Source organism: Squalius cephalus, assembly GCF_949319135.1.
Source record: "Squalius cephalus genome assembly, chromosome: 4".
In the NCBI taxonomy this organism is placed as follows: domain Eukaryota; kingdom Metazoa; phylum Chordata; class Actinopteri; order Cypriniformes; family Leuciscidae; genus Squalius; species Squalius cephalus.
Genome location: NC_137125.1, coordinates 35,761,206 through 35,905,384, shown reverse-complemented (window position 1 = coordinate 35,905,384; position 144,179 = coordinate 35,761,206). Strand labels below are relative to the sequence as shown.

The following is a 144,179-nucleotide window of genomic DNA, read 5'->3' as shown; positions in this document are numbered from 1 at the left end:
CCCTAGCAACCATTTAGAGCACCATAGCAACACAATACTGTATATGATATTTGTGAATCATTTCAGGCAAAAAGGCTTTGGCAATAGATGCCTGTTGACATAGCGCTGTCTGTCAATTATGTAACATATGAGAATAAAGTGACTAGGCTAATTTCTAAACATCCTATTGTGACATAGGCCACTTAAAAACGGAATAAAACTTCTCTTTAATAACATAGTGCAAACTCAAAACTGAAATCAGTGTTAGCTAAATTAAACAAATAGCAGGCAGGCCCAAGTCAAACAATGATGAGGCATGCCCATCTCCTCACTTCTCAAGATTATCCCCTGTGAGTATGTAGGTCTAGGTGGTCTGGATCTGGCACAACTTAACCCAGGCCCTTTGGCACAAATCACCCCAGACCCACAAGTTTGAAAAACTAGCATGATCCAGCAGTTAAGAGCTAACATCATGCTAACTGTATAGACTCATTGTGTAGCCTACTAAAGCACTAAAACATGTGTGAAATGTTTTCAAACTTGTCTATAATTTTTCAGACACTACAATCAAAAAACCTTAATCATAGAAATTTTACTTTGAAAGGGAAAAAACAGTTTTTTGCACTAAAATATCCTTAACTCTCATGCCATGTGTCTCCCTTCTTTGGAGGACGAGTAAAAGTGATTGCTTTTCAAAATGATGTGGTCATATGACCAATTTCTTCTACGGTTTTCCAGAAACAAGGGTGGAACTACTTCCCCCCCCTGGCACAAATCACCCCACTCTCCCCCTACACGAATGAACTTCTTTATGACAAAAGCATATATATATATATATATATATATATATATATATATATGACATTAAAACATGTAAATAAACATTTGATATTAAAATTAATGAATTTAATAACTAACCTTAACCGTAAATGAGAGAGAGAGAGACAATAGTTAGTGGTTGCTTAAAGGTCCTCTTTGTTGTCTGAGGATGCACCACAATCGTCACGGCAACTCCACTCTCTCAACTGTCAACCAGAATTCGGAAGATGCAGCTGAGCTGCCCAATGTAAACTCACTACAATAATAAAACTGATATACAAGTAAACTGAAATAGACATAGGTAATGAAATAAATAAATAAATATATACAAACAATCCAATATCCCTGTGACCCAACTAAATTCAGGGTGGTCACATATTGTTATAGGCCTATCCTTTTTTGATAATTCCAGGTTGCTATGGTCACGCAGGTTGTTTACACATTTAACTCCTGGCCATGAGAAAAATATATCGCTCCCTTAAACATAGGATCTCGAGACCACAACTTTACATCGTGTATCTTGTTTCCTCGACAAAATGATCACGTTCCCACGAGTTATTATGACGTTTCCACAAATTAATATCTTGTGGCCACAACACATTATCACGGTCCCACGTCTTAATATGTCATGGCCACCACGACAAAACTAAGTGAACAGAGCATGTCCCCTCCCGTTCACCATACATATCTGTTTTGTACACTTGTACTTCACCTCAGCAGACATAAGGAATGTGCCACAGCCTGAGAAAGCTGGAGTTAAAAAGTCAATGTGAAACTGAAATAGCTTTTTTCACTTTCATCTCTGCAATATTTTTTTTTTTTTTTTTTACAAAATGCTCTGTTGACATTTGTCAGTGCAAGCAGCTTTCCTGTTTGAACAACTCTTCTGAATCATCTGTTTTGATTCATGACTTATTGTCTGTATGCTGTTTCACGAGTGTATAAAGCATCTTTACTGTGTGTTCATCCTCAGGCGTTCCAGTTCGGTCTCAATTTTGACAGTGAAGAGGAAGCCAAGCGCTTCAGTTCTGCAGCTAATAGACTTCTGGTTAGAAAAGGGAGTAAAACAAATGGTAAATACAACAGCACAGCAGGCTGTATCTTTACTTTACTTCACTTGTGTCCCTCTGCTAGAAAAAAACATTATCATCTGGTTTTCTTCTGACATGATTCATTCTATCACTCTTTCTGTAACACTATATGCTGCGCTCCGATTTTTTTTTTCTAACTAAGGTTACTCAACCAGTTGTGTGTTTCCTCATGCCTGTTTCTTCCGCATTCTGCTCTTTGATGCATTTGGGACCCACAGGGGTCTGTTCATGTTGGTCTGCTTAGTCCTCTTTTTAACCACTTCCCCTCTGTGTGTCGACTGATTTAGCGACTTCTGCCAGGACAAGGAGAAGATTGTGCATTTGAGTCTTTTCCGACAAACTAATGTTAAATATCTCTCCGATCATTCTTACACCACTAAATCTTATCATTTTAAGTCATGCACTGGTGAATTTATTAAGAACCATTATCTTAATTTATTCTTGCAGAAAAAAGAAGTGACCCTCCCAGTAGGCCTAAGTTGTTTACTAATGAATTACATTAATGTTAATTCTAGACTAAACTTTACATAGGACTGACAAAGTTTACCAGTTAAAATGTCTTTATGTCTGCGGATTCTATGAAGATATGCTAGTAGTTTATGAACATATGTTGAATAATCAGATTGAATTGTGCAAAGAATTATCTGGGTCATATTTCACCCCAAAATAAAAAAAAAAATTAAATAAAAAATAGGAAATTATATTTTACTAAAAGAAAATAACAATTGTTTTTAGGAGCATGACAGTTTTGTATTATGGCATTATTATATTATTATTATATTATATATTATACCCAACATTACAATTACTTTTAAATTAATAAAATGCTGCCATGCTGTATAGGCATACTTGAACTTTACAAATATTATGTATTAGATATTATTTATTAAACAATAACAAAATTGTATGTCTTAATTTAATGTAACAGCCTTCAAATGCTGCTAGAGTAAAGCGAGAGCAGCCTGAATCAGACATACCTGCATCGTGGATGTCTGCGTGCGTTTAGAGATGATGTTCTGCTCCACCTTTTTTGTCAGCACCGACTGATAAGACACTAGATGGGGCTTTGGATTTGGGAGGCTGCCTGGCTCCCCCCTGCAATGCCTCTTACTCCCACAGGACGAGCTGTTCGGTCTGTTCTCCGACCCGCGGCTAACCTGCGACACAGTGAGCGCATTTGTGGCGATGGGAAAAATCCTGAACGTGGGTTTAGGGGCGGAGACATTAGCGGGCACTGTGTAGCAATGATGACAGACAGTAAACAGTACAAAACACAGGGCTTAAATACACTGAACAGATCAGGGACACAAGACACAGCAGGGCCAAATTAACTAACAAGTAATTAACAAGCTAACAGGTGAAAGGGATCAAACCAATGAAACACATGGACAAACTGGGTGTGACAGGCAAACATAACATGAACACAAACATTAAACATGACAGAACCTCCCACAAGGCGCGGCCTTGCGCCATATTACATCAAGAGGGTAAGAGGGTGAGAGGGTGAGAGGGTGGGCGCCCTGGAGGCTGACGAGGGCATGGCTTACTCTGAACAGGAAGCCTCCAGGGCAGAGCCGACAGTTCAGGGGCCTAGGGTAGTGCTGGAAGTTCAGTGCTGAGTGTCTCGGGGACGGCCTCTGTGGATGGGTAGCCCCCCCAAAAATGTTTTTCTTGTGCCAAGCTGTGGACTCTGGAGCGAGCTCGGGGACTAAAGTCCTCTCTGGACACTGGACGGGGGACGGAGTCCTCTCTGGACTCTCCTGGATGGCAGACAGAGTCCTCTCTGGACTCTCCTGGATGGCAGACAGCGTCCTCTCTGGACTCTCCTGGACGGGGGACAGAGTCCTCTCTGGACTCTCCTGGACGAGAGACGGAGTCCTCTCTGGACTCTCCTTGATGGGGACAGGGACTGGAGTCACCTCTGGACTCTCCTGGATGAGGACAGGGACTGGAGTCACCTCTGGACTCTCCTGGATGGGGACAGGGACTGGAGTCAACTCTGGACGGGGACTGGACATTCAGGCATGGTAGCGGCCATCTTGGCAGAGGGCTCTGGTGAGACGGCGGCCATCTTGGCAGAGGGCTCTAGCGTGACAGCGGCCATCTCTGGAGGTGATGCGGAGACCTCTCTTGATCAGAAGCCTTTTTCCTGGTAATGGAGCCAGCATGAAAGAAGAAATCCTCCCCTGTCTGGGCTCAACAGAAGCATCAGTATCCTCATTTATACCAACTGGCACTGGCATTTTTATGTTCCCCTGCATCCTCTGTTCCTTGTGAAAGGATCTTTTCCATGGCTGGAGAGATTTTGTCCGAGAAGAGGAATCGTCTAAACCCCAACTCACTTGAAATAATTCTGTTTCTCAATAAAAATCTATTGTAATCCTTCCTTCCAGACTATTCTGTTGCAGTTTACTTTATTACACTCCCTCCAACATAAGCATTGCACTCAATACACAGGGAGCACTGGTTCAGAATGAATGAATTTGTCTGCTATTTCTTTGCACAGTAGCTAGGTGTCACTAGTGAGCAATGCTGAATGAAGCTTCGAGTAATGAACCTTTGGCAGAAGCAATGGGCTGCGAGGTCTCAGTGGTTCAGGAAGCCTCATTTTGCCATCACTAGTTGTAAGGTCTGACGTTCTGTCACACGCAGGTTGAAGCAGGGAATGATGCAGGATCTACTTGCAGCAGCTCAACTTTATTTTCAATGATCATAAAAGAAACCAAACACTCGTGACATCAAACAGAACAACCAAACGTATAGCAACGACGACAGACACTGAACAGGACAAAACACAGGGCTTAAATACACTGAACAGATCAGGGAAACGAGACACAGCTGGGGCAAATGAACTAACGAGTAATTAACAAGATAACGTGAAAGGGATCAAATCAATGAAACACATGGGCAAACTGTCACAGGCAGACATAACATGAACACAAACATTAAAGGGGGGGTGAAATGCTCATTTTCACTCAATCTCATGTTAATCTTGAGTACCTATAGAGTAATATTGCATCCTTCATATCTCCAAAAAGTCTTTTGTTTTATTATATTAATCAAAGAAAGATAGGGTGTACCGAGTCTTTCCGGAAAAAACCGAGCGGCTGGGGGCGGGCCGTGTGGGCGAAGCTTAGCTGTGCTAACGCACCGAGCTAGTGACAACACACAGAGACATTATTTGTTCAACAGTTACTCACCGTCCGGTTCCAACGCACGACCGCGAACCTTATCATTGCGACTGCTCGATCCTTAAGCATTAGACGATCTGGGCTTTGTTTATAAAACAATCATCGTCGAAATGCAGGGAACAAACAGCTACACAACTCCGTTTATGCTCAGGAAAACAAACTCCATCCACGGGTTCCTTAACGCTGGGTTCTTTGGGAATCTGTGCAGGGTTGTCTTGCCCTGGCAACCAAATACACACTTCTTTGGTGACATTGACTTCCCAAAAGCCGGGCAGGGCGCTTTGATGGCGAACTGCTTTCACTCTCTTGCTCTAGTCTACGAGTGCGCGCGCGGCCGCGATCTTACCGGAGAAGTGCCCTTAGGACCCATATAAGGAAATTCCGCCCTATCTTACGTAAGACAGAGCCATACTCGAAAAAAACTTTCCGAAACTTGTGACAAACCGGAAGGAGTATTTTTGGAACAAAAATACTCCTTCAAACGTACAACTTAGTTTTTGAAACTTTGTCCATGTTTAGCATGGGAATCCAACTCTTTACCAGTGTAAAAAACTCAGTATGCATGAAATAGCATTTCACCCCCCCTTTAAACGTGACAAACAGGCTATAAAAAACAAACAAACATTAATTAAAAAAAAAAAATGTTTGATCACACCAGTCAATGAATATTTAAAAATTGTTTTGATTGTGACTGTTTCAGGACAATCAGAACTTTCAGGAAAGCTGCTGAAATCGGCTGAAATCGGCACCCCGAACCATTCTTGGTAGGTTTGCTTTTAAGTTCAGACCAACTTGGAATTGGTCTTGTTTTTTAGTTTTTTTTTTTTTTAGTTTCCATCCAACGTCGGATGTTTTTGGTCATTTTCACAAAAATGTTATGGTCCCCAGAATATTTTGTTGTATAGCCTATGAATATCTGAACATGCAATATATCAAAAGAAAGAACAGACTTTTTCAACAGAAAAAAAAAAAAAAAAAAATGCTTGAAACAAAAACACTTGAATGTGGGTAAGTTTCTTAAAATCAATATTTTGAGTAAAAAGTTGAGAAAATCATGTTTTTGTCAAAGACTACGTCAGGATCAGTTTCAGTACAATGATCAAAACATAGATGGAGTAGATCGAGTCCATCAACATCCCCAAAGCTTCGCAGTCCAGTAACTGTGGATCGACATTTCATTCATTAATGTTAGGCAGTTTTGATTTATATACTGTTTAATGCTGATGATCGCGTTAGTTTTTATATGTGTCTGCTATATGCTATCGATTGTTTCTGCTTCTTCTTTGCCTGTGTTTTGATCTGGAGATTCAGTACTCATTCAGGAGATGCGTAATAGATGCGTAATACCCCCTACCTTATAACAGTGATAACATGTAAAGCTGGAAAATCTAGTCAATGGCAGGGAAACATTTTCTCATAAAAGACAAAAGATGTGTTTTGGTCGATCGGATGAAAAGTAGTCGAGGGAGACACATTTCCATTTACACCTGGTGTTTTAATCTGTCTCTTTTTATCCACTTGCTCAACATCCTATAAAACAGAGCACTGACTGGAATTCTATTAGAAATACCCTTACTGTAAGCTCTCCAAGAGAACCCTACCACTATAGTGAACAGCCACATGGTGCAAGATTCCAGCATAATGATTTCCAGTCCAGTCAGTGGCAAGCAAACCCTTCAACTATGATGGACCTAGCAAAATATCTACTACAGCTTGAGATGGTAAGCTCAGGCTTATTAAAATTTGATAATCATCCGGAGAATTACTGGGCTTGGAAGGCATCCTTTCTTAGTGCCACTGAAGATTTGAATCTCACAGCTACAGAGGAGCTTGATTTGCTTTGTAAATGGCTTTGGCCATCATCCTCTGAACAAACTAGGTTAATCTTAGCAGTTCACAATCACAAAGCCAAAGCTGGCCTTAGAATGGTATAGCAAATAGACAACCTTAAAGTGAGGGAACTGGGCAATACTCTGTTGGAACTTGAAGCAGCATGAGCTGATGGATACTTACCGGGAGTCAACATGTCATGTGGAGTCAATCCAATTGTGCAGAAACTTCCGTTATACCTACAAGAGAAATGGATCACAGTAGGAGCACAGTATAAAGAACAAAATGGTGTGCCTTACACTCCATTTTCAGTCTTTGTGAGGTTTGTCTGTGATCAGGCTAAAGTCTGTAATGATCCAGGTTTCGCCAATATAGCAGTTGGAAGTTGAAGCACTGTTAAGACAGAGAGAGGTCCTCCATACAAGCCATATTTAAAACCTACAGTAGCCGCCAGGAAAAGTCTCTACAGATCTTGGAAAGACTTATTTAAAGGCTTCAGAGGAAAAGATAAATTACCCTAATAAGCAATTTCCTCTGCATAACAAACCCCATCTATTGAGGAAATGCCGAAGCTTCAGAGGCAAAATGTTAGATGAGAGGAAAACTTACCTCAAAGACATGAACATCTGATTCAGATGCTGTGCATCATCCAGCCATTTTGCCAAAAACTGTGATAGACTTGTACAGTGTAAAGAATGTAAAAGCAATCAGCATCCCACTGCCTTACATCCAGGTCCAGCACCTTGAAAAGTTAGCAAAATGTGCCTCGACTGAAGACCAGGGCATAGAGCAGCCAACAATTGATTCCTTGTCAGTGACATCCAAATGCACTGAAATTTGTGGGAATGGATCAACAACCAAGACAGTATGTCTTGGCTCCACGGCCAAGACATACTGCGAGTGTATAAGGTTCTAGAACAGAGCAGCGGACCTCACAACACGCCATTCGGGCAATGTCTAGATCTTCTGAGTTCTGAGTCGTTCATCCAAACTTTCGTACTTTTGTACAAGTAGCAAATATGTGAAAGAGAAGTTTGACAACACAGTGTTGCATTACAATCCTCAAAGCAATGTTGCTACAGCTGTTTCTGATGCAGTGTAACTTGGCAGTAGTGTATTCCAAAGTACTTCCCATGATGACAAAGTAGGAATGTCAATTGAGGACAGAGTGTTCCATGAATAACAGGTGCCAAGTTGTGAAACACCTTGAATCTCTTCTACACACTCTGAAAAGCCAAACCTGCAGGTCAGATATGTTGTGCTTTTAAAACATGCATCACTCAAGATAAATGAATGACCTACAGGGGTTGTGGTAAATGCCATCCCTAGTCAAGACCTCAGAGTATGTAAAGTAGAGGTAAAAGTTATCAAACAAGGCACTCCCAAAGTATATTTAAGATCAGTTTCGGAGGTGGTGTTGTTGTACAAAGGGACAGTGGTATAAAACATTATACCAGATGGGGAGTGCGCCGACCTCAATCGAAGTCTGTCATCTGAGTCTTTCTTGAGTTTCTGCTCTGACAGCTGCAAGACCACACCAAACGCTGTGAGTGAATGTTAGAAATCAGGAATGGGGTGAGAACATTGTGCTTGGTACACTTTTTGTCTTCAAACTAAACCTACAAAGTTTCCCATCTGGCTAGCGCACATTCCATAATGTTTACGCATCAAGTCAGTAGGTGGTCTTTTGTGGCTGTTCGACTGCATTTGACCACATGAGCATTTACACTATGAATGTATTCTGGTCAAATGCGTTTTCAACAACCTCTGGAAATGCTTGAAAGTGGACGAGCTCAAAACGTTTTACACCTGTATTTAGCGTTGTCCACTTATGATCCGATCAACCAAAAGCCATCTTAATACCAGGTATAAACAGGGCCTATGTTGTGATAAGTGTAATCAGATGGACACTTTTTTTAATCCCATGTAATATGCCCCAGACATGATAATCTGGCAGATTTATTCCAGGAATCATGTTAAAGAGGGATGAGACCTCCTTAACCATGACCATGAATATGTTTGATGATGTCCTTTAAACTCTTTTTTAATGCATTTTCAGTTTCTGAGCTGTGTTTGGTGAATGTTTCTGCTTGTGTGTCTTAAAAGGCCTTTTTTTTTCAGGCACATTGGGCATGAAGGATGGGATCCCAACACAGGCTTTGATGTAAGTATTTCCGCCACTGCATGTTTGCATGTTAGCATTTATTGTGAAATGCATAAAGCCGTGATGTTCGATGTTGCATGCATGTCATCTTAAGATGCAGTTGTTTACACGATTTCATCACAGTCAGGAGGTCATGACGGGATGTGATTCAAGTCATCTCTTACACACAGTGAATGCAGGGGGTATATCTTCATAATCTAAAGCAATCCTTCACCCAAAAATCAAGGATAATATTTCACTCATTGAGCTGGCAGTGTGTATTAGATCTGTGTGGGCTAGTTTTTAATTTTAACTCCCATGAATGAGAGATTACATAAAGGGCATTTATTCTGGGTTATGGTGGGATTGTGCTGGTAAACTATCTGCAGGAGTGCTAGGAGATATTGGAGTTTTCCCTCTTTTGCACCTCGCTTTTAAATTGCTAATTTGAGTAAAATGCACATGGTGAAGCTCAACTTCCATTGGAATGAACTGAAAATTCTGAACTCGGGGGCGGCAATTACTTAAAAGGTGGGTTCATTATTATTCTTAATGAAAAACACAACAACTAGAAAAACACAACTAATCCGTTGCAGGTTCACTCTTAGCACTGGGTTTAGATTCAAAATATTACCCATGGGCACTTTTACATTTTGCTTCGAAAAACAAAATCTTCTGCCATTGTCAGTCAGCTAGTGACTCTCGTTACATGTTAAATGAAATCTGGCTCCTGCTGCTGATCTGCGACTCTCGTTCGGCTCGCGCTGCATTGAGCAGACATGTGCGGTTTTTAATTGTACTGTCTGTTCTCTAACTGAACTAAATTATTTTTATCTAAACGACGGTGGAGTGGTGGGCAAGTGATGTAACTGCTGTTGCGGCTGAACAGTGTTAAGACTATTGTATCAAGCCTATTCCAAACCCATAAGACTTTCGGGTTTAGAATATAGGAACAGAATCTTTGGAACACAAATGAAGATTTATTTGATGAAATCTGAGAGATGTCTATCCATCCAAGCCTAAATTAAATCGATCATGTCTCTTCAGAAAATTTTGAACTAAACGCTTGATTCATATGGATTCGTTTTATGATCTCTTTATGAACTTTTTGAAGCTTCAAAGTTTCAGTTGTGTAGCTGCCAATGGAGGGACAGAAAGCTCTCAGATTTCATCGAAAATATCTTTATTTGTGTTGCGAAGATGAACTAAAGTCTTGCGGTTTTGGAACGATATGAGGGTGAGTAATTAATGATAGATTTTAATTTTTTGGGTGAACTAACCCTTTAAATAACAAATTAGCAAAAAGAGCCACATTTGTTTTAAAATAAGATGGCCCAAGCAAATGTTTTCGAGCAAAACATTGCACAAGAAGTGAAATTTAGTGAAAGAAAAAATAGATATACTGTTCAAAATGAAGACTACTGGAATACACTACCATTTAAACGTTTGGGGTTGGTGGGATTTAATAAAAATGTTATTGAGTCTATTCTCACCAAGGCTGCATTTATTTGATCTAAAATACAGTAAATATTGTGAAATATCAATACAATTTAAAATACCTGTTTTCTTTGTGAATATATTTTAAACATTAATTTATTCCTGTGATCAAAGCTGAATTTTCAGCATCATTAGTCCAGTCTTCAGTGTCACATGATCCTTCAGAAATCATTCTAATATGATTTGCTTCATTTCTAATATTATTATTAAATAGAAATATGTTGTAATATTATACATATTTAATGGCTCTTTTGAATAAAAGTATTAATTCATTTAAAGAAAAACTGTCCCCAAACCTTTGAATAATAATGTATGTTCAAAGTTAATGTGATGACCTACAAAAGCATGACTTACAAATGAGGAGGACTGCAACACAAGAAGCAGAAGTTAATTCAGATTTTATTTAGATTTTATTTGTTTTTTAATTCTTTCCAGTCATTTGTTGATGGTTCACTTCTTGTCTTTTCTCAGTTGAATAACCTGGACCCAGAGCTAAAGCAGTTTTTTGACATGTGTGGCATTTCTGAGGACCAGCTCAAAGACAAAGAGATATCTAAAATCATTTATGACTTCATTGAGAAGAGAGGAGGAGTAGAGGCTGTAAAAAATGAACTTCGACAAGGTGAGTCCATGAGTTTGTGTGCAGCTACCAGGTTGTAATAACTTATCTAAGCAAGAAAGATGATATGTTGTACAACAATAGAGTAATATTTAAATAATTTGTCCTTCAGGACCCCCGAGGTGGTGTAGTAGGTAACTTTCCCCTTTTGCATGAGTCTGCAGTGATAAAAACAAAACCTTGCAAAAAAGGCTTGCAACCAAAGTATTATTACTACAAGATTTCTGTGGGCTGATGATGTGGGTATATTTAGGAAATACTTGTAGTGCCTCTAGTCAGAACCTTAAGTTTCACCAAAACAAGACTTACAAATTCCCAGATGCAAACCTAACCCTGATGGTTCAAAAACCAGGCTGAAATACAAAAAATCTTGGGTCAGGTTGTAAATGTCCAGGTTATATTAACCACACAATAAAATAAATTAAAATACAAGAAAAAAACAAGAAAGAAAAAAAACATAAGAAACATAGGTTTCATTAGTCTTCATTCACATATTGTTTCATTAGTCATTAAAATTATATATATATATATATATATATATATATATATATATATATATATATATATATATATATATATATATATATATATATATTAGGGCTGTCAAAAGATTAATCGCGATTAATCGCATCCAAAATAAAAGTTTGTGTTTACATAATATATGTGTGTGTACTGTGTATAATTATTTTGTATATATAAATGCACACACATGCATGTATATATTTAAGAAATATTTGCATACATATACTGTATATATTTATATATAATTTATATAATATAAATATCATTTTTTTCATATATAAATTACACATTTTTCTTAAATATATACAAGCATGTGTGTGTATTTAGATATACAAATTTAATTATACACAGTACACACACATATATTATATAAACACAAACTTTTATTTTGGATGCGATTAATCGCGATTAATCTTTTGACAGCCCTAATATATATATATATATATATATATATATATATATATATATAAAACACAGGAGGGATATGGCCCCCCCCTCCCCTTGGGGCAACGGTGACGACGGTGACGATGGTGGCGACGTGACGACGGTGACGACGGTGACAGTATCTCGTCCTCTCACCCAACCTTTCAAAAGGATATAAGCCCGGCCTCTCATGCTCTACACCCGGTCCGCTTTCCTTACAGCAGGGAGCTTCGGCCACTCTCATGATATGCAGTTCCCCGCCTCCGAGCGGTGATCCATCATGTATAAAGTGCAGAACATTCCAGCCACTCACTCGCCGTGCAATATAAGTAGTCCCCCGTCTCAAAGCGGCGGTCTGTCCTATAGAGGGTTTGCACCTACGTCACGGTTTGGTCAGGTACCCGGATGTGCGGTCATATTGGAGATACTCAGATGTAAACAACAGCATGGATTACACTGTTTATGTACTACTGAACACATTGTCACACTAATTTATGATGTCTAAACCCTGGAAAAAACACGTGGAAGCTGCTAAATCATATAGAGAAGGACTTAGAAAGCAGGAAAGAGCGCGAAATTTAAAAACTAAAGTTAATATGTGGTAAAGATCTGAACGAGATAGCTTCTTAGTCGTGGACTGACGACCCGACAATTCTTACTTCCATTTCTTATCCCGACATAGGCTATGCTCAAATTGTCAGTCCAAGGACAATATGGAAAGAAGCTTGTACATTTATATATAAATAACATTTACATTTTATTTATACATTAAACATTTATGAAACGCATATTCATATTTTTTAAATGATTATTCATTAACTAATCAATTGTAAATGACTGTAACGGGGTTCAGATGTTACGGGAAGAAGGAGGCGGGAACCGGCGGACATTCAAACATATTTAATAAATAAATACACAAATACAAAAATGAAAGTAAAAGCCAGCAGCCCCTCACGGACGACTGCTGGCAACACAAACCAAAAACAAAACATGAACTAAAAATCAGGCCTGTCCTCTCTCGCTCTTCACTGTCGTCGCTCCTCCTTTATGCCTCCGCTCCTCCGTGAGAGATGCGAGACCGGTGCGTCTCACAGGTGTGGCTCATCATAATCACGACACCGGCCTCGCGCCGTCCTCCCACGGCCCTCGACCTCGTCCTGCTCGCCACATACCCCCATCGCCCCTCGCAGGCCGGGGGGTACTCCCGAGGCTGCGCCTACTCCCTCCCCCCCTCCCCGGGGGGACCGATCACGGCGGCTGCGGTACCTGGGGGTATGGACAGACGAGGCGAGAGGAAAGGAGACGGAAGCATGAGGAGCGACAGAGACGAGAGAGGGGAGAGAGGAAAAAAAAACAAAACTTGATCCGGTTCCCACAACGCGCTGCCATCCGGCCCGCCACCCGCTGGGCGATCTTCTCCGCGGTGCCTGGCGGTGACGCTGGATATACCTCGGTGGACGGCACGACACTCCTCCGCCGCCTGGTGGACGGCGACGGCTCCTCCGGGTTCGGGCAGTCGGCAGGAGTCCCCCGTTCCCTGCTCCTCCCCGTCATGGCGGATGGCAGCAGGCTCCGGCCCACGGCGAACGGCGACGACTCCTCCGCTCCCTACCGGACGGCAGCCGCCCCTCCAGCACCCAGGCGGCCAGCAGCGAGCTCGACCGTCCCCCCGGCAACTCACTCCAGCGCACCGCCTCGAGCGTCCATGGCGACGGAAACTGCCCGCCATGCTCGATGGCACCGCGGATTCCCAACAGCGGCAAGGGCTCTTTGACAGCGCGTTCCTCCTCCTTCCCGGGTTTCTGCACCAATGTAACGGGGTTCAGATGTTACGGGAAGAAGGAGGCGGGAACCGGCGGACATTCAAACATATTTAATAAATAAATACACAAATACAAAAATGAAAGTAAAAGCCAGCAGCCCCTCACGGACGACTGCTGGCAACACAAACCAAAAACAAAGCATGAACTAAAAATCAGGCCTGTCCTCTCTCGCTCTTCACTGTCGTCGCTCCTCCTTTATGCCTCCGCTCCTCCGTGAGAGATGCGAGACCGGTGCGTCTCACAGGTGTGGCTCATCATAATCACGACACCGGCCTCGCGCCGTCCTCCCACGGCCCTCGACCTCGTCCTGCTCGCCACAATGACTTATAACTGAATCTACAAAACATACATACAATAATGAACAAATCACTTATTAATCATTTATGAACGCATAGTCATGTTTCGTAAATAGTTAATCATTTACTAATCACTTGTAAATGACTTGTAACAGAATTTACAAATCATTCATAAAATGTTGCTAAAATGTTTCATAAAAACACTTGCTAATCATTTATGAATGTTTTGTAAACAATTAGTTCATCATTAACTAACCACTTATATATGACTTACACCTGAACGTTATTATAAAGTGTTACCAAAACGGGTTTGATTGCATCAGTGAATGCATAATTTAAAAATGTATTCCATTTTGACTGTTCCAGGACCATCAGGACCATCAGGACTTTCAGAACCAACACTTCTAATGGGAACAGTGGACAAGAAAAACCCAGAGATCAACAATAAGCATTATAAAAATAAGAAGAAAATATCCAAAGCTGATATCGGCACCCCTTACAATTTTCAGTGAGTTCACTTTTATGTTCAAACCCACATGGAATTGGTACTAAGATGCGTTTGGTCGATCGGATCACAAGTAGACGAGGGAGATGCATTCCTGTTTACACCTGCCATTTTAATCCGTCTCTTTTGTTCACTTTCAACCATTTCTGTTCTGTCCTGATTTCTTTGAGGGGAGGGTACATGTTTGTTTTTCTTTAGATCTTACGATCTAATGGTCAATAAGCTCACACAATTGACATACAATCGTGAAAGGAGACGATGGAAAAACACACGGAGAGCAGCAGCTTTCGTTTCTGCTCTGATAGCCACAACAGCCATGCAGAACGCTGTGAGTGTGTGTTATAAATCAGGAATGGCGAGAGAACATTGTGCTTGGTACGTTTTCGTCTTCAAACCAAACTTCAGTCGACAAAGTTTAAATCCTGTCTGGCTTGCGCGCTTCCCATAATGTTTACACAAGTCGGTAGGCGGAGAGTAGGTGGTCTTTTATGGCTGTTCAAACACATTTGACCACATAAGCGTTTACAAGACGAACGCAATCTAATTTCAAGGTCTCAAGACGAACGGTCTAATGCGTTTTCAACAACCTCTGGAATTTCTTGAAAGTGGACAGGTTCAAAACATTTAAGACCCCATTTACACCTGTATTTAGCATTGTACGCTTATTATCCGATCAACCAAAACCCATCTTAATACCAGGTGCTATATTGTAATACTATGTTCTGATAGGAAGTGCAATCAGATGGACACTTGTTTTTAATATATCCCAGATGTAATAATCTGGTGGCTGTATTCCAGGAATCATGTTAAAGATGAGTGATATATATATAATTTTTTTTTTTTTTTTTTTTTTCAGGCACATTGGCCATGTAGGATTTGATCCCAACACAGGCTTTGATGTAAGTATTTCCACCACTGCATGTTTGCATGTTAGCATTTATTGTGAAACTCATAAAGCCGTGATGTTCGATGCTGCATGCATGTCATCTTAAAGGGTTAGTTTACCCAAAAATGAAAATTCTGTCAGTAATTACTCACCCTCATGTTGTTCCAACCCCGTAAGACCTTTGTTCATCTTCAGAACACAAATTACGATATTTTTGACTAAATCTGAGAGCTGGATCACTCCTCCATAGGCTTCTAAGGGTTTAAAACTTGCTGGCCCAGAAAATGTATTAAAGAGATCGTTAATATAGTCCAAGTGACTACAGTGGCTCTTTCTTAAGTTTGTCAAGCGACAAGAATACTTTTTGTGCGCAAAAACCCCCCAAAAATAATGACTTTATTCCACTATTCATTTCCTTCTCTCTGGGCCTCGAGTTAGTTCACGTAGTGTTTTAGCGCAGCGCTTCTGTGTTGTACGTCACACGCATCACACACATGACCAGCGTCGGCCAATAGTGAGCCTACGTGGTGACGTGAAACACAGACGTGCTGCGCTAAAACACTACGAAATGAATAGTGGAATAAAGTCGTTATTTTTGGTTTTTTTTGCACACAAAAAGTATTCTCGTCGCTTGATAAACTTAAGATTGAGCCACTGTAGTCACTTGGACTATATTAACGATCTCTTTAATACATTTTCTGGGCCAGCAAGTTTCAAACCCTTAGAAGCCTATGGAGAAGTGATCCAGCTCTCAGATTTCATTAAAAATATCTTAATTTGTGTTCCGAAGATGAACGAAGGTCTTACGGGGTTGGAACAACATGAGGGTGAGTATTTACTGACCGAATTTTAATTTTTGGGTGAACTATCCCTTTAAGATTCAGTTGTTTACATGATTTCATCACAGTCAGGAGGTCATGACGGGATGTGATTCAAGTCATCTCTTACACAAAGTGATTGCAGGGGGTATATCTTCATAATATAAAGCAATCCTTCACCCAAAAATCAAGGATCATATTTCACTCATTGAGCTGGCAGTGTGTATTAGATCTGTGTGCGCAAGTTTTTAATTTTAACTCCCCTGAATGAGAGATTACATAAAGGGTATTTATTCTGGGTTATGGTGGGATTGTGCTGGTAACTGTCTGCAGGAGTGCTGGGAAGTTTTTCATTATCAGAGGAAATAATTATTAACTTTAAGCAGCACATTGGTTGAAGAATTTGCTGAAATATTGTGGCCACCCAAAATACATCTTTTCTATGTGAATATATTAAAAACGTAATTAATAATAATAAAAATAAATATAATAATAAAAATATATTATTCCTGTGATCAAAGCTGAATTTTCAGCAGTCTTCAGTGTGACACGATCCTTCAGAAATCATTCTAATATGCTGATTTGCTGCTCAAGAAAATTATGTAATATTATTATTAAATAGAAATCTGTTGTAACATTATGTGTCTTTAACGTCTCTTTTGAATAAGATTATTAATAATAAAAAAATTGTCCCCAAACTTTTGAAGTATAATGTATGTCCAAAGTTAATGTGATGAACCATAAAAGTCAAGTCAAGTCAAGTCAACTTTATTTATATAGCGCTTTTCACAATGCAGATTGTATCAAAGCAGCTTCACAGTATTAAATAAAATAGTACATCAGTGTTTGTTTCTAGTGTAAAACGTCCACGTTTGGTAATGCTGATCAATAGTATTGTTGATTGATTGATTAAATTAAGTATCCCCAACTGAGCAAGCCAAAGGCAACAGTGGCAAGGAACCGAAAAACTCCATCAGGTGACCTAATGGAGAAAAAAAAAACCTTGGGAGAACCCAGGCTCAGTCAGGGGCCAGTTCTCCTCTGGCGTTTATGAACTAGAGACCGGATTTAACTGTAAGATTAAAAATATTATATAAATGCCTGGCTGAAGAGATGAGTCTTTAATCTAGTTTTAAACTGGGAGAGCGAGTCTGAGCAACAAACAGTATCAGGAAGGCTATTCCAGAGTTTTGGAGCTAAATGTGAAAATGATCTCCCTCCTTTGGTTGATCTGGATATCCTAGGTATGACCAAAAGCCTCGAAATTTAGTGATCTTAAAGAGCGCGATGGATTATAGGGCGATATAAGATCCGTTAAATAAACTGGAGCTAAGCCGTTTAGGGCTTTATAAGTCAGTAGCAATACCTTGTATTTAATACGGAACTTTATAGGTAACCAGTGTAGTGATGATAAAATTGGTGTTATATGGTCAAATTTTCTTGATCTAGTAAGAACTCTAGCGGCGGCATTTTGGACTAACTGTAGCTTGTTTATTGAGGATGCAGGACAACCAGCTAATAAAGCATTACAGTAATCTAGTCTCGAGGTCATGAACGCATGAACTAACTTTTCTGCATCAAAATCAGATAGCATATTACGTAGCTTAGCAATGTTTCTAAGGTGGAAAAAGGCTGTTTTTGTAACATATGAAATATGATTTTCAAAAGACAGGTTGCAGTCTAGTATAACACCCAGGTCTTTTACTGTAGAGGATAAAGTAACAGGACATCCTACTATGTTAAAGTTGTATTGTGAGAGGTTTTGTGGGCGTTTTTTTGAACCGATAAGTATTACCTCTGTCTTGTCTGGATTTAATAAAAGAAAATTGCTCGTCATCCAATCTTTTATATCTTTAACACACTCTGTCAATTTGGATAATTTAGTGTTTTCATCCGGCCGTGATGAAATATATATTTGAGTGTCATCAGCATAACAATGGAAACTAATTCCATGTTTCCTTATAATATTTCCAAGTGGCAGCATATATATTGAGAATAATAGAGGGCCTAACACAGATCCTTGCGGCACTCCATAGTTTACTGGAGTTATGATCGATTTTTCTCCATTTAAATAGACAAAATGGTATCGGTCAGATAGGTATGATCTGAACCAGCTTAATGCTTGTCCTTGAACACCAGTATAATTTTGTAGTCGATCTAAGAGTATTGTGTGATCTATAGTATCGAACGCAGCACTAAGATCAAGTAAAACTAGTATTGAGATACAGCCTTGGTCAGAAGCTAAGAGTAAATCATTTGTGATTTTAACGAGCACAGTTTCAGTGCTATGGTGCGGCCTGAATCCAGACTGAAACTTTTCATAGATGTCATTTTCTTGTAAGAAAGAGCCTAGTTGGGCAGACACAACTTTTTCTAGTATTTTAGACATAAAAGGAAGATTTGAAATGGGTCTATAATTTGCTAGGTTATTTGGGTCTAATTGTGGTTTCTTAATGAGTGGTTTTATAACTGCCAGTTTAAATGTTCTTGGAACATGACCTAAAGATAAAGATGAGTTAATAATATTGAGGAGAGGCTCTTCCACTATAGGTAACACTTCTTTCAGTAGTTTAGTTGGTATGGGATCTAATAAACATGTTGTTGTTTTAGAGGAAGTGATAAGTTTATTTAACTCTATTTGTTCTATAGTTGTAAAGCACTGTAATTGTTCTTGCGGGGTGATAATCGAGGCTGAGTTATAAGGCGCGATTGAGGATTGAACGTTTACAATTGTGATTCTGATGTTTTCTATTTTCTCAGTGAAAAAATTCATGAAATCATTACTACTAAACTGTAACGGAATATTTTGTTCAGGTGACGCTTGTTTATTTGTTAGTCTAGCCACGGTGTTAAATAAAAACCTTGGATTGTTTTGGTTATTTTCTATTAGTTTGCGGAGGTGCTCAGCCCTGGCTACTTTTAGGGCCTTTTTATAACGTGACGTACTGTCTTTCCAAGCGATTCTAAAAACCTCTAAATTAGTTTGTTTCCATTTCCGCTCTAAATTACGGGTTTCTCTCTTTAGAACACGCGTAGTATTGTTGTACCATGGTGCTTTAATTTTCTCTCTGACCTTTTTTAGTCTAATAGGTGCAACAATATCCAATGTTCCAGAGAGAATGGTGCTCATAGTGCTGGTTAGTTCCTCTAGTTCATCTTTTTGTTTGGGTTCACTGAGCATCTGAGACAGATCCGATAAGCAATTTGAAAAATTATCTATGGTGGATGGAAGGATTGTTCTGCCTAATCGATAACGCGGCGCAGCATGATATATTACAGGGGTACGTAATATGCAAGTTACCATGTAATGGTCAGTTACATCATCACTTTGTGGAATGATATTTATATCGGTTGGATCGGTTCCATGTGATATAATTAAATCGAGTGTATGATTAAAACGATGAGTTGGTCCGGTAACGTTTTGCTTAACCCCAAAGGAGTTTAATAAATCTATAAACGCAGCCCCTAACGCATCATTTTGATTATCTACGTGTATGTTAAAATCTCCAACAATTAATGCTTTATCGACATTGACCAATAGGTCTGAGAGAAAATCTGCAAATTCTTTTAGGAAATCAGCGTAAGGCCCTGGCGGTCTATATACGGTAGCCAAGGCTAAAGATAATAGGGATGTTTTTCTAGCATCTAAGAGCGTAACATTTAGTACAAGTACTTCAAATGAAATAAACTTATAACCCGTTTTCTGAGTAACACTAAGAAAATCTCTATAGATTGTTGCAACACCGCCGCCACGACCAATCAGACGGGGCTCATGCTTATAGGAGTATCCTGATGGAGTAGACTCATTTAGACCGAAATAATCATTTGGTTTAAGCCAGGTTTCAGTAAGGCAAAGTACATCGATGCTATTATCTGTGACTATTTCATTTACAATAACTGCCTTAGGTGTGAGTGATCTAATGTTTAAAAGACCTAGCTTTAGAAATTGTTTTTGTTTACTAATAGCAACATTTTCTGTTTTAATAACAATTAGATTTTTCCTAGATCCTGCAGTAGATTTATTATTTGATCGCACTAAACAAGGAATATACACAATTTCTATGCAATGTTCTACACTAGTATTTATATCAGTTAATTTGGTGCAGCAGAGACTATGATTTGGACTTTTGGTTACTAGTCAAAAGGTATTTAACATTTTGGAGATGTTATCCGACAGAAGATCCGCTCCGAATCTGCTTGGGTGTAAGCCATCAGCACGGAAAAGCCTAGGACGCTCCCAAAACAGATTCCAATTATTTACAAAGAGCAGTTTCTGCTCATTGCACCATGACGTTAACCATTCATTTAGCGCGAATAATCTACTAAACTTGTCATGTCCTAGACGGTACGTGGGAAGCGGTCCTGACACAATGATCGTTATATCAGGCGATGTGCTGCGTACCGTATCGATCAGATTCCTGAAGTCTTTCTTCAGAACTTCCGTCTGGTGCAGCCTGATGTCGTTAACTCCCGCGTGCAAAACCACAGTTCCGACGCGCTCGTTATCGTTCAGAATCTCGGGAACATGAGCAGCGATTTCAGAAACACGAGCACCAGGAAAGCAGTGACTGTGCACCTTACTTTTACCTAATGTAGCGTGGACGTGCCAAACGATGGAATCGCCGATGATCACAGCATCGCGTTCTGTTTCGCGAAGAGGGGAGAAGCGGTTTTGTGTGGATAACTCGAAAACCGAGAGGGTCGGAGAGGGTCTTGGTCTAGACCTGACTCGCGTCTTCCGCTGCGGAAATATCCAGGCTTCGTGGTGGCGTGTTGGAGCCGGAGTGAACGAGACCATGGCTGATCGCGACCTCGGCGCTCGGGACCGATGCTGAGTAACGCACGGAGTAGACGAGGTCGGAGGTCGGAAACCGCACTCTTCCACACATAGCAGCGTCACTTAGACGCATATTACATCATACAGAAAGGGCGGGGTACGGCCTGAACTGATGGGGAAGTGTGGGTCTTACACAGTTTGCCCAAACACATCTTGTGCTATTATTTTACACTGTCGATCATTGAGCTGCGCTCAGCAGACACAGCATTCTGAGCTGATAGCATCAGGACAGATAATACTGGTTAACTAGACCGACAGCAGCCTGGCCTGCAGGGCGGGAACCTCTAGGTTGTAAAACCTTATAAATGTAGACGGGGAGGCCCAGCCCGCCGCCGTACAAATATCTTGCAAGGCAATACCAATCGACCAGGCCCACGAAGAGGCCATGCCTCTCGTGGAGTGCGCTCTGACACCCAACGGGCACTGCATGCCCTTATAAGCGTATGCTAGCGCAATAGCATCAACTATCCATCTGGATAGGCTCTGTTTCGACGCGGCTAGTCCTTTAGAGCACCCACTGAACGAAACAAAGAGCTGCTCTGTCTGCCTGAAAGCAGACGAGTGAGACACATAAGCTCGCAACGCCCTGACTGGGCAAAGGAGGCTCGCGTCTCTTTCCTCATCAGGGACCGGTAGGGCTGACAGGGAAATTACCTGCGCCCTAAACGGTGTGTTGAGGGATTTTGGAACATAACCGTGTATAGGTTTGAGTATAACCCTTGAGTCATTCGGCCCAAATTCCATGCACGTCGCGCTCACTGAGAGCGCGTGTAAGTCCCCTATGCGCTTCACTGAAGCGAGAGCCAGCAGAAACACGGTCTTGAAAGACAGATGTTTCAGATCAATCGTCTGCAAAGGCTCGAATGGGCCACCTTTCATGGCTTCCAGTACCGTAGAAAGGTCCCATACAGGGACTGAGGGAGGTCTGGGAGGATTCAGTCTCTTAGCCCCTCTAAGGAAGCGGATGACTAAATCGTTCCTTCCTATCAACTGACCAAGCATTGTTCTTGAGAACGCTGCTATAGCCGCCACATAAACTTTGAGCGTGGAAGGGGTTCTACCCTTATCCAACAGCTCTTGTAGGAAGGAAAGCACCTTCGTCACTCCACAGTCTGTGGGTGACACGCCACGGGCTGTGCACCAGCCCGAAAACACTGACCATTTCGAGGAGTAGAGACGTCTCGTAGACGGAGCTCTAGCCTGCGTGATCGTGTTTATCACTCCCTTAGGGAGCTCAACATGTACCCGTTGATGGCCCAGACATGAAGCGACCACAATTCCAGGTGAGGATGCCAGATCGAGCCGTAAGCCTGAGAGAGGAGGTCTCTCCTCACTGGCAGTGGCCACGGGACAGTGCTCGCTAGCTGCATCACAGCTGGGAACCAAGGTTGGTTCTTCCAGAGTGGCGCCACGAGCAGTACTGAGCATCCTTCTTCCCTGATCCGCTCTATCACCTGAGGCAGGAGAGAGACGGGGGGAAAAGCATAGAGCGGGCGGCGGGGCCATACATGAGCCAGCGCATCCCTGCTCTTGGAGAAAAACTCCGGGCAGTGAGCGTTTTCTTGAGACGCGAACAGGTCTACCTCCGCTCTGCCAAATTTCCTCCACAGCAGTTGGACTGTCTGTGGGTGTAGAGACCATTTGCCTGCCGGAACATTGTTCCTGGACAGTCTGTCTGGTCCTATGTTTAGGAGTCCTGGCACGTGCGCTGCTCTCAGCGAGCGCAGGTTGCACTGAGCCCACACCAGGAGGCGTTCCGCTAGCCTGTGCAGGTTCTTGGACCTGAGGCCGCCCTGGCGATTTATGTAGGGCACCACAGACATGTTGTCCGAGCGGACCAGGACGTGGCGTCCTTTTATTTGGGGACAAAAACGCGTCAGCGCGTTGTCTACTGCCAGCATTTCGAGGCAGTTTATGTGCAGGAGCTTCTCCCGTTCTGATCACTGGCCGAAGAACGGTCTGCCCTCGAGCAGCGCTCCCCATCCCGAGGTGGATGCGTCCGTAGACACCACCTTCACCCTCGAGGAAGTCCTCAGGCTTACACCTGATCGGTACCAGTCGTCCGCTTTCCAAGGTTTCAGAGCTGCAACACACTTCTGATTGACCTTGAGACGAAGCTAACCGGATGTCCACGTTGACATTTGAGGCAGGGGGTGCGCTGATAACAGCTGGCAGATTGCCCGCGCTCGACTCCTCTGCGGCGGTCAACCGAGAGGGGGAGGGCTGGGCGAGTCCCGTAGGAACTGTCATGTCTGTGTGTGGATGTGGGCGCGGGATAGCGGGCACATTTATCACACTGAAAGAATTTTTTGCTTGAGTGAAGCAAATGCCTGTTGGTTTCCTTTTTACAGAAACCGTGAGACATGCATAGCATAGTGTGTGTGGGCACTGGGTAGTGGGCACATTTACCACGTTTGATGCGCAATCGATCTGAGTCGATTTTATGTGCGCGAGCCCTGTGTGACAGGCTGTGTTTGTGTGTAGTGATGGGCACTGGGCAGTGGGCATTCTTTCTACACATAAAACACCATCGGCCGTGGCCCGGGACACCAGAAAATACACTCTCTTGGGGATTTATCTGGGTAGCCGTAAAAACAGCTTTTGTGTGCAGGCAAGCGGGCGACAGAACCGGCTTGTTGGCTGCAGAAAAACACTGGACCAGTCACATTTGCTGGAACTGGACGAGCGAATAGCTTTGGTGGAAGTCCGGCCGCAGTGGGACTCGAACACCGTCGTTTTCCTAGGCGTGCTAGGATGACTTCGGGGCCTCGGGCTTTACCACAGTCCTAGGCCGCGGGCCGCGCATAGTGGGGCGGTGGACGGATGAGCGGGAGCGCGGTCTCGCGCCTCGGGCCTGGCGGCGCTGCGAAGTGGCGGCAGTGGGCGGTGGCTGGGGCTGTGAGCTCTGTGCAGACGGTTTCGCACGGCCTGCTGCAGAGCTGGAGCGCTTCGGGAGGAAGTGCTTCATAGCCTGTGACGCTTTCTGTACCTCGGCGAATCTCTCCGCAAAGTCCTTCACGGAGGATCTGAAGAGGCCGGCGGGAGAAAGCGGGGCGTCGAGGAACGCGGTGCGCTCGGACTCGGCCATCTCCGAGAGCGTCAGCCAGAGGTGCCTCTCCGTCACAGTGAGAGAGGCCATAGTCCACCCAATGGCCTGTGCCGCGGACTTAGAGGCACGAAGAGCGAGGTCCGTGGCGCTCCTCAAGGAGGAGGAGATCGGCCTGGAAGATCTGAAGTGTGGCCATGGTGTGCAGCGCTGACGCAGCTTGCCCGGCGGTGGATAAAGTGCGGCGGAGCAGGCTTGACATCGTGCGGCAAGCTTTAGAGGGTAGGGCCAGCTTAGCGCGCCATCCAGCGGAGGGCGGGCATAAGTGGGCCGCTATCGCCTCTTCGACCGGCGGCAGCGAATGGTATCCCCTGTTCTTGGCATCGTCGACTGCAGAGAATGCCAGAGAAACAGATGGACGCACTCTAGCTGAATAGGGGGCGTTCCAGGACTTAGCGACTTCTTCGTGTAGCTCAGGAAGAAAGGGCACTGGTTTGGACGCAGGCGAAGCGCGCTCCCCAGGCAGGAAAAAGCCATCCAGCCGGTTGTGAGTGGGCTGCTCGGGTGAAGACCACTCGAGGCCGAGGCTCACCGCAGCCTGTGCGAGCACTCGCATGAGCTCCGTCTCGATGGACGCTCTCTTGCCTGACGAAGTGCAGGCAGGGAGCGCGAGATCCTCAGAGCTCGCCCAATCCTCACTGCCTGACGCCAGGATAGAACAGGAATCCTCTTCTCCCAGCAGGGCTTCCTCGTCAGCAATGTCGACGGAAGCGGCGGCAGACAGCGGCCGCTGTCCGTCAGGAAGAGAGGCTGACGAAGCCGGTGAAGCAGGCGGGCGAACCGGCAAGCTTTGGCGGCTGGGGGAAGGTTCCAGGACCCGCTGGGCACAACGCTTTTTAGGGGGAGCAGTCTCGGCGAAGAAGGCCAGGCGAGTCCTCAGAGTCGCCATGGGCAGTAGCTCGCAGTGAGGGCAGCTGCCGTCAGCGAGCGCGAGAGCTGCATGTTCCTCACCCAGGCAGGAAACGCAGATCACATGGCGGTCCCCGTCGCTGAGTGTGGCTCTGCACGAGCCACAGGAAGGCATCTTTAAAAAGATGCTGCTCTTTTAGGATGTGTGTCGCGGCAACAACACACACACACACACAATACAGAGATCGAAAAGGATATAGGCGCCGGAAAGCGCAGCAGGAAGGCAAGGAAGGCGGCGCGGCCAGCGACTTCAGTGACTCGTCCCGCTGAAGGTGCTCTCTCTCAACGGCGCGGCTTCTCTCCAGCTCCAGCGATGCGTGTGCTTTGCTTGAAGGATGAAAAATCAGATAATAGCTGCCTGCGAGCGGTATTTATAGGCCTAGACCACGCCCGTTTCGGCGGGATGTGACGCAGCGGGCGCGAAGCACCCTCATTGGGTCTGGCGTCATGCCAGGCCTCGCTCGATAGGCTGCTGCAGTTGCCGCAGAACAGCCAATAGGCGCGCGAGCTGCCTCGCCTATGTCTGTATGCTGCCACAACGCGTTGTGCATTATTGAAAAATTAAGGATAATTTTTGGCTTCAATATCTCGCGGAAAAAGGATTTTCCCCTAGCGTAAGATATATTACGCAGTACGAGAGACCTTTCGTAAGAGAACTCATGAGCCATGTGTTCACACAAAACATGACAACAAGAAAGCACACAGCTAGTGTAAAACAGACAAAACATGACATGAAAACACGCGGCCGATATAAATACCTTTATAAAACCGCACGCTCACACGACAAGACAGAGTGCCCAAGAAGGAGCGTAAGCTCATCCTGTGCGCTCACAACAGAAAACAAACACGCAGAGCATGGATGTCTGAATCCTGACACAGAACCGAAAACCAAACTAGATCGGGAGTGTCAGAGCTCTGTCACAAAACCAAGAATTGAACTAGACAGAAATGACAGAACCCTGACATGATGGTTCACTTCTTGTCTTTTCTCAGTTGAATGACCTGGACCCAGACTTCATTGAGAAGAAAGGAGAGGTAGAGGCTGTAAAAAAGGAACTTCGACAAGGTGAGTCCAATAGTTTGGGTGCAGCTACCAGGCTGTGATATTAGAACTAATCTAAGCAAGAAATATTGTATGTTGTTGTACTACAATAGAGTAATATTTAAATAATTTGTCCTTCAGGACCCCCGAGGTGGTAGGTAACTTTCCCCTTTTGCATGAGTCTGCAGTGATAAAAAACAAAACCATTTTTTGCAGTGACCCAATCAGAAGGCTTGCATCCAAACTATTGTTACTACAAGATTTCTGTGGACTGATGATGTGTGAATATCTAGGAAATACTTTTAGTGCCTCTAGTAAGAAGTTGGAGTTGGAGTCAAGACCTTAAGTCACACCAAAACTAGACCTCCAAATTCCCAAATTCCCTGATTCAAGAACCCTGGAGTGACATTTATTTATATGTTGGGTTTGACTTTAAAGTGAACTTTAAAGTGCATTAGCAAGTCATTGGACAAGGATATTGGATGCTATTTGTTTAACACATTGTTTGGGTGGGCAATATGAGCAAAATATTACATCAATGTATTGTAATAAACCACTGTTCAAAATTTTTATAGTAATTAAGGTTTGTATGCATACACTACTTTTTAAATGAGTCAGAAGTCGAGATGACAACACGTGATGTCATATTTGGAGCTGTTCACGTCCTGACTGTGTCACGGCGCAGGCAAACAGACGAAGACGAAGAATAGAGTTCCAACACAAATTTTAATGATAATAAGTAGGCAAACTGGCAGAGCAACACACACTAAATGTAAGAGTGACTGGAAACTGAAAGACTATAAAGGAAAAACTTAAGTAATGACTCAAACAAGATAATTAATGGCGTGCATCTTAACAGAATGAACTAATAACAGTAACCATAGAAACAAAGGAGTGGAGGGAAAATCAAACAAATAAACAAATAAGATGAATGAAACAAACAAAAAGTCCATGATAACTAAGACAAACTGAACATAACTGTGACAGACTGGGAGTTTTCAATCACTAAGAAACCTTACATTTAAAGTCATGCAGTGGTGAATTTAATAATCATTATCTTAATTTTGTCTTGCAGAAAAAAGACGAGACCCACCTAATGGTAAGTTGTTTACTAATGAATTACATGAATGTTAATTCTGTATAGACTAAACTTTACATTGGACTGACAAAGTTTACCAGTTAAAATGTGTTTATGTCTGCTTTATTTTCTATTTATTTTACTGAAAGAAAATAACTAGTGTCTTTTAGGACCATAACAATTTTTTATTGAGGCATTATTATTATGACAGTTAGCCCCCAAATTATAATTAATCATAATCGATTATAAATATAAAATAAATAAAATGCTGACAAGGAGCTATAATCTATCATCTCTGAACACCTGGCGCTGGTATATGCAGCTATATACTATTGGGGGCTCTGGCAGCTATCTATACAGTTGGACAATCAAATCTATTCACCGGTATCACTAACTACAGACTGGTTTAGCCAACGTTACGTATTCAGATGGGAGAATATAAGTAGAGAAAATAATTCAGTACACTTGTCACTGAGTTTATGACATTAAATTAGTTATCTTACCCAGTATATGGGAAGCGGGGAAACGTAGTGGGCGTGGCCAACCTGCCACGTCAATCGATAGTGACCAATAGAAATTGCTTTTCATCCTGGTGGGTACAGACCGTCCACTGAGAAACAGCTTTACTCGCAAGCAAAACTTTTCAACTCGCAAGCCAAAGATTTAGACCCGCAAAAAAGAGAGCAAAATATGTGGGTTTGTGATGAAAAGTGTTTGAAGAGCACAAAGAAAAAGAAAGACTTTCAAAGATTTACATGCACTGCAAATTTACATGCACCGTTATCTTATTTATTTCTGAGCCGTAAGAAGACTTGTTTTTCTATTTTTTTTTTTTTTTTATTACTAAATAATTATTTTTTCTCTCAGAAGATTTGGTGTTGATAGAGGCAGCATCTTCAAGTAAAAACCTTAAACCTTCCAATGATGCAACATCATCCAGTGTTAAACATCACCCTCAGGAGGTACACAAGCAAAAGCTAAATTGAACATTTTCAATTATCAATTACTTTTACAAAATTGGCCCTTCATATATGTTTTGTCTTCAATTTTTAGGTACTTGAGGCCCAGTGCCCAGTATGCACAGTAACATTTCCAGTGTCAGAATTAGAATTGCATGCCAGCTTTTGTGGAGAAAGGTAATGGTAATAGTGACTTTCATTAAAGCTTAAAAACATCTAAAATTATTGTTCTCTGAAGCCATATGATCATTGTGTGATGAACAGGCCTACATTAAACTGTATACAGTGACCAAATTAAATGTGGCAGTGCCAAAAACACAATCTTCATAAAAAAAATAAACATAAAAGTTGTTTCTCTAGGTCTTGAATGGCATGAGGTTGAGTGTTCCCATTCAGTTGGTTCACTCGGTACAACACATGACTATGGGATATTGCGCTCTTGCACCATCTGCTGAAGAAACCTTTATTCGTGCCTCATTAACCATGTTCTTCAGCTCTTCATCGTGCTCCTAGAACACCATTATGCCACATTTTTCCACAAGAAGAAAATCATGCCACAAGAAGAAAAGTCAATGGTAGTGATTCTTGTCGAAACTAAGGCAGAAAAGAGAAAGCTTTTAGCAAGTTTAGCTTTGCTAACAAATGACTAATAAGCTTTTCTCAAACTAAATGTTCCAACACGCCACCTTCACAAGAAAACCCACGGTGGGGACTCTTGTTGAAGGAAAAGGCATAAAAGAAAAGTTTTTAGTTTGAGTTTAGCACAACTAACAAATGGATAATAAACTTTATCATGAAAAATATCTGAACATATGTTCTCACCCCTGTCCTATGGCATGTGGGTGTTTATGGTATACTCACGAGCACTGTCAAGTGTGCTTGGAATAGTCCTGCGGTTTCTTTTGTGCTCCCCTCTGTTTCAGTGGAGTAATTGCAACTTTTGTGTCTGAGAGGGCTTCCCCAGTACTGAGAGAGAAAATCTGTGTCTCTGTGTCTTAGATTTGCGACAAACAGCAAACTGCTCCTGGCTGCAGACAGCAGGGAACAAGCAGTGCCACAAACATTTGCACTTGTTTTCCATTTTCAAGCTCTGGAATTCCTGATAAATCTCAAAAGGGGCTGCTATATCTTGGTCTGGAGATAGATTCCGGGCAGAACCGACAGTGGATTTTTGCAGCTGTCTGCCTAAGTTAGGCTGTGGAGACGCTGGGCACTCAGTAGTGCATGCCACGCGACATTTAAGCATGTGTCAATAACGCCGTTGTGCGTTCAGGCCCAGATCCCCTGGGAAACCTGAATCTGTTGACAAAAATTATCTCCCTGGGCAGGGTTATGTCATGTGTAGTAGTGACAACAAATGTGTCAGAGAAACTCTGTAAGAAGAGAGTGGTCGACTGCACTTTAAAAGAGTCACATAATTAGTTTGAAGTAGTTTTCCTGGTGCTGAAACACTTGGCCCAGCAGGGCAAACATGTGTTAGTGAAAATGAAAAATACGACAGTGGTGTGGTAAATAAGCAGGCAAGGGGTACTCCCTCTCTTTCTCCGCTGCAATTGGCATGGGCGCTCTTAATACGGAGATCTGTGGACCTGGAGTGGCGTGTGCAGTCTTGAGAAGTGGTGCAGATCTGGGATCGGTTTTGGCAGGGCCAATGTGGTTCTTTTTGCGTCTGCAGAAAACACGCGTCTCCCTCTGTTTTCTTGATTATGGACAGGAATGCCCCACTGGGGGTGAATGCTCTGTTGCATGTATAGCCTAGGACTCTGCTGGACGCAGAATGGTCTTTCACTGATTTTGGTGGCGTCTTGCTGGCCAGCGAAGACATGGTGCGTGAGCATCATGACGTTGCTGTTAAGGACACTGTCTTTCCCTATGCAGGGACCTGCTGTATATGCCTAAAGCAGTGGCGATTTCTTTAAGACTGCAAGGGAAGCTCGGCTTCCCCTATAATGTCAAAAAATTAATGGTCAAATATGTACTATTGTATTAACATTTTATTGACTAAAATGCGTTAGAAAACGTTCGTCTCAAAGACGAGTTCGTTCAGAATCAGTTACATATAGCAGGTCGGCTGACTCGATTCTCATACATTCCCGTAGCGTCACAGTGCATTTCCTCGTTGAAGCCCAGCTTCCATTGACTTCAATGGGGCTGCTTCGAACAGTTTTTTTCAGCGCTTCGAAACTAGACGGTCATTGGATAAATGCTGCGATTATGTCCCGCCCATGGAAGCTCAGCTTCTCTGGGGGTGAATGAAGAGTGGGCTGGCCTGGACTCCGGGCTTCCGCATGATGATTGGAGGGTCTGTCGAAAGGCTGTGTCAGCTTTTGATTGACAGCGATTTCATACAATAAAAAGTCGCTGATGTTGAAGCTGTTCGAGCTCAGTCCCATCGCGGATTTTTCAAAGACAAACTGCTGCAACCTATTTCTTGGTATTTGCTTGTCGAAATTGCTAGCCAATTTTTATACTACATTTCACACAATTATACATTTATACCTTTATTATATTATTACTTATTATATTTTTTTAGATTATTATTATTAGTAATAATTCAAAAATAATTATTAAAATAATTTAAAAAATATATTATTATTAGTAGCATTATTATTATACTTTATTATATTATTACATTCATTTTTCACAGAGCATTTTCTTGAAAAGGAACGTAGAATTTACGTATAAATAAATGAATAATTTTTATGATGTAGGCCGAAAATTAGCTTTGAAAGACCAGCAGCCGCCACTGGGCTAAAGTCATGTCGGGAGTGCACTCTCATTCGAGCTGCATGCCCTGTAAAATCTCTGACTCAGAGGAAGACAGGATACTTACTTTGTGCCCTGTGTGAGTTGTATGCAGGTACAATCGGGCAGATGCAGGTTATGTGCTCGTCTGACCAGCTTTTTGCCATGTTTTTCAACTCGGCCAATAGGAAGCGGAGCTATCTAAACCACATCTTTCGCATTGGATTGTAGAGAGCTATATCTATAGCATGTAAGGAGTTGGTTCCGCTTGGAGGGGTGTGTGTGCACTCTACGAAGGCATGGAATTGTCATGGGCACGGTTTAAGATTTTCATGCGGATGCCAGTTGGGTGTCACTCTGCACGTTTGTCCCGTTCACCAGCTAGATGACACTGCAGCGACGTTTGCTCAGTCCGTGCTCACCGCAGGGGTTTTTATAACCAGGGGCCGTCACTCCCTTGATAAAGGGGTGTGTTGCGGTGCTGGTCCCTTACCAGTTGAGCAACTTTACCGGGCGTGAATATATGTCCCATAGTCGTGTTGTACCGAATTAACCAACTGAATAAGGTATGCATATAACTACTGTTTGTAGTTAACACTGTTCGTACACACTGATGATGGCTTAGGCCGAAACGCATCTGTGTGGACATGGTTACAATAAATCTATGAAATTATACTTTGAGAGTGCGGTTTTTCATCTTTATTTTTGATAAACTCTTTATTACTCGCATCCATAAACGACTTGGGAGTTTGAGCGCGCCTGTTCTCAATACTATAACCAGGGCCGTTTGAAGGAATTTGGGGGCCCCAAGCAAAATGGACATGGAGGCCCCCCCCCCCCAAAAAAAAACCACATTATAATATGTAACCATATTCCGTCCGTTCAAAAAAAAAATTGCACTAACTGTTTGTTACAAGCAGCATTTGCCGTCAGGCAGGTAGCTAACATAAACATATTTTTTTCTAGCCTACCTGCTGCAAAATTACACCATTTGTACAAGACAAGTGGAGCTATTTTATCCAGTGTAATTTATCACTTATACCACTATCTTTAGGGGTGTAACAAAATTCACGGTTCGGTTCAATACGATACTCATTTGTTATGGTTTGGTATGTTTTCGATACAGCAAAAAGAAAGAAATGCCAATTTCCTTGATTTATTTATTTTTCTTCTTTTTTTTAATTAAAACTAGCATAATAAAATATGATTTCTTTTTACTTTGAGCAATTCTGGAGCTATAATTGACTCTTCTTAGGAGCATATAAAACAAAACAGCTCCTTGGAAAAAATTCAATGTAATTGTATTTATGTATTGTAGTAGTTATAAACAAATGTTTATTTTAGTTAAGATTAACATTTGCATTGTATTCATAATGTCAAAATAAAACCGACGTAATGTTACTTGAAGGCATTATAGCCTACTATTCCTGCCAAACTATATGAATGTTTCTCACTAGATCTCGCAGCGATGTTATTACTTCTGTGGCGAATTCAAATGCTTTCTTTACTGGATCTCTTATTAGTGCTGTGTAGTGTGTCGCATGATCACGATCGGCTCGCGCTGCATTGGTCCAAACTGATAAACAACGGTCCGTCAACCACACAATAATAACGAGTAGCTCAGTTTCGTTCCGCTTACATTACGTTTGCCATTTGATGTTGGGCAATGTTGTGGTCGCGCCGGCGTCTCTACATTATGAGCGCGCTTGCCACGCGCAACGCGCCTACATTTGAAATAACTAAATTTTGGTCGGCAGGAAAAATGATCCAACGAACCGTTCGGTTTGAAAATGCGTACCGAACACCGAACCGAAAGCCTCGTACCGAACGGTTCAATACGAATACGTGTATCGTTACACCCCTACTTACCACTATCTTGTTTTTTCTTATCCTCCTCTTCCTTTCTCTTCATTATTTTCTGGCTTCCTGAAGCATAATTCCGCTTCATGATGACTGCCGAGGAGGTTTTGTATTTTGCCGGCAGCAGAGATCACGTGATTGGCTGGCTGCTGTCAGCGACTACTGAGAGGGGCCCCCTTGAGGGGGATCCCGATAACAGTGTCATTGCACTTTACTGCATTGACTATCAAAGGGGCGCTCACACAGTTTGTCGTTGCATTTTATTCTTAACCAGTCGTTGTCTTGGGGCCCCAGGCCAGCTCGGGGCCCCAAGCAATTGCTTGGTTTGCCTGCCTTGTCGCGACGGGCCTGAATATAACTACTGTTTTCTCAGAAGAAGGGAAACAAGGTATAACACCTCTGAGCCCCGCGCAAATTGGAGGCTCGGTGAAGAGCTGGACAGAACAAGGGGAATGACGTGGTAGCCCCGTCCATGTCATCATACGTCATTAGCCTTTCAGGCATGAATAAAGGTGTCTTCAGCAGATGGCGCTAGAGCACGATATCCCATAGTCATTTGTTGTACCTCGTTTCCCTCCTTCTGAGAACAGTAGTTATATGCATAACGATCATTTTTGGGTTTAACATTTATTTTATATTTGTTTATACTATTGCTGAAGTGTTTCAGTAAACAACTGTATATACATGAATTAATATCTTTTTGCTTTGTTTTTTTTAACATTAGTCTAGATGGAGTTCCAGAAAAACTACCGTGCTCTGATTTGGATAATATCTCATGGTAACCTGACTATGTTCATTGCTTTGGTTCAAAACAGTACATTGCAAAGGTCATAAAAATATCTGTTTTTTTTTTGTTTTGTTTTTTGTTTTTTACAGTGAGGAGGATGTGATTCGCCATGCAGCAGCACAAATAAACACCACAAATACATTTGAAATCTGTGTGTCACGAGACAACATGGTTGAGAGAGGTCTGAAGCTGTGGAAACGTCAAAAAACAGGAAACCCTGTCAATCCCTTGAAAATCACCTTCCTGGGAGAGCCAGGAGTTGACACAGGGGCACTGAGGAAAGAATTTCTGTCCAGTGTGTAGTTTGATTTAATCATGCATTTAGTAGACATGTAGAAATGTTTAAACCATTCCTACAATATCATTATTCTAAAAAATACACTGTCTGCATCTGAAATGATCACAGATGTTTTTTCAGTGTTTTTTTTTCTTTTTTTTCTCAATGCCCCTCTCTAGCCTAATGATATATATATATATATTTATTTATTTTTTCTGGATTTAGCTATGGTTGCTGGCATTGAAAAACGTCTCTTTGAAGGTGATGCTAAGAAAGGAAAAATGCCTAAGTACTCCCTCAATGATCTGGATAATGAGCTGTTCAAGTAGGCCTATGTGTCTTGCCTTTGGATTTTTGAGTTTGCTTCATATTCACACAATTCATTCTCAATCATTTACTCACCATCGTGGTATTCCAAACTTTTCTTTCTTCTGTAGAAGCAAAACACAAAATAACGTTTCAGCTGGTTTTGTCCATATAATACAATTCAGTTGGGTTTTAAACCTCATTGATTTTTATTAAATGCACAAAAACAGATGAGACATTATTCAGATTATCTTTTTTTTTTCTGTACAAGAAAGAAAATTTTGTAATTGCCCAAGACTAAATCAATTACAGATTTATTTCCTTTATTTGAAGTAGCATACAGTGTTTACACACAGACGTTTATACAAATACACCACTTTATACTAGTGCCAAGAACTGTTGTCCATATATAAAACAATATATATATATCTCTAGAGTTGCAGGTCAAATATTTGCTGTGAGCATTGCCCAAGGAGGACCGGCACCACGGATTATGCAAGAGTGGTGTTACGAATACCTTGTAACTGGTAACATTAAAGGGAATGATGCACATGACACAGAGATATCACCACTAATCAAAATGGTAGGTTTTGTTGACAGAATTTCATTACATATAAGGTCTCTATTAATGATTGCCCATTAGTAAATTAGTGAGCTGGAATAACTGTTATCATGTTATAAAGCCACTGACAAATTTGTTTTGCTCTAAAATTCAATTCAATTCAATTCAATTCACAGTTATTTAGTGCTTTTCACAATACATATTGTTTCAAAGCATCTTTACAGAAAATGCATGAGCCTACATTACAATTTAGAGTGATCTGTTATCAGAGGTGTCCAAGTTATGTATTTCAGAAATGTACAGTACATATACAAATCACACAGTAAGCTAATAATGTATTAATTTAAACAATGTATTCATTTAAGGCAGAAACAATGAGCTCATTGAATTAATGAATACATGTTTGTTAACAAATGATTAGGATATATAGAACATTTTTTTGTTTTGTACGTTTTGCTTGACCTCAAAGGAGTTTAGTAAATCTGTAAAAGTGTTTTTCTTAAATTCGAGTGTAACATTTAGTATAAGCACTTCAAAAGAGTTAAATCTGTGTCCTGTTTTCTGAGTAACATTAAGGGCCCTATTTTAACGATCTGAAATGCAAGTATCAAGCGCGAAACGCAAGTAACATTGTGGGCGGGTCTTGGGCGCTGTTGCTATTATACCGGCGGGATAAATGTCTATTGCGCCCGACGTAAATCTAAAATGGGTTGGTCTGAAGTAGCTTCATTATTCATAGGTGTGGTTTGGGTGTAACGTGAAATAAACCAATCAGAGTGACATCTCAACATTCCTTTTACGAGCAGGCGCGCTTGTTCCATGGCGGATTGCTATTATAACGGCGGATTTGCCAGGCGCACGCCAGGAGCGGTTCACAGCCGAGGAGACCGACGTTCTCGTCAGGGCCGTAAAAGACAGAGAAGTGACATTGTATGAGGATGGGAGAAACCCACCCAAATTAGCTTCGGTTAAACGGGCGTATACAAATTTGGGTAAATGTGTAAGCTAGATTTAAGCCTATTTTTTTCACATCTTCATGGACACAACAATGATTTCCCTCGTGTGTTAATATTTTTCCTTGTAATAATGTATGGTTTTCTAAAAATGAGAACTGCTGCGTCTGTGTGTAGATGAGATAAGCAAAGTGCATGCGTGTTGTGCACACACTACATTGATTATGGCCAAGCATGCGCCCTTAAAATAGCATATGAATAACATGCGCAACGTGCCACTGACTTTAGACTAGGTTTTTCCTGGTCAGTGGCGGAATTGTTTTCTAAACCTGCAAAATATCACCAGGGAACATTTGCGCCAGAACACGCCTCCTCTTTGCGCTGAACCACCCCGGGAGCGCAAGTTAATTTCCTAATTTACGACGTGCGTCTGTGGAGGGAAAAGTCCGCTGTGCGCGGGTGCAAAATAGGAATGATACATGCGTCGGTGTACAAAGTAAATTGCGCTGGGTGCAAGATAGGGCCCTAATGCTGCGTTCACACCAAACGCGAAAATGCGTCTGGCGCGAGTGATTTCAATGTTAAGTCAATGGTAAGACGCGTTTACGCGCGTCTGGAGGTCTTGCGGCGCGAATGAGGCGTTTAGCGCGGCGCGGTAGACGCGAATTCGCCTCATTCGCGCGTCTAGTTCGCGCGAATGACGCGAATTGAGCGTCTGGCGCGTCAAGCGCGAATTGTGCTTTTTGTGCATCACGCGTTTGACGCGAATTCGCGTCTGCCGCCCGAGTTGAAAAATCTGAACTTCTGCGTCAATTCGCGCCGCGTTAACCAATCAGGAGCCTGCCTGCTTGCTGCTGTCACGTGGTGAACTGACAGTTTAATGTTATTTTATGTTTGGCCTCAATAAATTATATTGTAATATGACTAAAATGCACAACAAAGCAAATCTTTCACATAAAAACTCGATTTCAATATGAGAGATAGCCTACTCATTTGTATTGAATGCTATTTATTCCATATCTATTCTAGATTAGCCTATATGAAACTTTATTAATCTAATGTAAAGACACCAAACACAATTAAGTGTACAAAAACTTTTCAAAAAAATCACAGGACAGGTTTCACTTCTGGAGGCTGGCTCCATTTATTATCAAAACAAAAATAAATGACAGATTAGGTGCGGGAGAGGGTAAACCTCGCGCCGGGCTGTACAGCGCGGGCTCGTCATGCAGAGACCACTCGAGGCCGAGGCTTTATACGGCCTACGCTGTCCTCGTCAGCGTCCTCACCGTTAGGTCCACCAAACCTACCTCCTGGAGCAAATTGTGAAACTCCTGAAACCCTCCGGAGGTTTTGGTGGACCCGAGTATAGCGACGATGTCCCCTACGCAGCTGTTTCTGCTCTCCAGAGCATATACGAGCGGTGATTCTCTCGATTAATGCTAATGCTAATGCTCGATAAACATCTGAAAAAGATGGCCGCCAACAGCTTTCGAAACTTTCGCCCCCGGGATTCGCCTTTGACGCGCGTGACGCGCATAAATTTCGCTTCAAACTTTTGATTTTACGCGCGTCAATTTCGCTCTTGACGCGCGAATGCACACAAAGTGGTCACGCGTATAACTAGACGCGGCAGGCGCGAATTTTGACGCATTTTCGCGTTTGGTGTGAACGCAGCATAAGAATGTCTCTATAGTTGCAACACCACCACAACGAGAGGCTTGTGCTTATAACAGTAGCCTGATGGAGTGGACTCATTAAGACTGAAAAAATAATTTGGTATAAGCCAGGTTTCAGTCAGGCAGAGTACATCAAAACTATAATCTGTTATCATTTAATTTACAATAACTGCCTTTGGTGTGATTGATCTAATGTTTAGGAGACCTAGTTTTAGAATTTAGATTTTTTCTAGGTCCTAGAGTCGATTTATTGTTTGATCTCACTAATTGAGTAATAGACAACGTTTCAATATAATGTACTACACTCGCACTTCTATCAATTAGGTGGGTAAAAAAAAAAAAGACTTGAGCTTTGAGCTTTGACTTACTAGTCATACGGTGCGTAGCGTCTTGGAGATGTTCGACAGACAATGTTGTCCAACAGACAAATTCAGCAGTGAACCATGCTTGTCAATATTTATTAAAGGTAAAATATTACTTGTAGATTGAGGATGCATCTGATCTGTCCAACTACACAAAAGAAATCCTGGAATGTGGCTACACTGGACCAATCAACATTGACCACAAGAAAAGCATATTAAGGTATGTCAGCACTGAGAAAATAATTGTCAGTTGTTATTGTTCATTTACATAAATATCAACTCTTACCAGTATTTCAATGCATGCTGTGTTGTAATATAGTACATATGAAGCAGATGAAATTGAGAAATATCACACTCGCAATTATAGACTTGCTTGATGGGAGCTATGAGTCTTTCTATATATACAGACTCATACATTTTAGTAGTTCCCTTTCAGTCAGTCACGTTTGACGTTACGTGAGAATGGAGCTGACCAATTGGGATCTTGCCTGAGAGCCCAATCACCTTCAAGTGTAAACTAAACAAGCAAATGGATATTGGCATACGATATCTTCTGCTGTTGACCAGTCGCTGCTTGTGTGTAAAAGCACAGGTCTGTTAGACACTTTAGGAGATCAAGGATCTCAGCGGGAGCTTATCCGCCGGGCAAAATCCCCTTGAACCTCCCACTCCTCAGCGTGTCGTGTGCTGTCGAGCCGCTGGCTGTCACGGCAACCCAGCCCGTCGCTCGCCACTCTAGATAAGAATCAGATGTCGATTGCTGCATCGGAGAGAGGGCTATTATGCTCTATTATGAAGATGATGCTGAGCTTCCCACTGTTCATGCTTAATCGGATTTGACAGCCATGCTTTCCCGGGCTTTTCCTCGATCTGGGCTTCCGTGGCTAGTGTCTGGGGGCACAGCATGACCTTTCTTTGCCTTTCTTCCCGGATGCGCATGAAGAACTTTGGCAGTATGGAAGCATATTGGTGCCAATATGGAACACCAAAGATGCCAAAATCTGCTTAAAAAGTTTTTCCTTTCTCGCTACCCTCGATGGTGGGGCAGCCAAGGGGGTTCGTGGGGATTCCCCAGATGGAGTGTGCTGTTGCAGTGCATCCCTGCAATGTGCTGCCACTTGGTAGGGTCATCCACAGCTCCCATCCAGCACCTGTGAGACATCAGCCGCTTTCACTGCTGGGGCTTACAGTGCTGCTGGTCAGGCCACCTACGCTCAGCATGCGATGGCACCCAGCAAGTCTACTAAGCCAAAGCACTCTTATGCACGATGGTAGTTCTGAGCCGGAGTTCCTGCAACTGCACATGATGACTGACCATGATCAAGTCACTGTGCAGGCCCTTGGCTGGATGATGTCCACCTTGGTGGTCCTGAAGTGCCCCCTGACTAAACCTTGTAGGCGTGTGAAATGTCGATAAAGTGTGCTTTCTCGATGCTCCCATCTCACAAGGTGGCCTTTTTGGCAATGCTGTCGAGGAGTGTGCCCAGCAGTTCTCGGCAGTCCAGAAGCAGGCTGACGCAATCAAGAGCTAGGGAAAGCGCAGGGAAAAGCGCGAATCGTGCCTAGAATTCGGACTGGCCAACTCTCATGTATTCCTGAGACCCCGGCCCAGATATGTGTCCCGGATACGTGTGATACACTCCCTTCATGGATCAGGTGGTGAACCTGGTAGCGCTGCCACTGGAGGAGGCAGACCCAGCCCTTGCTTTGCTGTCCCATCCGCGGTTTGCGCCTGTACGTGAACCGAACGCAGAGCTTCAGGACCTTAGACTAGCTCTTTATCTGTTATGGAGGACAGTAGAAGGGAAAGTGCAGGTGCACAGAGCCTCACTAGCAGACATTTGTAGAGCTGCTGGCTGGGCGACAGCTAGCCCAAAGCTACCCCAGAGATCTTCCATATGTTGCACTGCCCTCTTGGTCAGTCCATATGTGTAATCTCACATTATACCTCCCTATGGGAGGGGCTGGAAGGGGCAGCTTTAGGACGGATCCCAATACATCAGCTCCGTATTGATGTAACATCGAACGTGACTGACTGAAATGGAATGTCTAGGTTACTTATGTAACCTCTTTCCCTGAAGGAGGGTACATAGACGTTACGTCCTGTTGCCACAACTGCTGTACCCCCTCTGGATGGCCGGGACACACTGTCTCAGTATGTCCTCAGCGAAAAACTTGAATTCCATTCATACCCTTCTTCACGGGGTGGGGTGCGCGATGCAAATCTCGCACGCCAATGTCCATTGGCTCATTTAGTTTACACTTCGAAGGTAATTGGGCTCTCAGGCAAGATCGCAATTCGTCAGCTCCATTCTGATGTAACGTCTCTGTTCCCTCCTTCATTAAACGTTCTTTAAACAAGGAATTCATTTCAATTCTACAAATAACGTGTATAATCTGCTTTGGAGTTTTGAATGCCCTGCTTTTAAATATGAAGCATTTTAATCCATTTTTATTTTTGTTTTTATTTTTGTTATGCCAGAGCACTTGCTCTACATATTACAACAAAACGCATCCCAATGCTGCAACAACTGCGTGAGGGCCTTGAGATATACGATCTTATTAAAGTCATGCAGAGAAAGCCACAGGAGTGTCACAATCTCTTTGTTATAGGATATAATGACAAAGTATGTAGAAATACAGTTTTGAGTATTTACTTATTTTGGTTATTGTAGTATGGCACAAATGACAAATATTAAAATCCATTTTTATGCTTTTATTTTTGGTGTTTAGGTTGACTCCCATTACATTTTATCCCACCTGGCCCCAGAGATGAGCCCAACTGGTTCGACTAAACAAGTGAAAGAATCAAAAATCATGGAATTCTTTCAAGATTTCCTTCTTGAACTTGAAGGTATGGACTAATATATAGTATAATGTTGCTGCTGTAGTTTCCATTGTAAAAGGGAATGAATAAACTAAAACATTCATTCTAATTTCATCTTTATTTATTCTAAAGACACACAACCAGAAGATGGGGCAGCAGGAGAAACCTTGTCTGAACCAAAGATAATGCAGTGGATTACTGGGCAAGCTCACAGGCATCTGCTTGTATCAGAAAGGGAGAAATTTAAAATTGTCATTCAATTTGACCATTGCTGTCTACAGCACATGCCAAAACACACTGTGTGTTACCCAGTTGTCAGTGCTTGCACCAATACCATAACATTCCCCGTAGTCCATATGGTAGATTACGAGTCTTTCAAAACACTCTTGCAAACTGCTGTTACATATGGGGAAAGCTTTGACAGAAAGTAGCAAATTTGCTGGAATTGTCTACTGTAGAAATCCACAGTTTAATGATTCATGTATATCATTTATAGCATTAGCTCTTACGATGTTCACGTTTTACTAACTTTACTCTTTGTATGGTTTTAAAGGGATAGTTCATGTATACCAAAGCATTAGTTCTTACAATGTTCAACGCTTTACTCTACGGAATGTTGTTCACTCTTTACTAACTTTACTCACTGGAATATTTTTAAAGGGATAGTTAATTTACACCAAATCATTAGTTCCTACAATCTTCACTCTTTACTACAGTAGCCATACTCTTGTTGTTTACTCTTTACTAACTTTACTCTCTGGAATGTTTTTAAAGGGATCGTTCATTTATACCAAAGCATTGGTTCTTATGATGTTCACTCTTTACTAGCTTTACTCTTTGGAAGGTTTTTAAAGGGATAGTTAATGTATACCAAAGCATATTATTATAATGTTCTCTCTTTACTAGCTTTACTCTTTGGAAGGTTTTTAAAGGCAAAATGAATTTATACCAAAGCATTAGTTCTTATGATTTTCACTCTTTACTAACTTTACTCTCTGGAATGTTTTTAAAGGGATGGTTCATGTATATCATAGCATTCGTTCTTATGATGTTCACTCTTTACTCACTTTACTCTTTGAAAGGTTTTAAAAGGGATAGTTCATGTATACCAAAGCATTAGTCATTATAATGTTCACTCTTTACTAGCTTTACTCTTTGGAATGTTTTTAAAGGGACGATTCATGTATATCAAAGCATTAGTTATGATTTATAAGTAACAGATGATGTATCATATAAAAATTTATAAACCATCTACTTATGTTTTTTTTTTTTTTCATAATTTACAATTTAAGATAACATGTATATAGTAAATAGTTTGCACACAGTTTACATCTGTAAATAGTTAGCACACAACATATTAATAATTTCTGACTGTATAGTCATAGTCAATATCATATTTTGTAAATGATTAGTTCATCAACTAATAATTTATAAAAGACTTATCTTTCATAAAATACTTTTTTTTTTATTATGTTAGCATACCGCTTATAAATCATTTATGAGCATATAGTCCTGTTCCCTTTCGTAAAGGGAACTCCCGCTGCATCGATACTCGATACTTTGGGGAATGCCTTCGGCATGAAGCGTCTGAAGTCTACTATACAACTGTTCCAATCTGGATTGGTGCAACGTCATTACGTCAGCCGTGACGTCGCATGTGACGGTGATCCGGAAGCTATAAAACGGTCACAGGAACCAGGAAATGTTAGCTTCTGGTCTTCAGCAAGCGTTCTGTGTACAACTGTTTGTCTTATTTGGTGTTGTCTGTCCGTGAAAATATACATATATATATTAAAATACAATGGCCGAGAAACAGTTTAGGCAGTGTGCGTCCCCTTGCCCGCGCTTTCTCGCCGAGGGTGATACACACTCGCTGTGTGTGATTTGTTTGGGAGCGGAGCATGCACAGGCAGCGCTCGAGGGTGCTGTCTGTGCTAACTGTGAAATCATGCCCCTGAGAACGCTCCGCTCCCGGCAAGCACTATTTAATGAGAGTGGCCAGTCCCGCGATCCCCGTGGATCAGGTCCCGGCGTCTGCATTCACGGGGATCGCAGAGAGATCTAGTGGATGATGCCGAGACGGCTTCGGCCCTTTCTCGGCATTCTGAAGCTAGTTCTCATAGTTCCGCTCAGGGTGCGGAACCCCGCCCTGCGGCTTCTTCCGCCCCAGCAGAGGAACCGATGCTCGAATTATCTGGTTCCGAGGAGCTAGATATTTTGGGCATCGAGGCAGGGGAAAGTGAAAGTCTACCTCATTCCCCTGCCTTTGAGGAGCTGCTAGAGGTTGTGACTAGAGCAGTTAATAAATTAAAGATCGACTGGCCATCTGAGACGCAGGAAGCGACGGTAAAAAGTAAACTCGATGAGCGCTTCCTGCAGTCTCGATCACAACCTCTACGCCGGAGTCTGCCATTTTTTCCCGATCTCCACACCGAGGTGTCGAGATCGTGGAATAAGCCCTTCTCCTCGAGAATATCTAGCCCCAATGTACATTTATATTCAAACATAATGGGTGCTAGGGAGGAGGGCTATGGGATGATGCCCAGGGTTGAAGAGTCGTTTGCCTCGCACCTCTCCCCTGACGTTGCGTCATCCCTGCGGGCTCCGGCGCTTCCCACTAAACCCTGCCGTACAACATCGGCTTTGGTCGGGAAGGCATATATGGCGGCAGGTCGGGCTGGTAGTTGTCTGCATACGATGGGGCTGTTGCAGGCATACCAGGCCGACCTCCTCAAAGAGGTGGATGACGGTGGGGAGGTCGCCTACGACGACATTAGGGAAATGCGTCGTGTGGTCGACTTGTCTCTCCGTGCTACCAAGGAGACGGCCCGCGCCATCGGCCGCTCCATGGCAGCACTGGTAGCCACGGAGAGACACTTGTGGCTGAATCTGTCGGGCATCGGGGACAAGGACAGGGCTTGTCTCCTCGATGCCCCGGTTTCGCCTTCTGGCCTGTTCGGCGACGGTGTCAACAATGTCGTCGACAGGTTTCAGGAGGCGAAACGACAGTCAGCCGCATTCAAAGAACTCATCCCCCGCCGTCGTTCCAGGTCTTGTGGGTCTGCTGCCAGGGGGCAGTCCCACGGGGCCGCCGCCAGCTCCTCACACCTGCTGAGGCAGAAGGAGAGTGTGGCCTCTCGTGCTCCCCCCCAAGGGGCTTGGAGGCAGGGGCAACACTCTCAGCCGAAGCCTTCTAAACCGAAAACAGATCTGAGGACTGTTATTCAGGCGAGGAAGGCTTCGGCTAAGAGGCCTTGACGGGGCGTCCAGGCCTCTGAGGGCATCCCCCTCTGCGAGGGCTTTTTAAAACTTCGCTCCGCGGAGCCCTCAGGAAATCGATGTTGCCTCCCGCCGTCAAGTGCGCTTCGGGACGCATCGAATTCTAGCGAATGTTTTTCACAGAATGTTCCTATGAGATCTATTATTCTGAAGCATTCGCTACCTCTCACGAGGCCTGTAGAAAAAATGATTCGGTTAGTTCCTGCCAGAAGAGTGCTTCAGGTCACCGAAAATATAAATGAGAAGAAAGATGAAACTAGAGATGTGGATGGAACACCTGAGGTTAGTCCTGAAAGACTAATTCCCTTAGTAGATTATTTAGACACCTGGAAGGGTCTTCAAAATATATCGCAGTGGGTCCTGAGTACGGTTGAGAAGGGATATAGAATCCAGTTCCAGTTTAGACCACCCAAGTTTAGTGGTGTTGTTCAGACGCTGGTATCTCCTGATCAGGCTCAGGTAATGGAAGATGAAGTGCAGACTCTCCTAGCTAAGGAGGCCATAGAATATGTGCCCTTAGAGCAGAGGGATTCCGGGTTCTACAGCCGGTACTTCATAGTTCCAAAGAAGGATGGTGGGCTGCGTCCCATTATAGATCTTAGGGTATTGAATAAATCTTTGAGGAGATTTAAGTTCAAAATGTTGACGATACCTATGATCGTTCATCAAATCAGATCCGAGGACTGGTTTGTGACGATAGATCTTAAGGATGCATATTTTCATATTTCCATCATTCCACATCATAGGAAGTTTCTGAGATTTGCTTTTGGGGGAAAAGCTTATCAATATAGAGTTCTTCCTTTCGGCCTAGCTTTATCACCTCGCACCTTTACTAAATGTATGGACGCTTCCCTTGCTCCACTGAGACTTCAGGGGATTCGTATCTTGAATTATATAGATGACTGGCTTATTTTAGCCCAATCAAGAGAGTTGGCGATTCAACATCGAGATGTTGTTTTGAGCCATTTGAGGTGCTTGGGGTTGAGACTCAATGTGAAGAAAAGTTCCTTAACTCCTCTTCAGAGGACTACGTTCCTGGGAGTAGAGTGGGACTCAATTACGATGCGGGCACAATTGTCTCCTGCTCGTATTAATACTACTTTGAACACAATGAAGAGTATTAGGCTAGGCCAGGCTATCACTGTCAAACAGTTTCAAAGAGTTTTGGGACTTATGGCTGCAGCTTCCACGGTAATTCCCTTTGGTCTGCTCCATATGAGGGCCTTGCAGTGGTGGCTCAGGAACAAGGGGTTTTCTCCTCTGGGAAACCCTTTTCGCACAATCAGAGTTACGAGCAGATGCCTTCGTTCTCTGGTTATGTGGAAGAAACCATGGTTCCTGTCTCAGGGCCCGGTGTTGGGGGCACCATGTCAGAGAAAAACTCTGACTACGGATGCGTCCCTCACGGGCTGGGGTGCGGTTATGGAGGGCCGTTACACCCGAGGTACTTGGAAGGACCATCATCTCTCATGGCATATTAATCGCTTGGAGATGTTGGCTGTGTTTTTTGCCCTGAGGCACTTCCTTGTGGACCTCAGAGGCCATCATGTTCTTGTTAGGACAGACAATATGTCGGTGGTCTCTTATATCAACCGCCAAGGAGGTTTGAGATCTCGCCCTCTTTGTAGACTGGCGCATCAAATTCTTCTTTGGTCCCAGGACAAATTTCTCTCTGTCAGATCCATTTATATTCCTGGGGTTGAGAATAGGGGAGCAGACATTCTGTCGAGGCAGGGGCTGAGGCCCGGGGAATGGCGGCTCCACCCTGAAGTGGTTGAGCTTATATGGAGGGAGTTTGGCCGGGCGGAGGTTGACCTGTTCGCCTCTCACGAGAACTCTCATTGCCCGCTCTGGTATTCTCTCTCACATCCAGCTCCTTTAGGCTTGGATGCCATGGTACAGATGTGGCCGAGGTCACGTCTGTACGCTTTTCCCCCGATCGCTCTGCTCCCTGGGGTTTTGGTTTTCGGACCTTATTAGTCTCCTGGAGAGTCCTCCATGGAAAATTCCTATTAGGAGAGATCTTCTGTCTCAGGCTGATGGTACACTATTTCATCCCCGACCAGAGTTATGGAGACTATGGGTCTGGCCCCTGAGGGGGTCCCACCCATAATTAGGTTGCCCTTTCCACCGAGGTGGTCAGGACATCCATACTAGAACCCCACTCTACTAGGAACTAAACAATTAAGTTAGGGAGGGCATCGAACCCAGTGTATTACTGCCCACTGGCTTCAGTTCTGGTGTTCCATCCCGCTCTCTAACGGGATCTCCTGTTCATGCTTAGGGCCTCTGTGGCGGCCTTCAGTGCCCTCCGCAAGTCTTTAAGGGTGTTCTTGAAGGGACGTTCCCACTGAAACTCCATGTTCCTGTAGATTGGAGAATGGATCCTTTTCATCCAGCCTATTGGCTTCAGGCTGATGGGGTATCCCTGGCACCCATCATTTCCTGTGGATGAAGTATACGATTATATATTTGAGAATATATAAGTATATATAGGAGAATCTATTGGGGCTGCTTCCTGCTCGTCCTACTCCCTGGAAGAGTGGTGGTGCTGCCCCCTCTTACTTGCGAGTGTGGGAGCCACTCTTTTTTTTTATTATTGTTATTATTGATATTATTGATATTATTGTTGCCCCGGTACCGAGGTGCCGGTAGGCGATATCATGATTCTTCAGGTATTCCATCCTCCATCGCATGTGTCGGGTGGTCAAGGCTAGCCTTGGAGGTTCCTATGCTAGGCCTCGGGCTGGGAGGAGTTAATCCATCTAGTAATGTATCAAGGGTTAGGAGATATTCCCCTCTATCAAGTAGACAGTGGGTTATCTGCAGAAACCACTTATAATTGAAATATAAGGTGCGCTTTTGCCTTCACCTTTTATCTTATACTTTCTACTGTCCGGGGTTTTTCCCTTTCCACGAGGTCAGTTGAGTCTCCGGCTCCTCACCTCCCCTTCTTACACCAAATTTTACGACAAACTAGTTTGGATCTACCCTCTACTCATTTTATTGTCCTTGAGTGTACCAGATCTTTGTACCGGGGCATTTTTCTCTCAGTGTGGCGGCGTGGGTATTTGTTCCCCAAAGTATCGAGTATCGATGCAGCGGGAGTTCCCTTTACGAAAGGGAACGTCTCGGGTTACGTATGTAACCCTCGTTCCCTGAGTAGGGAACGAGACGCTGCATCCCTCGGCCACACTTTTCGCGCCCCTGGGAACGACTTGCTTTGACCAATTAGAAGCTAACATTTCCTGGTTCCTGTGACCGTTTTATAGCTTCCGGATCACCGTCACATGCGACGTCACGGCTGACGTAATGACGTTGCACCAATCTTTGAATTAATCATTTATTAGATGCATGCCGGTCTCTTATTGTAGGGACATAGATATTATAATGTCAAAGTATGTTTGAACATCCCAGTTCTTGCATGGCCTGCATACTCACCGGACATTGAGTATGTTTGGGATGCTCTGGATTGGCGTATACGACAGCGTGTTCCAGGTCCTGCCAATATCTAGCAACTTCGCACAGCCATTGAAGAGGAGTGGACCAACATTCCACAGGCCACAGTCAACAACCTGATCAACTCTATGCAAAGGAGATGTGTTGCACTGTGTGAGGCAAATGGTGGTCACACCAGATACTGACTGGTTTTGGGATCCCCCCAGTAAAAAAAAACTGGACATTTTAGAGTGGCCTTTTATTGTGGCCAGCCTAAGGCACACCTGTGCAATAATCATGCTGTCTAATCAGCATCTTGATATGCCACACCTGTGAGGTGGATGGATTATCTCGGCAAAGGAGAAGTGCTCACTAACACAGATTTAGACAGATTTGTGAACAATATTTGAGAGAAATAGGCCTTTTGTGTACATAAAAAAGTATTAGATCTTTGAGTTCAACTCATGAAAAATGGGGGCAAAAACAAAAGTGTTGTGTTTATAATTTTGTTCAGTGTATTAAAAAGCAACTTTTGCTAAAAACCCAACAATGCAAGAAAGACGTTTACTTGTTCTGTGTATGATTGTTACTTGCTTACACCAACTGCAGTCAATTAACGATTAAAGAGTCAGTGAATTTAGTAAACATTACTTGCAAATCAGAATTTAACTAAAGACCTGCTTTAAGATTAATGTTACCTGGAGGAAATTGCTGTGATTGTCTGTGTGTGAAAGCTGCTCTAGCTCAGCGTCTGTCCTCCTCAGATCATCGATCTCTTGCTCCAGTCGCCTCAAGAGTCCTTCAGCTCGACTTACTGCAGCTTTTTCCTGATCTCTGATCCGCTGTGTGACCTCATAATGTCTTCTCTCAATGGAGCGGATCAGCTCAGTAAAGATCTTCTCACTGTCCTCCACCGCTGCCAGTGCAGAGCGCTGTTATACGACACACAGTCCTGACATTAATCCACTGGTGAACACATATTCCCCTGGTTTCACAGACAGGGCTTAAGACTAGTCCTAGACTAAAATGTAAGTCTGAGCTGTTTCCACTGAAATAAACTTGCACTGACTGATCTTAAAAATATATCAGTGCCTTTTTAGTTTTAAGATGCACATCGGTAATGTTTTTTTCTAAGCATGTTTATAAAAATTACTTAAATGTCCTAATTGATCTATGGTCTAATCCTGGCTTAGTCTAAGCCCTGTCTGTGAAACCGGGCCATTATGTTTATCTCATGTGCTCAAAACTCACCTTGTGTGACACAGTCTCTCTCAGCTCCTGAACCTGTCTCTCTTTCTGATGGATTTTCTTTTAAAATGCAGTGTGCAAGTTGTAGTATAGTGCAAAAGTGGAATCTTTTTAGAATTTTAGATCTATAAGTCAGTATAAAGTCTATAATTTTTTTTTTTTTTTTTTTGCATAGGTTTCCCTATATAATTTTGAGAAATTACAGTAGCAATACTTGAATGAACAACAAACAAAGATTTTTTTAACAAATTAAATCATAAATTACTTTGTCTTTATTTACCACAAATCCTTTCTATATCTATCTATTTATCTTTATAGACATACAGACAGACATAGATAGATAGATAGATAGATAGATAGATAGATAGATTTAAGTTTTAAAACAATCATACATTTTAAAATACAGTTTGCTAAATGAAAAAGCAACTACATTTGCTCTGGTGTTAATTGAAGGTAGTTCATAGTTAGTAGCAAAGTTAAGCATATTTAAATATATCAAATTTAAATTTGTATAATTACATATCAATTTGCAAGGACATTCATTATGAATGCAATTCCATGAAAAGATATACAGTACAATGCTTAGCACTGATAAATAATGAAATAATGATTGATTGTATGTAAAAAGAGTAAAGCAGCTAAAATTAATGTTTGCATTAGAATATATGTGTTCATCATACCTGTTTCTCCGTCCTCTCTTCTACAGCTGTTACAGTGTCATGGTTTTTGTGTGCATCCATTCCACACAGATAACAAATGCACTGCTGGTCAGGGGTGCGTTTCCCGAAAGCATCGTTGGCCAACTATGGTCGCAAGTTCCGTCGTTACCAATAGAGTTCAATGGACATTGCGATGAACTTGCGACCATAGTTGGCCAACGATGCTTTCGGGAAACGCACCCCAGTACGACAGTAGATGTCCAAAGTTTATCATGTTTACGGCAGATCACCTCCTGTAGTTTGCAGGTGGTATCCATCAAGTTGTGCTTCTTACTTTTAAAAAAAATCTTGTGTTGTTCGAGGTGATTTTCACCGTAGGAGTTGACCGTAGAAACAGGACTTGATGGCTTTGTATTTTGTTCCAGTGTAAATGTCACACTCCACATCTCCTGGTCCAGCGTAGCAGTGAGCAGGAACAACTGCATGGAGTTTTGTCTTCTTCAATTTCTCCACACCACATTTTTACACATGACAGGTCTTGGAGTGAAGGTCTGTCTGCACTGAGGGCAGCTGTAAACTCCCTTCTGATCCTCCTGATTCCAGCAGTCTGTAATACAGTTCATACAGTAACTGTGTCCACAGGGAATGGTCACTGGATCCTTCAGTAGATCCAGACAAACTGAACAGCTGAACTGGTCCTGAGCCACTAAAATGTTGGCTTCTGCCATTTTACAGAGACGTAAAGCAGCTCAGCAATCTCAGCTCAACAATCTTGTTCCGTGAATTGACGAGTTTCCTAGTTTCGTCTTTGAGGAAGTGAAACTGTGAGGGTGCAGAACTGCAGTCAGCCGATAAAGGGCGCTCAAGTCTAAAACACTATTTTCTACTTCTGTCTGTGATTTTATGCTCTCCAACTACAGGCACTTTTGTGTCCTTGGCCTTTTTTTGTAAATAAATAAACAAACAAACAAATGCACAAATAAATTGTCATTATGAAGTTCATGCTCCTAGTAACCACCAAATCTTCACCCTGTTTTCTTTTAAAAATGTCTTTGCAAGGCTGTTTATTAGCAGAGTTTGCAGTTTTATGCTTGTCCCTAACCCAGACTGGCCCTCTTTGAATGTTAAAATATTATATTAAAGGATCGATTTAAAAATATTTTAAGGACAAATACAATAATATCATGCCATCAAAATTCCATATGTATATCACAATTTAAACTATTTTTGGAATAAAATAAGTCTGTCCCCAGGTTTACCGTCATTTCCACCTCCCTCAACAAAATCCACTTAAATAGATCCACCTTAGATATTTTATTTACTTGGTAACCATGGAAACAATAGTGATAAAAAAAGACGTATTAGTTGAAGATGAAACTTCAGGCACATGTGCTCTTCAGCACAAGAAAATAAATCAAGGTAACTCAAGCTTTAATACAGAGTATTTTTATTCAGCATCATTTCCACCTTGGCTGTAGTTTAGTTGAATTATGTACAACAAATATGAAAATAATGTATTTATGTTTATTATGAGTAAACAACATGCTAAGTCCAAAAGTAGCTAAGCCTGACATGAGGGTGTGCTAATATTGCAGAAAAACTGCTAAAATGTAATTTCCACCTCTGAGAAATTACAGGCGTAGCTTTGGACATGATATGGCATTTTTGTGTGCTATATTTGCATGTTCTCATGACATATTTGTGCTTTTGGACTGAGAACTTTAGGCTATGTATAACCATTCCAGTACACTCTATATTTATTTTTAATTATCTATATTTATATGAATGTCTTGAGCAGGTTCATATCATTTGCATATCATTTGTAATCATTATTTTTAAAACTATTAGGTATAATGATCAACTCATATATGTTAAATAATAAAACATATGTTTAAAAATATTTTGGACTGGCAATTTAAGTAAATATAAACAGAAACAATCTTTCCACCATTATATATATATATATATATATATATATATATATATATATATATATATATATATATATATATACATACAGGTGCTGGTCATAAAATTAGAATATCATCAAAAAGTTGATTTATTTCAGTAATTCCGTTAAAAAAGTGAAACTTGTATATTATATAGACTCATTACATGCAAAGTGAGATATCTCAAGCCTTTATTTGTTATAATTTTGATGATTATGGCTTACAGTTTATGAAAACCACAAAATCAAAATCTCAGAAAATTTGAATATTACATGAAATCACACAGTAATTACACAGTGATACCATGGTCATTGAACCAGGTTTTGGTTATTTTGGCAGTGTGGGCAGGTGCAAATCCTGCTGGAAAATGAAGGAAGCATGAAGTGCTCTAAAAATGTCCTGGTCGACGCCTGCGTTGACTCTGGATTTAATAAAGCACAGTGGACCAAAGTCCTCTTTTCTGATGAGAGCAAATTTTGCATCTCATTTGGAAACCAAGGTCCCAGAGTCTGGAGGAAGAATGGAGAGGCACACAATCCAAGATGCTTGAAGTCCAGTGTGAAGTTTCCACAGTCTGTGTTGGTTTGGGGAGCCATGTCATCGGCTGGTGTTGGTCCACTGTGCTGTCCACTCAACACAGCCGTCTACCAGGACATTTCCAGAGCACTTCATGCTCCCTTCAGCAGACAAGCTTTATGGAGATGCTGACTTCATTTTCCAGCAGGATTTGCACCTGTCCACACTGCCAAAATAACCAAAACCTGGTTCAATGACCATGGGGTTACTGTGTAATTACTGTGTGATTTCATGTAATATTCTAATTTTCTGAGATTTTGATTTTGTGGTTTTCACAAGCTGTAAGCCATAATCATCAAAATTATAACAAATAAAGGCTTGAGATATCTCACTTTGCATGTAATGAGTCTATATAATATACAAGTTTCATTTTTTTAACAGAATTACTGAAATAAATCAACTTTTTGATGATATTCTAATTTTATGACCAGCACCTGTATATATATATATATATATATATATATAACACTGTATATATATATATATATATATATATATATATATATATATATATATATATATATATAGATATATATAGATATAGATAGATAGATAGATATAGTTTTTTTTAGTTTTTTTTTGTTTTTTTACTTTATCCAGTGGCTAATTATGACATGGTGGTATGTCAATTTCGAATTTGTATCTCATAATTATTTCTTAATATCTAATAATTGTAGCTTTTTATGTAATTGACCATTTTTATACAATCTCATGATTATGATTTACTAAAGCCTTTGTTTATTTATTAATTAAAACAATGAAACATTTATTTATTTAAATCAATTCGAATATGAATGAATGGATGAATGCAGATGGATACTGATTTACTGTTTCTTTACTCATTAACAGAATAGCAGCATGGAAGCCACAAATTCCCTTGTTAGTTATATGATCAGTCATATGATAATGACAGCATTATAATGCATTATTCTTAGAACAGCCAGTAGGAGGAGACAAACTACCAACCAATCATTTACTCTTTAATTATTGTTAACGCTGTCAATTATTGTAACAGAACACTCCCCGTCTGGCGTGATTGAGCGCCACCACTAAGTAACTGCTTGTTGACACACTACTTTAACTTGGACTCTGGAGGAAGAAGTACAACAATCTCTGTTACTCGGATAAGGAAGAACTTGGTGCCATCTTGGAACCCTTATTTTCACCTTGCGAACTTTTCCTTCTTTGCTTGGAAAGGTCTGTGTAATTATTCCCTTTGGCCATTCAATTCTTTTGGCTTGGCTATATTTGAGGAGCACAATGCTAACAGGATCAACATTGGGTCAGTCAGATTGCCACTTCCTACGTGTCTGTAGTGAACACAGATACTGTTTCCTCCATCCATCCCAGAATATGTTAGCTAGATGTTGGACCTGTTGCCATTGACACTGGAAAAGATCTTTGGTTCCAAAGTGACCAGCAGGGTCACTTAGATCAGTAGACACCGGCACCAGGGGTCTAGCAATGATGATGGCAGTTACTTAAGCCATAAAAGTAGTGAGCACTTCAAGTTATGTGCCCTAGCTGAAGGAACATGGAGTCTAGTATCTTCCTTGCTATCCCTATCATTCTTTCCCAGGAGCCACAAATGTAGGAGGCATGAGGCAGATTGAATATCCAAGAGCAACCATGTTCTGCTAGGTATTTTTGAACACTCCTATCGTCGATTTTCGATCGTCCCACAATCTGAACGAATTTGTTTTACTGGTCCTCTGAGAGCAAAGAGAGCATTAATAAAACTGGAGGTATCCAATGACTCAATTACTTCAATGTGGACTCTGCCCTGACTCTGAGTCAAGTGAAGATCACCATCCCTCTTTTGTCATGTGCCAGACAACCTCTTGTCCGATGTGCGTAGATGAACCATGGGCCAATACATCTAGGCCTACATTGGTGAGGATCTGTACATATCCGGTCTGAAAGAAGAAAAGCCATCTTCTGAATTTAAAAGTGGCCACAAAGTTTTCGACAAAGGACACAATTGTACAGGATGTTATTCACAAGCCTCTTGCCTCGAATGATCCATAAACCAGCAGCACAGATAGCTCCTTCAGTGAGCAAGTGTCCTTGATGCTGGGTTTGTTGGTGATAATCCCTCCAATGAGTATCCAATGTGTTGCTTGCCAGGAACAATTTGAAAAGATGATTCTTTTGATCCTTATCCAGTTTTGCTGATGAAATGCGAACTCCAACTCTCAAAAGGCCCTGGGCTGCGTTCTCCGATAACGTTGTCTCTTAGCGCGCTACGAAGACTCAAAAGGTACACCTTAACTACAGGTATACATTTCCTACGTGTGTTCTCCGAACTATACCTTAGGATGTTGCTTAAGGTAAACCTTCTTAAGTTCGACCTTAGCAGGCGCTGTCCATGGTGGAGGCGCTGAATAGGTTGATATCGATGCCTCGATGATCGATTGTGCGCTCTTTCCTTCACAGCGGTATAGGTAAAGCATTGAGAAAACAATGTTCTTTATAAAGAAGCGTTTTAGAAATAGTACAAACTGCATTTATCGGGGCTCATTGAAATATGTACATGCAGAAATAAATATGAGTATGTGTTTATAATTTAGCAAGTGTGCAATCCCAAACCCTCACGGCCATAAGTGTGTTAATGTTCACCACAACGTATGCTGATTATCCACCAGCCATGTAGTTCACACTAACTGGCTCCGCGGACGGCGCCGTCTTTGATTTAAAACAAGTACTCGCTGTCTTGCTGCCATAGCTATAAAGTTTGTGTAAACTCATCTTTCTTTATATAGACTCCTAAGCCTTTTCTGTCAAATGGTTCGCCAGCTGATGTGCCTTAGGATAGTAATTAAAAAAGCTAACAACCATTAGTGTATGGAAACTTTATTAATGAAAACACTTCCATACACTGGGTGTAGGCTATAACAACTTAAGTATTTTATGTGTAAAATTTTAAAGTAAAGTAAAAATGTAATTTTAATACTAAATCAGATTTTATATTAAATGTTCATATAAAATTTTCTATGTGTAATTAAACTGCGATGTAAAAAAGCTTTTTGCGTATAGTGGTGGCCACTAGCGGTATGAACCGTCAGCAGCGATAAGGTATAGCTAAGAGCGCTCCAGACCAACCTTACGAACGTATGACTTACAGAAGGTATACTTAACTAAGAAGGTTTCGGAAACCACGTATTAACGATAAGGTACTTCTTAAGGTACAACTTAAGAACGACGTAGCGTTAAGGTAGTTTCGGAGAACGCAGCCCTGTTCGTAAGTGCATGGATTCAGTGACTACTTTTAGGAAGATTATTAGGTAACACTTTACTTGAAGGGGTGTGCATAAGACTGACATGACACCTTAATTTATATGAAGGAGGTTTTATGCATGTTAATGACAATTGTCATTAAGTATCATTCGCTCAATTGTCATTTTTAATGCAAAGATGACATTGTTTGAGATGTTTTTGTTATGACAACTTGACATTTAATCAATACATCATAACCTGTCAGTGTCTTTGTCATGACAACTTGACATTACCAAGACAACATAACCTGTCATAAATATGTCATAAACATGACATAGCAGATTAATCATCAAACTAAAGGAACTACTATCCAGTGGATCATCACTAACCAGCTGCAGACAATGATAACATGGCCATAACAACATTTGAAACAACATGTTTGTACTCACCTCACTCCTAACCCAGTGCCCAGCCCAGTACCATCCCACTGCGAGAAGTGACAGCATGAGCCCACTGCAAATGGAGAGACCGCCTCAGCCGTGATGTTAGAGCCCACGCCAGGAGGAGCAATCAAGCCTGACATCACATCAGATCCTGAGGGAAGCGCGTTTGACCAGGTGTGTGAGCCAACTGTACCATCCATTGTTGTGGGAGTCCTCGTGGAAGCAAGCCCGGCCCACCCTCCCGCCACTGAGAGTGAGTCCCAGCTGGATTTAAAGGACAGTGTGGATGTGTGTGGAGAGATGAGTTCCCTGTGTTCCTTCATTATGCCCAAATGTGAAATCTTTATCTTCAGTCGTGCTAACCCCACCCAGCCTCCCTCTCCCACCACCTCTCGAATCTACCATTTGGAATGCTTTTTTGTTGGTTTTTACACTTTTCTTCAGTCTCTGCTTCAGCCCTCAGCCACTCCTGCCACCCAGTCATCACTGTCTCCCATCAGCCCCTCAGTACCACCTCAGCCTCCTCTCAGTGGCAAGGATACACCTCGGGAATGCTGGGAGCCATCTCCTCCTAGGCATGAGGATATTGTGGCTCTGCCTTCAGCCTCAGAGTGCTTCACTTAAACCCGTCCCCCTGGATCCTGCGCTCCTTTCTCCCTTGACTCCAGCAGTGACCATCGGGCATTCGGCCTTGCCAGGGTCCCTTGGTACGTCGTCTCCACCTGGGTTGGATATCCCTGACAGCCCTGATTGCACCATTTCTAGCTGAGTTTGTTTTCATGGTTTCAGATTAGTTGTCTTTTCACGAGTTCACACTTACAAATAATCAGATAGAGTAAAGTAGTACGCGTATTTGACGTGCTGTCCGAGGGGAAGGCTCCGAGCTCAGAATATGGACCGAACCCTGAGTACTCCCCCCGTATTTCTGGCTAGGAAAGTAACCAGGTGAGTGTGGAGACGGAGTGGTGGAGGGATGCCGAAAACTGTCAAGGAACATAGGTGGGTCGACTGTGTTTATAGGTCTCCACTCATGCTGATTGGGTAGACATGTTGATTACTGACTGCTGGTTGGAATGACGTGATGACTGGATGGATCATTTGATCATGTTACTCCCGAACTTTGGTAATAAAACATAATTTAGTTCAGGTGTGTGTCGTTAATTTTCCTTGTTTGCACATGTACTTAAGTTCCTCTGATTCTGTTCATTGCTGTCGGGTCTCGTCTGTGTTTAGATATGCTGCTCATTTGGTTTAGATTACTTACGTGTGGATTCATTAAAGACTGCCTTTCATCTTAATCATCGTGCTCTTGTACTTTCCACAACACAGCATTGTGACAGCCAAACATGAGATCACATAAAAAGGGTAAATTACCTAAAAAGATGATTTTTTTTGGATATTAAGTCATATTTATATGAGATAAAAAGTCGAACTTTGACATATCATGTCATAATTACTAGATTAAAAAGATCAAAATTATGATGTAAAACCTATGACATAAAATGTCAAAACACAGGATATAACAAAATGATAATTATTAAATAACGTCCAAATTTTATGTAAAAGTATAGGCTTCCATTGACGTTTATAGCATAAAATCACAGGCAGAAGCAGCAAATAGTTTGAGACTCTATTGGCTGACTGCTGACTGCACCCTCACAGTTTTACTTCCTCAAAGACAGAACCAGGAAACTCTTTAAGTGGATTGTTGAGCTGAGATTGCTGAGCTGCTTTTTCATCTCTGTAAAATGGCAGAAGCCAGCATTTTAGTGGGTCAAGACATGTTCAGCTGTTCAGTTTGTCTGGATCTACTGAAGGATCCAGTGACCATTCCCTGTGGACACAGTTACTGTATGAACTGTATTACAGACTGCTGGAATCAGGAGGATCCGAAGGGAGTTTACAGCTGCCCTCAGTGCAGACAGACCTTCACTCCAAGACCTGTCTTAGGTAAAAATGTGGTGTTTGCTGAAATGATGGAGAAATTGAATACAAAACTACGCTGCTACGCTGGACCTGGAGATGGTGAGTGTGACATTTGTACTGGAACAAAATACAAGTCTCAACTCCTACTGTCAAAATCACCTCTAACAACATGAGAAAAACTTTTTTAAAGGTAAGAAGCACAACCTGATGGATGCCACTGGCAGACCACAGAAGACCTTCAGGAATATTGGCTCCATTCTTCTCACCGCACAAGAAAACGAAGTGCTTTTCAACCACCTGGGCAGGAAATGCACAGTAAGTTCTCAAGCATTTGCTTGATTTCTTTGCCAGATTTTGTTCAGTCATGATGAGGTCTGATGTTCCCAACTCAAACTGCAATGAAGGTATCACTAATGATTCCATTGGAATGATCTTACTTGTTCATGCAACTAAATAATACATTATTAATCGGATTGACAGCTCAATCGAACTGAAAAGCCTTCATGTAAACACCTTAATCGATCCGATTGAGCTCGATCCAAATAAAATTTTGATCAGATTGAAAGGGGTGGCTAGTTCCTTTTCTAATCTGATCGAAAAAAACATGTAAATACTTGATCGGATTGAAAACCGAAACTGGAATAGACTGCACATGTGCGATGACGTACAAATGGCATAATGTATAATGCACAGAACGAGCTACAGTTATCAGGCTTGTTCGACTTTATGCAGCGCTTTACACAGACCGATCAGCGGCTGACTTGAAGCAGTGCATGTTTAGAAATTCTGTCCGAATTGAGGTTAAAAATTCTGTCCGAATTGAGCGCAGATGCCACGTCACCGGACGTATGCCATCAAAGTACCAAGAGAGTGATTCGAAAGCAGACGACCGTGATAAACAAGCATAGCTTCTCATAAGCGACAAGTTCTGATGACAAAACAGCTGTTTCATGGTTGGATTCACCTTATGACAACGATCACGTGTGTTTCGTGTTTATTCTGACACCTTCAGTCCCACTAATGCTCACACATCTCTATTTTTATAACAGTAAAAGCTATTTTCATGTATTCACAATGTTAAATTGTTTATCATGTTTATCAAAATAAAACTGATGAAAAACATAGACCCCACTTCATTGGTATTTAAATAGGCTATGTTGAACTTTATTCTTGGACAGACACTATATTAAGCAGTACATAAAGTATTGAATCAAAAAGGTCTCTGAAACATCTGTGTATTTGACAAATATTGCATTTATTTCTCTTCAGCTGTGATAAAGTGTGCAAACACAGCACGAGCATAACTACGGGAAGCAGAAAGTGTCCGACTTCATGTCTCCAATTTCAGCCCCTCCCCAACTGCAATGACTGTCGTGTTATTCAATGACTGTCGTGTTATTCTGTGTTATTCTAAAAACACTCATCGTCTGTGAATTGGAGTTGAACAACATTCCATCAGTCCTCACTTCATCCTCTCATCCACAGACATTTAATTTAATTTTAGGCGCGGGACAGGGTGTTTTTATTGCTTGATAAATATAAACAGCACGGCATAACTGTTCATGTGCTCGTCGTCTCCTAGTCAGGACCCGAAGTAGATGAATGTTAAGTCTGCTCTTTAAAACAAAGAAAAGAAGCAATGTGAGAGAATACTGTAGTATACACAAAGAGTGGGAAACTGTATATTCGTGCAGTGTGTGCATGCCAAAATTCAATTCTGATTAGAAGCTTGTGACATAAACACCCCAGATAGCATGTAACCATTGAAACAATGTTGAGTCAGTGTTGATGCGTCAACGCTGATTACATTGAAATGACATTACAAAGTGATGTTGCTTTAGCATTACTCTTGCACCCTCGGTTAATATTGAAATAATGTTCAGATTTCAACCACAAATCAATAGTGTTAATATTGCTTCAACATTTCAAAGTGATGTTGTTTCAACGTCACTTTTGCACCCTTGGTTAATATTGAAATAATGTTCAGATTTCAATCACAAATCAATGGTGTTAATATTGCTTCAACATTACAAAGTGATGTTTCAACATCACTTTTGCACCCTCAGTTAATGTTGAAATAATATTGAGATTTCAACCAAAAATCAACGGTAATAGTATTGATTCAGCATTACAAAGTGATATTTTATTACTTTTGCACCCTCAGTTGTTGAACAAAAAATTAATGGTAATGCTATTGAATCAACATTACACTATGATTGATTCTACATCACCGATGCTGAATCAAAACTGAAATTAACTAAAATAATCAATGATAATATTGTTGAATCAGCATTACACTATGATGTTGAATCTATATCATTGCTGTTGAATTAACACTGAAATTAACAAAAAATAATCTTTGGTAATATGGTTTGATCAATGTTACAGTGTGATATTGATTCTGAATACATTTAGTTGAAACACTGAAAATACAACTGAAAAGGAAGGTCAACCAATGTTGCCATCTAATGTACCAAGTTAATGTTGAAACAACATTAATATTTCAACTACACTTCAATGGTGCGTCAACAAATTCCTGACCATTTCAAAATCTTTTCAAAACATTTCAGGTCAATTTATTTTATTCAACAATCGATCACAAAAATATATAAAAGATCATTCTTTAAAAAAAGAAAGGGGGAGAAATAGGACAAAAGCATTTCAACCTTTAAAAATAAAATTGACTTCAGAAGTCTGATGTCATTACTACAGGTGGTCCAACAGTTCAGGTTTTTATAAAAATCTGTCTTACATCAGATTACTGCCTCTTTTCCTTTGGGTTGTTACTCAAAGCATGATGTTACTCAAGAACGAGTCAATTCAGTTGCCACATTCAAGAATGTTAATATACTAAACACAATATGATTTACTTTAAAAAAAAAAGTCACCGAACACAAAATATTCTAACTACGATTATAGTATTGTTAAATTCTGTTAATTTAGTTTATTTTTCTAAAATCTATTAATGCTTCAATATCAAAAGAAAGCACTATGACAGGGATGTCCGATTTTATCTCCAGCCCTATTAAACACACCTGAGGCAGCTAATCAAGGTCATTAGGATCAATGAAAACTTCCAGGCAGATGTTGGAGCTAAACTCTTCATGAAGAGGAACAAACACCTGTGAGCTATAGCCATTAACTATATCTCAGTTCATTTTTTGTGAAACTACATAGTATTCAAGTAACAAGTTTATCTTGTAGAATAAAAGAACTTAGTTTTTTTCAATGAAAATTTCTTTAAAGGGATAGTTCAGCTAGAAATGAAATTTCTGTTGTCATTTTCTCATCCTTAAGTTGTTCCAAACCTGTATGAGTTTCTGTTGAAGACAAAATAAGATATTTTAAAGAATGTTGGTAACCAGAAAGTTGACAGTGGCTGTTGATAACCTGTTTGGTTACCACCATTGAAAGTGAACCAATGGACTGTACCACCATCATGAACTGAAACGCCCCACTGATTGGGAAACACCCAGTAGTGTTTGCACAGATACATGCCTGCAAGATCTTGTGCTCATAAACTAAGACTCACCGTTAGTTCAGTGTCACTGTCTTCACTGTGCTGTTCCCTTTCATCAAAATTTCAGTGCTGATCCAACACTTTAAACATTGAAATTTTTATGTCAACCAAAATTATGGTTTGGATCAAAACTCAACATTGAATCAATGTTACCATGCTGTCTGGGACGCACATCAACCCGATCATTTATTTATCGTTCATATAAACACTAGGTTCGTGTTTGTCAATTTTATTATTTTAGGCCTATGCATTTATGCACATTTTCAAACTCAAATTTTACAAAGTTTTTACATTTTGGAACTAACGCTAGGCTAGATTTCAAAATGAATTTGGGTCAATTAATCAACCTTAATGATTTATGTGTTTATACTTATTTATAAACATAAGTTGCACCTAATATATTATTATTATTATTATTATTATGCATTGATCTCAAATTTTGATGCAATACTGACATGTTTTATGTTTAATCATCAGTGTAATACATTTTTTATCTGGCTGTTGTTGCATAACATGCTGATACTCAAATTAGTCTATATGCAGGTGGGCTTTATTTGGGAAATGTTTGTCCTGGTTTAGTTCAGTGTCTGGTGCTGTGCTGTAAACTGCTGCTGGCTTTCTGTTTCCTCATTCCACTATATTACCTGTTCTGTTCCAACAAGATTAAAATCATGTTGTTCGGATAACCAGTGTTGGGGAAGCTACTCTGAAACTGTAGTTTGACAAGCTACAAGCTACTCGTAAGTTAAAGTAGTTAAACTACAGTCAAGCTACCCTTTTGTAAAAGTAGTTAGCTACACTACAAGTTACTATCAAAAAGTAGCTAGCTACATTGAAACTACTTTTTTTGAACAACTTATATTATAAATAACTGAATAAATGTCTGAGGAATGTTTTAAGTAAAATATTTAGTGTTTAAAACAATGCAATACAATTATGATTTCAAAGAGTATTGTTTTATTACACACAACACTCAAATATCTCAGACTGTTTGTCAAAAGTGCAAAATTGCAACAAATACAACATTGCAAGAACAAAATATACATCCAACGTAAATTGCATGTAGAACATTTTCTCAAAAATACCGATTGTGAGATGGTTGCATTTTGGCAAGAAAATACATTGAACAACCGCTCACATGTGGCACTGGCAGGGAAAGAACTATCTGGTGTAGTTGCAGTAGACTGAAACCTCATCCAAAACATTAACCACCAAAGGATCAAAATGTTATAATTTGTAATGTTATAAAAGCCTCAACTGAAGAGTAAGAACGCTTGGAAAATGTTAAGTATAGTTGAACTGGCATAGTTAGTCACTGTTATTGTTATACCACTCAAGCAAAACAGGAATGGTTTCACACCATCAGTCGAGAATTGAGGTGCAGTGTCCTTCTAATAAGAGCAGGCAATAATAAAATGTATAGGCAGCTCAATTTGTTCTCTTAACTAAACTGAAGCAGAAGTGCCTGACCTGTTAATTCGACACAAGAGAAGTTTCTCAAAATGACTGTCGGAAAGACGGTTGCGTTTTGGCAGGAAAATGTCCTTTCCAACACTAAACAACCACTCACATGTGGCACTGGCAGGGACACCAGTATTGCACTTAATGAAGACTCTCTTCATTTTTGATAGATGCTGGAAAGCACTATCAGGTGTGTTTGCTGTAGACTGTAGATAAATGTTCAATTCATCCAAAACATTCTCCTGGTTTCTGGAGAAGTAGTCTGTGATCTCATCGCTTTCATTTTCTGGCTTCCTTGAAACAATTGTCTCTGCAACATGTGGACTGTGTGCTGCTGAAATCTCCTGTTTTAGTCTTAAGATGATGTCATCTTTTTGTTCATTTGGTATGTAAGACATATGAAACATAGGATGTGAAGCCGTTGCCATGAGATACTTTTTACCGGAAAGGTAACTGAACCTTCTGTTCACACCACTGATGATGGCATTAACTAATGGCCCACAATATTGGAGGTTTTCTTGCTTGAGTGACTGCAACTTCTCAACAAGAATGTTGATTGTGGGGACCAAGACTCCGAGGTATGCCATTTTGTCCGACTGGAGAACATCTAGGGCCTTGGACACTGGTGCCATCACCTGTGAAATTACACATAAAACATGGCTGTATGCATGAGTGCAAAAATACATGATGAAAATCACAGGATGCATAAGTCATGTTGATTATTATATTCTTAAGAGTTATTAATAGGTAATTAACTTTAAAATAATTTACTAAAGAATTAGGCTACTAAAGTCATTGGTTTTAGTCAAATTTGTATTTAACGTACAGTATATACCAAAAATATTTTTATTTTACAAATATGGGATTCTATGAAACACTAAAAATATTTACATAAAATGATTGATTCAATACATCTTAGACAGTTCAAACTCACCATGACATATTCTTTGATGAATATAATCTCTGATGGCTTCAGTCGTGGAATGTCCATTTTCTCACAAACATCATGGAGCTCCTGAGGTTTCTCTTCAATGCAAGTTTTCATACGATCCATTGCATTATATGTAGAGTTCCAACGTGTTACATTAGGCACAACCAGCATGCATCCAAGTCTGTCTTTAATGTTGTCAGAAGCTTGGGTGCTTCTACTCTGCTTATTCCAAAGGCTTTGACATTTGGCGAAAGCTGCCCTTGAAATCTTTTTAAATGAAGAATCTTCCACAGCTGCCTCAGCATCTTTGGTTGCAACCAAGTGGAGAGAATGGCAGGCACAGCGTTGATGGGCTGGCAAGTGGTAGTCATCCTTCTTGGTCTCTTGTAGAAATGCTGCAACATCAGTGAACTCAACATCTGCCTCTTCATCTGCCTCTTCATCATCTTCAGTCACTTTTTCTTCAGCTGCGAACACACTAAATGATTTTAAAAAATTTGAACCATTGTCTGTAGTGGTTAACACAACTTTGTTTTGAATGCTGAATTCCATGTGGACACTTTCAAGCATCTCTGCCAGAGTGTCATAAGTGTGCCTTCCCTTGATCCTTCGGCAAGCTAAAGCCCCGGAAGAGATGGTAAGTGTGTCTGAATCTATCCAATGGACAGTGACTCCCAGATAGCTCTTGTGATTTGTAGACCATGCATCTGTGGTTGTTGTTACAAATTCCTGCTCAGACAAAACTTTACACATATCTGCCTTCATGGAAATGTATTGATCCTATAGCATTCTGACTAATGTCTTTCTAGACATCACATGCCTTGAAGGCAGTACCTGCTTGAATAATTCTTTAAATTCTGCCCTTTCAACAATACTGAGGGGATGAAGCCCCTGAATAACAAAATTCAGAACCAGCTTGTTGAATTTTTCCTGGGAAACTGGTGCCACCTCCCTCATGAAATACTGAATTGGTCTTGATGAGCTTAAGGGAATCTGTTCTTGAATGGAGGGTGTCATTATCTTTTTACTGAATTGTTGCTGCATTCTCAGTAACTCATTCAGTTTAGTTGGATGCAGTCTCTGGTAGAAAAAAAATTAGAAAGAAAAACACATTTTAAATGCCATACTTTTAAATTATTATTATGCAAGACAGAAATATATAAGCCTACTAATAATACAACTGCGCAACAACATAAAGGAATGTTTCCTTTTTATATTAATTTTCATTTTACACTAAGGTAGCTAAATGATAACACTTGTCTTAATTTCTCCACTTGAAAGGATTAAACACTTGAGCTTTTATTTTGGCGGAAAACTGTGACGGGACCTTTACATTTCTATAACATTAAAAACACTTTTATATTACAAATCGAGTGAAATGCTGTAATTATCTGGCTGCCCACACAAATGTTGGAAGTTATGTGAACGTTAAACAGCATAACTGGTATTTGAAAAATGCACGTTAAACTCGCTCACATGCAGTGATGGAGCTCACAGAATTTACTGTGAAAGAAGAACGTGAATCACAAGCTGCTTGTGAGCACAGTTCGGTTCGCTCTGAAACCAGTCACAACAAATCTATACAGTAATTTAATTAGATCAAAGCCTTTGTCGTGCGATAAACAAACTAAGATTACATTTTTTGTTCAACTGACAAACACAATGGCGCAAACGTTAGTGGTCTTTTATGTTCATTACCAAACTGGCGGACAGATCATGGCGGGTCATTGTAATTAAATCAGAAATAGAAATTTGATGTAACATAGAGAGCAATAAAGCAGGATAATTAATACATTTTAAATGGCCATTACTCACCTGTATGTGCGTTCTTAAATTTGTGCTTGAGGTCTTCGACGTAGACAGCGTATTAAACTTTGGTTTGCAAAGATTGCATACAAAAGTGTAACCTTTACTTGTCGTTTCTTTGAGAGACCTGAACTTGGACAAATAAGGCCATGGGTAATTAACGTTAGTTGTTTCTCCATCCTCCAAATCTGCCGCCACGTCTTGCTCCATCATGGATAATATGGGTGTGTCAACCCACTTCTGTCTGTACGTCAGTGAACCGTTAGCCGCAAGATGCGTGATTAAACAACAGGTGGCGGTAATGGCAAAAAATTTGTTTGTAATCTAACAAGAAGAAGAATATCCTTGCATCGCGCTGATTCGCGCAGGTTCGACAAAACGCAATGTAGCTTTTGCTCGCGCTACACCGCTACTTGCTGCAAAAAGTAGTTAGCTACTGGAAAAGCTACACTGTTTAAAAAGCAACTGAGCTACTGCCAAGCTACTGAAAAATGTAGTTAAGTTAGTAGCGTCGCTACTTGTAGTTAACTACTCCCCAACACTGCAGATAACAAAAACTAAGGTTCCCTTTTCAAACAAGGGCAGTTAGGTTTCCATAGGGACTCGTTCCTCTGGAAATGGGAATCAGGCGTGCGTAACTGGACTTGCTGGACTTGTTTCTTGACACAGGCTCTTGAATGCTTCACATTCCTGGCGGCGTTGGATGGTGACAGTTCTGTGCTTATCATGCACTTGCAATATCAATGCATTCCAGAGGCTCAGTCACCTTTTGACATTTATTTGTAAGCCTTTTTATATTCAAGCAGTGTGTTGTGGCATGATTGAAGTGGTTGTGTTGTCCACATCGCTCCTCTGATGAATCAATTTAATTGCTCTAAATCACAGAACCATGAGCTGAGACTTCAGAACTCATTCATTTTTGTTAGTATTCTAATGGCGCTTTTCCACTGCATGGTACGGCTCGGTTCGACTCGGTACGCTTCGACTCGGCGCGGAACGGTTCGGCTCGCTTCGCTTTTCCACTGCGTGGTTCGACTCGGTACGGCACGGTTCGATTCGCTTTAGCTCGGTTGCTTTTCCACTGCAGTTAGTACCGCTTCAAAGTGGGTGGAACTGATCGTTATAGTTGCCGTCTCTACTGCCATGACATCATCATATTAAATGCGAATTTTTCATTCAGTGTTGCCCTCGGCAACCAATGAGAGGAACGTCTGCACCTCGTCCACTGACCATGATTCAGCCATTTCTTTTTTTGAAGCAAATACTTTTAAAACAGGTGCTACAGCGTTGGCTGTTGTCTACTGGCTATTTAAATCTAGCGGGTTTAGTGTCTCGTGTCGTAAATACAATGACGCTGGTAGTGATGATTCTGTCTGACCAATCAGTGATCTGCAGTGTTTTCACGTCACATTTTAGTATCGGTACGGTACGCTTGGAACCTCAACAGAGGTGGTACCATTTAAAGCGAACCGAAGCGAGCCGTACCGTGCCGTACCATGCAGTGGAAATGTGCCATAAGTGAGCCGTACCGAATCGAGCCGTACCATACCATATCATGCAGTGGAAAAGCGCCAAAGCGTGCCGTACCGAGCAGTGGAAAAGCGCCATAAGGGAGCTCTACTAAATGCACACACCCTAGAGCAGGACTGCTCTGTCAGCCCACCCTGAGGATGTGGTACGGTGGGCCATGGGGATTTTTCTGTTGTTTCTGGCAGTATGTGGTTCTCCTCATACATGTGAATGAATGTGGGTGTTGGAGAACCAGTGCCCGGTTGCATAAAGCACCTTAAGTTTTTCCCTTAAGTATGATACTTAAGGGGCGATTTCCCCTTACCTAAGAGAATAACTTAAGGGTGTTGCATATAATCTCTTAAACGGTTCTCTTAATTAGGTAAGGGAAACATTTAAGTGTTTCACGACAGCGATCCTGGATTCACGTTATAAAAGTCTGTTGTTGCCATAGATACGCAAAACACTAACACGCCGCGTCGCGTCTAGGACAACTGTATCACACACCAGACGCGCACTTTCTCAGTTTATGGCCAGCAATATTGTTATGTTTAAGGACATTATGGAAATAAGATAATGTCTGTTCGTTATGTTATGACTGTACTGTACAATTAAATATAATCGTTGCTATAAGTCTGCAGTCTGAACACTTTACCTCAGAGCGTCCGTTAACCGAATGAATTGAGAATATCACCTAAAAATCCGATACACACTAATTGTAGCCTACATTTATTGAATGGTAGCCATGCACGTGTAAAACATACTGAAAACTCCCAGTTGCAAAAAAACGCAGTTGTATAAGCAGTTGTAACACCGCAGGTAAAGAGTGGTTGCGATGTGTGACATGGTCAAGGTCGCTCTCTGGTTTGTTAGCGATGTATTGCGCAAATATTGCGCGTCTATCAAATCGGTATTCTTGCAACAATTTTTCATTGCAAAAATGGTCCAAAGGGTTCTCCCTATCTCTAAAAATTCTTCTTGGCACATAATGATCTTCAGCTGGTTCCATAAATTCAGCCATGTCGTCTTATTTTTGTCCGCGTTACTCTTAAGGTTACTATTTCCAAACCTTAAATTATACTTAGGGAAATGACCGTTTAAGTGAAAAAACAGCATTTAAGGGAAATTCTAAATGTTTATGACGTTTCACTTAAAGAAACCCTTAAGTAACACTTAAGGGTTTTTTTCTGCAACACCCTTAGGTTTAAGGGAAACATAAGGGCGAACTTAAGGGAAAATTACACTTAAGGTGCTTTATGCAACCGGGCACTGTCCTCTTAGGTAGTCCTTCCTGCTGGTCAAGTTTCTTATAACTATAAGGACTCCCCATGGACAAAATCAAGCCCACCCTACATTTGTTCTTGTTTGAGAAGCCGTTTCACTCAGATATACGTCACAATAGGAAAGAAAAGACTAGCGCAACTTCAGTTTCATGCCGACTTTAATTATCTCATTTTGTGTAATATAAAATACTTATCTACGATATAATATAAAATGATCTATGATAATGGGCTGTGCTCTTCTCTAAAAGCTTCGACTACAGTCATAATGCACATAATGAGCCATGTACCTCATTCTCATCATGATTAGTCTGAGAGAGTGTTTTCATTCACCGGCATTGTGACCGGCAGCTTCGTGTGGAGACTGTCAAAGGCGTTTTACCATGAGTTCTGCACTCTTGGAATGGAGCTGTTTTCACTCAAATTGTCATGAGGCTTTTGGGCGGTTTTATGACACTGCGGTATAATCATGTCCTTTACAGATTAACCACTGTATGTCCAGATCGGTTGAACTACATAATTTGAGGTAGTTTTATGGCATTAAATGTTCCCTTTCGAGGGAACTCGCACTGCGTCGCAATGACGATACTTTGGGAATCCCTTCAGCGTCAGCGCTCCTGAAGTCACTTGTCAAGTCAAGTCATCTTCATTTGTGATGCGATCTGGGAAAACCCACCACATGGTGAAATTTTACCTATAACAGGTTTTGATATCATATGGAAGCTGGTATCAAGCCCTTTCCAAATCTGTTTTTATTTTTATCATAGCTTGGTAGCAAAAGTTATGTTTATCTGAAGTCGGCCGATCGCTATGATTTTCTGGAACGGAATTTTGAGAAAAACAGGTTTAATTAACTGTCACCGTCGGGACGCTTGTCCTCCATCTCGCGATTGTTATAAAACTGCGTGACGTTATAGTTTAAACAGGATTGGCGCGAAATGCGCACTAATACACATTCACTGTACATGTTATGTGGTTTATTTTATAGGTAAACTATCTTTGTAGTGTTAAGAGACGGACAGGTGTATGGGATATACGGCGATTGTTTTTTTTTTCACCAGAGAAAATGGTCACATAGAGTGCATTAGAGAAAGAGAGTATTTTCAGCTTAACACTATAAATCGCTGTTTTTCTGCACTAAACAAGGGAATTTTGGCAAAATATTTTCAGAGATAAGAGAAAAGATGTTATAGAATAAAAATTTAATAAAAAAACGCAGGACATTTTCAGAGCACTTCATGCTTCCTTCATTTTCCAGCAGGATTTGCACCTGCCCACACTGCCAAAAGAACCAAAACCTAGTTAAATGACCATGGTATCACTGTGTAATTACTGTGTGATTTCATGTAATATTCAAATTTTCTGAAATCCTGTTTTCGTGGGTTTTATGAGCTGGAAGCCCAAATTATGTACAAATAAACAACTAAATACTTGAAATCATTTCAGTTGTGGGCCCTGAATTTATAATCTATGGAAGTTTAACGTTTTGAATGGAATTATGGAAATAAATCAACTTTTCCATGATATTCTACATAATAGCGGCAGTTAAATAAAACTTAAACAGAATATTAAACAATCACGAAATTATAATATTTATAAACGTAGATGTCCATTGTAAATTATACACAGCCTCTAACAGAGGCAGGACACCAATAGAGTTCAGAATGTCTTTAAATGCCAATCCCAATGCATCTTTTTCATTATCTATATGTATATTAAAATCACCAACAATTAGTACTTTATCTGCAGCCAATACTAACTCTGATAGAAAGTCAGCAAATTCTTTGATAAAATCTTTATGGTGCCCTGTGGCCTGTATACAGTAGCCAGCACAAATCTCAAACATGAATTGTCATTTACACTATATATTTTTACATTAAGCACCAACACTTCAAAAGAAGTACATTTAAAACTAGATTTCTTAGTGATTTTGAACATATTACAATAAATTACAGCAACACCTCCCCCTTTGCCTTTCAGACGAGGTTCATGTTTTTAACAGTAATCTTGCGGGGTGGACTCATTTAAAGTAATGTAATTGTTTGGTTTTAGCCAGGTTAGATTATAGTCAGTAATCATATCATTAACAATGAGTGCTTTTGAAGTAAGGGATCGAATATGCAGCAACCCAAGCTTTATCATTTGCTCATCCGTATTATAGCTGTTTTTTATTTGTTGAACATCAATTAAATTTTTAACCTTAGATGGGTTGAAACGTTTTTTGGATTTCCAAATTCGGGGAACAGACACAGTCTCTATGTGATGATAGTGAAAGAGGCTCTATGTGATGGGATTTATCTGACCTTGGTGACGTGAGACAGCTAGCAGACGGTCGGTTTAGCCAGTCTGTCTGCTTCCTGACCTGAGCCCCAGATTGTCATGTTTTATCTCTAAGACTATGAGCCAAATTACTAGAGAGAAGAGCAGCACCATCCCAGGAGGGATGAATACCATCTCTTTTCAACAGGTCAGGTCTGCCCCAAAAACTTTTCCAATTGTCTATGAATTCTATATTATTTTGCGGACACCACCTCGAGTAACAAAAGCACACCTCCACCTTGTGCAACTTAGTTCAATCCTGATTGGTGCAACGCCATTCCGTGACGCGTGCCTGCAGAATGCGGAAGCTATAAAGGGAGCCGGCGTCACAGCTGCTGTCAGCTTTCTGATCTTCAGCAAGCGATCTCTGTTTGTCTAAGTCTTACTTGGTGTTGTCTGTCCCGTAGTTTATTGAAATGGCAAGTCAACAACGCAGTTACGAAAGTGTGTTCATCCCTGTCCTCGCTACATTCCAGATGGGAATTCACACAATCTGTGTGTTAGTTGTTTGGGAGCAGGACATGCTCGCTCAGCCCTCGAGGGGGTTGAGTGTGAGCATTGCGAGCGTTTGCCTCTTAGTACGCTTCGCTCCCGGCTGGCGCTGTTCGATCAAAGCGGCCAGCTCTGTGCCCCACGCAGTGCGGGTCCCGCGGTTGCCGAGGCAACCCGGCGGCTTCACTCGTGGGGATCACAGGTGGATCTAGGGGAGGGATTTGAGACGGCTTTGGGCCTTTCTCAGCCCTCATCCCCTAGTTCCAGTGCTCACGTTCGGGATATGGAAGCCCACTCCGCGGCTTCTTCCGCCTCGAATGAGGACTTGCCGCTGGGCTTATCTTCTTCTGAGGAAGTTGATGTGCTCAGCATCGAAGGTGGTGATTTGGGTGATTTGCCAGCCCGTATCACCACAGTAGGAGGAGTTATTGGAGGTTATAACTCGCGCCGTGGCCAGGTTAATTATTGGCCGGCCGAGAAGCAGGAATTTCAGTCAAAAAGCAAATTAGATGAGCGTTTTCTAAAACAGAAACAGAATGGTTATGGCGTGATGCCCAAGATAGAGGAGACTTTGGCAGATTATTTAGCACCAGACGCTGCATCCTCACTTAAAGCCCTTGCATTGCCCTCCAAACCATGCCGCATAACTTCTTCTTTGGTGGGCAAAGGGTACATGGCAGCAGATCAGGCAGGTGCCTGTTTACACACTATGGCCATTCTTCAAGCTTATCAGGCTGACCTGCTAGGAGATTTAGATAAGGGGGAGAATATCGATATTGCAGATAGTAAAGAGTTGAGAAGAGCTACTGATTTATCTCTCGCACTACCAAGGAGGCGGCTCGCGCAATCGGCTGCTCCATGGCAGCCCTGGCAGCGACGGAGAGACACCTATGGTTAAATCTGTCTGGCATCAAAGAAAGAGACAGAGCCTTCCTTCTCGATGCCCCGCTTGCGCCTCTTGGTCTCTTCGGTGACGCTGTTAGCTCTGTCGTCGAGAGATTTCAGGAGGCAAAGAAGCAAGCAGCGGCATTTCAGAAATTCATCCCCCGCCTCCAGAAATCTCATGGGGCTGCTGCAAAGGGACAGCCCCAGCCATGTACATCTGGCTCCTCGTACAGACAGAGGCAGAAAGACAGTGTTGCTAATCGAGCCCCTCCACAACGATCTCAGAGCTCGAGGTAATACCCTCAACTGAAGCCTGCGAGTCAGAAAACGTATTTGAGGACCGTTATTCTGACAAAACGGGCTTCGGGAAAGAGGTCCTGATGGTCAGATCAGGCCTCTGAGGGCGCCCCCTCCAGGGGTGGAGCGAATTACACCCGCTCCTCCGCGGAGCTCTCAGGAAATCGATTTGCTCACGGCGCTTCGGGGCACAACGATTTCCGATGAACACAATCCTCGACTTCTGCTCGTCAAGAAGAAAATAGCGGTCGTGGGGAGTTCGTTCTTCATAGAGAGGCCTGTAGAAAAATTTGTTCAGTTAGTTCCTGCCGGGAATTCGCTTCAGGACACCGAAGCTGCTCTTCAAGATACTCCGAACACCAGCCTCGAGAGGCTGGTTTCGCTAGCAAATTTCCTGCACGCCTGGGAAGCGCTACCCAATATATCTCAGTGGGTAGTGTGTACCATTAGCAAAGGGTACAGACTTCAATTCAGGTCTCAAACACCGAAATTCAAGGGAATTCTCGAAACAGTGGTAGCCCCCGAACGCATGCATGTTATGGAGCAGGAAGTTCAGTCTCTTCTGGCGAAGGAGGCCATAGATCTCATTCCTACCGCAGAGAGGAACACTGGGTTCTACAGCCGGTATTTTATAGTTCCAAAGAAGGATGGAGGATTACGTCCCATTATAGATCTTCACCAAGATCTATAATTCGCCAATGTATCTTTATTCTATTGTATTTATCTATGTTTGTAATTTGTTTATTATTTTCTATGCAGATTCACTCTCCTAGAAAATCACCCCAATTATTCAAGAATGATTCATTCTTTTCAGAGCCATTTAAATCATCTGGTGAAATTGTCTCTGTTTTCACCATGCACAATTGTTCATAATTCACAATTGCAGAGTTAGTTTAATCCATTTTATATATTAGTTTAATTTAGTTTTATTTTGTTTTTGTGTCCACAGAGTTTGTGTTCAGCAGTGGTACAGGTCTATGGAGCCGACAAAAACTCATCTTGGGTGAAGAAGTGCAGTGGTGTGGCCTGTCTGGTGAAAGACAGCACTCAGAGGTCTTACTTTATCAGGGTGTTTGATATAAAAGTAAGTCAGCAGATGCTCCATGTGGATCAGATGTGTTTTTTATGATTCCCCATATATCATCTTGTTATTAGTATTAAGTTAATGGTTTCTTATTCTGGGTTGACAGGAGGGAAAAATCTTGTTTGATCAAGATTTGATGAGCACCTTTACAATAAACTGCTCCAAGCCTGACTTTATCACATTTGCTGGACATGTAAGTGCTCAGATCTTGTACCAACATCCCCTTTGCGCGTTCTGTCCATGTGTTCATATCTACGGTGAACGGGACATGTTCGGTTCACTTAGTTTTGTCGTGGCCACAATATATTAACTATATGAGGGAACGATATATTTTTCTCATGGACACGACTTTTTTTGTGTTGAGGGAACGACATCTATTTCTCATGGCCACGAGTTAAATGCATAAACAACCTGTTCGACCATAGCAGCCTGGAATTATCAAAAATGGATAGACCTATAATAATACTTATTTTTAATTAAGGAAAAGCGCAGAATTAAGAAATGATTACATTAACATATTGGCCATTATATTGTATTACGCACAATTGAGCACTGGCAGTTCAGGGGGCCAGGGAGGTCTGGTCAGGGGCTTGAGCCATTGTGTGTGCAGCACATACACACAAAATAGCCGTTGCCACAATGATCAGCGCTGCACACTCTGGAGAAAATGTGGCGGCCATGTTGGCTGAAGACTCTTGCGTGGCGGCCACTTTTACGGGATTTTAACATATTTAACATTTAACATATTAGTCTATATATTTATTTTTATATAGGTTTAATAGGCATAATAATAATAATAATAATAATAAAGACACAATCAGTGAATGGTTTTAAAGGTCATTGAGATGGGATAGATAAAAATGTTTTCTTGTAGGCCTATATTATCTTATGTTCTTACATATTCTTTTATCATTTATTGATAATAACAAACTTCATTGAAATGCTGTCTATAGGCAACATTGTGCGTAATATAATAGGCTATATAATATGTAACCATTTCTTAATTAAAAATAAATATTGTTATAGGCCTATTCTTTTTTGATCATTCCAGGTTGCTATGGTCACGCAGGTTGTTAATGCATTTAACTCCTGGCCATGAGAAAACAAATTCGCTCCCTTAAAGCTACACTGTGTGATTTTTACCCCCATCTAGCGGTGAAATTGTATATGACTACCCAGTGAAAATTAGTTTCTGTTCCTCTCAATTCCGAGAGCGTTTTAACTCCTACGGTGGCCGTATTATTCCAAGATTAACATGGCTTCCAGTTATCACTTCGTCCATGACAATAATAAACAATATGTCTAAAATGAATAAAACTACAGGACAGATGTCAGGAGGTAAACGTCACCCTTGGAATCGGCTATCCCAGCATAATCAGATTAGGCTAATGTTACAATGTGTACAAAGTAAAAGCAATTAAAAATAACAAAAATTTACAGTGTCCTTTTTTTATATAGCTTAAAAAATTGCACCTTTAAAACTATTCATCACCTGTGATCTGTCGCAGCACAGATTTATGTTACAAGGTAAACAATACTTTTTCACCATTGACGCAAGGATGAAGTTATACTAGAGGTCATGTTGACCATGCTATGGTTAGACAAGCAACTATAAAACTTCGAATTTACACAAATGAATTACAACAGGCTGAATTACCTGTCGAGAAGAAAGCAGGCAACCTCGGCGTCCGTTTTAAAATATTTTCTCCTCATGAGCTCTTTCCATCTGGGAAAAGTTACTCCAATATTGACTATGGTCTTGCTGATTTGTCTGTCGCGTTGACGTTTTAATTCTCTCTTTCAAATGTGAGTAGGCTACGCACGCAAGCACGCACACACACACACACACCACACTATCTTTCAAATCTGCCGGCACTCGCGAGCTCGCGAGTAATCTCCCCCTCGCATTCGTCACGGTGTCACTGAGTGAAAAACGCAAAAGGCGAAGCTTGAATTTACAGGTATGTCCCTCTTTGGCTAATGTAGTTTCAAGATGGAGGGGCAACATGGCGACCGGCATACGAACCCCTCACCCGTATGTACTTTCAATGGCAGATTATAAACTTAAGAGAATACTTTATTACTTGAAAGAAGTAAATATACATTAATGAGCACATATATTTTTGAAAGAACTAAGTGTTTTTTGCTAAGAATCAACTAAGAAAGTTACACAGTGTAGCTTTAAACATAGGATCTCAAGACCACAACAATATGTCGTGGCCACCACGACAAAACTAAGTGAACTGAACATGTCCCCTCCCGTTCACCATACATATCTGTTTTGTACACTTGTACTTCACCTCAGCAGACATAGGGAATGTGCCACAGCCTGATAAAGCTGGAATTAAAAAGTCAATGTGAAACTGAAATTGCTTTTTTCACTTTCATCTCTGCAAATGTTTTTTTTTTTTTATACAATGTTCTGTTGACATTTGTCAGTGCAAGCAGCTTTCCTGTTTGAATAACTCTTCTGAATCATCTGTGTTTTGATTCATGACTTATTGTCTGTATGCTGTTTCACGACAAGCAGAGTGTATATAAAGCATCTTTACTGTGTGTTCATCCTCAGGCAATCCAGTTCGGTCTCAATTTTGACAGTAAAGAGGAAGCCAAGCGCTTCAGTTCTACAGCTGATGAACTTCTGGTTAGATGGAGGAAAAGCGGTAAATACAACAGCACAGCAGGCCGTATCTTTACTTTACTTCACTTGTGTCCCTCTGCTGGAAAAAAACATTATAATTTTCTTCTGACATGATTCATTCTATCACTATTTCTGTAACACTATATGCTGCGCTCCCTTTTTTTTTTTTTCTTCTAACTAAGGCTACTCAACCAGTTGTGCGTTTCCTCATGCCTGTTTCTTCCGCGTTCTGCTCTTTGATGCATTTGGGACCCACAGGGGTCTGTTCATGTTGGTCTGCTTAGTCCTCTTTTTAAACACTTCCCCTCTGTATGTCGACTGATTTAGCGACTTCTGCCAGGACAAGGAGAAGATTGTGCATTTGAGTCTTTTCCGACAAACTAATGTTAAATATCTCTCCGATCATTCTTACACCACTAAATCTTACCTTCTTGTTCTTTCACTAATAAACCTTACATTTTAAGTCATGCACTGGTGAATTTATTAAGAACCATAATCTTAATTTTGTCTTGCAGAAAAAAGAAGTGACCCACACAGTAAGTTGTTTACTAATGAATTGCATTAACTTTAATTATGTCTATAAACCTTACATAGGACTGACAAAGTTTACCAGTTAAAATGTCTTTATGTCTGCAGATTCTTTGAAGATATGCTAGTAGTTTATGTTGAATTATTATATGTTGCATAATCAGACTGAATTGTGCAAAGAATTATCCGGGTCATATTTAACCCCAAAATAAAAATAAAAAATAAAAAAATAGGAAATTATATTTTACTAAAAGAAAATAACGACTGTTTTTTAGGAGCATGAGAGTTTTGTATTGTGGCATTATTATTGTGACAGTTAGCCCCAACATTATAACTACTTTTAAATTAATTAAAAATAAAATAAATGCTGCCATGCTGTATAGGCATACTTGAACTTTACAAATATTATGTATTAGATCTTATTTATTAAACGATGTTTTTAAAATGTTTCATTTGTCATATATATATATATATATTCATTCATCACATAGCATTAAACAATGCAACGTTTTTAGGCCTTTAATTGTTTTTCACAGGAAAAAAGCCTTTAAATGTGTCATTTTGGTGATCAAAGATTAGTTTTAAGGGATACAACTATTGACTACAGGGGGATTTTAAGCAAGGATGCATTAAATTGATCCAAAGAGACAGTAAAGGCATGTATAATGACTTATATTTTTTATATTCTAAATAAATGATGTTCGTTTAAACTTTATATTCATCAAAGAATCCTGAAAAATAAAATTCATCACAGTTTCCAGAAAAAAAATATTAAGCAGGAAAAAACTGGGGACATTAATAATAAGAACCATTTTTAATAATTGAGCATCAATAATAATTGATAATAAGGATCATGTGACACTAAAGACTGGAGTAATGGCTGTTAAACATTCAGCTTTGCCATTACAGAAATAAATTACATTTTATAATAGATGTTACAGTTATTTGAAATTGTAATAATGTTACAATTACTGTGTTTAATGTTCTATTGATCAAATAAATGCAGCCTTCGTGAGAATTAGAGACTCATTCAAAAAGAAAAGAAAAATAAATCTTTCTTTTTAGAAAATTGACTGATAGTGTGTGTGCATATCAACAGTGCATATTTTTAACCACTTTGCATCTGATGTGAGCAAAACATACAAAAAAAGTAACAATTTATTAATCATTTATGAATGCATAGTCATGTTTCGTAAATGATTAGATAATCATTTACTAATCACTTGTAAATGACTTGTAACAGAATTTACAAAACATTCATAAAATGTCAGTATAACACTTGCTAATCATTTATGAATGTTTTGTAAACAATTAGTTCATCATTAACTAACCACTTATATATGACTTACAGCTGAATGTTATTATGAAGTGTTACCAAAACGAGATTCCACATTTTTTTTGATTGCATCAGTGAATGCATAATTTAAAAATGTATTGACTGTTCCAGGACCATCAGGACCATCAGGACTTTCAGAACCAACACTTCTAATGGCAACGGTGGACACGAAAAACCCAGAGATCAACAATCAGAAGAAAATATCCAAAGCTGATATCGGCACCCCATACGATTTTCGGTGAGTTCACTTTTATGTTCAAAACCACATGGAATTGGTACTAAGATGCGTTTGGTCGATCGGATCACAAGTAGACGAGGGAGACACATTACTGTTTACACCTGCCATTTTAATCCGTCTCTTTTGTCCACTTTCAACCATTTCTGTTCTGTCCTGATTTCTTTGAGGGGAGGGTAAATGTTTGTTTTTCTTTAGATCTTATGATCTAATTGTCAATAAGCTCACACAATTAACATACAATTGTGAAAGGAGATGATGGAAAAAAACACGGAGAGCAGCAGCTTTCGTTTAAAGCCACAAGACCATGCAGAACGCTGTGAGTGTGTGTTATAAATCAGGAATGGCGAGAGAACATTGTGCTTGGTACGTTTTCATCTTCAAACCAAACTTGGGTCTTCAGTTGACAAAGTTTAAATCCTGTCTGGCTTGCGCGCTTCCCATACTGTTTACACAAGTTGGTAGGCGGAGAGTAGGTGGTCTTTTATGGCTGTTCAAACACATTCGACCACATAAGCGTTTACACGACGAACGCAATCCGGTCAAATGCATTTTCAACAACCTCTGGAATTTCTCGAAAGTGGACAGGCTCAAAACATTTAAGACCCCATTTACACCTGTATTTAGCATTGTACGCTAATTATCCGATCAACCAAAACCCATCTTAATACCAGGTACTATATTGTAATACTATGTTGTGATAGAAAGTGCAACCAGATGGACACTTGTTTTTAATATATCCCAGACGTAATAATCTGGCGGCTGTATTCCAGGAATCATGTTAAAGATGAGTGAAATATATATATATATATATATATTATTTTTTTTTTTTTTTTTTTTTTTTTCAGGCATGTTGGCCATGTAGGATGGGATCCCAACCCAGGCTTAGATGTAAGTATTTCCGCCACTGCATGTTTGCATGTTAGCATTTATTGCGAAACGCATAAAGTCGTGATGTTCGATGTTGCATGCATGTCATCTTAAGATGCAGTTGTTTACACGATTTCATCACAGTCAGGAGGTCATGACGGGATATGATTCAAGTCATCTCTAACACAAAGTGATTGCAGGGGGTTTATCTTCATAATCTAAAGCAATCCTTCACCCAAAAATCAAGGATCATATTTCACTCATTGGCAGTGTGTATTAGATCTGTGTGCGCTAGTTTTTAATTTGAACTCCTCTGAATGAGAGATTACATAAAGGGCATTTATTCTGGGTTATGGTGGGATTGTGCTGGTAAACTATCTGCAGGAGTGCTGGGAAGTTTTTCATTATCAGAGGAAATAATTATTAACTTTAAGCAGCACATTCGTCTGTTTCTGTGGTTGAAGAATTTGCTAAAATATTGTGGCCACCGAAAATACATGTTCCCTTTCGTCCTGGGAACTCCAACGTGTCGTCGGGGGAGTTCCCTGACGAATTGGGATCACGCAAGGGAGACCAACTGCCTACGAGTGAATTAAAACGAGCCAATGAAAATTGGCATGCAGGATTTGCATTCCGCAGCCCGCCTACCAGTGCGGGTATAAAGAGGCGGAAGCAACGCATGCATAGTGCTTTTAGCTTCGGAGCCGACCGGTTGTGTCCTCTCTGAGTGAATGAGCTTTAAGATTGTATCTATCTTATGCTCTACGAGTCTGCTGTTTTGGGAGGGGATCTCTCTGTGTTGGTGAGACGGCGTTTCAGCGACCGCGCGATTTCATGTCTGCCGGCTGCGTCTACACGCTGTTAATTCAAAAGCTGTTTTCACAGCTGGTAAACGGTTGAGTGCGCACAGTGGGCTTGCAGTTTCCCCGCTGTGTTGCCGCGTTCGGTCCCTGTGTGCTTCAGCACAATAGAGAGAGTACTTTCTTCCTGAAAGAGCAACACGAGTGAAGATCGCGTCCTTTTCAGGATGTTTCACTCGTGTGTTTCTGGATGCGATCGTTTCCTGTCCTCATTGACGGCCATTCATTCATTCGGTTCATTGTTTCACATGCCTAATCAGTGTGTGAGACTTCGTTCGTGGAACATTAATGTGGAACTACGTTCTCTCAGGAGTGCATGACCACGTAGGCACGTTGTTCGTCTCCCCTTTTTAATGGCTCGAACCGCTCAACGTGCCGTGTGCCGTCGAGCACCGGCTGACAGCGTGGGTTGTCACGGCAACCCAGCGCGCATCATTCGGCGCTCTAGATGCGCGATCGAGACTCGTGTACATCTACGAGGTTGAGTCCCTTTACTTATTCCCCAATCTAGTTCCTTTTCTAAAAAGCGGAGCACTAATTTGGCTAATGAGCATTTGGTGATCTGGGGGTTACAGTGCGGAACGTCTCGCCAGGTGAAAGACCCTCATGAGCTTCCTACTCCTCTAGCACATCGCAAACATGCTGAGACTGTGTCTGTGGGTGGTTTATGCTTTCTTATGAGAGCATGACCACGTCGGCACGTTGTTCGCCTTGCCTGAAGGCTTGAGCGCCCAGCGTGCCGTGTGTCATCGAGGCGATGGCCACATTCACTGTCTTGCATGCCTGGTTGACGGCCACGATCACTGTATCACATGCCTAATCAGTGTGTTGAGACTGCGTTCGTGGGTGGTTCATGTTCTCTCATGAGTGCATGACCACGTCAGCACGTTGTTCGTCTCCCCTTTTTCCGCTCAGCGTGCCGTGTGCCGTCGAGGCTTTCGGATGGGATTCTGGTCCTTCTCATGAGGGACCAAGCATTTCATTCGGGGCTCCAGGGGAGGACAGATGCCGATCGCTACATCGGAGAGAGGGCTGTTATACTCTGAAAATGATGCTGAGTTCCTACTATAATGGTGTGTTCTCATGCTGAAGATTCAGACTTGACAGCCACACTTTCCTGGGCTATTCTAAAGTGCCTGGATGGGTGTGAACAATTTTGGAAGTATGGAAGCACTTTGGTGCCAATATGGCAAGCCAAACATGCCTAAATCTGCAGAAGTTTTTCCTCTCTCACTACCCCTGCACATTCAGTGCACGTGGGTAGTTCTGACTCGGGGTGGAGCTGCGCTTAGTGACTGACCGTGATTAGTCACAGCGCTGGCCCTCAGTCAGACGATGTCCACACTGGTGGTCCAGAAGCGCCTCAAAACCAGCCCGCTCGGAGTTCGTTTCCCCCCAGCAAAAGGAAGGGAAACGACCCTGAGAGGAGAGACCCAGAGTATGTGACGTCTGCTCTTCGGGAGTGCGTGTCATCACCACTCCTTCCCCCAGGGGAGGGCCGGGTGGAGAATTTCGTTTCTGTTCTGCCGCTGGTCATCCAGTCAGCGGTACCCAAAGTTTGAGCAGTCCACTTCCTCTGAGTCACTCACGGGCCCCAGCGCTCAGATGACAGTGAGGGCTACGGCCTTGTCACTCTCGTCTCTCGCTGGGCGAGGAGGCGGAAACCAGGACTCGATGCCCCCGGGCCTCGCTCCTTGTTTCCCCTCACGGTCAAGACTGGCAGTAAAATAAGACTCCTCCGTTCGAGAGGGTCAGAATGGCAGTGCGAGCCACCCTCGAACGGCGCCACTCCCGCTCCCCTCTCCCCAGCTCGCAGATAGCAGTGATAGCGCAGATAGCTCGCTCCTGTCTGCAGCTGGGCCCGGAGGCACAGAGACCAGGACACGAGGAGTCAGGGCCTCGTTCCTCGTCTCTCCCCCTCCCCTCGCCACCGGGCAGCCCGCAACAGAATGCCCACGGGCCTTCTCTGCCGTCTGCCCCCCGGTGGAAGCAGGTTGGTGTCAAGTTAAAACGCCCAGACCCCGCTCTCGGTCGCTACAACGCCACCAGAGCCGGGTCCCTGTCTTCCACCTCACTGCCCCTCCGCGGGTACGCCGGTGGTTCGGGTGGGCTCGTTGGGACGGTCTCTAGAAGCCTGGCTAGCGCTTCCGAGTCCGTCCCGATGGCTCATCCGCGCCATCCGGTTCGGCTATGCAATTCAGTTTGCACGCCGGCCTCCCAAGTTCAGAGGCATCCACTTCACCCGTGTGCGGTCAGTGGATGCCCCTGTCTTGCGGAAAGAGATCGATGTCCTGCTGGCAAAGGACACGATCGAGCCGATCCCTCCTGCCGAGATGAGGTCCGGGTTTTACAGCCCCTACTTCATTGTACCCAAGAAAGGCGGTGGGTTAAGGCCAATCCTGGACCTGCGAGTTTTGAATCGGGCCCTGCACAAAGTCCCGTTCAAAATGCTCACGCAGAAGATCATTTTCGAATGCATCCGTCCCCAGGATTGGTTTGCAGTGATCGACCTGAAAGACTCGTACTTTCACGTCTCGATTCTTCCTCGACACAGACCGTTTCTAAGGTTTGCGTTCGAGGGTCGAGCGGATCAGTACAAAGTCCTTCCCTTCGGGCTGGCCCTGTTGCCCTGCGTCTTCACAAAAGTCGTGGAGGCGGCCATTGTTCCCATGAGAGAACAAGGCGTTCGCATCCTCAACTATCTCGACGACTGGCTCATTCTAGCTCACTCACGAGATGTGTTGTGTGATCACAGGGACATGGTGCTTCGGCACCTCAGCCGGTTGGGGCTTCAGGTCAACTGGGACAAGAGCAAACTCTGCCCCATGCAGAGGATCTCTTATCTCGGTATGGAACTGGACTCGGTCGCCCGGACTGTGCGCCTCACGGAGGAACGCGTCCAGTCAGTGCTCACCTGCCTCAGGTCCTTTCGAGGCAGGACAGCGGTTCCACTGAAACAATTTCAGAGGCTCCTGGGGCATATGGCAGCCGCAGTAACGCCGCTCGGCCTGTTACATATGAGACCGCTTCAGCGCTGGCTTCACGATCGAGTCCCGAGGTGGGCATGGCAGAGCGGCACGTTCCGGGTCAAAGTGACCCCGCACTGTCGCCAAACCTTCTCCCCATGGTCGGATCCTGCGTTCTTCGGGCCGGAGTGCCCTTAGTCCAGGTTTCCAGGCATGCTGTGGTTTTCACAGATGCTTCTGCCGTGGGGTGGGGGGCCACGTACAAAGGGCATGCAGTCTCGGGTCTGTGGACGGGGCCCCAGCTGCATTGGCACATCAACTGCCTAGAGTTGCAAGCAGTACGCCTAGACTTGTGTCGCCCCAAGGGGTCTCAGACACAAGCACGTACTGGTCCGTACGGACAGCACTGCGACCGTTGCGTACATCAACCATCAAGGTGGTCTATGCTCCCGTCGTATGTCGCGACTCGCCTCCCACCTCCTCCTATGGAGTCAGAAGGGAGCTCAACCGTGTGGCAGATGAGCTCTCACGGCTGCCTCGCTGCCAGGAGAATGGCGACTCCATCCCCAGGCGGTCCACGGTCTACGAGGTGTCTCTATGCGTTGAAGTGGAACCGGTTTGTCGATTGGTGTTCCTCCCTTCAGGAGGACCTCCGAACTTGCCCGATCAGAGTCATGCTTTCCTTCCTGCAAGATGGGTTGGAGCGAAGGCTGTCTCCCCCCACCCTCAAAGTGTATGTCGCTGCAATAGCCGCGCATCACGATGCAGTAGAAGGTAAGTCTTTGGGGAAGCACGACCTGATCATCAGATTCCTTAAGGGTGCTAGGAGGTTAAATCCACCTCCTGTTTTGCACTCTGTACCCTCTTGGGACCTAGCTCTTGTACTTAGAGCTCTTCAAAGTCCTCCCTTTGAGCCTTTGTTGACAGTGGAGCTTAATATCCTGTCCATTAAGACAGCGCTCCTGTTAGCATTGGCCTCTTTCAAGAGGGTCGGAGATCTGCAGGCATTTTCGGTCGACGAATCATGCCTAGAGTTCGAGCCGGGCCTTTCTCACGTTGTATTGAGACCCTGGCTCGGATATGTGCCCAAGGTTCCTACCACTCCCTTCGCGGATCAGGTAGTGAACCTGCAAGCGCTGCCCCAGGAGGAGGCAGACCCAGCCCTAGCTTTTCTCTGTCCTGTCCACGCCCTGCGGGTTTATATTGATAGAACGCAAAGCTTCAGGACCTCAGATCAGCTCTTTGTCTGTTACAGAGGCCAGCAGAAGGGGAAGGCTGTCTCCAAGCAGAGGTTAGCCCACTGGTTAGTGGATGCTATCACCCGAGCATATGAGTCTCTGGGTGAGCCTTGTCCTCCCAGGTTGCGCGCTCACTCTACTAGAGGTGTTGCCGCTTCCTGGGCTTTGGCTCAAGGCACCTCGCTGACAGACATCTGTAGAGCTGCGGGCTGGGCGACACCGAACACGTTCGCTAGATTCTATAGCCTACGTGTGGAACCTGTTTCCTCCCGAGTACTCGCTACGGCCAGTGGTGCGAGGGAATAGGTTGTGTCGGCTTGCTACACCACTCCGCGCCTCGGCCGGATACCTGCGTCTTTTGCTCCGTTGGCGCCCAACGTCGGTGAGCCTCGTGAGTTCCTCCATCACCCCTCCGGTGCCAGGCGTGGCGGACCGCCTGGCGCCAGGTCTGCTACCTCTAGTAGGAGTTGCTAGTAGACTGGGTGTTTTATCCAGTTGTCTCTACGGTGACCCATGATGCCACGTGCAGTTCAGCCGTGTCTTCCCCTTGACAGACTCGTTTTGTCGTCCCTGTTGAGTACGATCCCACTTCCCTCGGATTGGGACCACCTCAGGGACTGCCATATGTTTCACTATCCCACTGGGCTAGTACATATGTGTATTCCAGGCCTTCCTCAGCCAGGCTGGGGATTCCGCAGCATTCCCCCCCTTTTTTAATGGGTTAGGGCACACTTTCCCAGTGTTATCCAATATCCACTGAGCGGGTCTTGCGGAACAGCAGTGTGATTCCCTAGCTAGCTCCCGCAACTTATTACAAGAAACTGCTGCAGGGTAGCTTAGCTGGGCGCTGGAAGGGGCCAGCACCATGGTGTTTTATTAGGGATCCCAATTCGTCAGGGAACTCCCCCGACGACACGTCGGAGTTCCCAGGACGAAAGGGAACGTCTCGGTTACGTATGTAACCCTCGTTCCCTGAGTTCAGAGAACGGAGACGAGGCGTCCATTCGCCATGTTGCTGTACCTTCGCGGAGGACTGGACACCGTTCGGCTCCTCAGCGAAAAGCACTATGCATGCGTTGCTTCCGCCTCTTTATACCCGCACTGGTAGGCGGGCTGCAGAATGCAAATCCTGCATGCCAATTTTCATTGGCTCGTTTTAATTCACTCGTAGGCAATTGGTCTCCCTAGCGTGATCCCAATTCGTCAGGGAACTCCCCCGACGACACGTCTCCGTTCCCTGAACTCAGGGAACGAGGGTTACATACGTAACCGAGACGTTTTCTATATGAATATTAAAAACGTCAATTTATTACTGTGATCAAAGCTGAATTTTCAGCAGCATTACTCCAGCATCACCAGTCTAACATTACTCAAGTCACATGATCCTTCAGAAATCATTCTAAGATCCTGATTTGCTGCTCAAGAAGCGGAAGTTAATTCAGATTTTATTTAGATTTTATTTGTATTTTGATTCTTTCTAGTCATTTGTTGATGGTTCACTTCTTGTCTTTTCTCAGATGAATAACCTGGACCCAGAGCTAAAGCAGTTTTTTGACATGTGTGGCATTTCTGAGGACCAGCTCAAAGACAAAGAGATATCTAAAATCATTTATGACTTCATTGAGAAGAAAGGAGGATTAGAGGCTGTAAAAAAGGAACTTCGACAAGGTGAGTCCAAGAGTTTGGGTGCAGCTACCAGGTTGTGATATTAGAACTAATCTAAGCAAGAAAGATTGTATGTTGTACTACAATAAGTAATATTTAAATAATTTGTCCTTCAGGACCCCCGAGGTGGTGTAGTAGGTAACTTTCCCCTTTTGCGTGAGTCTGCAGTGATAAAAACAAAACCATTTTTTTTGCAGTGACCCAATCAGAAGGCTTGCATCCAAACTATTGTTACCACAAGATTTCTGTGGGCTGATGATGTGTGTATATCTATGAAATTCTTGTAGTGCCTCTAGTAAGAATTTGGTTTGACTTTAAAGTGGACTTTAAAGTGCATTAGCAAGTCGTTGGACAAGGATATTGGATGCTATTTGTTTAACACATTGTTCGGGTGGGAAATATGAGCAAAATATTACATCAATGTTTTGATGAAATTTTTTGGGGGGTAATTAAGGTTTTTATGCGTTCACTACTGTTTGAATGAGTCAGAAGTCGAGATGACAACACGTGATGTTATATTCGGAGCTGTTCATGTCCTGTGTGTCACGGGGGGTTGCAGGCAAACAGACGAAGATGAAGAATAGAGTTCCAACAAAAATTTTAATGATAATAAGCAGGCAAACTGGCAGAGCAACACACACTAAATGTTAGAGTGACTGGAAATTGAAAGACTATAAAGGAAGAACTTAAGTAATGACTCAAACAAGATAATTAATGACGTGCACCTTAACAGAATTAACTAATAACAGTTACCATAGAAACAAAGGAGTGGCGGGAAAATCAAACAAATAAACACATAAGATGAATGAAACAAACAAAAAGTCCATGATAACTAAGACAAACTGAACATAACTGTGACAGACTGGGAGCAAATTCCAATCACTAAGAAACCTTACATTTTAAGTCATGCAGTTATGAATTTAGTAATAATCGTCATCTTAATTTTGTCTTGCAGAAAAACGACGAGAACCACCTAATGGTAAGTTGTTTACTAATGAATTACATGAATGTTAATTCTGTCTAGACTAAACTTTACATAGGACTACATAGGAAAATTTTTAGGACCATAATGATTTTTTATTGTGGCATTATTATTATGACAGTTAGCCCCCAAATTATAATTACTTATAATCGATTATAAATATAAAATAAATAAAATGCTGACAAGGAGCTATAATCTAACATCTCTGAACACCTGGTGCTGTTAAATGGAGCTATATAGTATTGGGGGCTCTGGCAGCTATCTACTCTGCCGTGCAAAGGCAAAAGACCGTAACTTCGTTTTTGGTCGAAAATGAGTTATTTATATTTTTGGCACATTCAAGACCTTCTTTATCATGTGGATAAGTATCTTGAATCAATTCCGTTTTTTTTTCGAGAAAATAATGATTTGTCTTAACAGTAACTTCCAAAAGCCCATGAGAAACCAAGGCAGAACACCGTAACATCAGTTACCGCTCTTTGGCTTTGTTTTGGAACGCTCAAATTACGAGTTACGGTGCTCTGCCTTTGTTTAGCCGCGCGTCAATATGAAGTTACTGTGCCGGTGTTCAATCAAATAATGCTACCTACCAGATTGTACGGTTATCTGCCTTTGTTTTAATGTCCATTAAAATTTAAATTACGGTGTAGCCTGTGTACTTTGTACAGCTGCCATCAGTCGCTCTAACTTCTGATGTTCTCAGAGCGGTCAGAACATTTAGTATGGTCTGCTCCATCGACAAACGTGCGATATCGATCGCGAAGGATTATGCAGAGTTGACAGAAAAACGTTACACATTGCCGTATCAGATGAATACAACCAAGAATTAAAGCTTGGCAAACTAGCTGGCAGAGTGCCAAAACTTCGCCTTCAGCCCCGCCCTAAACGCGGTCGATCGAGTCAACGCTGGACTAATAGGTATTTTGTCATGTCAAATGTATTAATAATGCCATCAGAATGCAACCAAAGCACAGGATAGCAATAAGTAGATGGCTATAAATAATTGTAAATCATACAAAATAAATGCCATGATCACTAGATTTTATACAGGTGTTACTATAATGATTTTGTTAATGGTGATCAGCAACTAAATATTGATAATGTGGAAGTTACTGCCTTTTGCCTTGGCATGACTTCTCACTTTTTGCTGACAATACAAAGGCAGAGTACAGTAACTTTAAAATAGTGGTCAAAAGTCAAGTTTGAGCTCAAGATTTTTTTATGTATATAATTTCCATTACTAAAACATCTATTTGCCAGATTTCCAGTGTCCTACCTATAATTAATTTGGCGGGACAACTAAAAATCTTTAAAGTCATTTTTCTCAGTTCCACACTCTAGCGACTTAAGGTCTTTTGCCTTTGTAGGGCAGTACTGTATACAGTTAGGCAATCAAATCTATTCACCGGAAACACTAACTACAGACTGGTTTAGCCAACGTTACGTATTTAGATGGTAGAGCATAAGTAGAGAGAATAATTCAGTACACTTGTCACTGAGTTTATGATATTAAATTAGTTATCTTACCCAGTATATGGGAAGCGGGAAAACGTAGTGGCCGTGTCCAACCTGCCACTTCAAACGATAGTGACCAATAGAAATTGCTTTTCATCCTGTTGGGTACAGACCGTCCACTGAGAAACTGTCAGAATGAGAGTCGTAGATCCAAATGCAAGCAAACAGTTTATTGAAGGCAAGTTGAACAGATGAATAACTCAAAACACCACGTATAGCAGGCGGGCGACCAGGATATAAATAGAGCGGAGAGGATGAGTGATATGAATAATACTGTGGGGGATGCCAAACGGGAACTGGAATGAAGAGAACTCCAAACAATCTCCAGAAGACTGGAAACACAGACGAGATCGATCCTATTCCATTATTCCTAACTGCGGAAATAACTCCGTAAGGAAACTTAGACACCGGCACTGGATAAGAGAGCACAAACAAGAGTGACAAGAGTAACGAACCGACACCCAGCACTAATCACTTCCGCTAGATATAGGCAGCTAACAAACAGAAGTAATTAGCTGCAAAAAAAAAAAAAAAAAAAAAAGAGCAAAATTTGTGGGTTTGTGATGAAAAGTGTTTGAAGAGCACAAAGAAAAATAAAGATTTTCAAAGATTTACATGCACTGTAAATTTACATGCACTGTTATCAACTTATTTATTTCTGAGCCTTAAGAAGACTTTTTTCCCCCTATATTTTATTATTTTAATTACAAAATAATTTGTTTTTCTCTCAGAAGATTTGGTGTTGACAGAGGAGGCAGCATCTTCAAGGAAAAACCATAGACCTTCCAATGATGCAACATCATCCAGTGTTAAACATCACCCTCAGGAGGTACACAAGCAAAAACTAAATTGAACATTGTCAATTATTAATTACTTGTACAAAATTGTCCCTGCAAATATTTTTTGTTTTTGATTTTTAGGTACTTGAGGACCAGTGCCCAATATGCACAGTAACATTTCCAGTGTCCGAATTAGAATTGCATGCCAGCTTCTGTGGAGAAAGGTAATGGTAATAGTGACTTTCATTAAAGCTTAAAAACACCTCAAATTATTGTTCTCTGAAGCCATATGATCATTGAGTGATGAACAGGCCTACATTAAACTGTATACAGAGACCAAATTAAATGTGGCAGTGCTAAAAACACAATCTTTATAAAAAAATAAAATAAAAATAAAAAAACATAAAAGTTGTTTCTCTGGGTCTTGAAAGGCATGAGGTTGAGTGTTCCCATTCAGTCGGTTCACTCAGTACAACACATGACTATGGGATATTGTGCTCTTGCACCATCTGCTGAAGAAACCTTTATTCGTGCCTCATTAACCATGTTCTTCAGCTCTTCACCGTGCTGCTAGAACACCATCATGCCACATTTTTCCACAAGAAGATAATCATGCCACAAGAAGAAAAGTCAACGGAAGTGATTCTTGTCGAAACTAAGGCAGAAAAGAGCACAAGTTCAGGATAAGCTTTTCTCAAACTAAATGTTCCAACACGCCACCTTCCCAGAAAACTCACGGTGGGGACTCTTGTTAAAGGAAAAGGCATAAAAGAAAAGTTTTTAGCTTGAGTTTAGCACAACTAACAAATGGATAATAAACTTTTTCATGAAAATATCTGAACATATGTTCTCGCCCCTGTCCTATGGCATATGGGTGTTTAAGGTATACTCATGAGCACTGCCCAGTGTGTTTGGAATTGTCCTGTGGTTTCTTTCATGCTCCCCTCTGTTTCAGTGGAGTAATTGCAACTTTTGTGTCTGAGAGGGCTTCCCCAGTACTGAGAGAGGAAATCTGTGTTCTCCTCAGCAAAGTGCCTTTACTTCCACCCTATCTTAGATTTGCGTTGGTTAAACAAACAGCAAACTGTTCCTGGCTGCAGACAGCAGGGAACAAGCAGTGCCAGAAACATTTGCACTTGTTTTCCATTTGCATGCTCTGGAATTCCTGATAAATCTCAAAAGGGGCTGTTATATCTTGGTCTGGAGATAGATTCCGAGCAGAGCCGACAGAGGTCTTTCGCAGCTGTCTGCATAAGTTAGGCTGTGGAGGCGCTGGGCACTCAGTACTGCATGCCACGCGACATTTAAGCATGTGCCAATAATGCCGTTGTGCGTTCAGCCCCAGATCCCCTGGGAAACCTGAATATGTTGACAGAAATTATCTCCCTGGGCAGGGTTATGTCATGTGTAGTAGTGACAACAAATGTGTCAGATAAACTCTGTAAGAAGAGAGTCGTCGACTGCGCTGTAAAAGAGTCACATCATTTTTTTTAAGTAGTTCTCCTGGTGCTGAAACACTTGGCCCAGCAGGGCAAATGTGTTAGTGAAAATGGAAAATACGACAGTGGTGTGGTAAATAAGCAGGCAAGGGGTACTCCCTCTCTTTCTCCGCTGCAATTGGCATGGACGCTCTTGATACGGGGCAGACCTGTGGACCTGGTGTGGCGTGTGCAGTCTTGAGAAGTGGCGCAGATCTGGGCAGGGCCAATGTGGTTCTTTTTGTATCTGCAGAAAACATGTGTCCCCCTCTGTTTTCTTGATTATGGACAGGAATGCCCCACTGGGGGTGGATGCTCTGTCGCATGTATAGCCTAGGACTCTGCTGGATGGTCTTTCACTGATTTTGGTGGCGTCTTGCTGGCCAGCGAAGACATGGTGGGCGAGCATCATGGCGTTGCTGTTAAGGACACTGTCTTTCCCTATGCAGGGACCTGCTGTATATGTCTAAAATCATGTCAGGAGTGCGCTCTCATTCGAGCTGCCTACCCTGTAAAATCTCTGACTCAGAGGAAGACAGGAGACTTGCTTTGTGCCCTGTGTGAGTTGTATGCAGGTACAATCGGGCAGATGCAGGTTATGTGCTCGTCTGACCAGCTTTTTGCCATGTTTTTCAACTCGGCCAGTAGGAAGCGGAGCTATCTAAACCACATCTTTCGCATTGGATTGTAGAGAGCTATATCTATAGCATATAAGGAGTTGGTTCTGCCTGGAGGGGTGTGTATGCACTCTACGAAGGCATGGAAATGTCATGGCACGGTTTAAGATTTTCGTGTGGATGCCAGTTGGGTGTCACTCTGCATGTTTGTCCGGTTCACCAGCTAGATGACACTGCAGCGACGTTTGCTCAGTCCGTGCTCACCGCATAGGTTTTTATAACCAGGGGCCGTCGCTCTCTTGATAAAGGGGTGTGTTGCAGTGCTGGTCCCTTATGTTTAGTTGAGCAACTTTGCAGGGCGTGAATATATGTCCCATAGTCATGTGTTGTACCGAATGAACCGACTGAATGAGCACAGGTCTGCATATAACTTATGTTTTCAAGGAGGTAAACAAGGTATAACACCTCTGAGCCCGGCGCAATTGGAGGCTCGGTGAAGAGCTGGACTGAACAAGGGGAATGACGTGGTAGCCCTGTCCACGTCATCATACGTCATTAGCCTTTCAGGGATGAATAAAGGTGTCTTCAGCAGATGGCGCTAGAGCACAATATCCCATAGTCATGTGTTGTACCTCGTTTCCCTCCTTCTGAGAACAGTAGTTATATGCATAACTCAACGATCATTTTTAGGTTTAACATTTATTTAATGTGTTTATACTATTGCTGAAGTGTTTCAGTAAACAACTGTATATACATGAATTAATATCTTTTTGCTTTGTTTTTTAACATTAGTCCAAATGGAGTTCCAGTATTCCAAAATGGAGTTCCAGATAATATCTCATGGTAACCTGACTATGTTCATTGCTTTGGTTCAAAACAGTACATTGCAAAGGTCATAAAAATATCTTCTTTTTTTTTTTTTACAGTGAGGAGGATGTGATTCGTCATGCAGCAGCACAAATAAACACCACAAATACATTTGAAATCTGTGTGTCACGAGACAACATGGTTGATAGAGGTCTGAAGCTGTGGAAACGTCAAAAAACAGGAAACCCTGTCAATCCCTTGAAAATCACCTTCCTGGGAGAGCCAGGAGTTGACACAGGGGCACTGAGGAAAGAATTTCTGTCCAGTGTGTAGTTTGATTTAATCATGCATTTAGTAGACATGTAGAAATGTTTAAACCATTCCTACAATATCATTATTCTAAAAAATACACTGTCTGCATCTGAAATAATCACAGATGTTTTAGTTTTTTTCAATGCCCCTCTCTAGCCTAATGATATTTTATAATTTTTCTGGATTTAGCAATGGTTGCTGGCATTGAAAAACGTCTCTTTGAAGGTGATGCTAAGAAAGGAAAAATGCCTAAGTATTCCCTCAATGATCTGGATAATGAGCTGTTCAAGTATGTGTCTTGCCTTTGGATTTTGAGTTTGCTTCATATTCACACAATTCATTCTCAATCATTTACTCACCATCGTGGTATTCTAAACTTTTCTTTCTTCTGCAGAAGCAAAACACAAAATAACTTTAGCTGTTTTTGTCCATATAATAAAATTCAGTTGGGTTTTAAACCTCATTGATTTTTATTAAATGCACAAAAACAGACGAGACATTATTCAGATTATCTTTTTTTTTCTGTAAAAGAAAGAAAATTTTGTAATTGCCCAAGAGTAAATTATTTATTTTCTTTATTTGAAGTGACATACAGTGCTTACACACAGACGTTTATACAAATACACCACTCTATACTAGTGCCAAGAGCTGTTGTCCATATATAAAACAATATATATATATATATATATTTATCTAGAGTTGCAGGTCAAATATTTGCTGTGAGCATTGCCCAAGGAGGACCGGCACCACGGTTTATGCAAGAGTGGTGTTACGAATACCTTGTAACTGGTAACATTAAAGGGAATGATGCACATGACACAGAGATATCACCACTAATCAAAATGGTAGGTTTTGTTGACAGAATTTCATTACATATAAGTTCTCTATTAATGATTGCCTATTAGTAAATTAGTTTGCTGGAATAACTGTTATCATGTTATAAAGCCACTGACAAATTTGTTTTGCTCTAAAATTAAATTAAATTAAATTAAATTCAAATCACAGTTATTTAGCTCTTTTCACAATATATATTGTTTCAAAGCATCTTTACAGAAAATACACGAGTCTACATTACAATTTAGAGTGATCTGTTATCAGAGGTGACTATGTCCAAGTTATGTATTTCAGAAATGCACATATACAAATTGCAGAGTAAGCTAATAACGTATTAATTTAAACAATGTATAAATTTAAGGCAGAAATAATGAGCTCATTGAAGTAATGAATACATGTTTGTTAACAAATGATTAGGATATATAGAACATTTTTTTGTTTTGTACGTTTTGCTTGACCTCAAAGGAGTTTAGTAAATCTGTAAAAGTTTTCTTATATTCGAGTGTAACATTTAGTGCAAGCACTTCAAAAGAGTTAAATCTGTGTCCTGTTTTCTAAGTAACATTAAGAATATCTCTATAGTTGCAAAACCGCCACAACGAGAGCCAGTAGCCTGGTGGAGTGGACTCATTAAGACTACTGAAATAATAATTTGGTATAAGCCAGGTTTCAGTCAGGCACAGTACATCAAAACTATAATGTGTTATCATTTAATTTACAATAACTGCCTTTGGTGTGAGTGATCTAATGTTTATGAGACCTAGTTTTAGATATTGTTTTTGTTCACTAATTATGAGATTTTTTCTAGGTCCTACAGTCGATTTATTGTTTGATCTCAATACGTTTCAATATAATGTACTACACTTGCACTTTTATCAATTAGGTGGGTATAAAAAAGACTGTGATTTGAGCTTTGACATACTAGTCATACGGTGCGTAGCGTCTTGGAGACATTCGACAGACAATGTTGTCCATCAGACAAATTTAGCAGTGAAGCATGCTTGTCAATATTTATTAAAGGTAAAATTTTACTTGTAGATTGAAGATGCATCTGATCTGTCCAACTACACAAAAGAAATCCTGGAATGTGGCTACACTGGACCAATCAACATTGACCACAAGAAAAGCATATTAAGGTATGTCAGCACTGAGAAAAAAATTGTCAGTTGTTATTGTTCATTTACATAAATATCAACGCTTACCGGTATTTCAATGCACACTGTGTTGTAATATAGTACATATGAAGCAGATGAAATTGAGCAATATCACACTCACAATTGTAGACTTGCTTGATGGGAGCTATGAGTCTTTCTATATATACAGACTCATACATATTAGTAGTTCCCTTTCAGTCAGCTGACCAATTGGGATCTTGCCTGAGAGCCCAATCACCTTCAAGTGTAAACTAAACAAGCAAATGGATATTGGCGTACGAGATTTGCATCACGCACCCCACCCTGCGAAGAGGAGTATGAATGCTTGTGCGCTTGCATCGCACATTCAAGCTTTCGCTTCTGAGCCGAGCGTTTCTCACGATTCTGCTTTGCAATCATCATTTGAGTATGTATAACAAACCAAAAAGATGCTCCTCAGAGAGTGTTGGTGTGATGGCGCTTCAGCGGTGGTCGAAAATTCCTCTGCATTTATTGCAGTTCATCTAAAGAGCATTGTGCACGGCACGCTGCAGGCTTATTAAAACATTATTGCATCGACCGTTCCCCCTGTGTGCCTCAGCACTAAAAGAGCCTTTTCCCTAAAAGAGCAAGCGTAAAATGAGTGTATTAATGCCCCATCAGTGCATTTTAGGATGCGGTCGTTTCCTGTCCTCATCTGACGGCCATGATTGCTGCCTCACATGCCTTGGTATAAGCATAAGACAGCGTTCGTGGGTGGTTCATGTTCTCGCATGAGAGCATAGCCACTTCGGCATGCCGGTCGTGACTCTTTATCCGGAAAGCTTGAGTAGCCAACCTTCTGCTGTTGACCAGACGCCGCTTGTGTGTAAAAGCTGTAAGGACATTAGCTCTAAGGGGAAATATTAATAATAATCCATAATTACCAATTATGATTAATTATTAATATTTGGGTCAGTTAATCAGATTAACTTTGAGGTAAGCCAAAGTAATATTACAATCAATTAATCAGTTCCAAAGAACTCTTTGATTATTCATTTATTCTAAGGAAAATGTATTGTTCATGGTCGCTGAAAAATAATTATTCCTTATGTACAGCAATTAGAATGTAGCAAGATCAAAATCGTAAAAGGGACTTTGTATGCAAACAGAGGATCAGAAACCAAATTCATAATCGTGCACAAATTTTATTAACTAAATCACAAACATAACTAACACTAAACAAACATAAATACATTCATACATCCATACATACATGCATAGGAAAAGGGGTGAGTGGTGTGGAACAGGAAATAGAACTATGGAATAAGATCTCAGTATGAGAAGAAGAACCATCAGCTTATTTCATAGCAATCTCATCAAAGAATACTTGCATGGCAGTTGCAATCGTGGAAAATTCTTGGATTGGATTGGATTCGTTGATTGGGTCTATGGCCTTGAAGAAAAGCATGGTGGCTTCGAGCACATGGCTGTTGTGAGTCGAAGCCTGCTGTCCTGGCTTGAAGACCAGGAGTGGATCGTTGAGTCAGTGATGGTAAAGTTGCAGTTGTTTTCTAGATTGAAGAAAAGTCTGACTCCCTTTTTGGAGTATGAAAGCATGGCAGGCATTGCTCAGGCCTGTTTGGGCCCAGGGAGCTGGGCCCAAGTGGGGGGGAAGGGGTCCAGCCCCTCCCCCAGTAACAGCAGAAGCTGCCTTGTTGTCGGATGAGAAGCGTTGAGAAGAGAGCACGGTCACTGTGGTCAGTCTCTAATAAAGCCTGAGAATGGCCACCCCTCTCTGGGTTTGCTGTACCAATGAGAAGGGTGGACTGTCTGGCGGGAGTTTCTTCTGTCACCAGGATTTACAAGCCTTTGTCTTAAGCGTGCTCACTCGGACTGGCATGCTGGATTGGTGTTTAATGACACTACTAAGGAAGATTCTTAGTAATTCTAATGTGTTGCACAGCTATTGGCATATCATGTACACAATCATTTCGATCTTCAAAGCACCAATTTATCGAGACCAAACATGGTTACATAGACAGTTGGTCTTGTAATAACTACATAGTATCAAAGAGATCATAGTATCAACAGAATTATTAAAAGACAAAACACACAACAGTAAATCATTCTCAAAATGTTCTGGAATGCCTGTTCATTTCATGTCAGTCAGTTCATCAATAAATGAATGCAGGAGAGTTTGTTCTGATATCTGTGGCAGAGTTAGTTACTTGTTAGCATTCCTGAGAGTCATAAAACATCCTATCTGATCGCGGCCATGGCAACCAGGCCCCTTTCGCCCCGCCTGGGGTTTGGGACCCTGCTCTCGGATGGAAGTTTTAAAGATTGGTGTGTGCATATGGCAAATAATTGTGTCTGATTTGTCTCAGTCGCTACAGATTCCGCAAGTATTCTTTGATGAGATTGCTATGAAATAAGCTGATGGTTCTTCTTCTCATACTGAGATCTTATTCCATAGTTCTATTTCCTGTTCCACACCACTCACCCCTTTTCCTATGCATGTATGTATGGATGTATGAATGTATTTATGTTTGTTTAGTGTTAGTTATGTTTGTGATTTAGTTAATAAAATTTGTGCACGATTATGAATTTGGTTTCTGATCCTCTGTTTGCATACAAAGTCCCTTTTACGATTTTGATCTTGCTACATTCTAATTGCTGTACATAAGGAATAATTATTTTTCAGCGACCATGAACAATACATTTTCCTTAGAATAAATGAATAATCAAAGAGTTCTTTGGAACTGATTAATTGATTGTAATATTACTTTGGCTTACCTCAAAGTTAATCTGATTAACTGACCCAAATATTAATAATTAATCATAATTGGTAATTATGGATTATTATTAATATTTCCCCTTAGAGCTAATGTCCTTACAAAGCACAGGTCTGTTAGACATTTTGGGAGATCGAGGATCTCAGCGAGAGCTTATCCGCCGGGCAAAATCCCCTTAAACCTCCCGCTCCTCAGCGTGTCGTGTGCTGTCGAGCCGCCGGCTGCCACGGTGAGCCGCCGGCTGTCATGGCAACCCAGCGCGTTGCTCGCCACTCTAGATAAGGATCAGATGTCGATTGCTGCATTGGAGAGAGGGCTATTATGCTCTATTATGAAGATAATACTGAGCTTCCCTCTGTTCATGCTTAATCGGATTTGACAGCCATGCTTTCCCGGGCTGCTGTGCGCTCAGTCTCGTTCTGAACTTTCGTGGCTAGTTTTTGGGGGCGCAGCATGACACGTAAATCGCCATTCCCCGCCCCTTTGCCTTTCTTCCCAGATGTGCATGAAGAACTTTGGCAGGAAGCTTATTGGCATCAATATGGAATGCCAAACATGCCAAAATCTGCTTAAAAAGTTTTTCCTCTCTTGCTACCCTTGATGGTGGGGCGGTCAGGGGGTTCGTGGGGATTCCCCAGATGGAGTGTGCTTTGCAGTGCATCCCCGCAATGTGCTGCACCTGGTGGGGTCATCCACAGCTCCCATCCAGCACCTGTGAGACATCAGCCGCTTTCACTGCTGGGGCTTACAGTGCTGCTGGTCAGGCCACCTACGCTCAGCATGCGATGGCACCCTGCAAGTTTACTAAGCCAAAGCACTCTTATGCACGAGGGTAGTTCTGAGCTGGAGTTCCTGCAACTGCACATGATGACTGACTGTGATCAAGTCACTGTGCTGGCCTTCGGTCAGATGATGTCCACCTTGGTGGTGCTGAAGTGCCCCCTGACTAAACCTTGTAGGGGTGCGAGATGTCGATAAAGTGTGCATTCTCGATGCTCCCAGCCAGGGCTGGACTGGCCATCGGGCATACCGGGCATTTTCCCGGTGGGCCGACGTGCTTTTTGGGCCGATACATCTCATACTCATACATAATTTTTATTATTATTATTATTTATTTATTTTTTAACGGCCCATAAAATGTGTACATCGGCAGCCCATTCGTTTTGTTTTGTTTTGCTTAATTGGCGGCGCTGGGTTTGTGCCGTTGTAATGCATTGGTCAAAAAAAGTCAGTGTTAGTTTTTTTTCTTCTGACAGACCAGCCCATGAAACACGTAGATCAGCGGCCCATTGGTTCTTTTCTTGATTGACACTGGGCTGGCCCAATCACAACTTTAAACGAGTGAGCGAGCGTGCAGCAGTGTCAGTGTGTATCTGTCAAAATAGTCAGCGAGATGGAGAAGAAACGCAAGGAATGTGCAGAGAAATAGCGTGAAAAAATAGAACCAGGCCCTTAAAGCGGACACTTTATGTGTCAAAATATATGTTTTCCGACCTTCATCAGCTTGATGCAGTTTGCGTCAAAATAAAAGATAATGTGCTTATCTCTAATTATGAAAGTTTCCTTTATTTTTTAGTGCATTTGTTTTACAAAATATGGCTATTACTGTCATTGGATTAATATTATAACTATTATTATGTAGTAGGTGTAATGTAAATAGACACTGTAACTAAAAGAGGTTTGAATTTTTCTTTGTTTAATTTGCACACTGAATATGATTTGGAGCTTTTAATTTTGAACTCTCAAACTGCACCAGATTGATGAATTTAACATTAAAATGCACAAAATTTTCTTAAGGGGGGGCATGCCCCCGAACCCCCCTAGAAGGACCGAGGTCCACCCACCACAGTTTTACTAAAAATCTTGTGAGAAACACTGGTATTGCTATGCCAATGCAGCTTATAGCTTGTTTTAGGATTCATCACTGTGGAGTATAGTTCAACTGTATTAATAAATGTCAAATTTTTACTTATTTCATCTGTTAACTCTCACTCGTTCCTATACTCACTCATTACATGGCATTAGTGGTTTTAAGGAATAGGAGTTATGCAAATAATTAAGAGCGTGCAAAGATGGGTGGTGTTTATGATCATATAGTGGGCCAGTCTGGGCCAAAATGCCCGGGCCGATTTTTTTGTCCCAGTCCAGCCCTGCTCCCAGCTCACAAGGTGGCCTTTTTGGCAATGCTGTAGAGGAGTGTGCCCAGCAGTTCTCGGCAGTCCAGAAGCAGGCTGAGGCAATCAAGAGCTAGGCCATCGTGAGCTGAACCTCAGTCTGCTCTTCGCCAAGGACATCCAGTTCCCTGCAGCAAAAAAAAAGAAAAGAAAAGAAAAAAAAACAGGCGCAGCCAGCTCAGCCGTGACGTCAGCTAAGTTTTACATCGCACACGCCACTCCGGGACGCTGTGCCTTCCTGGTCGGGTCCCTGCGCTCCACCTCGCTGCCCCACTGCCCCTTCCTGCAAGAAGGGCTGGAGCGAAGGCTGTCTCCCTCCACCCTGAAAGTGTATGTTGCCGCTATCGCCGCACATTATGACGCAGTCTGTGGGAAAACAGGACCTGATCATCAGGTTCCTGAGGTAGCACGAGAAGGTTAAATCCTCTGCGCCCTCACCTTCTACCCTCTTGGCAGCTCTCTTTGGTCTTAACAGCCTTATAGAGAGCGCCCTTCGAACCACTGCACTGGCTTCAGTTAAGAGGGTGGGGGACCTGCAAGCATTTTTGGTCGACGAATCGTGCCTAGAATTCGGACTGGCCAACTTACATGAGACCCCGGCCCGGATACGTGTCCCAGATACGTGTGATACACTTCCTTCATGGATCAGGTGGTGAACCTGGTAGCGCTGCCACTGGAGGAGGCAGACCCAGCCCTTGCTTTACTGTCCCATCCGCGCTTTGCACCTGTACGTGGACCGAAAGGCAGAGTTTCAGGACCTCAGACTAGCTCTTTGTCTGTTATGGAAGACAGCAGAAGGGAAAGGCTGTCTCAAAGCAGATGTTGGCCCACTGGACAGTGGATGGAATCCACTAATTTCTCCCTATGGGAGGGGCTGGAAGGGGCAGCAATAGTGGCACTTTAGGAGGGATAGCAATACATCAGCTCCATTCTGATGTAACATCGAACGTGACTGACTGAAATGGAATGTCTAGGTTACTTATGTAACCTTGTTCCCTGAAAGAGGGTACGTAGATGTTACATCCCATTGCCACAACTGCTGTACCCCCTCTGGATGGCCGGGACACACCGTCTTGGCTCCTCAGCGGGAAACTTGAATTCCATTCATACCCCTCTTCGCGGGGTGGGGTGCACGATACACTTCGAAGGTAATTGGGCTCTCAGGCAAGATCGCAATTCGTCAGCTGATGTAACGTCTCTGTGCCCTCCTTCATTAAATGTTCTTTAAACAAAGAATTAATTTCAATTCTACAAATAACTTGTATAATCTGCTTTGGAGTTTTGAATGCCCTGCATTTAAATATGAAGCATTTTAATCCATTCTTATTTTTGTCTTTATTTTTGTTATGCCAGAGCACTTGCTCTACATATTACAACAAAACGTATCCCAATGCTGCAACAACTGTGTGAGGGCCTTGAGATATACGACCTTATTAAAGTCATGCAGAGAAAGCCACAGGAGTGTCACAATCTCTTTGTTATAGGATATAATGACAAAGTATGTAGAAATACAGTTTTGAGCATTTACTTATTTTGGTTATTGTAGTATGGCACAAATGGCAAATATTAACATTTTTATGCTTTTATTTTTGGTGTTTAGGCTGACTCCCATTACATTTTATCCCACCTGGCCCCAGAGATGAGCCCAACTGGTTCGACTAAACAAGTGAAAGAATCAAAAATCATGGAATTCTTTCAAGATTTCCTTCTTGAACTTGAAGGTATGGACTAATATATAGTATAATGTTGTAGTTTCCATTGTAAAAGGGAATGAATAAACTAAAACATTAGTTCTAATTTCATCTTTATTTATTCTAAAGACACACAACCAGAAGATGGGGCAGCAGGAGAAACCTTGTCTGAACCAAAGATAATGCAGTGGATTACTGGGCAAGCTCACAGGCATCTGCTTGTATCAGAAAGGGAGAAATTTAAAATTGTTATTAAATTTGACCATTGCTGTCTACAGCACATGCCAAAACACACTGTGTGTTACCCAGTTGTCAGTGCTTGCACAAATACCATAACATTCCCCGTAGTCCATATGGTAGATTACGAGTCTTTCAAAACACTCTTGCAAACTGCTGTTACATATGGGGAAAGCTTTGACAGAATGTAGCAAATTTGCTGGAATTGTCTACTGTAGAAATCCACAGTTCAATTATTCATGTATATCATTTATAGCATAACTTTACTCTTTGTAAGGTTTTTAAAGGGATAGTTCATGTATACCAAAGCATTAGTTCTTACAATGTTCAACGCTTTACTCTACGGAATGTTGTTCACTCTTTACTAACTTTACTCTCTGGAATATTTTTAAAGGGATAGTTAATTTACACCAAATCATTAGTTCTTACAATCTTCACTCTTTACTAGCCTTACTCTTGTTGTTTACTCTTTAGTAACTTTACTCTTTGGAATGTTTTTACAGGGTTAGTTCATGTAAATCAAAACATTAGTTAATACAATGTTCACGTTTTACTCTTCATAGTGTTTTTTTACTCTTTACTAACTTTACTTTCTGGAATGTTTTTAAAGGGATAGTTCATCAAAGCATTCGTTCTTATGATGTTCACTCTTTACCCACTTTACTCTTTGGAAGGTTTTTAAAGGGATAGTTCATGTATACCAAAGCATTAGTTATTATAATGTTCACTCTTTACTCACTTTACTCTCTGGAATGTTTTTAAAGGGATGGCTCATGTATACCAAAGCATTAGTTATTATAATGTTCACTTTTTACTAGCTTTGCTGGTAACACTTCAGAATACCGTTTCTTACTTCCTGCATAACTAATAAGGAATTACTGAATAACTAATTAGTAATTATTTATTAACACTTACTGTAAGTCACTACTGTTAACTAATAAGGAAGACGTGTTAACTAATCAGTGTGTAATAGAATTGTATGATTGTGTTAAGTATCGGTTAGTCAATCAATAACTAATGAAATCTCTCATACCTCCTGAAGAACTACTATTAAGTATCTACTAATTAAGGTTCAAGAAAAATAACTATGAAGTAACTACTAATGAACAGTCATACACAGTAATCACTACAATAATCCGGGGTTTTTTAGCAGTGGAGTGGTGGATGAAGTACACAAATCAAGTAGTAAAAGCACAAATACCCCAATAAAATATTACTCCAGTAAAATCTACACTTGAATTGCTTTTAAATGTTAAACTTTTGATTTTAAAATGTTTGTTAAACGAGTTTAAATGTAGGCAGTATTGTACATTTTAAAACAATATAAATATATGCTGTATTAAGAAATGTTCTCATCTGAAATAAAGGAAGATATCATGTAGCCTAAACGAGTCATTGTCGTATTTTTTTTACAAAGGTTTAGATGATTATAGTGCTTTTTTTACAGTAAGTTTGATTTGAGTCAGAATTATGTGGTAATTCTTTATTAATTACTAATAGGTTCCTTATATTTTCACTTTAGAATACTGTTTCAGGTTCTAAGTAATTCCTGAAGAATTATCTAATAATTCTTTATTAATTACTAATAAGTTCCCTATATTTTCACTTTAGAATACTGTTTCAGGTTATAAGTAGCCTAATCCTGGATAATTATTTGATAATTTTTTATTAATTACTAATGGGTTCCCTATATTTTCACTTTAGAATACTGTTTCAGGTTCTAAGTGTAGATTATGTTGATGACATAGAAGATGACGTACTGTAGGAGCTCTGGAAAAGTTAGAGAGCGCAGGTGCAGAAATAAGACACATGTGAATGTTGATAATAAAGAGCAGACCTGAGTTCTACACGAGGTGTCAGTAAGTTTGTATACACATATTTACATGGTGTCAGAAGTTAGCCTAAAGTGACGATGGCACAAGGACTTCGCAAGATTGACCCCCTCGAGATAGATAGATAGATATCAAGGTAGTTCATAGTTTAGCAAAGTAGCAAAGTTAAGCATATTTAAATATATCAAATTTAAATTTGTATAATTAAATATCAATTTGCAAGGACATTCATTATGAATGCAATTCCATGAAAAGATATACAGTACAATGCTTAGCACTAATAGATAATGAAATATTGATTGATTGTACATAAAAAGAGTAAAGCAGCTAAAATAAATGTTTGCATTATAATATACAGTGCCCTCCACAATTATTGAACCCCCTGGTAAATATGATCAAAATTGGCTGTAAAAAATAAATCTGCATCGATTATCCTTGTGATCTTTCATTCAAAAAATGTGCAAAATTCTAACCTTTCATTGAAGTAAAAGAATTGAAAGTGGGGGGAAATCACATTATGAAATAAATGTTTTTCTCCAAAACATGTTGGCCACAATTATTGAAACCCCTAGAATTTTTTACGAGTAAAATATCTCTGAAGTATATTCCCATTAATATTTACCTTTTTTAGTACACCAGGGTGACTAGGAACATGAAACTGTCCAGCTATGACTTCGTGTTTCACAGGAGTTTAAATATGAGGAAACACAAAGGCCAAATCCCCTTAATCATCCATCACAATGAGTAAAACCACAGAATACAGTTCTGATGCGTAGCAAAAGATTGTTGAGCATCACAAACTAGAAAGTGGCTGTAAGACAATAGCTAAAGAATTGAAAATCCCCATTTTGACCATCAGGGCAATAATTAAGAAGTTATAACCAACTAAAGATGTTATGAATCTGCCAGGAAAAGGACGTGTGTCTATACTGTCTTAATGCACGGCGAGTATGAAAGTTTGAGTGGCCAAAGACTCTCCAAGGATCACAGATGGAGAATTGCAGAGATTAGTTGAGTCTTAGGGGTCAGAAACCCTAAAAAAAAATTTATCAAACAACCCCTACATCCCCACATGTTGTTTGGGAGGGTTTAAAAAAAAATCCTCCTCGCTCATCCAAAAACAAATTCCAGCAAATTTAATTGTCAGACACGACTGGATCTTCAAACAACACAGGGTTCTGTGGTCAGATGAGACTAAAACAGAGCTTTTTGGCAGCAAACACACTAGATGGGTTTGGTGAACACAAGGATAAAAAGTACCCCATGTGTACAATTTAATATACCATTGGATCTTTAATGTTGTGGGCATATTTTTCTGCTGGAGGTCCTGGACTTCTTGTTCAGATACATGGCATTGTGGATTCTATCAAATATCAACAGATAAAAAATCAAAACCTGACGCCTTCTGCTAGAAATCTTATAATGGGCCGTGGTTGGATCTTCCATCAGGACAACAATCCAAAACAAACATCAAAATCAAAACAAAAATTTGTTGTGGAGCACAAAATGAAGCTTCTGCCATGACCGTCTCAGTCCCCTGACCTGATGAGTGGGCTGAACTGAAGAGGAGAAGCACCAACATGGATCTGGGAATCTGAAGGATCTGGAGAGATTCTGTATGGAGGAATGGTCTCTGATCTCTTGTCAGTTATTCTCCAAACTCATCAGGCATTATAGGAGAAGACTCAGAGCTGTTATCTTGGCAAAAGGAGATTGCAAAAAGTATTTAATGAAAGGGTTTCAATAATTGTGGCCAACGTGTTTTGGAGAAAAACATTTATTTCATAATGTGATTTTCCCCCCACTTTCAATTCTTTTACTTCAATGAAAGGTTAGAATTTTGCACATTTTTTGAATGAAAGATCACAAGGATAATCGATGCAGATTTATTTTTTACAGCCAATTTTGATCATATTTACCAGGGGGTTCAATAATTGTGGAGGGCACTGTATGTGTTCATCATACCTGCTTCTCCATCCTCTCTTCTACAGCTGTTACAGTGTCATGGTTTTTGTGTGCATCCATTCCACACAGATAACAAATGACCTGCTGGTCAGTACGACAGTAGATGTCCAAAAGTTTATCATGTTCACGGCAGATCACCTCCTGTAGTTTGCAGGTGGTATCCATCAAGTTGTGCTTCTTACTTTAAAAAAAATATATATTGTGTTCCTTGTGTTGATTTTGACAGTAGGAGTTGAGACACACTAAACAGGACTTAATGGCTTTGTATTTCGTTCCAGTGCAAATGTCACACTCCACATCCCCTGGTCCAGCGTAGCAGTGAGCAGGCACAACAGCATGGAGTTTTGTCTTCTTCAATTTCTCCACCATTTCAGCAAATACCACATTTTTACAGGTCTTGGAGTGAAGGTCTGTCTGCACTGAGGGCAGCTGTAAACTCCCTTCGGATCCTCCTGATTCCAGCAGTCTGTAATACAGTTCATACAGTAACTGTGTCCACAGGGAATGGTCACTGGATCCTTCAGTAGATCCAGACAAACTGAACAGCTGAACTGGTCCTGAGGCACGGAAATGCTGGCTTCTGCCATTTTTCAGAGGCGTAAAGCAGCAGCTCAATAATCTCTTTCCGTGATTTGATGGGTTTCCTGGTTTCGTCTTTGAGTGAAACTGTGAGGGTGCAGAACTGCAGTCAGCCGATAGAGGGCGCTCAAGTCTCAAAAACTATTTTATACTTCAGCCTGTGATTTTATGCTATACACGTCTATGGAAGACTATACTTTTACGTTCGGACCTTATTTTATAATTATCATTTTTTATATTCTAATTTCGACGTTTTATGTTATAGTTTTTACTTTTATATCATCATTCTTTACTTTTATCTCATTATGACTTAATATCTAATATGTTCAGATTTGTAATGTACCCTTTTTATGTCATCTCATGATTACGATTTACTAAAGCCATGGTTTATTTATTTTTGCTTGTTTTTTAAAACAATTTTTTTTTTTTTTTTTTTTTTTCTGTAAATCAATTTGAATAATAAAAAAGCCTTAGGCTAATTGATGTAGGCCTATCGTTTCTCAAATATTTTGCAGAATCGTCTCAAGAATTGGAGCAGAGAATATTTTTACAGTTTCATAGCATAAACTGAAAAATGCCGAGATACCAATCAGAAAATCGAGACCAAAGGCAAGCCCCTCGCCAAAATGCAGTTACAGTAAAATACTCTCTGAGGTATGACGCGCTTATAGGCGTCATGTATGCTATTTACAACTTTTCACGTGACTTTGGTCACACAATGTTTGCCATGATAGGTGGTTTGTTCACATTCTACCAGTAAGTTTCCATTTCTCTGCTACTCATACGTCACTGAAGTGCATAATAACGATGTGAGGTTTTCATGGGTGCGCCGTTTGCTTTCAGTTTGTGTCTTTCAAAATGCGTCTCGGATTTATATATTGATGCTATGTTTACTCAGTTTTTTTCCCAGTTTAGAAATATGGGTTGCTAGTTGAGTTTTCAATTAAAACCACTTTCTCATTTTGTAGTTCATTTTACCTGTTAAAATGTTAGGTGAGTTTGCTGAATTGTCGCTGGAGGATAAAGTGGAATATATGGACACATCTGAAACGCAATGGTGCTGGTATTACAAGGCAACGTGTGGTGTCTGGCACAGAGTTGAGGTAATGTCTTATTTATACAGTATGTTTCATTGCAACTGATTGCCTTCATAATATATTAAAAATGTTTGTTATAGGATGACCCAGAAAACTTTATGTTCAGTGATGATCTGGAGAGATATTACCTCAGAAACCCACAAGGTGTTATAAACATGACTGCTGCTGGAGTCCAGATACAGATTAACTTTGCAGGTAAACAGTTTCTACTGATGATAACCTTATTATCATATCTAGGGGGAATAATTTTAGGAATAATATTTAAACAAATTTAGAAATAATAGCTGCTCTTTGAGGTAGCAACATATAATGTAAATCAAATAAGCCTTGTTGTATTATACACCCTTGACAGACCTCATGAAAAGTGTTGGGGAAAGTTACTTTGAAAAGTAATGCATTACAATATTGTTACTCCCTTAAAAAGTAACTAAATGCATAACTCACTTGGGCTTGTTTCGGGTTTTTTAAATAACAAAAAAAAAAAGTTATATTTATGGGCAAATGAGAAGGCCCCTTCACACCAAAATTGAAATAATAAGTCTGCAGAAAATGCAAATTCACGTGTGTATGTGCAAACGTACCTTTCTCAAACAAACAAGTTTTGTACTCAAACAAACCTTTCAGCTGTGCTGCCATTCTGGATTGCAGTAAGAGAAAGTTTAACACTTACTTCACCAATAAAAAAATAAATAATAATAATAATAATAATAATACATACATATAATTTTGCTTATGGTTTAACTGAATCATCATGGAAGGTCAGCAGCATGTATATTGGTCAATAAAGTGAGATTAAAAGCATACAAAATTGTTTTATTTAACAATTATTGGAGTTTTGCTTAGTTTTCTGATTTTGCATTTCCCTGATTTTATTCATTTTGAGGAATACTGAATCTGTTTTTGTGCAGGTGAGATGAGTAAATTCATGCTCACATTTAATCCAGAACTACAATAAACATAATTTTTAAATACAACGCCTCTGCTCTTACTCACAATTTCTCTCAGCATGGGGACAGAAAAGCTGTCAGTCATGGGAAAGCAAAGTTGTGTTACTTATTTGAATAAAGTTACTCAGATATTTTGTTGTACATTGAAAAATAATTAGTTACTTTACTAGTTACTTGAAAAAAGTAATCCGATTACGTAACTCGAGTTACTTGTAATGCGTTACCCCCCAACACTGCTCATAATTGTGGCTGAATATCAATATCTAAACTCATGTGATTGTTTTATTTTTTATTAATATGTGTTAAAATTTAGCAAGGACACAGGTCAACCTAAGAACTGGGAAAACAAGGCAGATTAAACGCTCATTTCTGACTGAGATTGGCTTCAGGTGAGATATTAATTAAAACATTTTCAGTAAAAAAGTATTTGGACACTTAAGCCACACATTTTAGGCAAAACATTTGACAAAAAGAAACAGTTTGGGAACGAAATTATAAAAAGCTATAGATATCCTGTTGAAATTTAGAGAAACTTTGGTGTAATTAATACTACCACTTGGCTCAGAAAAACAGTCAACTTAGTTTATAAAGTGTATAAATAAGTGTAGTGTATAAAAGTACAGTCAAGTTCCATGTTGCATTCATTCCATTTCTCTTTCAACGAAACGCAGAGAAGCCAACCTTATAAGACGTATGTTCTGTTTGACAGATGCAAATGTGATGACATTTCCCAATCTCTACCAGCACACTGGGAGGATTTTGATCCCAAAAAACCTTATCAGGTGACAGGAAGTGCTTATCATAATGCAACGCTCTCTTCTTTGTTTACAGTGTGGTGACTTTCTCTTTGAAAATGTTCTCTTATCTCAATCAGTTAATCTCTCTGAGAAAAGATAGCAGCGAATATCAGAAGATGGAGAGATTCGTCAGGGATGTCGGCTTACTGAGTGATCCCATGATCGTATCCATCAAAAGAATACAAAACATTGATCTTTGGGAACTGTTTTGTAGGTAATAAGAATGTCTTGCTTCATCTAGGACCATTTAGTGAATCTCATGAAAACCTAAAACCCTAAAATAATAATACTAAATCAAAATAAATCAATGAATAAAACCAATCCTGATGCGTATTATTTTTATATTATCATTTACTTGCATGTGGAAAAATAAATTCACATTAATAAAATGTATTGCCTGAATTTTGGATTCTTAGGAAAAAAATCCAGTTGATGAGGATAAAAGGACAATCAGAAATTGAAGAGCAAATGCTGTTTCACGGCACAAGCGCGAAAAACGTGCATTCTATTTGCACATTTAATTTTAATTGCAGACTATCAGACAAGAGAAGAAGGGGACACGTATTTGGGAAAGGTGGGTTGTGGCTCTGATATTTTCTTAGTTGTTTTCACATTTACATTTTTTAACTGATTTTATTTTTGTTGCAGGAACCTACTTTGCAAAACACGCGTCCTTAGCTAACAAATATAGTGAAAACGCCCGCCAAAGCACCAAAGTAATGCTGATCGCCCGTGTTCTTGTCGGGAAGTACAAAATCGGCCATCGAGATTATTGTACACCTGATGATGACCAGGATGAAAACATACATGATAGTTGTGTAGATGATGCAATCTGTCCAAGGATGTTTGTTATCTTTGATTCCAATCAGATATATCCCGAGTATATGCTTGAATATCGCTGAAGATAAACGTATCACTCCAACAATGAATGCTGAAGAATTAGAGAAATGTGTGCAAGATGCCAGAATGTATATATAAAGGTATAAAGGTGTCTTTGGGGAAATATTTTTGCAAAATGTTGGGATTTTATGCATTTTAGAGGACAAAGTACTGATTTATTTTCATCCAGATACAGTATACGCATCAGAAGCTCACATGAAGTGCTTTTCCTGCGACGCTTGGCCAAGAATGTTCTCATCATTCGAATAAAAGAATTAAGAGAGAACAGATCTTCACAGTCTTGATGAGACCAAGAGGATTTTATTCACATCATCAATTCAATCACAGAATTGATCACCAAATGTTCATTTTGGGAGACACGTATCCCAAAAATCTGAAAGTTACTTAAATTATTACTTGACTCATGAAGTGAGAACAAAGGACTTCCAAATCAAGAATCAAATAAACGTATATTACTTAGCACCTCAGTATCATGTTGCATTTTTCTTACACTATCTCAATGTGCATTAACTTTTAAATGTTCTTTATTCCTTAAAAGAAAAGTTCACCCAAAAATTTAAATTTCGACCGAATAACTCACTCACTTTCACAGTCGCTTCAAACACGTAGGACTTTTTTTTTTTACTTTTGTGGAATGCAAAACTGAGAAATTTTGAACAATGTACCAGTCAGTCTTTTGCATGCAAATACAATGAATTGGAACTTTCAAGCTTTAAAAAGGACATAAAAGTGTCATCAATACAAATGATCCTCTACAGTTTGAGTCTTCTGATGCCAGATTTGTGTGATGAACGGAATTTATCATCAATAAAAGCAGTACATACAGGTGAAACTCGAAAAATGTGAATATCGTGCAAAAGTTTGTGTATTTCAGTAATTCAAATTAAAAGGTGAAACTAATATATTTAGTAACTATATACATATGCATGATTATACTTTTCAGAGGGCCGACATTTCTGTATTTAAAATCCTTTTATTGATTTCATGAATAAAGAGATTTTGAATTTGGGTTTTCATAAGCTGTAAGCCATAATCATCAAAATTATAACTTTTGCACGATATTCAAATTTTTCGAGTTCCACCTGTATGACTAAAATGAGAAGCTGAGTAAAATTTCAATCATCATTCAGTGAAAATCTTGACATCCGACACATGAGTTGGATCTTTTCAATTAATCAGTTAATAACAAAACCATTTGTTCAGGAATCAGATTGATCAGATTCTCAAGATCAACTCACTGATGATTTGGTCACATTGTTTAACAGGAAATAATAACTCACATTTTGGTTGGCTGCTCATATTGACAGATATGGTTTTAGAAGACTTGGAATTTAGTTAATGGTGCACTTCTATAATGCTTTTGTTAGGCATTATATATATTTTTGTGTGACTACAATATTATTCAAAATATCCGTCCGTGTTCCACAAATTCAAGCCATATAAGCTTAGAGCGACATGAGGGCGAGTAAATAATGAAATTCACTTTTGGGTGAACTACTCTTTTAAATCAACAATATGTATTTTCTGCGGAAAATGGAATTGCGGTCTGTCAGTTTGCAAGCCCAGAACGACAGTATTGGCTCGTCCAAAGGCAACAGACTGGTGGGACTTCCTCTCTTGCTGAGAATGATGGAAGTTTGAGGGAGTGTTTGAAAATCTTATTATTTTTGCAATTCTGTTTGGTGCTGCTAGTGGAACAGAATTCACACAGTGCTTTAAAGTATAACTTACTCATCTCTCTGTGATTGGCTAACCAGGAAGATTCAGTCAAAGTAGTCTTCAATGTCAATATTAGGATTAAGAAGCTCTTCGCCATATCGGGATAAGTCCATTTGGTTGAGAATGAGGTTTTCGAAGGTTTCCTCCAGGTCCGTCTCTCCAATAAGGACGGCCCCCACCATTCGGCCCCCGGTCAGAACCACCTTAACATACTCCTGCCCTTTTGTACAGCGCACAAGAAGCTCATGGTCAAATCCCAAACCCTGAGCGTTAAACTTCCCAAGTAAAACCACCTTAAAAACAAACAGACAAACAACAGACATTAAATGCTTGCCAAATGGATTGTCAAACTGAAAACTACTTTTGTGCAATTCATTAATTAATTGAGAATGCTGGTAAATTCTAATCATATTCCCTTGAATTTCAATTAAGCTAGCAAACAAGCTGCATAATTATGTATTATAATACTATTTTTTATAATAATTTAATTAATTAATTAATGGTTACAAAATCATTTAAAAAATCATGTAACTGCAAATTACCCATTAACATGTTATGAGACAACATATGAAGGATTTACAAAAAACAACATTAATATTTTACAATGATTTAAATATCTTTTTTTATAATATATACATAAAGTGTAAGTCACTTATACATGCACCTTAAAGAAGTTATTCACATTAAAATAAATTGTTTGATTTCTTTAAAGCTTTGTCATATTGCCATATTATGAACATTTAACATTTAAAATATTAAAATATTAATGTGCTAAAATATTGATATTTCATAATAATCAATAGTTCATCTACATATTCAGGGATGCAATGTGAAGCTTTGATGTCTCCCTGTGGTTTTCCACCAAAAATAACAATTTGAAAGCAAAGAAATTAAGACTGATTTAAATATTAGTATTGCGTTGTTCCTTTAAATAAAATAATTAATATTATTATTGTTATTATTAACTCATATTTTATTGTACACTACAAAAGTTTTATTATAGTATTTCTTATTATAGTATGTATATCTGTATTGGTTTGTTTAATTTTAATAATTGAATCATTATTATTGAATACTTATTTTGAATGGGTTCCATAAAAACAATTGTGTGAATATGGCCAAGTAGTGGAAGCTTTTTAAACTTTCATCTTTACCACCTTTTTCACTCCTGATGAGTTTGCATCTCCAATATTAAGTTTCCTATGCGTGCATTTCTTTGAATTTTAATGAAGTAAATTCCTTCTGTCATTCCATTTTGGACTCGAAATTCTGAAATTTTAAATTATGAATTCTCAAATTCAGATTGTTCAGGAATTGAGTCATAGAATGAGACAATATATGAAATAAAAAAAAGGAAGTTACCAACAAGAAAAGAACACATTTTTGAAGAAACAGACATAAACAGAAGTACTCACCTTGTAGTTGAAGAACTTGGTGATGTGTGTGAACAGCTCAAAGCAGAAGTCCAGCTCTATGGGCTCCTCCAGCACATCTGCAGCCATACACCGCGCCGCGTACCAGCCCATCTGACGCGCCTGAGTCCACAATCGCATCTTCACGGAACAGGAGAGACGATTTAGAGAAGTTAATCTTCAGTGCATTACAGTAAAAAGAATCACTGACCCAGAATTGTAACCATTGTGTCTATAACAAGTATCAGGTTTAAGTATAGTATGTGTTCTAATGTCACAGAAGTATGAGATGAAATGCACAAATACAGCAACTGAGGCGCAGTTGTACCTGTTGCCAGAGAGCGCTGGGCTTCCAGCCGGCAGTACACACATCACCAGCCGCATACACATCCTGTTCGGACGTCCGCATGTGATCATCCACTCTCAGACCGTGATCTTCTGCAAGATCAAACTAGAATGGGAAAAAAATTAAATGCATAAGGGATATAATAAAGACTGAATTCTGGTAAATTGGGCCACTTGCTATTCATTTCACTGAGACAAGTAGCTCAATTTGCCAAAGTGTACCCTACAAAAGTAGAAAATATACATTGCTTTGCATGGCATGTATGATATGCTTTTTATTAGGGATACACTGATAACAACAAGCCAATAATTCAAATTCTATAGTATTTTGTCTAAATAAATGAAAAATAAAACACATAAAACAATGTAATTAATAGTGTTTTTAAAGATTAATGTCTAGGTTACTAATGTAACCCCCGTTCCCTGGTAAATATATATATATATATATATATATATATACCAATAAGGATAATTAGACAATAATATTTTATATATATATATATATATATATATATATATATATATATATATATATATATATATATATATATATATATATATATATATATACTTAAAATTGAAATAAATGTGTCAATTCAGATGCATATTTATTTTTACATTGTTGCCATGGAGAAAAGGTTCAGTGTTCGGCACGACACCTGTTGCGCTGACAACGAAATCACAGCCATAAACCTTCCCATTGTTAAACTGGACATAAGCTGGCCACATCCCTATGGAAAGTAATAAAATATATATATTTTAGTTGTAAAACACTGAGGGTTAATTTTTGTTTAACTGAATTAATTTATTTAGAATAACCTAATTCAGATTTCTTTTTGCTGAATTTGGACTGCAAAAACTCCTGTTGGGTGAAGATCTCATCAACCTCACACTCATATTCTATATGGACTCCACTGGAACTCTGAAAGATGAAAAAGAAAAAGAAAAAAAAGATTGAGAATTAAGTGAAAAAAGATTATTTTCACCATTTTAAGGTGGCTAATGTACAAACGCAAAAATGTATACAAACCTGCTCTGCTCCTCTTAATTCAATGCCTTCATGCCAATCTGGGCCCAAAGCACTGCCAAGCTCTCCAGAAGCCCCACTGTGGCCTGCTATGAAACATACATATGCACAATTAATAATTTCATGTCCTTTAAATTGGCTGGGAATTACTGAAAGTATTGTGGGTTTTGAATAAAGATTATGTGTTTTAGTGTAAGCAGATGTGAGAACAGAATAATGTTTTACAATTTTTTGTATTATTATTATTATAAAATGTGCAAAATAGCCACATATAATGAGTATATGACTTTTGACTAACTGGTAGTGTACATACTACATAAATACTGTATAATATACAAACATATGTGACCCTGGATCACAAAATCAGTCACAAGTCGCACGGGTATATTTGTGGCAATAGCCAACAATACATTATATGGGTCAAAATGATCGTTTTTTTCATTTATGCCAAAAATCATTAGGATATTAAGTAAAGATCATGTTCCATGAAGATATTTTGTAAATTTCCTACCGTAAATATATAAAACCTTTATTTTTGTGAGTGAATACAGCACAATCGCAAACATAAATGGTCAAATTTAAAGGCGATTTTTTCAATGTTTCGATTTTTTTGCACGCTCAGATTCCAGATTTTCAAATAGTTGTATCTCGGCCAAATATTGTCATATCCTAACAAAGCTTATTTATGCTGCTTTCAGATGATGTATTGACCAAAAAATTGACCCATGTGACTGGTTTTGTGGTCCAGGGTCACATATTGTCTGAGCATGAAATGTCATCTAAGTAAAACTTGTCATTTAATGTATGCTTTGTATGGCATGTATGATATGCTATTTATTAGGGATGCACTGGCAATACCAATCAGCTAATTAATACAATTTCATAGCATTTTGTCTAAGGGGCCATTTATACGACACCGTTTTCACCTTTAAAAAACTGAGCGGAAAACCTTTTATGCGTTCTAGCAGTTCATTTACACGACAACAGCGTTTTGGGGCCTGAAATCAAACTTTTGAGAACGTATTTCAAAATGCAAGTTTTTCAAAACGATACCTCTATCATCTCCATGCAAACTACAAAAAATGTGAATTTGTGAAAACGTGGCTACGTCATGCGCATGTGTATTACGTGTTCAGTCTATAGGCACGAAGTGTTTCTTTACAAAGCGACATCGCCAACTACTGGCCTGGCATGAATATTACAGCATGTTTAGTCATTTTCACTGATCCATTTGAACGTGGATCGTTTTGACAATTTGTTGCCTTTTCAAAAAAACGTTGTTCTTGTGTAAACGTACCCTCAAAAATTGTACAATAAAACAACACTAAAATCAGTGAATTTAAGTGAAACGTTATAATGTTCATTATAGTATATAACACTGATTTTGAGATCTGAGTTAATAACATTGTGATTGAATGTAATTATTGGTTTGTGCTTTTTGTGCTTTTTTTAAAGATTAACTTTAAGTGCACATTTCATTAAATTCTATTAATTATTAAAGTAAAACTTTATCAATTTATATTTTATTAGCGAGAAAACAGGCTTTTCCCCTTTTCCCCCTTTACTTTATAACAGTAGCACTCATATCCTTACGTTCCATCAAAACTGGCAGAAGAGGGCAGCAGTGCACAGTGTGTGTGAGAATGTAAATCAGTGTGTAAGGTGAATTCATACCTCCGGTCTTGTCAGTAGTGTAGCGTGACCTCTTGCATGGCAATGACCTGTCTTTCTTTTCAGCCTCCAGTGAGGGAATGAAAAACTGAGCAGCTCCAGCATCAAAGAATGTGTTTCCTATGGCTTTATCCTTTATAGCCCAGATCACCTCACATCCCTCTACTTCATACCTACAGCAACAGACAGCAGGTATTATAGAAAATCCTTCTCAATAAACCTCTATTAGGGCCTAGACTTCCAAACAAATGTTTGGACACCCCTAATCATCCTTTGATTGTTACTATTTTCCACAATATTCATAGAAAAATCATCAAAATATAAATCATTTCAAGCATTTAACCAGAAGCCATTGGATAAAAGTACTGTTAGTGTGTTTTTTTGTGTGTTTGCTGTGTAGATTCGTTACTGTTAATACGTTTTAGGGTTGATACAGATACTTACACCAATTCTAATGCGATTCCTCCATTGCCGATGACAACTATCCGTTTAGCCTTTGATAAGCGTTTTTGAAAATCCTGTGAAAATAGCATCAATGCAGTTTTTTTAATAAATAACCATCTAAATAATTATGCATCACGCTCATGTTTGTTGACACCTCAGCATTATATTCATATACATACACTATATAGACAAAAGCATTGCGACCCCTGAACATTACACAAAAAGAGACTGTAATGACACCGCATTCTAAATACATAGACATTCTTTTGGATTTGGTCACCCCTTTGCCGCTATAATAGTAGTTTTAACTCTTCTGGAAAGGCTTTCCACATGTTTCTTTGGGAGTGTTTTGCCCATTTATCCAGTAGAGCATTTGTGAGTCCAGAAAACTTACGTTGGACAAGAAAGCAATCTCCGTTCAAGTTCATCCCAAAGGTGTTTGATGGGGTTGAGGTCAGCAATGGGTCTGATTGAAACACCTGAATTCAGTAATTAAGAGGTGTGTCCCAATACATTTGTCCATATAATGTATAGGCTATTCATTACTAATAAGCTCCAGTGTACCTGAGCACTGTCTGTGTCTCGTATGCCCAGCACATGAGGTTTGTCTTGGATAAGAAGCTTGGGTCTGCCTCCACTGCAGAGACACAACTTTTTATAATGGAAGGTCTGGCCATTCTCTGCTAGTAAAAGCTGCAGAAAATGAGAGAGGGGTTCATATTAATATTTGAATATATAAAAATATATTGAATATTGAATATAGAAAAAGAAACAAGGTGTGCGTCTTAACATACATGTTCCTTAGCTTGCAGGAGGTTGACTGCAGATTGTATGACTTTCAGATTGGGATACTTTGCTTCTAAAACACTAGATGGCTGTTCCTCGATATCAAATTCTTCCAAGGTCTTCGACACCTACATGGAGAAAGGTAGTTGACAGATAACATTTTAATTCAATATAAAGATTACTGAGAGATTTAAAGATTACTTATATAACTGCATTTAATATAAAGTACATTTAAACTATAGCCTAATAGTTTTCATTTAATTGTCAATAACATGAAATTAAGTGTCTGAAAACATTACATTCAGTTTAAATTTCTGCATATTCTTATAAAGAAAATTATTTCGAAAATACGTCCTTTTTTTTTTTTTAAGGGACAGTGATTTGTATATTAATAATAAGTATATTCTTTCAAAGCAGGCTTTATTATTTCCATAATAGTTTTCTGGTTTAGGATCGTAACACATGTATTAGATTCATCACATTTTACCATTTTTCTCACCCTTTAACTGAACTTTGTGAGTAAAATTTGTTTGTTAGTTTGTGTTTTTTCAAGACTTTGAATTTTGAAATTTTGAATTTTGAAGTTTAATTTTCCCAGAATAAATGGACAAAGTGCTGAAAGAAAAAGACACAAAATGTCAATGTGAAATATCAAACCTGTTTGAAATTTATAACCGTCTTCACTAAGGGAGAGGCTGTCAGAAGATAAACTTCATCTGATGGGAACTGCGACGCGATCTGCAAAAATTATGAGATTATACAATTATCAGACAGATCAGCCATTAGATCATCAGTTATCGTTTTTTAATATGTTCATACCTGTTCTGCACAAGTTACACCTGCGATTCCTCCACCTACGATGACAAATGTGACTTGTTTATCTGAAGCCATTGAACTTCAGCACATGTCCGGAGCTGGAACTACGAACTTATATTAGGCAGAACGAAACCACTATTAAACTGCTCGGTTCTTGACTCCTTCTCGATATCTTGTGGTCTCTGTCTCAGCTAGAATCACATTAATCACTTAAAAAGACACGTATAAAGAGCAATATTCCGACTATATTTAGACAGAATGGACTTCCGTGTTTACCTTCTTTCAGCTGACTACAGAAAGCGTTGAGGGTCAAACAGTATGCGCTACGATATACGAGGTACGTACTGTAGTGTAGAGCCCTTTATGAATCCCTGTTCATCCCCGCTGTTCACGCACACTTATTGATATAATAAAGATAACCCTTGTGGAATAAAGACATGTGCTCAATTGTATTGAATGTGCCCTTGTAGCCTACTTTAAATTAAAAAAATAAATGTAGAAATGTAGCCTATTGCTGAATAATGAAAAAAGGCCACTAAAGTGTATTTAAAGGGAGTACACTTTGACAGATGTTTCTTAAAACTATATATGCTTGTCAGTAGCTACAAATCGGCAGCACATTTAATCCATTTAAAAGACAACCGAAATAGTTATGACAATACATATACACTGTAAAAAAAGTTGCTGCCTTAAACATCCAAGCTGATTGTACTTAAACATGTAAGCCTAAGTCATTTCAACTTAAATTACATTAAACTGACTTTTAAAAAAATGAGTTGATTCTTGTAACTTATAAAGAAATTGAAAAATGCTTAACTTATTTTGATGAGTTAAAGCAATGTAAAACATGTTGCCATGGCTTATTGATTATATCATTTTTACAGTGTAAACATGTACTTAAGTATTAGTTAAGAAAAGAAAGCAATCTTAAGTTCAACTAACTGCATTTCATATCAATTTAAACTATAATACATTTTAAATTAATTTTAAATAACATGCAATTAAGTTTACGAAAACATTACATTCAGTGTGCATTTAGGTATATTCTTTTAAAGTATACTATTTCCATAATAAGAATTATTTTTAAAAGTATGATAAAGTGTACTTCTTTTTCAAAAGGGACAGTAAATTATTATAAACTTATATTTGCCTACATTTTGATGTTTGAAGTTGTGATGGTGAGTGTGAGTTGGGTTGTGTAACGTGTATGTGTAGCAGGCAACATGCACGAGAAGGGAATGATCAAAATTGACTTTAATGACGGACGTAGGAGAACAGGGAGCATATATGAGGGAGATAATATTGAACTAAATAAGACACAGCTGATAATCATAAGTAAACTAACAGGGACATGATCATAAACCTAAACTAAACAGCAGGAAGACAGGAGCTTAAGGGAAACACAACAGAATAGAGACTGTGACAGGTTGGTTTGGGACAGTGGTTTTGGGGTTGGTTGGATAATTGTATGACTATTGTAAAAAACTGTTCATATAAAGAATTTATTATTCAGAAGTCAGAATCAGAACTCTGAATTCTGAATGAAAGAATTTATTATGAACTGTCATATGTTAATACAGCAATATCACACAAGCAAGTGTTGTTATATCAGCACTGCTGTGAGTGCTGCAGGTAATTACATATAGCCGTGACTGGTATAATACACATAATGTCCTCTGTTTTTTATGTCTGAAGAGTGTTGCTTTCATGAGTCACAGACTGAAAATAAACTAAGAGTGTCAAATGTGTCAAAACAAGAGAAAAAAATATCAGAATAACATACACGGACACAGAAGTGTTATCTGAATGACTGCCTGCCCTGCCATGCCCCTTAAATGTTGATAATGTTGATATGCCCCTTAGACATGTTAAAACATTGCCCCAAATGTGGCACATCAAACCCCTTATTTGATCCACACAGAAACCGCTGCCCCTGGACATGAGGATAACGTAAGTTCACTGGACAGGAGAGTTCACATGGTAATATTCTCTTCTCGGAATATGAATAATTTTAACCTAATGAACTGCATGTGTGGTGTGCTGTTTATTCTTTAGGCTAATGTTCCATTGTAACTGAGCTTACTGCAATCTCATCTCTCAAGAAAGTGTAACATATACTTTCATAACATAACATATTTTCATGATAGATGAGATCAATCACGAGTAATCGGTTTGACAGCACTAAGAAAAACACAAGTACCCGCTGAAAGTAAGTAAGCTGCTCTTGGGAAAAATAACTGTGTTAGCAACTGCTTTCTTTGCGGAAGAGCTATTCAAATATTTCTACTCGGATCATATTTCATGTCTAATTATTTACTTATGTGGCAAGTAGCCGTGTGTAATAATGTACCTCCGCTTCGCGTCGGGGTCCTGATCACCCTGTCGGGGTTTATTCTGCGATAACAACCGACTGGATCTGCATTATCCCTTACTTAAAGTTTATTATATTCGTCTTAATTATTCTATTTAAAATGCTGATTAAATTAGTTAGAAATCCTGGTAAAGACACCAGCGTCCAGAACACAAGATATGATGGTGATCAGTAGTAGTGGTCAACAGGGATGAGATTTGTTGGTTACACTTTATTTTAAGGTGTCATTGTTACAGTGTATTTTATATTTAAGTACTGAGTAATATTAAGCAATTACATGTACTTACTATAGGGTTAGGGTAGGATTAGGGTTTGATTGAGGGTTAATTGCATGTAATTATGACTAATTTACAGTATGGTAAGTACATATAACATACAGTATGTAACAAGGACACTGTAAAATAAAGTGTTACCGATTTACCGAAATATTTTGCTAATGAGAAACATACGAGACAAAGTTGATGCTTAAATAAAATAAACTTTTCCAAGTTCTGAAAATAAAACCTCCAAAAAGAAAGCAGGGATGAGATATGAAACATCAGTTGCATTGGACAAAATGACACACTATTAACTAACTTTCCATTGGCCTAATTAAAAAGTACAAGTTAATTATACAGATTACATGAGTCACACTGGAACTCAAGCTCTCATCTCCTCTGTCTGTGTACGTAATGGATCTGATGGCCCTGTATCTCAGCCATATTAACTGCACTGAACAGCGGCTGTAGCCTTTAACCTCTTTGTGGACACCTACGTCATTATGACAGATATATCAACCGCCAAATTATCCGTGACCGCAGCCAATCCTATTATTTCCTGTTTTATTAATACAGGAATCATCCTGTTTGTTACGCTGTTTGATACGCTTAGATCAGAATAGAAATGATGTCACACTGGGACAAAAACATATTTCGTACAACGTCAGGATAATTAGGATGTTGATTTTAAGAGGAAATTATATGAAGTGCTTCAGTGTTGACCATAAAAACACATTCTGGTCATATTTCACCCCAAAACTGAAAAAAAAAAAAAAAATATATATATAGAATGTTTATCCTAAAGAAAATGTAGATTGTTAACATTGTGATATTATTTTAAATGCACATTTGATTACACTTTATTTGGTGTCCTTGTTACATATGTTACACATACTTACCATATTAATAACAGTACATTATGCATAATTACAATTAACCCTCAACCAAACCCTAATCCTATACCCTAACCCTATGGTAAGTACATTACATAGTTGATTAATATTACTCAGTACTTAAATATATAATTACACTGTAACAATGACACCTTAAAATAAAGTGTAGCCCTTATTTAAGGTGATATACATTGTATTTCATAAGTACTGATTAATATGAATTAACTATGTACTTATTATAGATTTATGGTTTGGTTTATAGGGTTTGGGGTTACACTTTATTTTAAGGTGTCATTGTAATTATGTATTTAAGTACTGAGTAATAATAATTAACTACATCTACTTACTATAGGGTTAGGTTAGGATTAGGATTTGGTTGAGGGTTGTAATTATGCATAATGTACTGTTATTACTATACTAGTACATGTAGTAACGTGTAACTACGTCACCTTAAAATTAAGTGTTACCGCACATTTACACTAATTCTCTAATGTGTCTTTGGAGGTGTTAAAACATACTTGACAAACAAGCTATATATATATATATATATATATATATATGAGCACAAAAACATGGTAGTATTTTTTTTAATATTTTTAGTATTTTAAACATAAATTATGTTCATGACATTTATTTCATCATTACGGATGCCCATCTTGTGAATGGGAAAGGGACTGTGTGAAAATGTATTGCTGAAACTTTCATTAGGCTTTACCTGTCCATCTCTGTTGTTGATGATGCATCAGTCATTATCTGAAATGCCACTGACGTATTTTTCTGCTTGATTGATTCATGTGTATTGCGGCTGACCCTTCCACATTTATGTATTTCATCTATTTCTGTCTCTATAACATCTTTTTATCAGAGCAGCCACAGAATGTGTTGCGACTGCTCACGCTGGCGGACATTCACCATCAAAGAGAAGAGGAAAAATGAACAGGATATTTTGATGTGATTGCCAGTTCAAATATGTGGACAGAATGATAGTCGCTGATAATGACAAATGTTTTGTTTTAGAGTTGGCTGCAATATTGAAACAGGTGTCAAAAGAGAAGACATTTTCTCTCTACCTTTTTTGTGCCAATGGTGCATTTATTTTATTTTATTTTATTTTACTTTACTTAATTTATTTTATTTTATTTTATTTTATTTTATTTTATTTTATTTTATTCTATTTTATTTTATTTTATTTTATTTTATTTTATTTTATTGAGTGTGTGTTTAATAAGCACTTTGAAATTTAAATATCCCGGATATACTCTGAAAACAGCATTTTTCTCAATTAGCTGAATATAGTTTGCTATTATGCAAACTATATTCTCAAATTAGTTTTTAGGAATCAAATCAAAGTTATATTTTTAAAAAGATAATACGTTCATTTTGCATAGGACCTTTCCACATATTCCACAGCATTAGAACATAAACCATTGGTCCAATTATATGCATTGTATGGATTATTAAGATAAAATTACCTCCTCTTCATATTTTAAAAGACACAATGAAAATTTAGCAATGGTGATCTATAATACGCATTTTTCAAAAACTTTCGCCAATGACCGATTTCAAGATGAAGACAATATGGACGGAAACAAGATGCTCGGTTAAAGTCTTGTTTTAGATCTTCATCTTTAGCTTTGAGTGAAATTTAAGCTAAAATTAAGGTACATTTTTGTCAAAGTACAAGAGCCAAACTGTTTTCTGTTACTATTTTCAATGCCTTTTTGTACCTCCTCAGTTTTACCATCAGCACATGTGTTATAAGCAAGGACTCGCAGGGTCAGAGGTCTATTATGACCTAGATTGGTGCACAAATTGAGTGTATTTTATGGCTATAATAGCCTACAGTAATCAATGTATACAACCACTTGATGTTGGTGTGCATTAACTTATCTGTGTGCTCATCAAAACAGAGATACAGTGAAGCTCCACATCCAATCAGATGGTGTAAACAGAGTTCTAATGGCTAATGGTTGTGGTATATTTAACCACATTTGCAATACATGGTACTTTATCAGTTTCTGTTAGGGGTTATTTATAATTTAAATCTTTAACAAAAATTAATGACTGGTTTAAAATGACAGATTTAAAAGATAAGTCTTTCTTGCTGTATTGCTTTGTAATTTGGCCAGCAAAAATAAACCAAAAAATCTTGTAGACTATGGGTTCGCTGACCTTATTATAATGACATAGAGCAGAAAGTGTATTATCATTTTTGTCTTTTATTAGAAAATAAATCATATGTCAATTCTTCTTTGCTATTCATGCACTTTTTATAATACATTTTATTCATTGGCCATCATGATACCATGTTGCAAAACACTATATGTTGTCTGAAAACCTTAATGTCATGCAAGGTTTACCAGAAACTGAAAATGCTGCAAACAATTTACACCAAAAGGCACTGGCTTTTGTGTACACTGAAAAAAAAAAAAAAAAACTATAATATACAAACAGAATCATTTTCATCATTATCATACATATTACATTTATTTTACTATAGGGGAATGATTCTCGCTTTGGGGTTCCCAGGTTCAAATCCCGGACGAGCCCCCAATTGTGTTGCCATTTGAACTATAGGGGCAAGTAAATAGGTGACTGCCGCAGGTCTCTCTTTCCATAAGTGTTGGATCCAACGTTGGTTGGCGCATAGACGGTGCCGATGGTGTTGCTGGATCGGATGAGAAAATCTGCTAATCTCTGAGTAACGCAGGTAGCTGTATTGCACCTCCTCTTTTCCATGTGATGACTGTAGGGTAGGATAGAAGGGTATTCAGTTAGTCATATGCCTAAATAAATTACAATTAATTCCCTTACAAATTTTTTCACAATGAAATCACAGAGTCACCATGAAATCAAAATTGACAATTCTTGTTTTTATGGAATATTATTAATGATTTCTCTGACGACATTTACTGGCGTGATGGTGGGGCAACCAGTCACTCACATGAGATAACTACAAACTCCAAAGATTCAATCAATTCCTGATGGACAAAATCAAATCCCGCCCAACATTTTTTATTGTTCAAGAAGCCGTTTAACTTGGATATACTTCACAATAGGTAATAATAGACTATCTATATAAGACCATAAATATAAGACTATTGTCGTTACAAAATACGAATCACAGCTCATACAGAAGTCACTCTCAATCCAATCAGCTTTTTGTTAGTGTAGGTTGCAAGACATTTTCACCTGATTTTCGCCCGATTGCATGGATTCCTATTTAAATACGAATTTCAACAACGAAAATTTGTTGAGTAACAGCCTAAATGTGACTGCGGCATAATCCCAATGAAAAAAAAAAATCAATTCAATTATGAAATAGTATTAAAGTACTTTGATGGTACTACCTACAAAAATGGCAACATCTTAAACAATGAATCATAATTGACACAATTAATTTTGCACAAGTACCTGTTCACTGCTCTGAGACCCCTTGGGGGCCGTGGCCTTGTAAAACTCACAAAGGGATTGTCAGATAGATCTGTAACCAGCCATCCATCGGCCTCTTGCAAGTCATCCGGCTGCTCATTGGACGAAAGGGAGTACCTGTCGACAAGAAGAGGCCACAAAGCACCATCTCAATAAGAACTGCTTATAGAGTGCCACTCTCCCTGACCATTACAATCTTCTGAAGTGGAGATGTGTTGCAAGTGGATCATTTGGGTCCCCTGGTCATATCACTCTCACACACTTATACACACTTGCAACACAGGTGATACATCTCAAAGATAGACCAAATAATGTGCTCTCTCAAATTGAAAATCTTTGGTCAGGTAACCTAAAATCTGTTTGATGTGATGCCATTTCACTTGCTATAGAAGAATCTTTCAGTGAACTGTTCTTAAAAGAATTGTTTTTCTTAGTGTGAAGAATAGTTTCAAAATCTAAAGAACCTTTTTCCACTATAATGAACCTTTTGTGTAACATCCAGGTTCCAGGGATGTTAAATATTCTTCATGGAATCATCAATACTAATAAAGAACCTTAATTTTTAGGAGTGTAACATTAGCCTACATTATTAAATTAAATTAATTTAATTTAATATTCACATTAAAAAATCAATATCAATTGACTACATTTAGACACCAACAAAATGTAATGGTCAAATCAACTAGAAATACAGCTTTACATTTTTACTTGTACTTACCAGTAAATAGTTGTACACTTAATCTTTCTTATCACTAATTCCCACATTTTATAATATTAGTGTCATCAAAGCGCTAAAATAACACAAACAGAAGTATGGGAATTATTTAGTTGCCACGTTAAAAAAATAAAAAAGAATTAAATATAGATTGGTTTCTTCAAAGTTGCCACCATTTCTGCACACCTTGCTTTTCTTTCAGTATCCGCTCAAATGAACGTATTTAAAAAATAATTGAAATTAATTTAAGGGGGCACCATTGAAATTCTGGCCAATAGCGATAAGAGATCAATTCATTTTAATAAATGATAACTAATAGCTGATATTATACTTTCTTTCAGGTTATGTCTGCAAACTATGATGATTCATGAACATGTCTTCCTTGGCAAAATCATAGTGAACTGTAAACTGGTCACTCATATCTGATTGAAATGTTGTTACAGGATTAACAAAGATGTTGATCCAGGAACGTGTTGCACTTGGTAAAATAACATTCTGCCTGTCAGCACATATGCACACCATGTACTGTACATCCATGCTCTTAAAGCACAAGATCAGAAGATTCTTAAAATCATGAAAAAACTAAATTTAGTATAATTTGTCCAAACCTTTGCCTGCATGGTAGTAATGTTATCATTATGGAACAAATAATGTTGTGGATGATTATTAAGTTCTTCATATACACATAAATTGTAAAAAGACATAACCTGCCATTTTTCTCCTAAAGAGCAACTTCTACCTGATTTAACCCCTAAATATTAATTTGACTTAAAACCAGTTTAGTTAGATGTTTTTTTTATTGTTATCATTGTACTCATTAGACAAATCTATTACATAAATAGGATATATGTAATATTTGAATTTCTATCAAATTAAATATTCAGTAATTTTCTTTTAAATTTCTTTATTCTAAAAAGTAAAGCATTCAAATAAACTTATTTTAAGTGAAAGATATTATCTATTATATTACAATATATTATATTATTCTAAATCAGCCTAATTACATTTGGTTACACATTTTTAAGGGTTGGTCAGGGGCATCCTAAAAAATAGATCAAAAATCAGATCAAAAATACATCCCAACACCTAACATTTTGACTTTGTACAATGAGTTAGAAGACATACCTGTTGTGAGGGACTGTGGCGACACAATGCAGCATCACGAGGAAGATCAGGATCTGGGAGGACAGTTTCAGATGATGCATGGCAAACTGCAATACTTTCAATGTTCTTGCGCAAAAGACATGGGAAAAAAAAAAGAGCATAAGCATGAGTAAAATTGCATTTCAGATGAGTAGAAGAGTTATTGAGCCTAATGATACTACAAAAAGTTTCCAGATATTTCATTGAAAGAGTAACAGTACTCACTTCCAGCGGTTTCAAACCAGTGGACAGCAGCTCCAGAAGGTGCTGGCGATGTCTCTGTTTTTCACACAAACACTCACACCACTCCATTCGCTCTGTTATAGGCTCCTACCCTCAACCACTTGTGACATCATCACACTCCTCCAAATATAGCTCTCAATTTACAGCAGAGATCAGGGGTATATGGAGAGGGGGGTTAGCTTGAAGAATTCAAACTCACAGAAAGGGTCAAAAGCGGCGTCACTTGTCATGACGTTCGACGTGGACATCATCATAATGTATCGAATGACTTTGAGTAAAAAAGTCCTTCCTGCAATGGAAAAACAAGTACTTTTGCTCATGTTAATGATTGTTTCTGGAGAAAAATCAATTCTGTACCTGGAAAAAACTTCAAAATATTTTAGAGGCCTTGCTTTCCTTTGTGTTCTTGTTCATTCAATGTGCTTTAAAAGTGCCAGACTTTGTTCAAAACTTGTAGCTCAATATTTTCCCTTTCCCAGGGATTCAAGTAGAAATGACTCACTCTTTATTTTAAGTCAGAGAACAAAAAGAAGTTTCAGCCAAAACTCACAAACATCCAGAGCAGATATGGCATGACATCTAACAGACTGGATAAAGTTGAATACAAAAGTTACTGCTACCATGTTTGTGTATGATTACCAGGGCGTTGCTATGCCGTTGGTGTTCTGAATGTTTTTAAAGGAGTCATAACCTAGTCTTAATTTGGATACCTACTGCTGTATTATAGTCTTTCATGCCCTTCTAAAAAATAAAAGTGGAAAAAAAAATAAAAACAGAGCTCCTAAAACCTTTATTTCTGAAGGCATTATTGTCTCGCGAGATCTGATGCGATGTTTTGGCTGTCGTGGACGTAGAGTCCATTCCCCGTGTTTACCTTGAAGCTAACGTTACATACAATAGCCGCATTAGTAGTTAGCTGCTGTTTGTTACACACAGTAGAGCAATAAAAACAGTCTTACCGTTTCAATTTCAGGCAAGTCCCGGATGGTTGGAATGGCACCTTTTTTCAAACGGAGCTTCGTGGCCAACTTCGCCTGATATTGGCCCAAATTTGTGAATGATTCCGGCGTAAAATGTTTAGCGCAGACACCGAACAATAAGCCAGTTGAAAGTGTTGCTGGGACAGCGTCATTAAAAATGAATTTTATCCACTGGTCCCTGATAGTTTGGTCCGTTTTTGGTATAGAAAACACATTCGCATGTTGTTTCTGGCAGTCAACCACAGAGCAACTCACGTGTGCACTCGGTTTCTCCATCTTTCGCGACTGAACTGAATATGAGGGGGAGAGGGGAAGGGCGGGCTTCCTGCTGCGGTGTCCATATATGGTATATCCTGCCCCGTCTTGACGTCAAGAGTCAAGACGGGGCTGAAATCAAAATCTCGTTTTTTAGTGCGCGTGCACGTGGGCTATTTTACAAACCCTGAGGTAAACAAACGCTTCACTTTTAAATATCGGCTTCCCGGCCAGTGTATAATCATTATGCAATCATAACATACATTGATTCTCGTGGAAAAGTGAAATTTGCAGGTTATGACTCCTTTAACACATTGCTATGTGGTTGCTATAGGGTGTTCTTGTTACTTCTAGTGTCTTTTAGAACATTCAGTACTCAAGTAGTTAGCCAACACTACAAATTATAATTTCTAAATGTTTTGAGTTGCAATTTATCATAACAAACGCCATTTGTTTTGTAGACTTGTACTTACATTGATCCAACCATAAATTAAGACTTGATTTTGCCAGTGTTTATGATCTTACTACAGGGTTAATATAGAGTATACTGTAGGTGCAGTACAAGAACTGTGCCAAACATGCTGCATGCTGGCCTAACAATATCACCAACAGTTGTCTAAATAAACATGATGGTCAGGACTGTTGTTCTTTGAAATATACCGCCACCATGTGTGTCAAACCACCCATTGCATCAGAATGAAAAAAAACTGCAGATTACAGATTAATACATAATTGTGTGAAGTACTTGTACACACTGTATCACACACGCGCACACACACACACACGCACACACGTATGCGCACACATACACACGGTATTTTTGTGATCAATCTGTAAATGTCATATAAATGGTATAGATGAAGGCCAAGTAAATGGATAATAGATTTCCAGGCACCTGGCTAATAAAAATAATATAATTATATTGTTGACATAATCAGAGCTGTAGTTAGGGTATCCAGGGCTCCGAGATTCATCAGCAACTTTCTCCCCTCTAGCAATGGCCCTGTTCATAATAAGTGTTACAGTTCAACTGGCAATGGCCCTGTTCATAATAAGTGTTACAGTTCAACTGTTAAGTTATTTGTATTTAAAATAAAACAAAAAATAAAATATAAAAATAAAATAAAATGAAATCTAATTCAAAATTTTAACACAAATGATACTGAAATAACACTGGATCCAGTTTAGCCTCTTCATTATCCGACCACTCAGGAACATACCCAGAGCCACAGGCGGAATAGACATCACTATAAAAGTATAAATATTCAAATATAAGCACATGTTTAGACAGCCAGAAATAAGCTTAAATGAAAAAAAAATAAAAAAAATGCTAATGTTACTCCTCCTGAGTAATCACAGCATCTGTCATCTATGAGAAAGTTGGTCTTGGATGCACTTTGCCCTAATGCACTAATAGTCTTGCCAATTACATTCTAACTACCTGCAAGATCCACTTTATGACATGCTATAAAACAAACTGTGCTTTGTATTTTATATTTCTGAATCTGGTAAAATATATCATATGCTTTTCCATAAATAACCATGCATTACCGGACACAAGCTGTTGAACAGTATTCTGGGTGTCAGATGAGCATGTGGATCTCACTGTGAAATTATCAGCATCATTAGTGTGGGCGATAGCTGTATACTTGTACCTGTCAGAAAGAGAAAAAAACGAGGATTTTTATTAATCCTCAGTATGAATATACTAAATATGAGTATGATGTGAAGCTTGTTTTTGTCTTATGTATTACTTTACTCTAAATTACATTAAATGCAATAATCACATTATTTTTGTTTTGTCAAAATTCTGTTCCGTCGCTGGCCTCACGGTCAGTGGTACGAATTTTCAACAAAAGAGCAGTTTCCTCAATTTCTGGGTCCCAAGAGGGTGGGTTGACAGTGATCGGCAGTACACAGGAGTCTGCGGTTCGAGAACACAACGCCTTCTCTTGTGTCTCCTGCCATTCCCTCATGTGTGTTGCACCGCACAGTTGGTCCCCACCCTGTGCTCCACTTCGCTGCCTCATTGCTGGTACATCTGTTGTCCCACTGGTTCCACTTGCACGGTGTCTGGGAGCCTGGCTAGTGCTTCCCAGCCTGTCTTGCTGGCTCACTTGGGCGATCAGACTCGGCTATGCAAATCAGTTCGCCCCATGTCCCCCCAGGTCCAGCAGCATCTGGTTTACTGGCATACATGTCATGATCCTGCCATCTAGTCTTTAATTTTCCCTGGTCTTGAGGCAGGATCATGACAGACCCATGTTTTATGTGTAAGCACATGGCCATTTGTTTGGGCTGTGTGCTTGCGTTGTCTCGTCACGTAACCCCGCCCCCTTGTTACCCTTGTTTAGTCATTATTAATTAATCTGTGTCACCTGTTGTTATCATTAGTTTCTCCCTATTTAATCCCCTTGTGTTTGCTGTCCTGTGCCAGTTCATTGTCATTCTTTATGTGAAGATCCAATCGTGAGTAACCTGTTGAAAGTCTTGTGAAGAGTTTTATCCTGTCTTAGCTGTTAGTTTATTGTTCAGTTTTCTGTCTGAGTCTTAGTCTAGTCTTGTTAGTCTTATATAGTCGTTCCTGTCTTGTTTTGCCCCCTCGTGGGTTTTGTTTTCCCTGTTTTTCTGTACTAAACGTAGTTCACTTGCATACTGTCTGCATTTGGGTTAATCTCCTTGCACCATTTTTGAGTTCGGACAGGACCTCGACTGCAGTGGCATATCAATTGCCTCGAGTTGCTAGCAGTAATACTCACACTTCGCCGGTTCAGACCATTGCTACAGGACAAGCATGTGCTGGTCCGGATGCCCAACACAACAACCGTTGTGTACATCAACCATCAGGGTAGTCTACGCTCCCGTCGCATTTCACAACTTGCCCGCCATCACCTCCTCTGGAGTCAAAAGCATCTGAGGTCGCTTCATGCCATTTACATTCCGGGCAAGCTCAATTGTACAGCGGACGAGTTTGCACGACAGCTTACCATCACGGGAGAATGGAGACTGTACCTCCAGGTGGTCCAGCTGATTCGAAGACGCCTCTGAGCCACACAGGTAGACCTGTTTGCCTCTCCGGACACGTCCCACTGCCATTTGCTTCCAATTCATCAGTCATTCTGACATAATGTCTCTGCTCCCTTCTTCAGGGAACAGGGGTTAAATTAGTAACCTAGACATTACCCATCAGCAGGATGCCTGTTATGATCTTGGGTCTGTGAAAATTAGCACTGAAGTAGCTACCATGATAATATTACCTGCAAGCAAATTTAACTGTCCTTATTTAACCTATAATGTTTGGTTATGATTTATGGCATAAAATAAATGATCAGTCTCTGCACCATGAACAGTATGCACAAGAAGGAACATTAATTCAGTCACATTGCAACACAGTGGTGTGACTCACTGCTATAAGTACTCATCTAATTGGTGAACCTCTGCCCTCATTTTCAATGCAGCTCGACACATCTCAACTCACCCATTTCAAAACTGCCATCGATGATACACTACCAACAGTGGAGCTTGGGATCTCAAACCGCCTCTCAATCTGAGTGATGGTGCTTGGCAGATGGCAATGACACCCATTGTGCTCCACCAGTAAAACTATTGATCATCATTTTGCATGTTCAGTGTAGATATTACAACCTATGCAATGCCACTGAAAACCAGAGTGACACATTTTAGAGAAAAAATATATAAAAATAACATATACATTATGAAAAATATATGTCATAACTTATATGTAACCTAACTCCATATGTCACAGTCATGTTTATTTTTCACTCTTGTTCAGTTTTAATCTTAGTTTTCACTGTCTTTGTCATTGCTTGAGTTCTAGTCATTCATCTGTTGTCATAGTTTCTAACTAGTCATGTTCCTGTTCTGTTGATTACCTTCATTGTGTATTTTAGCCTTCTGTCTTCCTCAGTTATTTGCCTCTAGTTGAAGTTGTTAGTTTTTGTATGCATTCGTTCTTCGTGTTCATTAAAAGTTGATGCCTATTATCTGTTCATTCTGCATCATCTATCTTTCTTGAATTATATACACAGTCAACCCCTGACATCATAATTGTGCACACTCTTTTATAATTGTGTATGTGGCTGTGATCAGAATTCACTAATCATCATGCTCATACTAGTAGTACTTACCTGTCTTCACTTAGTCCAAACTCAGTTCCCGGAGGGCCACTGTCCTGCAGAGTTTAGCTCCAACCAGCTCCAACTCACATGCCTGGAAATCCTGAAGATCTTGACTAGCTGGATCAGGTGTGTTTAATTAGGGTTGGAGCTAAACTCTGCAGGTGTTTTAAGCCCCCAACGGCGCCTTCCAGGCAGCGAGGGGATGGGTAGGTTTAAGGTTGAGGGTAGGGTTAAGGTTGAGGGTAGGGTTAGCTGCCTCTAAGGAGCCATTGGGGGCTTAAAACACCATCGAGCAACTCTGCAGGGCTGTAGCCCTCCGGGAACTGAGTTTGGGTAATATGGCTTACGGAGAATCAACATGATCTCATTGTTGAATGGTATCTCTCAGGTGAGGGCTACAAAAAAGGGTGGTATTTCTTAAAAACCTACTTTTTCTAACTCCTCCAAGGCCATTGGTCCGATCTTCACCAAAATAGGCACATAGCAGCTAGGGACAGTGCTGGCAAAAATGTATCAAAAGAAATTCAATTAGTTAATTTAAGTTAATTAACTGGTGAGGCAACATCCATTTTTATGCATTAACCTATAGCTGTGAAACACAATGTCCAAGATTAACTTGACACACATAGACCAAAGGACATTCTGAGGATGCACACCAAGTTTCGTATAATTCCACCTACAGGGCTACAAAAAAAAAAACGTTATAAGACTGTAAACGTATGATCCATGAAGTTAAAATTTTGTATGCGTCTTCTTTGGTGGACATCCTAACATGTCCGATAATATGACTTGGGTTCTTCAAAAAATATGCCCGCTAGCAGCTAATCAAATTTCAGAAGCTAATAACAGTAAATCTGAATGGCCTACCGTTACAAAAATGTATATACTGTATTTGTACATTGAGTATCCTTGGAGAATGCCTCTTAACTTTAAGACTGGACGATACTCTGCCAATAATGGTGTGTGGTACAAGTACGCACAAGCCTGTTAGCCTCTGGAAGGATCTCTGAAGTAACTTTCTTTATTAAATCAGTTGTCCAAACTATAAAATCTATGAATGTGCGCTGAAAGGACTGGCCTGCCATGGCACATAACACCTCAGAAAGGCGGCCCTTAGCTATAGCACTAAGAAGAAACCACACTCCTAGTGTGGTGTGATTGATGCATAGAGGTGAAACATACTTTTGAAGAGAAGGTGAGCGCCACACTCTGGTAGCTACGCTGAGAGGAGATTTGGCAGTAACTCAGCCGGAGAATACCGCTCCCCAAAACACCAGAGGTGACAGGGTAAGCAGAGTAGTCTCTTCAGGGCTTCAAAGAAGAGATGAAGCATGTTGTAGTGGTGCCACGGTCTCTTCCCTGAGGGGGGATGACCTGCAAAAATGTAATAGGCGAGTGCAGGTGCGGGCAGTGAGACACTCATGTGTGCGGGTTGCGGGAGAATAAAATGATTTGTGGGGCTCCCGAAATATCTAAAAGCAAATCAATTGTTTGTTATTTATCTATTGCACAAAAGCAACAAGAAATACTAAAATATAATAACAATGATTTACATTGCGGAGTGTGCTGCTCCTTCTGATTGCTTTTAGAGGGAAACGCTGCCCCTAACTGCTGTTCTAGGATCAGTTTTCTCCATAATAATAGCATATTGGTGAAATAGATTTGGCATGCAATCCAGTGCGCTCTGGAGAGCTTCAAAGACTCTACAACACGTTTTTGCAGCGTTGAGCCAATCCCAAACATCTGTTGAATTATTGAACGCAATGGCCAATCAGACATGTGGAAACCACTCACCGCTCAAAACACCTGAGTTTTTGTTTAGTGCCGAGTTCTGCACGCTTCTCATAAAAACAAACAAAGCGTAGACATTATAAAAAATGTAATGTGCAGACAGCTTCATTGAATATAATCGAACTTTGTGAGATAATGGATTAACTAAAACGAGTGACAGCTTTTTAGTGATCTTTGAATGCTTTGTGCCATGCCAATCACACATGCAGTTGCTTATGCTTGCTTTTCTGTTAAAATTAACAGAGGTTTGTGAATGTAGATGCTTTAATTATAAATTATTTAATGGGAGCGTGTTGCTGGGATGTGTAGGTTGTTGAGACACGTACTGAAACACATACGCAAGGACTGAAAAAAAAACAAAAAAACGATGTATACTTTTACCTGCAGGGTGTTGCGGGCAGGAGCGTAACAAAACATAAATGTTGCGGGTCGCAACAGAAGAAGGTAACATCCTGAAGGTAACAAGGAGTGGACGGGAGTGGAACTGAAACGGCTGCAGTTAACGGCCATAAAGTGCGAGATAAAATGTAAGTAGCTAAACCAAACATTTTATATTTGATAGCTGTTAGATTTATGGCATAAATATTGGATAGAATGTTAATTAATCAGGCAAACTAATGAAGTTTGTCTAATTTCACCATTTTGAATTGAAAATAGGCCTATAATTTACGTGATTCATGTAATAAATTGTAACTGTAAATGTGAGAGGACAAGAAACGTTAATGAAGCTGTTTTAATCATTTTAGGGATAAGATTAATAATGAATGTGTACATATTATGAATGACTTTAATAAACTTTTTTACCTAGCATTCATAGCCTTCAGTAAATTAACTTGTCTAAGATTAATGAAACATAGACTAAATATCAATTGACCCAATTTTTACTTTTTTCACTGACAGATGAAAATGGAAAGACTATCAGTTAAAGCTCAGCTTTAGGAGGGGAAGAGACAGAGCAAGATAATGAGACTGAGAGAGAAAAAGAGTGAAGGAGATGAGGAGAGAGCAGGTATTGACAAATAATCTACTGCCCACTGACATGGTTTTAAAGCTATTTCTTATACATTTTTTTTTTGTCCTTCAAACATCTTTAAATGCATATAGATCAGAGAAATCTAAATTTTCTCTGGGGAGCATGACCTTGAATCCCCTAGCTCAAATTTGGGACCTCTGTGATTATAAAACCCTACCTACGACCCTGACTGCTACTAGAAAAAAGGATGCAACGTTTCTCGGACTAACAATAATTGCGAACGCAAAAGCATTGAAATATAATTTTTCCTTCCATCTGACATTTTTTCCCATTACTATATCCCGCTATGTTGAATAGTTCACCAGAGAGGTTTGCCAAAACACAATTTTTTTTTTTTTTTTTTTTGTGGTAAGGGTCCTACTCACAGCCACTCTTCATAGTACTCCTGACAGTTCAAATCAAAGTGATTATCAACTTTGACCCCAACCTATCCGTTCACTGAAATGTTACCCACAAAGATAATAAGGCCGTGGCCTCTTTGCTAATGAAATGGGTACTTGCGATGGTGAACACATCCTCTTCATTACCTCAACAACTCTCGTTGATGGGTCAGTCAAGGTCAGAACTCTAATTTTCAATCAGGAGTAGAAATATGGACTGAATATAACATTTCCAGGCTATCCTAAATACCTCTTGTAAAGACCAGGAGCTTTATTGTTTTGTTGGCTGTGTGTGTATATATATATATATATATATATATATATATATATATACAGTATATATATATGCATTACAAAAATGCCTTCCAGCTATACGTAAAACTCTTTAAAGTGATAAATCACCCAAAAATGAAAATCCTGTCAACCCTCATGTCATTTGCAAAGCTGAATACCTGTATTCTTTCTTTTGCATTACACAAAAGAAGATATTTCAAGAAGAGTTACAAGTCACACTTTTAGGATTTGGGCTGTTATTTAAAGAGGCAGGCATTACATCAATTAACAACAGCAAGCACACAGCAAGCAATTAGCCCTAAACCAACAAGCCTCATGGCTGTGACTGACCACTTAAAAATGTTATGCCCTTCCCTTGCTAACTTCCCTCCATCTTGTGGACTCGGATGTTCGTCATTACATTCCGCAAGTGCCCACTTCTGGTGGAACTCGTTTTTTGTTGTTGTTGTTGTTGTTGTTGTTGTTGTTTTTGCTCACAGCAGTGTCGTGTATGTATATTGCCAGTATCAATAAGTAGACTTACTCATCATTTGCTGTACAAATTTAAGGATTACTACATGTTTGTGAGGTACTGTATAGAACCGGTCATTTTACAATGTGTTTAAATTGTATACTGTTGAACAAAACAGTATATGTTTCACACATGCATTTTTGATGCCAGAGTCCATGCCATGAAAGATGAGTTCAACAGCAAAGTTCAAGGTTCAAAACACAATACTTTAAAAGCCTAGGACAACTTGACTTTTGATCTTCATCTTTATTTGATTTATGAATAAATGAAGCAAGGGCCACACACTGATCAAGCAAATCGATTATACCATTAAACATTTTTAACATTAATATTAAACAGTGTAACTCTGGTGACATGAGCCATTAACCAAGTCTAAATTTTAAATCTAAAGTTATATTTGTAACATTTATATTGTGGGGTTTTCTATTTATATTTGCAAAACACTTTCTTAACATTGATAACAATAAAATAATTTATAATAATAAATTTTTAATATAAATTAATTAAATATAAATATAAATAATGGGACAAAAGATTCTCAGTCTCCTGACCACAGAAATAATATGACCATGGAACAAACTAAAATAAAACAAAGCACATAAAAAAACACACATAAACAAATACAAAATAAAATAATGCAGAACATTATTTTAGAGTATTGTTCTGTCCTGGACCATACAACACAGTCACCTGCAGTTCTTTGTCCTTGGACATCCGTTTATCCTTCTGTACTTTCCTGTTAATCTGTATGATGGCCACCCATAACAGGATATATCCTAACAACCGGAGACAGTTGACCAGTCCCAGAAACAGGAACCTAATGAGGGTCACATTACATTTTAGCATATATCAGTTGGGGCTACATAGAATACTCCTGCCAGATTTGCTCACCTAAAAGTCTCAGTGGCATACATTCTGCAAGCGCCTCTTCCACCACATTTCTTGTGACCCCATTTCAGACAGGTAGAGTCAATAAGAGCCCCAAAGTAAATGGGAGCAGGAATACCACCTTTAAAAGAGTGAAATTACATTAAAAACAATGCTGTGCCAGACCTTAATGTGAATAACATCTGTAATTTAATTTAAATTATTGGGACACTTCTTCTAAGTAAACCAAAACATTACACAATTAGGCACTCCAAATGTGAACTTACCCAAAACTCTTAACACTAACAGTAGCATGCCCATTGAGAGAGACTTCAGCTCAGGATCCACAATTCTGCAAGGATATATTAAACATTTAATACAAATTTCATCCATATAAATATGGTATATATACCATTGTGGAATAAAACAAAGTTGTGATTAATCACTGCAATATATGTTGTTAAGTAATTAAACAGAACCTCAATGAGATGATGAAGAAGGGAACAGTGCCCAGACAGTACACAAAGAAGGCGAAAGACTGCAGCCCCAGATAGATGTAGAACATTATAGTACATCTGCTCTCTCGTGAACACTGTCCAAGCACTGCAGAGGAGTTCCCAGCACTCATTCCCCAGCTCTGGACACATGTACAGTGGTGGAATGTCTGACAAACACATGCAAATGAAAAAAAAAGAAAGAAAAGACACTCAAACACATGTAATAATGAATTTGAGGTCAACAGTTTAAGAAAGTTGTTCACCATATTCTGTCCTGTGCCGCGAGTGGAACTGCAGCCTGCGTGACAAGGAGAGATGTAGGTCACTCCATTCTGTCCACACACTGGATCCCATTGGAAGTCAGGACACCCACAGTCGGCATTGCAAGAAGTGAGTATGTCACTGCTTATATTCTGAAATTCTACAGATCTGCCACATAAACAATTCATTATATTATATTACATATTTATATGACCCTAGGGCAAGCAGTTAGTTAAGGATAGATTCAATTGATGGATAATGTATAGTTTCCATGATGCAATAAGATGTATACAAAGAGTATGACTAGATATAGAGAAGTACCCTTGATAGGGCACCGTGACCCCAGCGATATCTGTATTTTCACAGCTAAGAGCAAAGCAAGGTATGGTGAGAAACAATGCGCCAATTGCAGTGAAAAACGACATTCTTGCAGATCCCAGCAGATCCAGTTTAAACCTCTTCATTATCCACCCACTCAGGAACATACCCAGAGCCGATGGCGGAACAAATGTCACTCCTACAGAAATATATAAGCACACTCAGTTTAAACAGCCAGCAAAAAAAAAAAAAAAAAAAAAAAACATGGCCGTAATCATGGCAGTTGTCACCTATGAGAAAGTTGGTCTTGGATGCACTTTGTCCAAACTGCTGTTCCAAATACTTTGGTGTATACGTTATTAATATGGCAAAGGCATTGAATGCCACTACATTGGAAACCAGGTACAGGAGATAGATCTTGTTGGTGAGCAGACGCTTCAGAGACGGCCCAAAATCTAGAAACCAAGCAAATAGGCATTTTTGAGAACAATCTCTATTATTTATTTATTTTTACATTGTCATAGTAGACCAAAATAACACGTTATAATTTATAATAATAAGCTCCATTAGTTTCCTGCAAACTTATATTTTTCCAAACCTGTATTACGTTGATCTGTGTTACATTGATTTTCTGGAGGATCTCCTGACCACCTTCAATATTTTTAATTAAAAGAAACTGACACTGTCAAGCTCCATAATGACACACACACACACACACACACACACACACACACGCACGCACGCATGCACTCTGTAAGGTTACCATACCTTTAGCTATCTCTGTAATGCTGGGTGTGTGTTTATGTTGTTTTGAGGGGTTGTCTTGAGGGGTTTGGGGGTTTTCAGGTAAAGCTCTTGGCAGGAACCAGAGAGGTAAAGCAGCAAGCAGAGTCAACAGCCCAGAAACCACATAACCCAACCACCAGGCCCCAACCCAGCGAGAGTCCTGAGGGGTGATGGTCACACTCTCTGATAATGAGAAGAAAATATACAAATAAATAATCTATGTGTTAGAAAAATATATATGTGACACCTCCACAGGGCTCTCCACATCATTTCACTATTTGCCCACTCCATATATTCTATCACACCTGCTATCAAGAACAGCATTTATACTCCACAGTCACTCAGTGTCTGATCTCTGATAAGAACAAATGGACTTTTCTGGACTTAGTTAGTAGAGTTACTTACCTCTTGTCCATCTCAGCTTTCCTTTATCGCAAGACTCCTTATCTTCATCTGTTCTCCATCTGTGTGGCTCCTATCTTACCTGTCCTGCAATCCCAACTGTTATCATCCTTACCTGTTCACTATCCATAAACTTTAAAAAAAGACCCAGCACTTGGGTTCACTATCAAACTGTGTGTGTTGTCTACCTGAAAGAAGACCAGCCCTTTATTATGAACCCAGTGGGATCTTAACTTCTCCCAGAGGACAAGCTGATAACACTCCCTCCTTTATCTTAAAGGAGAACTCCGGTCAATTTTAACATTGAGCTCATTTTTTTGTAAATTTGGATTGCTGTCAGTACAGAGAACAACGACAAAAATCGGTGTTGCCTACACCGTGTTATCCTCTAAGTTAACTCACATTGGCTGTGCACTTGTAATGACACATCAAGGATGTTAAGAGGCTAAAAGCAGGTTTAAAACTTGCCCCATTGAAGTCAACAGGGTGCAATTTTTAAAAAGAGGATAACACTGTGTAGGCAACACCGATTTTTGTCGTTGTTCTCTGTACTGACAGCACTCCAAATTTACAAAAAAATGAGCTCAATGTTAAAATTGACCGGAGTTCTCCTTTAACCACAGAGAGCAACCAGATCTTTGTCCCTGCCTTCTTTGTTGTTGAGATCAACCATTCTTCTTTCCGTTCTGCCAGTGAGGTCTTCCCTGAGTCCCTTTACCTGACCATAGAGGCCACTCATGTGCTATTCTCTCAGATAACAGGAGTCTCATTTGAACCTTTTTTTCTGGCCACAAAGATCAACCCGAATCCTCCTTCACCGAATCCTCCTACTACTTCACAGCTCCTCCGTGGTATTTCCATCCATCAACTCCTCAGGGGTCCCTCCTTTCACTGGCTCCCTTTGGGTCACTCCTCCCTCCAGTTTTACCTTGTTACTTCTGTCTATTGATTCTGCCAGGCTCCTATATCCCCCAGCATCACCATGTCCTCGTGTGTTGAGCTCCCCTAATTATGTTTAGTCCTGTTTTTCCCAAGATACCAACATGGTCTGTTTTCTTGGTGACAGTAATGGAGGGTGTACTCAGTCTATGTAGAGCCTAAAGTCCACCTCAGTGGTCCAAGCTGTAGTGCCCCCCCCCCCCCCCACCCAAAAAAAAACGCATCACTTTGCCTCAGAAGGCCTTTATTAACCTCCTGGAGTCATATGAATTACGTTTATGATGGATGGATGCGCTTTTTTGGGCTTCAAAAACCAAGTTACCATTCATTCCCATTATATTCTATTATAAAGCTTGGAAGAGCCAGAGTATTTTTCAGTATAACTCCGATTGTGTTTGGCTGAAAGAAAAAAGTCATATACACCTAGAATGGCTTGAGGGTGAGTAAATTATGGGATAGTTTTCATTTTTGGGTGAATTAATCCTTTAAGTCATCTAATCCATTGGCTCTTCTGTGGTCTTCTCCTCAGCCGGCTTTGCTGAGGCCTCATAGTATGCCTCCCTATCCTGGGTCATTTGTTCCACTGACCTTTCATGAGCCTCCTGCTCCTCCTGCTCCCTCATGGTCTTCTGCTCCACCTTCGTGTTCAACTGTTCTGCCACGATGGTTCCAGTTCTGCCATGGTGGTCTTCTACTCTGACAATGCTTCTGTGGTAGTCCCCTGTTTTCCAGCTTGAGACCCTACCGACCCTCTGACCCCACCCTGGGCCATTACCATATTCATATACAGTACCATGGTATTTGTCATGGTACTTCAAGGTACTTCAAAGAGGCAGTACTACCATGGTACAGATCAAAACAAACTAATACTGCACTTCCTTTTGGTACTTTCTTGTTAGTGACTTCTAAGTTATAACAATTTTAACTCACCTCTACTTATTAAGCCAATGTCCACATAAATAATAGCACACAGAGATCCAAGCGAGTAACCGAAAATTGACCCGATGACTCCGAGTGTGTGCAGGCAACCTACAGAAAAAAAAATTAATAAATAATGGACTAAGGTACAAGGGTACTTCAGTTTGAGAATATAAAAAAAAAACACACACACACACACACACAATAATTTTCTCACCAATGTAAAAAGCAGAGTTTTCTGGGTGTGCATAATCATCTATGAAAGACATTCCCAAAGGAACGATGCTGGCTTCCCCGATGCCACGAATAATGTTTCCCAACAGCACAATCACCCATGTGGGCGAGCTTTCCTCTTCCCCTTTTTGGCATCCTATTCAACCCATACAGAGTGCTCTGTTGAGTATTTTACTGCTTTTTACAATTAAAATACCCCATATGCTTCCACATATAACCATGCATTACCAGAGATGGGGACTCGAGTTTGAGACTCGGACTCGAGTGCGACTTAAGTCGCACACACAGTGACTTCAGACTCGACTTGAGACTCGTCCTCGAAAGACTTCAGACTCGACTCGGACTCGAGCTGCGGGACTCGTGAACAATGTTTATTTTTAGGAAATGTCTGATGAGCTCGCTGTTATTCCCCTCCCTCCGTTACCTATAACCTGCCTACATAACACGTGAAGTAAGCTCCTATAAATCTGCTGCGCGCGGCCACACATGAGAGGACAACAAACATGTCGACTGCACCGGCCGCTGGCTGCTGTGCCATTCATCGTAAGCTTTGGGTTTAAAAACTTCAACAGAGCTGCCAACTGTCACGCATTCACCGTGAGACTAATAAAACGCGATTGACACTTTTCACACGCTCTCACGCCACACATCCATTTTCTCACGCACAGAAAAATCGCGAAGCAAAGAGGACACGGAGACCGACAGACTAGACAGAGTAGGTTAGCCTACTTACTCAGGTTGTTACTTGCTTCATTACTCAGCTCTCAAATTCTGTCAATTCTATTCCGAAATTCAAACAATAAATACCGTTTTGGCGCTTGTAAATGTGATGTGTCAGATCCCTAATGGCACGTGAACCGACCCTTTCTACTAGCTAATAGTAAATAAACACGAACGCTGAACGATACAGTACAACTTACCGAAATGTATATTCCATCCTCATACATGATATCGATCAATCAGTGTTTTTCATCCGCGGAAAGGGGTCAATAAAACAGCTGGAGAACAAATATGTCACATAACATTTACCTCAGAAAAGCCATTTAATGACCATAATGGGCTATCACGTTAGTTGGCTAGAAAAAAAAGAGCTATAGAGAGTATTTTGCTAAATATGTGTAGGCTACTATGTGTAAGTTGTTATTATAATAAAAAAATACATTATATTTAATTTGAGTTATTTTTAACCAAGTAATACTACCAGTTGATAGGGCTCTTTGTAGCTATGTTTACATCATTACATGAGATTTTTTTTTCTTGAGAAAAATTAACACCTATATTGTGTACCTAATATTTATCCAAATATTAAATCAAATCACAAGAATTTAATTTAATTGAAATCGTGAAATTTGTGTCAAGCAATAATAACAAAATGTATCTTACCAGAAATTGTACCATGTTAACATTGTAACATGTTGCCACTAAACCTAATAAAATTCAGTTTTTGTCATGTTGCAATAGCCTGTTTACACTGATTATATACCAAAATCAAAGCTGATACTGTATGCTAATAAATAAAGGAGTCATAATAACATATTACATGCTTTGAATTCCTTATAGCTATGCAGTGTTCTAAGCAGCCTGGATGGGTCGCTGTACGTGATGCAACACTTATTATAACGACAAGAGACTTGAGACTTGACTTGGACTCTAGCTCAGAGACTTGAGACTTGACTTGGACTCTAGCTCAGAGACTTGAGACTTGACTTGGACTCTAGCTCAGAGACTTGTGAGCATCTCTGTGCATTACCGGACACAAGCTGTTGAACAGTATTCTGGGTGTCAGATGAGCATGTGGATATCACTGTGAAATTATCAGCATCATTAGTGTGGGCGGCAGCTGTATCATACTTGTACCTGTCAGAAACAAACAGACACATAAATAATGAAAGCATTTAAAATACAGATCTTGAAGAATACTTATCGTTATGAGGTGGATCTTTATTAAATATTTTAGTATGAATATAATAATTATGTGATGGCCATCAATTAATTTATTCAATATTACATTAAAATAATTGACAGATACAAAGACTTGAAAACATATTTTATAATCAACAAATCTCTTAAAATATCAGATAAGGAACATTTTACTTAATGCTTGGACTAAATACAAATTTGTTGAGTCATTAAATTTGAACTTTTCATGAAAATGTTATAAAAGTGTTCTAAAATCATATGAAACTAAACATGAATACAAAGAGTAAAATTCTAGGGACTTCATCACAGACACCCTCATTTGTCATTGACCCATGAACGTTACTCACTGGTCCATAATGAAGTGAGGTAAAGCCATTATCAGTGTCCCTATACCCATCAGCAGGACCCCTGCTCCAATGATCTTGGGCCTATGAAACTTAGCGCCAAAGTAGCTTACCACAGTGATGACCAACAGATTACCTGCAAACAAATGTGACATTGTTTAACAAGTTCTTTGTTGTTTAATAGCATACCATCAATCAACTGTCCCATTTTTAAAGTATGAACGGAAATTCAGCCTCAGTGGTGTGACTCACTGCTATAAGTACTCATCTAATGGGTGAACCTTGGCCCTCATTTCTCAGTGCAGCTCGACACATCTCAACTCACCCATTTCAAAACTGCCATTGATGATACCAACAGTAGAACTTGGGATCTCAAACCGCCTCTCAATCTGAGTGATGGTGCTTTTGGTGTAAGCCCACGTCAGGGTTTTGGAGAAATAACAGAAGGCAAGTACACCAATAAAGATCTTTCCAGGCACAAGGGTAGAAAAGAGAATAAGTGAGAAGTATAACAGCTATTATACACCACTATTAAAACAAATAATCAGCTAATGGTTCTACACTTGTTGCTCGGTTAAACATGTATATGGTCAAAGACAATGTCTCTTGCCTTTAGACTTGGGGAGAAGCATTTGGCCTGAGATGTTTTCTTATTACTGTCTGAATACTCCATTGGTCTGGACTCAAAGAACCCCTCTGGGCTGCCCTCCTCTGTCATGGTGAACAATGGGCTAGTGAAGAGGTAAACAAAGTTGTGTTCGTATGTGGAAAAGTGAAAAATGGAAAAAAACAATAATAAGTATACAAATATTTATAAAATACAAAATAACATTATTGAAACAAAATTAAATAAAATTCTAACAATAAAATGTTGACAGGCTATACTATTTTACCTTCCTTAAAAAATAGACAAAAAAGAAATACAGTTGAGAACCATTGCTTAACATCATACGTTCAATCCTGATGTTACAGTTTCTTTTAAATATAAAATTGTGTAGGCTATCCATCCACTTCTATCATGTTAGAGATGATCCAAGGCAAAATGCATTTTAATCAAATGCAAACATTAAAATATTATTCATTTACACTTTTGAAACACTCACATGTCTAGATGTGTCTTAGAGAAAAAGCAGTTGTATATGCAGTTGAAGTATCCCCAAAGCGGGATCTCTGAAAGTGTCTTTTATATTCACCT

At 40.0% G+C, this 144,179-nt stretch overlaps 6 protein-coding genes, 2 long non-coding RNA genes and 1 pseudogene across 16 annotated transcripts; 4 read left to right on the top strand and 5 right to left on the bottom strand.

The window, feature by feature from the left end:
• The first annotated feature begins 33,706 nt into the window (after positions 1–33,706).
• LOC307156864 lies at positions 33,707–34,911 on the top strand. The gene is made up of 4 exons (XR_013820831.1): positions 33,707–33,756; positions 33,855–34,060; positions 34,268–34,367; positions 34,784–34,911. It is a non-coding gene; the product is annotated as an uncharacterized lncRNA (long non-coding RNA).
• Positions 34,912–38,075: 3,164 nt separating this feature from the next.
• LOC307156866 lies at positions 38,076–40,752 on the top strand. The gene is made up of 3 exons (XR_013820832.1): positions 38,076–38,124; positions 40,387–40,531; positions 40,638–40,752. It is a non-coding gene; the product is annotated as an uncharacterized lncRNA (long non-coding RNA).
• A 16,467-nt stretch (positions 40,753–57,219) lies between these two features.
• On the top strand, positions 57,220–102,109 carry LOC307156852 (uncharacterized protein). 3 transcript variants are annotated; one of them, XR_013820828.1, is made up of 21 exons: positions 57,220–57,564; positions 57,656–57,780; positions 72,915–73,049; positions 73,156–73,242; positions 75,619–75,712; positions 76,206–76,226; positions 77,666–77,792; positions 78,638–78,680; positions 85,241–85,391; positions 86,344–86,367; positions 88,617–88,714; positions 88,806–88,888; positions 91,552–91,602; positions 91,686–91,891; positions 92,068–92,167; positions 92,576–92,723; positions 93,751–93,848; positions 100,150–100,294; positions 100,397–100,517; positions 100,617–101,435; positions 101,517–102,109. XR_013820828.1 is itself a non-coding variant. In XM_079868533.1 (20 exons), the coding sequence occupies exons 1-20, from the start codon at positions 57,288–57,290 to the stop codon at positions 100,913–100,915; spliced, it is 2,433 nt and encodes an 810-aa protein (XP_079724659.1). In that variant the 5' UTR covers positions 57,220–57,287; the 3' UTR covers positions 100,916–102,109. The 3 variants fall into 3 exon arrangements, 2 of the variants coding, with proteins under 2 accessions (XP_079724659.1, XP_079724660.1); XM_079868533.1 differs by having other exon boundaries at positions 100,617–102,109; XM_079868534.1 differs by lacking the exon at positions 57,220–57,564 and having other exon boundaries at positions 57,662–57,780; positions 88,620–88,714; positions 100,617–102,109.
• LOC307156861 (uncharacterized protein) lies at positions 61,922–65,381 on the bottom strand. The gene is made up of 2 exons (XM_079868548.1): positions 63,381–65,381; positions 61,922–63,081 (listed from the first exon to the last, which is right to left on the bottom strand). The coding sequence occupies exons 1-2, from the start codon at positions 64,140–64,142 to the stop codon at positions 62,431–62,433; spliced, it is 1,413 nt and encodes a 470-aa protein (XP_079724674.1). The 5' UTR covers positions 64,143–65,381; the 3' UTR covers positions 61,922–62,430.
• Positions 102,110–104,515: 2,406 nt separating the features above from the next.
• On the bottom strand, positions 104,516–105,385 carry LOC307157685 (E3 ubiquitin/ISG15 ligase TRIM25-like; annotated as a pseudogene). The gene has a single exon. The product of its transcript is annotated as an E3 ubiquitin/ISG15 ligase TRIM25-like (transcript).
• A 368-nt stretch (positions 105,386–105,753) lies between these two features.
• On the top strand, positions 105,754–109,303 carry parp11 (poly(ADP-ribose) polymerase family member 11). 5 transcript variants are annotated; one of them, XR_013820830.1, is made up of 9 exons: positions 105,754–105,856; positions 106,094–106,203; positions 106,278–106,392; positions 107,458–107,533; positions 107,854–107,926; positions 108,019–108,155; positions 108,358–108,515; positions 108,590–108,921; positions 109,011–109,075. XR_013820830.1 is itself a non-coding variant. In XM_079868550.1 (8 exons), the coding sequence occupies exons 2-8, from the start codon at positions 106,135–106,137 to the stop codon at positions 108,841–108,843; spliced, it is 882 nt and encodes a 293-aa protein (XP_079724676.1). In that variant the 5' UTR covers positions 105,754–105,856; positions 106,094–106,134; the 3' UTR covers positions 108,844–109,302. The 5 variants fall into 5 exon arrangements, 3 of the variants coding, with proteins under 3 accessions (XP_079724676.1, XP_079724677.1, XP_079724675.1); XM_079868550.1 differs by having other exon boundaries at positions 108,590–109,302; XM_079868551.1 differs by having other exon boundaries at positions 105,814–105,909; positions 108,590–109,302.
• pyroxd1 (pyridine nucleotide-disulphide oxidoreductase domain 1) lies at positions 109,124–117,366 on the bottom strand. 2 transcript variants are annotated; one of them, XM_079868546.1, is made up of 12 exons: positions 117,065–117,366; positions 116,903–116,983; positions 116,254–116,373; positions 116,024–116,152; positions 115,460–115,533; positions 115,019–115,188; positions 113,348–113,433; positions 113,137–113,239; positions 112,936–113,048; positions 112,301–112,423; positions 111,976–112,113; positions 109,124–110,853 (listed from the first exon to the last, which is right to left on the bottom strand). In XM_079868546.1, the coding sequence occupies exons 1-12, from the start codon at positions 117,134–117,136 to the stop codon at positions 110,605–110,607; spliced, it is 1,458 nt and encodes a 485-aa protein (XP_079724672.1). In that variant the 5' UTR covers positions 117,137–117,366; the 3' UTR covers positions 109,124–110,604. The 2 variants fall into 2 exon arrangements, with proteins under 2 accessions (XP_079724672.1, XP_079724673.1); XM_079868547.1 differs by having other exon boundaries at positions 110,625–110,780.
• A 5,440-nt stretch (positions 117,367–122,806) lies between these two features.
• iapp (islet amyloid polypeptide) lies at positions 122,807–126,214 on the bottom strand. Its single transcript, XM_079868552.1, has 4 exons — positions 126,098–126,214; positions 125,855–125,959; positions 123,997–124,131; positions 122,807–123,328 (listed from the first exon to the last, which is right to left on the bottom strand). The coding sequence occupies exons 2-4, from the start codon at positions 125,932–125,934 to the stop codon at positions 123,154–123,156; spliced, it is 390 nt and encodes a 129-aa protein (XP_079724678.1). The 5' UTR covers positions 125,935–125,959; positions 126,098–126,214; the 3' UTR covers positions 122,807–123,153.
• Positions 126,215–136,143: 9,929 nt separating this feature from the next.
• On the bottom strand, positions 136,144–143,702 carry LOC307157684 (solute carrier organic anion transporter family member 1C1-like; the record flags this gene model as incomplete). The annotated part of the gene is made up of 14 exons (XM_079869611.1): positions 136,144–136,315; positions 136,390–136,507; positions 136,653–136,717; positions 136,845–137,029; positions 137,126–137,291; positions 137,445–137,640; positions 137,732–137,896; positions 138,210–138,410; positions 140,499–140,597; positions 140,704–140,856; positions 142,471–142,577; positions 142,988–143,120; positions 143,310–143,451; positions 143,595–143,702. The coding sequence occupies 14 exons, from the start codon at positions 143,700–143,702 to the stop codon at positions 136,144–136,146; spliced, it is 2,010 nt and encodes a 669-aa protein (XP_079725737.1).
• Between the last annotated feature and the right edge of the window lie 477 nt (positions 143,703–144,179).

Bases quoted from the DNA above. Each gene is read 5' to 3' on its own strand.
- iapp (XM_079868552.1), bottom strand. From the start codon at position 125,934: ATGCATCATCTGAAACTGTCCTCCCAGATCCTGATCTTCCTCGTGATG. The intron at 124,132-125,854 runs GTATGTCTTCTA...TCTTGTCGACAG, and splicing joins GCCACAGTCCCTCACAACAG to GTACTCCCTTTCGTCCAATG. The intron at 123,329-123,996 runs GTACTTGTGCAA...CCTACCCTACAG, and splicing joins GGTCTCAGAGCAGTGAACAG to TCATCACATGGAAAAGAGGA.
- pyroxd1 (XM_079868546.1), bottom strand. From the start codon at position 117,136: ATGGCTTCAGATAAACAAGTCACATTTGTCATCGTAGGTGGAGGAATC. The intron at 113,240-113,347 runs GTTTGTATACAT...TTCATCTTTCAG, and splicing joins AATTAAGAGGAGCAGAGCAG to AGTTCCAGTGGAGTCCATAT. The intron at 113,049-113,136 runs GTTATTCTAAAT...TACTTTCCATAG, and splicing joins CAAAAAGAAATCTGAATTAG to GGATGTGGCCAGCTTATGTC.
- LOC307156852 (XM_079868533.1), top strand. From the start codon at position 57,288: ATGGCAGAAGCCAGCATTTTAGTGGGTCAAGACATGTTCAGCTGTTCA. The intron at 85,392-86,343 runs GTGAGTCCAAGA...TTTGTCTTGCAG, and splicing joins AAAAAAGGAACTTCGACAAG to AAAAACGACGAGAACCACCT. The intron at 91,603-91,685 runs GTAACCTGACTA...TTTTTTTTACAG, and splicing joins GTTCCAGATAATATCTCATG to TGAGGAGGATGTGATTCGTC.
- LOC307156861 (XM_079868548.1), bottom strand. From the start codon at position 64,142: ATGAAGGCAGATATGTGTAAAGTTTTGTCTGAGCAGGAATTTGTAACA. The intron at 63,082-63,380 runs GTGAGTTTGAAC...GTAATTTCACAG, and splicing joins TCATCAAAGAATATGTCATG to GTGATGGCACCAGTGTCCAA.
- parp11 (XM_079868549.1), top strand. From the start codon at position 106,087: ATGTTAGGTGAGTTTGCTGAATTGTCGCTGGAGGATAAAGTGGAATAT. The intron at 107,534-107,853 runs GTGAGATATTAA...TCTGTTTGACAG, and splicing joins CTGACTGAGATTGGCTTCAG to ATGCAAATGTGATGACATTT. The intron at 108,516-108,589 runs GTGGGTTGTGGC...TTTTTGTTGCAG, and splicing joins GGGACACGTATTTGGGAAAG to GAACCTACTTTGCAAAACAC.